Source organism: Saccostrea echinata, unplaced genomic scaffold, assembly GCF_033153115.1.
Source record: "Saccostrea echinata isolate AGI-Se365-2 ecotype Australia unplaced genomic scaffold, CSIRO_AGI_Sech_v1 ptg000060l, whole genome shotgun sequence".
Taxonomy (NCBI): Eukaryota; Metazoa; Mollusca; class Bivalvia; order Ostreida; family Ostreidae; genus Saccostrea; species Saccostrea echinata.
Genome location: NW_026889809.1, coordinates 1,305,651 through 1,449,829, shown reverse-complemented (window position 1 = coordinate 1,449,829; position 144,179 = coordinate 1,305,651). Strand labels below are relative to the sequence as shown.

The window sequence follows — 144,179 nt, the reverse complement described above, 5'->3', positions numbered from 1 at the left end:
CAATCTGCAATCTGTCTATTGCATCAGCCAGTAGAAAAGCATAGAAATGCAACTTCGGTCAGAGATAGGACGCTGTTTATATAAAGAAAGAACAACGGGAGACAAAAGAAAATCTTATTCCTTTAACAGGAAAAGAAAGATGAGAGAAGCTTCACTCTTTTTTTTATAATTACAAGATATAATATTATGCTAACCTTAATATTAAGTTTTTCCAGCTTGCATGGTATTTAGTTAGAAACATCGTTTTTGTAATATAAAAATTATACATTCATTATCCTAAAATTTTACGTCATTAATTTTTTTTCCTATGTTCCATTTTGAAATCAGGGAGAAGTAAAATTGTATTTTTTTTTCTTGATATTTTATTATATTACAAGAAATTACCGTTGGAACGATTTTGGAGGTTTTAACAAAATTATAAGGATTAGCAAATCATCATTTTGAAAGTTTTTAGTGATACTAGCAAAATAGTAAAATGCAAAGAGTCCGTGTAGTACATGTACGTTTTTAAGTTTTTTTTTGGTTGAAAGATAAAATATCAGAGACGTAAAATTTTAAGAAGAAAATTATCAAGTGGAGAAATGTTGGTAATAGAGTGTGTATCGGTTTGATAAAAATGCAGAGGGTCATCAAATCTGCAAAATAATTGAAAAGTAACCGTTAAAATTAACTCTGTGAATTATATGCAATTTAAAAAAAAATGTAGCAAAATTTGTAGACATTTACTTTGTAACATTGATTTCTGCATTGGTTTGAATAAAAAGTACCGAATTTAAAAAATTATCTAAGATTTTGAGAGAAAATTAATACTCTATTCTTAGTTTTGAAATATGTCAATGAGATAAAGATATTGTAAACTAGTTTGATTAAAAAAAATTAAACTGTAACTACATAATCTCGATATAACTGAACAGTTTGTCAGATACTGAGGAAATTAACTCCGAAAATTTTTAATTAAGATGGGGGGGGGGGGTTACTTGTAGAGTCTTCCTATCATCAAGATGTAATGTTTGTTGATTCTGCTTTTTTAAAATACACTGCGACATTGATATTCTTTGAGGGTAAATTAATCCCGTAGAGTGTTGCTAGCATCAAGATCTTAAAGAGGCTGGGGGGTTGTGGCCATTTTTAGACTATATTGATCTCCTTTAGAAGAAGAGCTCCATATGAAGATATAGAAAATGATCAAATTTTAAAACTAAAATTTTTGAAATTTTTCTTTGCCAAATGATAGTTGACAGCTTAAGATATCATATCTAAAAAATTAAGTTAAATCTGGTGGTTAATTTGTGGTTAATTTGTTGACCCCCCAGCCTCCTTAAGTTTTATTTCCTTTTCTTAAATAGTACTTTTTGTCTACCCAAAGATCTCGTTTGCATTTCCTGTGAAAAATGTATACTTTATCATTGAGATATTTTTGGGGGAAGGGGGAATTTACCCCATAGATCGAAACTTGCCATCATCAAGTTGTAATGTTGTTCGTGTTTTGAATAATATATTTTATTATTGATATTTTTTGAGATGAAATTTACCCCAGAGAGTGTTTTTGTCATCAAGATGTACAGATGTAATGTATGCTTTTCTGTAAAAAGTAAGTTTTGTATCAAATTATTTTAAAAGAGGAAATTTACCTTGTAAGGTTCTGTTGTTTAAAATATGTACGTAATGTTTGTTTTTTTTTTCTGTGAATAATATAAACTGTATCAGTGATATTCTTTGGGGGGGGGGGGGGTTTACCCCCTAAAGTCCTCTTATCATCAAGTTGTAATGTTTGTTCATCCTTTCAATATAATATATAATGTATATCTTTGACACTCTTTGGGGAGAAATTTACTCCGTAGATACTTGCTTTTTTTTTTAAAGTGTAATGTTTGCTTTTTCTGCGTATAATATAAACTGTATCAATGATATCTTTTAAAAGGAAATTTACCCCGTAGATTTTTGTTACCGCCAAGATATTGTGAAGCATAAATTCTGTATCAGTGATATTCTTTTGGGGGAAATTTACCCCGGAAAGTCTTGCTATCTAAAAGATGGGTGTTTTGCTTTTAATTACTGTATATAAACTGTATCAATATCGTCTTTGAGAGGAAATTTACCCTGTAGAGTTCTGCGATTTTCAGAGTGTAATGTTCGCTTTTATGAGAGAGTGAATACTGTATCATTGATATTCTTTGGGGGAAAATTTACTCCGTAAAATCTTGTTATATACAAGATTGGTGTTTTTGCTTTGAAATACTGTGTATAAAATGTATCAATATAATTGTTGAGAGAAAAAGTACTCTGTAGATTGTTGCCATCTTAACGATGTTAGCGAATCATAAATACTGCTTTGTGATTTTCTTTGGGGGGAAATTTACTCCGTAAAGTCTTGCTATTATCAAGATGGTTGCTTTTGCTTTCAAACACTGTATATAAATTGAATCAATGTCATTTTTGAGAGGAAATTTACCCTGTAGAGTTCTGCGATTTTCAAAGTGTAATGCTTGCTTTTTATAAGAGTAGTGAATACTCTATCAGTGATATTCTTTGGGGGGAATTTACCCCGTAAAATTTTGCTATCTAAAAAACGGTTCCTTTTGCTTTGAAATACTGTGTATAAACTGTATTAATGTCATTTTTGAGAGAAAAATTACCCTGTAGATTGTTGCCATCTTCACGATGTTAGCGAATCATGAATACTGTATTAGTGATTTTCTTTGGGGGGAAATTTACCCCGTAAAGTCTTGCTATCATCAAGATGGTTGCTTTTGCTTTGAAATACTGTAGGTAAACTGTATCAATGTCATTTTTGAGAGGAAATTTACCCTGTAGATTTTTGCTATCTTTAAGATGTGAATCAGTGATTTTCTTTCGGGGGAAATTTACCCCGTAAAATCTTGCTAAATTGTCAATATTTCCTCTATATATTTACATTTCAATTTGTTTGTGACACTAGAGCGTAATTCTATTAGAGAAATGCTGAAGATTTACAATCTTTTCAATAAATATCTTATAGAACTGTGTTTTTTGTTAGATTTTGTCAATACCTAAGGGCAAAATGCCTAAAACAGAAAAAAAGATTTTCTGTTTTGATTTTGGAATGCGTTTATGTAACCTAGGTAAATTTCTGTATTTTTCTTATCAATTAAGAAATGATGTTTTAAATAGTGTACAATAAGAAGTGATAATACATTAAATGCTATTGTTTATGTAAATGCCACATGTAATGTATATTGTATAGCATATACTACACTTATCCTGTGCAAAGCCTATGTATAAATATTTATGTACATATTTTGTATACCTATGAGATGTAATGTCTCTGGTTCAAATAAAACAACAAACAACATTGCTCAACAGATGCTTCATATACATGTAAGATGGGAAGACTGCAGACTGCAGGTGTGATAAATTCACAGATTGCAGCTCCAGCCTTAATTCCAACTTTGTTCCAAAATATTATTATTCAACGCGAAAAATTAGAATAAGCCGAAAGAATATTTTGAATCACTTCGGAAATGCTGCCGTAGCACCAGACTGAGTTCACAATATCGAGTGATTTTGATTGACAGGTGTAGCGCCGTTGTGCATGGATTTCGTGTAACTATACATGTACTGCAGATTGTGGTTGAAAATAATAAACAAACAGATCTAAAGAAAAGATATTGTATACTGTAGAACCAGTTCATTCATGAAACGAATTTAGTCGTATTCTGTTGGCCCATGTTAGATTTGACAGGTTAATTCAATGGACCACTGTCATTTAGGGTATTCCGAATCACCCCGCATTTCGCGACTCACGGTAATTTACCTTACCGCTGTACCTCGCACGACACATGCACAGGTGTGACAACCAAACAGTCATTATTAGTAAGGTCTATACTTATTGCATACAACAAATAAAGAGGTAAACATAATGCGTTAACTAAAAGAATTAATTATTTTAATTCATTAACTTCCTATCCTTTTCGAAGAAAATGCCCGTGTAGAAACGTTGCATGGTATTTCTCATCGACGTCGTGGCGTTGTTGGGGGATGAAACATGGCATATAAGGTATCGATAGAACGGCAATTTTATAAGCTTTTGTGAGTATTATTTGTTTTTAATAACACCTCAAAAATATTTTAGTTAAGGCCGCATTTGTAGCCCCCTACAGTTTCGAACCACGTGTGTACATGCCCCTAGCCAAATAAATTGCACACGCTACATGTATACTTGTTATATGTCAGATTAATATTTTTTTTTATAACATTGTTTTTCTTAAATGCAAGGGGTATGAAAGTAATGATTTGACAAAGCAAGAGCTATAATAAGACTATCCCGGGTCCCGGTATACACGTGATCAGTGTTGATCAATGTTGATATGTACGAGTACACGTATGCAGTGATATACGTCACTCTTAATAATCATGAAATCTAAACATGAGTTGGTTTAATTCCTTTTCACAATTTTTTTTATCATCATTATATCATTATTTGGTAGCCTACTCGTAGAATTATGACAGTTCAATGTTAATTATTTGCATTAAAAAAATCACATAGGTAAAAAAAAAATTACAAAATTATCATGATCAGGCCCGTAGGAAGCAATTTCACTTTGAGGGGGCACAACCATACATTTTCAGTTGGTGGGCACTATCACCTATCAAAATTCCTTGACAAGCGAAAAAAAAATGTCATCAGACGTTATTATTGAGGGGGCACAAACACATAGTAGCTATATTTTCTATAGTATTCTATAAATCGGCAAAATTATTGGGGGCACGGCCCCCCGTGCCCCCCCCTTCCCCCCGGTTCCTACGGCCATGATGATTATATTTACAGGACAACAATTTACAATCAGGTAATTTCAGAAAGTAATATTCTGTTGGTATTTGCTTTTCTGCATGATCCGCCTCTGAGAACGCTGTTTTATAGTGTGTCTACAGAAGGGGGGGGGGAGGCTTTAATAACTTAATAAAAAAAACAACATTCTACAAGAAAATAATTCTTTTTATTTTTTTATACTTTTGGTAAACAATGCCAACTAATTCATTAATTATAATGTTGTTATCTGACTGTTTTTAGCCATTTACCTGGTGATTCGAAATACCCGGAAGTGACCTGCAATACACTAAAAAGGTGATGTAAATATAACCCCTGTCAAGGCCTGTATCGTAGATAGACTCGCCGTGTAATGTAGATTTGATTTTTCATTGAATTGGCTTTCCTTTAATACCAACCAACCATTTATAAAATTGTTAATAAAATCGTTTACAGTCAAAATGTAAAAAGTGATTCGGAATATTCTAAATGTACCCGTTATAAAAACAACTCATTATCAACTCAGTGGACCGATAATTTACTTCAAAATAAGCTATAGATCAATAAACATTTTGTTGCAAAGATAATGTAAAACAGAGACCGGGGATTTTGTATTTCTCTGTATTTTAAACACTCGATATGCGTACATTTGGGGCGCTCTTGCATATACATGTACACTTGTACATTCGAATTCATGATCGTGCTTATAAAAAGAGCATGTTCTGTACTTGCATGCATGTATGTATGTATGTATCCGTAAAACTTTCCGATTTTCCCGAGAATTCATCCTCACAATGTCAATTAAGGTTCCGAAATCAAAATACCTTGACATTGTGAGGATGCCGAGAATTGAAAAAGTCACCTCCACTTACAGTTATCATGCATGTGTACATGCAGTTTAAAACACGAGACAGAAAAATAAATTGTTGCAAACTTAATGGTTAAGTCGGCAATTAAAATGCGTAAAACTTGAAATGAATAAATGCACGGGCGGTAAGGATTGATAAAAATAAGCGTGAGATAGAGTAAAATAAAATAATATGTAAGATTCGAAATGATTTCAAACCCAATTTTCCATTAATCGCTATGAGTACACAATGTATTTTAACACCGATATGACCCCGGCTCTCTGCGGCCACGTGTGCACGAAGACTGGGTTACAAAGCGACAGAGCAGAATGTAACCTGTGCTGTAAGAAGGCGTGAATTATTGTATGTTTAAAAGTATTATTTAATGTATATAGTTTAATATTTAATGAAGAAACAATTAGGAGACTGATAGTAAAAATTATACTTTACACAAGTATTAATACTTAATACTTCCATCACTAATTGCAATTATTTGCCTTAGCACCTTTTCAATAACAATTGAATACAATTACACGGGACAGAGAAATAAATTGTTTGTTTGTTGTTGTTGTTTTTTTTTTTTAAATCGTTGTGTCGACAGTGAACAGGCCGGTAAAAGCGATTAAAATTCGAAATGATTTTATGCACTAGTGTTTGGAACGCTTAAGATTAAATCAAAGATGAGATTAAGTTATCTTAAAGATTCAATATAAATAAAAAAAACATAATGTTTCATTAGTCATTGTTTCTGCACGATGGATTAAAAACGTGATCACAGTCTTCACAGATATTTGTTTTGTTTACATGGTTTATGACCGCAGGTGGCTGGTCGATGGTGACCTCGGCAACGTGGGATCGCGGGTTGTGTTACATAACTAAAAACATTTAGGTGAACATGGAGAACGTAAAAAGGCACAGTTAATGATCATTAATTATTCGATGCTTAAAGTTTAATATTACTTATTTAGTTATATAGATACATTTAATTCCTTCCTTTATTAAAAGACGCTGTTCCCTTTAAAACTAAATTAAAAAAGAAAAGAAAGTTGTAAAAAATAATTTATGAGTTAACCATAGAACACGTTTAAAACCTTATTTAGAAGAAAATTAACATTAAGTACAGTAGGGTATATTATTTATAGCGAGTTTGTTTAAGTTATACACACGAAGAGTTCTGATTTACTTGCCGAATGAAAACGCTTACCTGTTTAAACATTGTTCTAAGTGTTATACATTTACTTTATTTTGTTCTTATAAGGTATCTACATGTAAATAAAATTTTAAAATGAATACTTCGTAGCGAACACATGCCAGTTTATATTTTTCAAACAATCTTTGCCAATTACTACACTGCATGTACACGTAAGTTGTTTGTGCTGTGTAGAGCAACTACCAGAGTACACAATGTATTTCAACATCGAGGTGCCCGCGGCTCTCTGTAGCCACGTGTATGTAAACGAGGACTGGACTACAACACTTAAGACACAAAGCGGCAGAGATGGATGAAACTGCTATATTACAAAGACTTGAATTATAGTACATGTATATTTGAAGGAATTTTTATTTATGTTAATGTTTATTTAATTCTATAAATAATAAATGGACATTCACAAGAGTGATGGTAAAAATAATATGTGCGTAGCATGCGTAGTAATTACAATTATTTACCGAAGCCCCCATTCAATTACAATTGCAGATGAATTAAAATACAACAACACGGGATAGAGCAATACTTTTTTTAAATGTATTGTTGCGTGAACAGACAAAAACAGCGATTAAAATTCAAAATTATTTTTATGCACCAGTGTTTGGAATTAAGATTATAAAAGATCGGTAAAGTAATCTTACTGATTCGATATAATTAAAAACATAACTTTCCATTAATTAATAGCTCTTTGTACAAAATTCACATTATACGCGATCACAAATACTAGCTTTGTTTATGGCCACAGGTGGCTAGTACACTGGTGACCTCGATCAACAGCGTGGGATTCGCGCGTTGGGTTACATAACTAAACATCGAGCTGACCATGGAGACCGTAATATGCATACAGCTAATGATCGTGAATTATTCAATGCATACAGTTTAAAATCACTTACAAAGTTTGTTGTAATAATAAACGTAGAAAGATAGATTTAATATTCTCCGCTTTTGAACACTATTAATCTAATTTAAAAAAGAAGAAAAGAAAGACTAGTTGTAATAAATAATTTAATAGAGAACCATAAACCACGTTTTAAACCTTATTAAAAAGAAAATTTAACATTAAATACCGCAGGGTATATTATTGATAGCAAGTCTGTTTAAGTTATACACATGAAGAGGTCTGATTTCCTTGCCGAATGAAAAACGTTACCTGTTTACCTGGCCTGCTTTCTAATACGTATTACGCAATACCCATGGTATACTCGAACAAAACAACATTTTCATTAGATCAAAAAGGTGTAAAAGAACAATTTTGTTCCCAAGATCCAGATCGAAATATTTACCGTTTTTGAGTTATAAAGCAAAAACTTTTAAGGGCCCAAGATCCCTAATCATAGGGGCCAGCCCCTTTTAAATAGTATAATATGAAAGCCCTTGCAATTATGCACAACTTTTGTTCTACATGTCTTAACAAAATATTTCTAGTTTTCAAGATATAAAGGAAAATATGTCAAATTTTTTGCTGTTTTCCGCGTTCTAACTTTTGACCCCTCTCTAGCGCCATTTTTAATGCAAAAATCAAAAAACAAAAACCGATGTGCACAACTTCAATGCTTCCTCTTTTCAATTTCAAAGGGTTTTGTGCTCCAATTATAACCATTTCTGAGCCTTTGTCTGGAAATCGGAGGCATGCAAAATTCAATCAAAGGGGAATAACTCGTGAACAGAAGGTAATTTCCGAATTGTATTACGGTATTCTGACAGTGTTTTGTAAAGTCTAAAAGCTCTGAAAATTTGAACAAAATCTGTTTAAAAATGAGGAAGATATGAAGCGTCAAAGTTGGCGTCTAGGAAAAAAAAAAAAAAAAGAATAATCTTAATCATCACAATCAGTAGAAGGTCTTCCGTTGGAAACGGAAGACCTTAATGACAAATAAATTCTAATTTCTTATAATTTCAATTTCATTATTTATTTCATCCTTGAGATTTTGGAATCATATTTTATTTAATTATCACATTTTATATTCTATCGAAGTATTTCTATCAGTGAGGGTTTTCTTTGCATACAAAAGCATGAACTATAATACTAGTAGTAGAAGAATAACTGACCACTCTAAGAATTATTTACATCTTTAATGATGCTATAAAGCAGGCGACACATGCGTTCCTTGGAAATTAATTTTGTCAAAATATGTCATTGAAAAGTTTCTTATTAGATACCTTTGTACCAGATGTTTATGTACAATTGTGTATAAAGTTAAAACTAATTTAACTATCAACAAAATGTACTGATTCAGATAATATAAACAATTTAAGAGTACACGTAATATATTGCAATAATTAAAACTTACGTTCGTGATCTTCTAATGACCTCCATTTTTACAGGTAATCTCTGTAAAGTATCAGGTGCTATAAATAGTATAGAAAAATCCCATTACATCTACTTTTATTTTGAATTAAGCACCAGTATTACCTGTGTCATTTACGATATCTATTTATATAGAATGGCTTTTATTAAAGGAATAAAATCCTTAAATCAGTAAACACAAGTTTGGCTCTCCAGAAAGCCTCAAATGACATTTCTTTGGCTTCGTTAAAGTCACAGAATTAATAATTTAAAGCTATATATGGCGTATTTGAGCTCAAAAATAAAAATCCGAGATTGAGTGTAGATAAAAATGATATATGTTATTTACGTTCAAATTAAAATTTTCTGGCTGTTATTTAAATGCAGAGTCGGTAAATAAATCGGTTATTCTTGTAAATTTCTAATATCTTTGATACGTGATTGATTTAAATTCTTTAATTTACAGAAAAGTCCTATCTTTATGTAAAGTAATAAAATAAACAGAAAGATCTTTTTAATTTTAGTTAGTCTGAACTTATAAAATATACGACATATATGACTTTAAAGTTACATTTTACAAGCAGAAGAATCTTTAAAAGAACCGGGATGTCAGATTAAAATAAATAAAAACTTAATTGAAATATCTTTGACAAGGAAAAAAGGACTGCCCAAACTCAAAAATTCTATTTTGTGAATTAAGAGGGGGGTTCAAACTTTTTGATATTTTTTCGCAAAAAAACCCACACATTCATTTTGGGCGATATGACTACTGCAACAAAGTGTGGGGAAGGGGGTGGGGTGGGCAACCAGCCTTTCAATGAACATTTGAGAGTAAAAGTTAAAAACAATTGGGAGGCAGGGGGATCCTGATCATGATGGAATGTGCCTGAAATATTTAATCTGTGTGAAAATATACTTTATTTATTTAAAAAAAAAATTTTTTAGTACAATGCATATGTATTTAAAAATATTTTTACTAAGCAATATCCGTTGAAATTAGTAAACAATTGTTATACAAAGAGATGGGTATAACCTTAGCGTTCCTTCTGACTCTGCCAAAAAGTTATAAAACGCTAACTTTTGGCCTTCAAATGATTTCCAGGCAGCTTTTTTCATTGAAAATGGAACTCATAAATATACCTTCCTTGTCATTGATCTTTTACAAAATTATTAGGGCTCCACAAGATTCCGGGTGCCCTATTGTAATCATTCTGTCTGTCTGTCCGTCTGTCATTCTTCCGTCCACAAATTTTCTGGGTTTTTTCCCTAATAACTTTTTTATAGTTGATCCATTAAATTCAACTTTGGTATGTTGGTTGAATAGGCAGTAAGACATATTTTGATGCTAAGTTTGTTTCTCTATGTCATCCAGTTTGGAGCTGGGGTGGTGGGGTAGATTCCTTAACTTTACATTAGAATGAATGCCAGGGCAAATAGAGAATATTTCTATTGTAAACTATGAAAGGTACAACTAGTCCCGTGGGATTAATTAACTTTGCTCTTGAAGAAAATCCAAATCATTATTGTTTCTGTCAAATTGAGATTAATTATATAATACTTCTATCTGCAAATGAAGTTTGTTTTGAAGTTAAGGTCAATTCTGAATGATGTTTACATTCTCTGAAATGTGGATGTAAATAATGTTCATGGTTTATTTTTGTAAAATGCATAATGAGTTATGATTTTATTGAATTCTAGAAACAGGATATACATAATGATATTTTTTTTATTGTTTTTGTTTTTTTAATTAATTAATTTATTTAATTTATTTATTTATTCATTTATTTTGGCTGCCTTATGTAAATTCAAGAACAGTATTAATTTTTAAAAGGTAGTCCGATAATAACCTCATTCTATCATTACTGAAAAAGTTCTTTTGTAAACTTGGAAGAAAAGGATGAGAGAGCAGTACAATTAATCCCCTTGGATTAATTATCTTGCCTGGTGCAGAATATTTTAGAGGCTTATCTTTGTCACTTTAAGATAAATTAACACCTTTGTCTGCAACTGATGTTTGTTTTGAAGTTAAGGTCAAGCGTGGGTGATATTTGCATTCATTGAAGGCTGGAATTTTATAAAACACTTTTTTTATTTTTTTTAAATATACATTTAATTGAGTTATTATTATAGATATGGTGTTTTTACTGCCTTGTGTGTGTAAATACAGGTATACTATTTACAGGTTGTTGGATATTTATGAATTATCTTGAAATTTTATATACACAATTTTTGTTGCATCTTTTTCTTAATACATTTTTAAACTTTTGTAATCAAGTAAAATTCTCATTGTGTAAGCTGCACACTTATATTTATACCCCTCGCTGACTGGTCAGTTGTCTAGTTTTGTTAAAAAGCAATCTCATTGTACACACAAGTACTCTGAAGTCGATATTAAAAAGATGCTTGAGTTTCTGATTGACAATATCTATGTAGTTTTTGGAGATCAGGTGTTCCAACAATCTGGGTACCAATTACGCCCCCTTATTAACATACCTATTCTTTTATTCATATGAAGCAGAATTTGTTCAAAATCTTATACGTGAAAAGAAGAAAACACTTGCTCTGGCCTTCAGCTCGACATTTCGATATATCGACGACGTATTGTCAATTAACAATGGTTATTTCCATTCTTATGTCGAAACGATACCGGTGAGCTTGAGATAAAAGATACCACAGAGTCTGACACATCTGTTTCATATTTGGATATTTTACTTGAAAAAGACGTAAATTGTAATCTAACAACAAAGCTTTATGATAAACGTGATGACTTTAACTTTTCAATCGTTAACTTCCCTTACTTATGCAGCAATATACCTTTATCACCTGCATACGGGGTTTATATCCCTCAGTTGGTTCGATACGCAAGAGCATATTCTACGTATATACAATTTCTAAAACGAGGTAAATTATTGACAAACAAGATGATGAAACAAGAATATCAGCAGTCTCGTTTAAAGTCATCATTTCGTAAGTTCTATGGTCGATACAATGACCTTGTCAGCAAATACAATTTATCATTGAGTCAAATGCTGACTGACCTTTTCATACTAATTGTTAGGCCATTATATACACACTGAATTGTCGACGGATTTTTCCGTTATTTCACGATCATGACAAGGAGCACACGGCGGGTGTGACTGGTCGGCAGGGGATGCTCACTCCTCCATGGCACCTGATCCCACCTCTGATGTTTTGGAGGTCTGTGTTTGCTCTGCTCCAATTTTGTATTGTTTAATGGACTTTTGAGCTTGAATACTGTTCGTTATCTCCATATATTTCACCCTTATCACCTCCATATTGGGTTTATGTCTCTCAGTTGATTCGATATGCAAGAGCATGCTCTACGTATGAACAATTTTTAAAACGAGGCAAGCTATTGACAAACAAGTTGACGAAACAAGGATATCAACAGTCTCGTTTGAAGTCATCTTCGGTCGATACAATGACCTTGTCAGCACATAAAACCTGTCATTGAGTCAAATGCTGACTGACCTTTTCATACTGATTGTTGGGCCATTATTTGTACACTGAACTGTCTAAGGATATTTCGGGTTTTTGTTTCCCGATCGTGGCAGGGAGCGCACGGCGGGTGTGACCGGTCGGCAGGGGATGCTTACTCCTCCATGGCACCTGATCCTACCTCTAAATATAGAGGTCCGTTTTTGCTCTGCTCCAAAGTCGTATCGTTTCATTGGACTTTCGAGATTGAATACTGTTCGTTATCTTCATATTTCATTCCAAAGAATTTCTTTAATCTTATCTTACTAAGTAACTTGGCCATTGAGCCACTGCAAATATAAAGACGAAAATGAGCTACTTTTACATCAAAACCTTGTACTTCCTAGATTCAACTTTTAACGCTTTATATAATAAGAACATGTAAACGCTACAGAGAAAAAAAAATAGAAAAATAAAAAAGTCCATTAAATAAATTTTTCTTGTAATAAAAATAAATCCTACTTTTAAACATATGGCTTATCCAAAGAGATGACGCTCACATGCATTTTAATTGAGGTAAGTAATAAAACTTAATTAAGCATTTACAAATTACCTGAAAGAGTCCTAATCTACGAAGCTTGATTTTTGGCTGTTCTGGGAAACAATCATTTTATAAAACATTTTGGCTTTATTTGAAGAATAGGAGAGGTGATTTAATGACTCTTTTGCCATGAACTAACAATGCAATTTAAAATTGCATAACAAAAATGATAGCAGGTGTTTTAATTTAAATCCTTTAAATCTAAGTCAGGTAGAAAATTGTGTCTTTTCCTTAAACTTTTACGCAGGGGTAACAATCTTGTAATTCTGACATTTACTTCTTAAATGAAAAAAAAGACACTCGTGAAAAAAAATCAAGATTCTTTATGATCATTCTTGCAAAGCCTGTACTAGGCATTTATGTCTCTGCTTAGCTTGTGCTTTTAATTTCTAAAATTTCGTTCCTCGAAATACATTTGCTGAATAAGATTTGTTTTAGTTTAAAAATGGCAGCAAATAATCGAATGACTAAAGAACATATAAAAGTAAAGTTTTTGCCATCAATTCAAATCAGTTTTATTTATGCATTTAATGCGAGTATTTCGGTACATCTTTCCACTTTGATTCTTTCAATTCCTAGATCGACGCCTTTAACCGGCTGATCTATTCGATGCCATGTTTATGTATTTTGATACCACTCGCTGCGATCGTAGCTACTCGGCTATTTCCCTGAACGATAAATAAAATAAAATAATAAATAGTTATTTCTTTTTCGGAAAATGGCCGAGCTGTTACGATTGTCAAGCGCTGATCACTGTTTACGCAACAGTCTAGATGACTACGTATACATGTATTTTGAAGACCCACCAGTACCCCGTCGATCTTACCTCTTATAACCTTAATGAATTCTGTGTAGTTTTTCGTTAAGATGGCCTATTTTGTTTAATCATAATAAGACAGATCACCCATTCCTTGAGCAGGTTTGTTTATATCTCTATTTTTAGAATTCGCGTCATCATTAGATCACCAGCTTATCAATAGCACATTACACTGGAACTTCACTTCTGGGTTTCAAACTTAATGTGTCATCTCGAGAGAGAGCTGACAAAAAAATTATCTAATATGATTGAATAAGTGAATACGTTTGTTTGTGTTCTACAACTAGCTATCATTATTTTAATCGAATTGAGACCTACCAAATTTTGCAAAGCTATATGTAGAATACTTTTATGAATTCAAAAAGAAGGAAATGTAGAACTTTACTTGAAGTTCAGATTGTTCATGAAAAATTATATCATTGATATTATCCTTGAAAGATAATTTAAAATGTGAAGATTACAAACAGTGATCAATCATAAATCTAGTAAACAAAACGAATCGGACAGAAATACGGACCCCAGGAAACACCAGAAGAGGAATCAGCAATGTGTCTAGAGGGAGGAAGCATCCCCTGTCGACCAGTCACATTCTCTATGAGCCTTATGTAATGATGAGATAAACGGAACACTCCAGAGTCAAATTTAGTATACAAGCAATGACCTTAGAAATGGTATGAAATATGTCAGACAAAATATGACCCAAAGATAAAGTTTGAGTTTTATTTTCTACCACTGTAGAAAAGCTGGGTAGTTGAAGTCCTTGTAAATAAACTTATTTGGCAGTAGCTTGCCTTCGTTTGAAAATTGATTGTATAAAAAACATTTTCGTACATATTAAATGTTTCCAGAATAAAAAAAATTCTTACATGTACACAAAGTGAGACAGCCTAAGATGCCATAACTTAGAGCACTATTTGCCAGTAAAGTATATTGACGTCTGTGGAATACTCCTCTGTCTTTCAGCTGACCTGTGGTAGTGAGGTTTTCTGATTGAAGTTTGTTGTTATTGTTAGAGTTCTTGTTAACTTTTCACATTTTCTTATCTAAAACAACTGGGACAATTTCAATCAAAATGATAGAGAATATATGTAGTAATGGGGATTATATACACGTAGTTTATTCAAAATGAAGGGACATGCCTCATTCGTAGGGATAATATCCAGAAATACATTCGAAAAAAAGATCTTTGAAAATCTTCATTTCAAAAAAGCAGTGAGAAATTCATCGCAAGAATCTCAATAAAGACAATGCAGATTCATATTTGTTTAAATATGGCCACTGGGGCTAATGGTGTGGCTAAGAAAGATATTCAATATTTTATATATATATATATATATATATATATATATATATATATATATATATATATATATATATATATATATATATATATATATATATATATATATATATATATATATAAGGAATAAAAATTTAAGAGTAATAGAATAGCAAAAATCATACGCAAACATTCCCATGTGATTTGGATTCAAATGTTGGAAACTCAGGGTGGAGATAAAATCTTGAAACAAATTTTTACATATAACATATTTAAAGCTTGTTTTAAAACTCTTCTCCATGACAGAGAGGCCACATTAGTTATATTGATATTAAAGTTTTTCACTCCTTATAGGACATACATTTCTCTATCACTATTTTAGTACTGTTAAAATGGGTTTTTTAAAATTATTTTTTTTATGGATTAAGACACTTTTTATCAAAAATGAATTATGTTTGAATGTTTTGAGAAATAAAACAGTACATATCTCTTGTGTATATTAAACTCTGATAAAGATTGTCAGGTTTGGAATCGGGTTGTCGCGTCACCTACCGCCAGAAAGCGTCGAGTGATTGCTCCGTAAACCCTATGACCACACAATGAAAAATCATTGTATACTTTCAAAATTTTAGATCTTTTAATTCAGAAATTTTTAAATAAATGCATCTAATATTTCCCATTTAGATAATTTTTCTATTTCTATATTTCACTTTGTTGACATATTTAGGCACATTCTAATTGTACACTACAATGAAATGTCATCCGTCTGATGTCAAGAAATGAAGTTTCCCAAGTTTTTTAATGCTTATTTTTGTTGAAAATTAAAAAAAAGAATCAGACCTATCTCTTGTCATTTTTGTTTTTATATCAACACTATATTTGTCAAGAATTACATAAGATAAAAGTCATTTTTGTAAATTTCCAAAAAAGAGTTATCCTTGTTTATTTTCCATGGGTTGAAATAACCTGGGTGCTGTTTCAGAAATTGTGAGCATTTTTTCCCAAAACTTAAAAAAATGCACTTTTGTGCAGTGGTAGTTTTCAACAATGAACTGTTTTGAAAACAATGCATGAACAATTGCTTTCCAAAATGCGTCTCCTTCAGAGCAATTGCAATCAAAGTTCTAGACGTTTTGGAGCTATATATAACAGCTAATTGATTTCAGACCAAACATTTTCTTCTTGAATGGAATAAATAAAGAAGACCAATTCTGGTTCAGATGATAATTAATTGGTAAAAATTCATTTAATGTGAAGTAATCATACTTATTCATTGCTCACCGCACACAAATTGCTGTATAGTTAGTCAAATAATTGAAATACATCTTTTGCTTAAAAGTGTTCAAAAGCAGCGATGTTTTAACTAGCTTTTTTACAGGGTTTGCTTATCAAAGGTTTATAGTACAATTATTAGTAGTTACATACTTGTGATTTTTTTTTTTGGTTTATTTTTATATGAAATGAAAAATTTTGACGCGATAATAAGCTCTCAGCCAAATCAAAACAATACTTCAAACGGAAGTATATTATAACATGCAGGTATTCCATACTACCTTAAAACTAAATACGATTCATAAAGGAAAGGAATATATCTATGCCTGTCATAATCCTCTTTTTTTTAATAACATGTATTTCTTGAACCTCTATATTAGCCGGTCACTATAGTTCACAGTTCAAGGTATTTGTATATCACCCATATGCCCATATCCTACATTGCCCATCAAGTGTGGACATATCCTACGTACACCATTGTGAAATGCTCAACCCCTACAAAAACACTGAATGTATGTGTCTGCCTGGTCAGGAGAATATATAATATCAATTGAACAGGTCGATGCATTACAAACACAAATTAATGCACTTTAAAATACTTTAGAAAACTGACCTGGATTATTGTTTTTTAATAGTCATGTTCAATTTTAATGCTTTTTATAATTCCTGTCGTAGTTAATATGAAGTGTTTCAATTTATCATCATGTTTAAATATTACAACTGACTAGCCATTTAGCATATGAAATAATAACAGGTACAAAAGGAAAAAAGGAAAATCTTTAACAAACCCCCTGTTTGTCAAGTTTTGCGATCAAAATTTTCATATAAGGTTTTAATACATGTACTGTAACACTAAACAATTACACTGATATGTGCAAAATTTACTTGTATGAAGTTCTTGAACAAATGCAATATAAGAATTCGAATGCATATAAATATAAGTTTTAAGATTTTACTCGATCTCTTTCTTTCTAACTTGATGACATAGAGCTTCCAAACTTTAAATGACTCGTCATTGTTCAAGTGTGGGGAATAAAGGTTCTTCGATTTTTAGTGTCACACTTACCCATGAACTTGGGTTCATGAACAATAACTTTGTCAACTTATGAGTTTATATAATTATGATACCTACAAAATTAGGTGCCCCCAAAACAGTAACATTTTGGTTCTGCATAAACATTGAATCTCAGGACTGGAAATGATTCCACTGTATTTATTTTTAATTGAACATTATACACGATATAAATATATCCCAGTATCAATGTATGACTGCCTGGGAGTTGTTTCAGTTTAATTATCTCTCAGATCCGCGAGTGGACGGATGGTTTATGATGTCAACCCCCCTGGCCCAGCCTCATCATCTGTGTCGCCTACTTTGTGTTCGTTAAGATGGGTCCCACCATTATGGCCATTAGAGAGCCGTCTGAGTTGAAGAAGATTCAAGGAGAGAGTTTCACTAAATGATGGTATCAATTTGATTACATTTGACCGTTTTATTTCAGAAGCAAAGTCATGTCAAGGTTATATCTCCTTGACATCAAGAATAAAAAATTACTGTTGCAAATCAGGTGATGTCTACTATTGACTTTTTCATAAGAGAGAAAAACACTTTTTACTGATTTTTACCTCTTCTAAGCCAAAAGGCGTATGCTTTGGCCATTTGTGCAGTGTTTGTGTAAACTTTTTGGAATATGGGCCATACATCTCAAAGCTTCCTTGGACAGTTTTTGTCAAAGAGCAAGGGCCACTTAGGGCCCTTTTTGGCCCTGTCAATTTCTGAAAAATGAAAACTGCATACTTTTAGTCGACAGGGCAATAAATACCACTAGAATACTTGGTGACTGAATTTCTACTAAAAATGACGTAATTTTCTTGCTAGTTAATGCATTATGACGTCAAGAATTGCGTCATTATTCACATATCCCGAATATTTCCTCAAAAATGGTCAAAATATGATGCTATTTTTCAATATTTTGTATACAGCACAACCTCCGATCCAAAATCTGCAAATATATTATGAAAGAACTGCTTTTAAAGATTATAAAACATATTTTAATTTTTGGATCGAGGGGTGTGCTCATATTTTAATTCTTTGTTGAATGTTCTCAAACTCACCTGTTTTCTGCAAAATTGAAGAACATTGCAATTTCACACAACCTGTTTTCCAGTACCTGAACTCTTTATCGAGGAAACTTTTATATACCAAATGAAAGCGCCAAGTCTCCACTTTATATTGATGTTTAGAAAGGGCCATAGTGTGTTAGTGGATAAATTGGTTTATCTACAGGGCCATTTTATGCATAATGTGAACCTAGCTCACAGAGTATCCCTGGCCAAAGGGCTTTCATTCGCAAGTGAGTTAAGGCTAAGTATAGAAGTTTCAATGAAAATGAACTAATTAGAACGCATAAGGACTATACTTATTATACAGAAAAGGTTAAAACTTATTTCCTAATGCAAACATGGAACCCGCGACAAGTGATAGCCAGTACCTATTATGACGTCATTGCTCTCTACTATACCATGTTATAAAGAATATCAACAAAAATGCTTCGGCGCAAGGGCATAACCTATATATTTTTACAGAAACAGGGTCTAATTAGAAGCAGAATATTCCAAGGATTTGTGATATTGCTGCACAAATGTCGACAGATTAATTGTTTAGTTACTTTTTGTAAAGTTTTCAGTTGAAACGGGGTAAAAATTCACAGTCCAGGGTATGTTTCCTCAAATTTTTATTAAACGAGAAAGTGCATAGGATTTGTGCAGCACTTTTTTAATCTTTAGATTATTCTTCGTAGAATTATACATTAATTACTTAAAATTAAATAGGGTATGCCCTTGCGCCAAAGCCGTTTGTTGACGTGTTTTATTGCTTTGAGTACTAAAGAACAATGACGACATAATATGACGTCATAATGTGCACTAGCTATAACTTGCCTTGGGAACTAAGTATGTACAAGAAAATAAATTTAAGCATTCTCTGCATAATAAATATACCATTTTTGCATTTTTATTAGCTCATTTGCATAGAAACGCCTATACGTAGCCTTAAATCACTTGCGTTTATACTACATTCTAAATATAGGGATGTGACCCTTAAACAAGGGAAGATAATTAAGGAGAGTAGTGCTTGCTAGAATATTTTTCTTCTCAAGAACCACAATGCAGAATATCAGCAAACTTGACATTGCTCTAGGCATCACAATGGGACAAAAGGCATGGTCTCAAGCTTACTTCAAAGTTGACCTAAAATTATGTTTTGTTAAATCTTTTTTATTTTGTCCACTGTAGGGACTAGGCTTATCAACTCTTGTCAGTTGATGCATCTTAGGACCTTATGTCATTGTGACTTAAAAGTAGGTCACGATGATCTACATTTTGAATTTTGCTGGTATTCATTTTCAAGTTGATTGTAATGCATAGCTTGGACATTTGAAATTATATTATAGTCAAAACTCTTCACTTGAATACATGGGAAAAATCTTATCAAGAACAGCAAAGCCATGATTGGTGATATTTGAATGGAAGCATTCTCAGGTAGTGTAGATCCGGGTTTGTTCAATTCATGACCCCCGGGATGAGGATGGAGCCACCATTGATTTTACATAGGAATACTTAGGGATATGTTTTAAAAAAATCTTTTTCTCAAGAATAACAAAGCCATAATTGTTTATTTTTATATGGAGGCATCCTCAGGTAGCGTAAATTCAAGTTTGTTCAAATCATAACCCACGGAGTAGGGTGGGGCCACAATGGACGACCAAATTTTTACAACGGAATACGTAGGAAAAATCTTTAATGATCTTCTTAAGATCAGCAAATCAATGATTGGTGATATTTATATAGAAGCATCCTCAAGTAGTAAAGATTCAGATTTGTACAAATTTTGAACCCTGGGGAAGAGTGGTGCCTCAATGAAAGTAGAGAAAAAATCTTGAAAAATATTCCAAAGACAAGGAAATATGGAAGCATCCTCAGGAAGTTTAGATTCAAGCTTGTTCAAATCTTGCCCCCACCCCATTTAAAGGTAGGTTGGGACCACTTATGTATTTAAATTTTTCAATGAACTGAACTGATTTCTGTTTTTTTTCCCCTAGCCATTGTGCTCAGGTAAGCGATGTGGCCCATGGGCCTCTTGTTTAAATATATAATCAGACTTTAGTCCATAATTTTTAATTTCAGTTACTTTAGAAAATTCTTTTAAGCCTTTGATTGTTTGAAATTATTAACTACATTCATGATTCTGTAGTCTTTATGAAAAGCAGATTTTTTTTCCTTATGCCATCATTTCGTCGAAAACATTTTCCTGCTATATTTCAAACTCTAATTACCATTTCTACTATAGATCACCAACATTTCTTGACACCTTAGTTTCGCGAGATAGTCAATTTGTATTTATTAGCAAGTCATTTGGTATATAAAAACAAGAAATAATTTTACGAATTTTAGTTATCGGTCTTTACCATCTTGAATAGTACAGTTACATGTATATGAGAGAATGAAAGTGTCATAGTGAGACAGTCTTACATTACAACTTGAAAATAAAGTTCTTGGAATAAAATTTGATTTATAGTATAAAGTTGAATTTGTAAAAGTATGAAAAGAAAAGAAAAAATATTATCTTTTATTTCCCTAACATCTAAATATAAAGAAAACAACATTAAAGCAAATACACTTTGAATACTTTATTTAGCCAGAAACCAGACCAGAATCCCTCCCTAAGATAAATTTTTGGCAATTTGTAAGGATTAAGGATTAGTTAAACTTTGAATATTAATTTTTAACTAATTTAATGCTCTGGTACGTCTCTGAGATACTTATAGATTTTGATAAGAACTTGATTTTCAATTTTTCCTTGGTGGCTGGCTCAGTGGGTACGTACTGAGGTGTCAACCTGTAGATTACTCAGTGAATGTATTAAGGGTCTATATCATAGAAAGGTTTTAATGATGTCGCTTTATATAAATAACGGATATGAGTTTATGCTATATTCAAGGTGTCGGTATTGGTGCCTTCTTAAAGTTTACGAGCATGTCCAATCCCACGTAAGCCTAAGCCCTGTCTGGACCAAAATTCCATGGATGATGCATCTAAGGATACACATTATCAGACTTGCTTCGGATGCTGGGTCTGACCTACAATTTCTGGATGACTAAATAGGTTAACGTTTTGGAGCAGGTCTATTCCTAAGGAACTTTAAGTCCTACCTAAACTAAGCGTGTATAGATGATAGATCTATGAATACATATTACCAGCGATGCTTTGGATGCTAGATATGACCTATATTTTCAGTTTAGTGACCAAGTTCATATTTTTGGAGCAGGTTTCTTCCCGGGTAACTAATAGCACTATCGTGACCGAGGTTTTATGGATGATATATTTAAGGATGCACACTACCAGAGTTGCTTTTGTACATGGTGGATCTGACCTTATTTTTGGAGCAGGTGCATTCCCAAGTTCCGGTTAGCCATATCTGGACCAAACTTGGACGAAAGATGAGTCTAGGGATACACATTATCAGACTTAATTAACTAGGTTCTAGTCTGACTTTAAATGAATAACAGGTACATATTGTAAACCAATAATCCCTAAGGAAAAGCGTGTGTTGTGTGCTTGTGATTTATTTTAGAAATTGTACTAAAATGTCCTATGTATGACAAACTTCGATTTCAATATTATGAAATTTTAAGTGATAGATTTAGTGATGAATCCCATTAAAGAAATTGTTAAACCATGTGATTATAATACTGCAAAACATTTATGTACATGTGAGTAAATTGAATTGAATTAAAATGCATGAATATATGTATTTCAATAATAGAATGAAGAACAATAATCTAAACATAAAATTGAAGTAATATTTTTCAGGTTTTCTTTGTGATGAGGAAAAAATTTAATCAGGTTTCGTTTGAACATGTTTTTCACCATGGAACAACACCCTTCTCCTGATGGTTCGGAGTCAAATTTGTAGGAGGTAATTCTATAATTTATCGTTCACTCTGACTGTTATGCAAAAAAAAGGAAACTAAATTTTGAATTTGTTTGAATATACACACTACAAATTCCGAGAAGTGAAATGTTTTGTGTATTATGCACTTCATAGGAATTCTGTGAAGGTGTCCATTTATCACTGTGTAAAGCTTTTTATTTCTTCATGCTAGTGATGCAAGAATACAAAGATTCAGGTAAATGAGTCGCCTCGGTCTCTATTCGATCTCTATCAGTGTATATATATGTTCTGCTTTTTCACAGAGAAGGCTATTATGATTTTTTTTCTGAATGTAGAGTTTCTTTCTGGTTTTGTTGATATATCCAACATGGAATAAGTGTATATCACAATGATGATGTTCTTATAATCTTATGATACCATTAATTGATGATGCACACTTCCCCCGGTTTTATATGCATTTTAACGTTGAGTTAAAGAGATTTACTATGACTTAAAATTCTCATCCTTAGAACATGATATTATTCTGACTATTATAGGACCATGAAAAATGTGCTGGACCTTCTGGAAATTATTGGTATTACATCAGTTCTAAATATGACAGCATAGGTAATCTGTTTTAATTTGGCAAGAAATAAAATTGCATTTGACGTCCTCCAGAAGTCATAGATTTCCCAATCAATAGGAAAAAATAGCATGAAATAAAACATACAGTCCAACCAGGATGTCTCAAACAACAAAAAAGACCTTCAACATATGTAAGGATTCAAGATAAAAAGTTGAAACTTGCCTTTAAGAAAGACTTGGGATATATGAACTTGTCCTTGTACTCATGTATTTGTCATTCACCATGGTAGATTTATGTGTGTCATGGCTAAAAGAGCTGTGCATTTGTCAAAATCGTTGGCAGCCATTATTTTATTTTTAATGCATTTTAGTATTGACACCTACATTCTAGTGACTTGAGTAGTTGATTGAGTTTACATTATGGTCAATCAGCTGGTAGTCAATATGAAAAAATATCTCCTCACACCAGTTTTTTTTTCCATACCTTTTGTAATTTTTATGAAATGTTAACATGTGTACACTATGTAATAAAAGATTTGCAAAAAATAAAAGATTCAGCGCAGTAACAATGTTTCATAATCGAGAAGCATCCAAGTTTCTGTGGACAGAGAGGATTTAACTTGTAATACTGATTACTATTTTTAGGACTGGAGCATGTGGACAAGTAATCGGTGACCATAATAGAAATGAAGTTCTTTCGCAAGTTAGAAGATCGGGACACCCTGTATTTAAGTCCTTTTAAGACGAATGCTTTAAGGTCTTCATTTTCAACTTTATTGACATCACCAGTAATGACTTGTTCAGCGGGACTGTAGTAAAAAGAAGTAGAGCAAGAGCACTGAAGAGGATTTTAGTTTAGATTTTAAATATCTAGGCACTGTAAGGGTTGTTTATGATTGAAAAGTTTGAAAGCAACAGATTGGAAATATCTTTTAGGAAATGAAAGTTGTAGATTTCAACTTGAAATATGTTGGAATACAAGATTGAACCTTTTTTATGATTAAGAATGTTACTTATGTTTACAGCATCTATTTCTTTGTTGGCAAATTTAAGCTTTAGGAACCGACAGTTAGAGTCAGAATTATCTTCCGACACACGTGGGGCTTTAAGGAGCCTGTGTAGTGCAAATAGTAGTAGATATAAAAACATCATACATTTGTAGCAAAAAGAAAAAAAAGACAGTGAATTTACAGTTTAATGTACCGGTATTAAATATTTGATTATTTTAACATGTTTTAAATTTCGGTAATATAATTAAAAATGCATGCGCCCAGCACTCAATAAGTTTTCAAAGATCATGCAGTAAAAGGCTTAGGGAAAGTTACGATTCGTGTCTGTTCGTTTGTTCATTTATTTAAAAATGCATTTCCTTCAGCAGTTTTGTTCTATTTCAATAATACAAGTGTGTTATACAACAGGCAATATTAATTTCTTGAATTAAATTAGACCTGCATTGTTGCCTGGTTACTAAAATTTACCAAAAAAAGCAGAATATCTGTGAAATTCTTTCGAAATGCTTATCTTCATCAGTTTTGGTCTGATCTGATTAAAACTTGGTATATTCGTAGATTACATTAGGATATATTCCTTGTATTGTTTTTTTTTCATTTTAAATTCAACTTTCTGTGTAACCATGATAAATAAAAATATTAATTTGTGAAAACAACGCTTGGTTAAGGGAATTAAGCCTAGACGGTCAAACACAATTTCGTGCTTCGAAGCTTTTAGGTCTTGTGCAGTTTCCTCGATGGTTAAATTTTCAAATTTGGAGAACTCAGACTCACATGAACTTTTGATATATAATAACCCAAATTTTCTCTGTTTCTGTATTGTCTATTTCATGTCTTCATGTTCTTCAAATCGTCTGGGTCAGTTTTTGTACCTTCCTCAGTATTTGGTAGAAATGAGGCACTGATGCTCTTCTTTTTTTAAATAATATTTATTCACCATGCTTTGGGATTATGAAATTTATATGAATGTTGCATAAAGTAAATACACAAACATTTATATACTGTACAAAATCATGGTTTGGGGCAAGTGCCACACGAAAGGGTAAATTTATTTAGACAAAAAGCAACTTTATAAACCAACTTTAGTTCACTTTAGTAAAGTTGTGATGAATTAATGCCCATCCTTCTCCCCTTACCCCCAGGGATGATGTTAATGATCATGATGCAAATCAATTAATCACATAAGTTAATTTTAGAATAAATGTGCTGGGATAATGCCTCTAGGATGCATCCTTCCAGTCATCCAACTTTGGATGCAGATCTAATCATTAGATTTCAAGTTCCGCTCACAAAGATCAATACAAGCTTTATTTAGTATTGTGGATCAAAGATCCTCTCACATAGATTAATACGAGCTTTGTGTAGCATAGAGGATCAAAGATCCGCTCACATTCAAATTTTGTGTAGTGTATGAATTAATGATCTGCACACAGACACCAATATAAGCTTTGTGTAGCAAAGTTGATTAAAGTAGTATATTGAGTAGCCTTGTTATCCTTCTGGAGTAAGCATTGCAGTTAACATGAAGAGATAACAAATCTATCATCATATCCTTAGATCCCCTCGTTTAGATCAATGAGGCTTTGTGCAGCAAAGTTTCTGAATGATCTGCTCACATCGATAATCACAAACTTTGAGTAGAACAGAGGATCGAAGATCAGATGACAAAGATAAATACAAGCTTTGTGTAGTAAAGAGTTTCAAAGATCCGCTCACAGAGATAAATACAAACTTTGTGTAGTAAAGAGGATCAAAGATCCGCTCACAGAGATAAATACAAGCTTTGGTTAGCATAGGGGATCAAAGATCCGCTCATAGAGATTAAAAAAGCTTTGTGTAGCATAGTGGATCAAAGATTCACAGAGATCAAAAAAGCTTTGTGTAGCATAGGGGATCAAAGACCTGCTCACAAAGATCATTACATGCTTTGTAGCATAGATGATAAAAGGCCAACCTTCTTGAGTACCTTACATTATACTTCAGTCAGCAAGGATCTTCCAGAAGGATATGCATACAGGGAAGATAAGTTAAAAGTTGTGGTCCATGGCCACAATGCTCACCTGTCTTTCCTGTCCTGCTGCTCGTCAAATAATGTTTTAAAGATACAATTTATACAAATACAATTTATCATTTGGTCAAATGCTGATTGGCGTTTTTCATACTAATTGTTAGGTCATTATTTACACATTGAATTGTTCACGTTCCCGTTATTTCCCGATCATGACAAGGAGCACACAAAGGGTATGACCGGTCGGCAGGGGATGCAGCTCACTCCTCCATGGCACCTGATCCCACCTCTTATGTTTTGGGGGTCCGTGTTTGCTCTGCTTCTGATTTGTGTTGTTTAGATGGACTTTTGGGCTTGAATACTGTTCGTTATTTCTATACATTTCACCTTAAGAGATAACAAACGAGGTAAGTTATTGACAATCAAGTGGATGAAACAAGAATACTAGCAATCTCCTTTAAAGTCATCATTTCGTAAGTTCTATGGTCGATACAATGACCTTGTCAGCAAATACAATTTATCATTCAGTCAAATGCTGACTGACTTTTTACATACTAATTGTTAGGCCATAATTAACACACTGAATTGTCGACGGATTTTTCCGTTATTTCCCGATCATGGCAAGGAGCACACGGCGGGTATGACCGGTCGGCTGGGGATGCTCATTCCTCTATGGCACCTGATCCCACCTCTGATGTCTTAGAGGTCCGTGTTTGCCCTGCTCCCATTTTGTAATGTTTAATGGACTTTTGAGCTCGAATACTGATCGTAATCTCCACATATCTCACCTATCATGATATTTTATTATGGGTGCCAGTAAGCATAACATGAAATAACGACAAAATTGAATAAAACAATTTAAAATTCAGCAATTTATTTACAGTGAAATATACAATGAAAAATAACAAACTCACAGTTATAGTCAAGAAAACAGAGTACCCGTTATTGGTTTCACTGCAGATTTTAATAAACTCATTTTAAAAGATGTCCAGTCTCTAGTAATAGAATACATGTATACCCAATATAGCATGTACCGGTCTGAGCTAACGAAAATATATCCAGTCTATATATGATTTTAAGTATAACACAAACCCAGCAAATTGTGTTCTAGAAATGTATAGAAAATAGATATAAACACAGCAAATAACTAGAGAATTTAGAAATAACACTTCTAAATTTAACCATAAATGTTAATAACTGAAGAGTAATATAGAAGTTCAAATGAAGTAATTCACAAAAAATACATCTACTACATATGTACTACATCAAAATATGTTTTTAGTTTTGTCGATTATGCAAGAGTTTGAGACAAACTTTGATTAACTGATCACTATTTTAGGATTGTGCACATGCATGCATGATCCCCTTTGAGGATTTTCAAGGTCAATATTGTATCATGAGTAGAATTTAAATTAAAATCATTAAAAGCAGCTTGGATTCCACGGTTGCTTAATTCAAAAGGTTTACTGTTCGATATTTTTAATGAATTTTGTAAAAAAAAAAAAAAAAAAAAAAAAAAAAAAAAAAAAAAAAAAAAAAAACCTTATTGTTGATATACATGTTAAACTTTTTGATTAAGAAGTTCTAAGTGGTTTTTAACGATTGTAAAATTAATTAAGTTTTGAGAAAAAGTTTTGAGAAAAGATCATCTGATGATATTTTGCAACAGCCAATTTGGAATAATCGTATTTTGGTTTATAAATGAATTCCTATCTTCTTTGATAATTGGATTTAATCTCTTGTCGGTCAAAAGAGTATTCGTAAAGTTCACACATTTTCAAATTCAAGCAATATAAATTAACAAAATGTCATGAATTTCAACTTCCCTACATGATATTTTAACATATCTGGAAAATCAAGTAACTTTTTCTACAAGAATCTTATTGAAAAAAAGTTTTGTTGACCATGTTTTCAAGCAATATTATCTAAAGATTTTGAAATTATGAGGAGTCGAATTGGAGAAATATTTATGTATGTAAGATTAAAGATATGAAAGATAAACACAGCAGAATTCAGCTACTAATTATTGAATAATGTATTATGTAACAATGTCTATGTTAGAAAAATATGTATTATGTATGTTGTTACATTGTAACAAAATAGAAAATGTGAAACACCTAATTTTTGAAGTGATAATGTGTCTAATGTATGGAATACTATAAGCAGCTTTTTATCATTTAAAATTCAGTGGAAACATATTTGTGTTTTCCATGAAAAAAGGATAAAACTAAATCTCTAAATTTACTTATTACTTATGTAGCATTTAGAATATATAAGCATAAAATTTTATGTAGATTAGACTCTTTAAGCGAAACTGAATACAACATATACAATCATGTAAAAAAAATCAGTTTGCTGCTATTCTTCAGTACTATGCTATCTAAATGTAAACATTGAGCGTAAGATTTTTGAAAATCTTTTTAAAATAATGTAGGACAAAATTAGTTATTCCTGTATACAATACTACTGAGAAGAGACCTGTCTTCCAGTAGTGCTGTCATACAGTGCAGGGAACTAATTTTGTTACATAACCAGCATCAGCATAAGCATTAGTAGCATCAGGATCGAGCTAGCATCAGCATCAGCATTTAAAAAACAGCATTACCAGGATCAGCATCAGCAAGCAAAGGATAAAACCAGCATTGACCTACATAAAATCAGCATTATCCTACTAGCATCAGAAAATCAATGAGTTTTAATTCAGTAAAAAATTAAAAAAGAAAGAAAGAATATTGGTTAAAGTATTCACATTATTGATACGTAGTGAGATATTATGATCAAATACAATGTAATTGTAAAAGGCACTTTTATTGCTTTAAACGGCAATGCTGAAATTCATTATCTACTTCCGGTAGCATGATGCTACTTCCGGTAGCATTGACCTAATTATAAAACAGCATCAGGATAAGGATTACTAGCATTAAATCAGCAAGCAAAGGAAGCATTCAAATCAGCAAGCAAAGGAAGCATTCAAATCAGCATCGATGCTGTAACAAAATTAGTTTCCTGCACTGTAAGGGGGAGCAAATAGAATGTTATACGTATGGCTCCCTCTATTGACAGCTACTTAAAGCTATGATTCATACCTTACTTCATGATGTACATGTATACTATATTAATATATATTGTTGAAAATACCTGTATTCAGGTTTTTTTTTTTAAATTTGAAACATCTTGCGTGATGTCATAGGACAAAATTATTCTTCTTCAGAAGGAGCTTAGTCAGGGCCCCATTCCTGGCCTTATTTTTTTTCTAGATGTTAGCGTTTATATGTTGTTATAGATTAGGATCTGGGAAAATAAATAATTGGGAGGAAAAAAATCATGAGTCTTCACTCAGTTTTACTGTTTCTTTTCAATGTATCTCCAGTATGCACATTAGAGTTATAATGATATATAAGAAAGACTCAGCAAAGAAAATATGAAAAGAGAAGAAATATTTAAATGATACACTCCATCGGCTGAAATTTTAAGAATGTCTGAAATTTACTTAAATTACTAAAGGATTCCACTGACAAATTCCCTGTATTCTCATTTCTGTAGCTGTTTGTATTTTGTGGTATGGTTCTTGTCTGAGAGATTGTTGGTATGAATATAGAGCAGCCTGGAGGTTCCCTGTCATCTGTTGACAGATCCCCAGAATCTGCCAGGATATGTCTCTATAATGTAAAGGTATAAGCTGTCCCTGATCATAGTGAACTAGGATCTGTAGATCATCTAGAGCTGTCTGTACTCTCATTGTGTCTACATGTCTGTAGCACAAGATCTCTAGCATGTATAACAGTATAAAGGGTGGAACAAATAATGAATAGTTATCGTTCTGTAGAGCAGACTTTTGTTCTTGATTTAATTCCCTGATGTAATGAATTTCATTTTCAAATCTGATACTAGATGCTACAGTCTGTCTCATCTTTGTAGACCAGGACTGCCCCCTTACAGCCTCAGTATACATCTCTGTATTTATATTATCCATATACATGACATAGGGTTTTGCTAACTTGACCTTGATCATGTCTATAACAGTTAAAGCTTCAATGTATTTAAGTTTCTCGTAATAATACATGGCTATGTACAATATGTCAGAAAGAAAACCAAACTTGGCTGATAATTTCAGCATGTAACAGGAGATTTTGTCAGCTTTATACCTTAGTTTGTGAACATGATGATGAGTCTCCATATGTAATATACAAGCAGTTTGCTCAAGGACGGACGCTGTACGTTTCTGTAGCTGTAAGACTTGATACTGTGTCAGGGGGGATGAACCTATCATCTGTTCTATTGTATGTAGATACCTCATACAGCTTCGTTTGTTCAATTCGTTTAATGTGTCATAGCTGCGAATTTCATTAAATAGGCTTACATCAAACTCATCCTGAGAGATCAGAGTATGTTCATCTGTACAGATATAGAGTCTGGGGTTATGAAGGACTTTTATAACATAAGACCTAATGGAGGGACTGTGTAGCAATGATGCTATACCCTTCTCATACAGCCCAAGGAGTCTAATAAATAATTGATGTTGTGTTTCACCATGAATTTTACCCAGAAATATGTTGTTACTTGGAATGAAAAAGTTGGGACAGACTCCCTCATACACCCATTTAAGAATGAGTTTAAAACAGACCCAGAAACCCCCCAGGAGATTTTGTGGACACCAGAGAGGTATTGTATTTTGTTGAATCACCCAGAAAACTGCTGTCTTCATGTGATAGGTACACAGGAACTTATAATCATCACCTCCTCCATTGTTAATTATTTCTGATAAGTATAATTTAAGCAAGCCATAAGTTAAGAATTGACAGGTGGTTCATTGCACACACTAGTTTTTGTTCTGCCAGAGAGAAAGATATTCTCCATTCATGATCTTCATGACTTCCTAGCTTTTGTCCAACTGCTAATAAGTGACATCCATTTTTTACTATGTCATCAACAATATGAGGCTGGGGCCATGAATGACATCTGTCTATCCATGAAGAGGCAGATGGAGGCCAAAGGTCACAAACAAAACAGAAGGCATCCGAACATATCTCCCTGTATTTAGAACTAGAAATATAATTTCTGTTATTTATTCTAATAGAAGCTCTCTGAATGTCTCTGTTCCTGTTTGGTGACAGCAAATATAACAAAGTAAATCCTGGTGGACTATCAGAACAGTCACAGAGGATCAGTGTTTGTCTGTGTGTGTTGTAATACTGAGACTGAGATAATTCCCAGATCACATGGTGATTAATTGGCCAGTGCATCATGTCTGTATCTGATCCTTCCAGTCTGAATCCATCTCTGTCACTTCCACTTAACATTTTACAGTTTCCATCCCTTGCTGTCACTTGATTTTCTACTATCTCCCAGATATCGACCACATCTCTCCTCATGGCCACCAATTGTGAGGTCCCCACTTTACGACACAGTCCCACAAACACTGATTCTGATATGTGTTGTAGGGCTGTCTCACTGGCAATGATTTAAGGCAAATTTTTATTCTTTATTTACGTTTTACTTGAAAATTTCTAGTGTAATTTCCTTATTTTCATTAAAAGATTTTTTTGCATTGAGTTTATGATTTTTTTTTCTCAGCTAAATCATTTATATTTCAAAAACTGATATGGAAGTGTCTTCCCAGGTTGTTTTGTACTAGATATTTATGTACAATTGTGTATAAAGTTAAAACTATCAACAGATGTACTGATTCAGTTAATTTAGGCATTTGTAGAATACTTATATTCGTGAACTTCTAATGGAGTCCATTTTTACAGGTAAGATCTGAAAAGTTTCAGGTGCTATAAATCTTGTAGGAAAATCCCATTACATCTGCTTTCGTTTTATAGCACTGGTATTACCTGATTACCCGTGTCATTTAAATTATCTATTAACTATAGAATGTCTTTATTAAAGGAAGAAAAAGCTTTAAATCAGTAAACAAAATATATAATAATAAAAATGATTGAAAAAATGAACATTTTTGTTGGTGTAATTGACTTACCAAATTTTGACAAAGCTATTTGTAGAATACTTTTGTGAAATGTAGAGCTTTACTTGGTGTTCAGATTGTTCATAAAAGATAATATCATTGAAATAATCCTTAAAAGGTAATGTAAAAGGTGACGATTACAAACAGTGATCAATTTCACAAATCCGGTAAACAAAATTAATTGTGAAAACAGGTCAAAGAGTACTCCATAAATAAATTTAGTATAAAAGCAATTACCTAACATATCAGATAAAACATTACCCAAAGATATGTTGTATTTGCAAATAAGGTCATTATAACGACTGCAGAATTTTCAAAAGAGCTGACTTTAAACAGGGTTCTTGAAATCCTGGTGACATTAACTTATTTGGAAGTAGCTTGTCTTAGTTTAAAAATTGATCATATTGTGAGTATGCTCTTGTGTATTAAATGTTTCCAGAAAATAAATGTGCTAACATAATCTAGAGCGTGATTTGTTAGTGAAGTACATAATCATCTGTAGAATACCCCTCTGTCTTTCAGGTCACCTGAGTTGACTTTCCTATCCTTCAACTTACTTGTGGTAGTGACATTTTCTGGTTGGATTTTGCTGTTATTGGTTGAGTTCTTGTAAAATTTTCACATTTTCTTCTCCAGAACCACTAGGTCAATTTCAATCAAATTTGGCACAGAATATCCTTGGATGATAGGAATTATATACATGTAGAGCCATGCCTCATTTGTAGGGGTATTATCAAGAAATACATTTGAAAAAAATCTTAAAGTTTGAAAATGATTTTTTCAAAGAAAGCAGTGAAACAATCTTTAATTTGCAAGTATCTCAATAAAGACAGTCCAGATTCACATATGTTTAAATTGTGGTCACTGGGGCTATAGTGTGGCCAAAAAAGGTGTTGAAATTTTTATATATATTAAGAAATTAAAAAAAATTCTAGAGTACTAGGATGACACTAAATCATATGCAAATATTCCCACACTAAGTGGATTCAAATGTCTGACGCTAATGTTAGGGTGAGGATAAAATCTTGGAAGAAATTTTAACATATAACCTGTATGTAGCATGTTTTTAAAAAAACCCTCTCCATAACAGCCAGGCCACATTAGTCATATTGATATTATGGTATTCCATATAAATTATGATTATAAATATATATAAAAATATGATATATTATTCTGACTTACAAGTCAGTATACACAAGGTCAAGAAGGTAATGAGGTCAAGAACAAATACTTGAGGTCAATGACAAATACATGAGATCAAATTCATAAGATCAAGGTAAAACATACTGGTATACCATTTTTCATATTATTACATATCATATGTAAGGAATAAATATTAAGTGACACATAGTCTTGTTGTAGCTAAATAAGTAATGTTTTACATCCAGGTTTGACTTTACGTGTACTTTCATGCAGTATTTTCCCATTTATTGGGAAATCGATGACTTCTGAAGTAATTTAAATGCTAATTTCATTTTCTTGCCAAATTAAAACAGATTAGCTATGTTGCAAAATTTAGAATTGATGTAATATAAGGAATCTCCAGTAAGTCTAGCAGGTTTTTTATGGCAGTTTAATGAAGTCAGAGACTCAGAGCCGGATATACATTATATTCGGAAGATGAAAATGTTAAGTAACATGCAAACCTCTTTAATTCAAGTTTAAAATACAAATCAAATTGAGAGAGACGTTGAACTTCATTTTCTATCAACAGTATCTAAAGATTATACGAACATCATCATTATTTATGATATTAACTTATTCCAAGTTTGATATATCGATCAACAAAACCAGATAGAAACTCTAAGGAAAAAAATCATACATCTGAAAGTTTAAAGCCTCGTTTGTGATAAAGCAGAAGTCACACATGAATGATAAGCGACCGTTATCCTTCAAAGAGGTGACTCATTTAGACATTTACCAGAATCTTTGTGTTCTGACATCGCTAACAAGGATCGAGACAAAAAGTTTTACTCTATGATAAATCAACACCTTTCCAGATATGCATATACACAAATCATTCCTTTTCTCAGAATCTAGATTCCATTTTGAAAATTTATAAATTTACCAAATTACCTCCTACAAAGGAGATGGGCGAACATAGTGTGCAGAAAGCCTATAGCTTCAGATATATAAAAATCATGTTCAGTTTGTGAATTTAATATTTAGAGTAAAGTATATTTTTAAGGTATAGTGGGTCATTGCTCCATATTTTGGGTAACCAAAAAATGTTTATTTTTATACAAACTTTGAGGATTAACTTTCAAAAAGGTGGAGCAAAGACCCACTCATATCGAAAAATAGTATTATAGCATGAGAAAATGACTCTTTTTGCCCACTTTTGTGTGTGTCTAATATTTCACAGGCGAATAATTTCAATCTTTGAGGGATTTTTGCAAATTATAGAGATTTTACATAAAGTATATTTTAATGTTAGATGAAATATCAAGGAAAATTTTGATATAATTGAAATTTAATTTTTCATCTTCATGTTTGTCACACTATAGGCTTATTGCTCGTCATGTTCACCCATCTCCTTTGACTTCAAACCACCAGGAGAAGGATATTATTCCATGGTCAAAAACATGTAAAAACGAAGCCTGGTTAAACTTCTTCCTCGTCACAAAGAAAACTTGAAAAATAATATATGTACTTCAATTTTATGTTTAGATACTATTGCTCTTCATTCCATTCTTCAAATACAGTATATGTGTACTTCTATGATAAGATCTACTAGAATTACGAGCTGAAGTTTGAAGAGAACTGTGTCAAAAAGTCAGGCTAGATGTTAGTTAATAAGACCGGAAAACCCCGTTAAAAATCTTTATGAAAAATGCTTTTGGAAATTCTAAAATATCCTTGTACCCATAAAGTTACTAAGTTCACTTGTTCCCAAGCCCAGGAATTATCTTACTTGCAGTCTCCAAATTCTTTGGTCCCTAAATCTTGAAGTATCCTTTTACTGGAGTCCCAAATAATCTCATTTCAGGTTTTCAGCAACCCAAATCACTGTCATCTAAGAAATCCTGATATGCCCATGAAACAATAGCCTAGAATAATAATTGTTGTTATAAAGTTTCTCGTTTTGCTAACTCCTGATATTACCATTGTTTCCCGTTGAATCCTAGAATGCTTTTATACCACATATTGAAATGCTATTCAACTGAAATACTGGGGGGAAAACTCTTGTATCCTTAAATTCTCCACATCTTGAAATATTCTTGTCCCAAACTTTGGCTCACTCTGATCCACAAATATAAAATGAGCAATTAACACGCATTCTCTGTAAGCACCAAAAAATTTACTATAGGGCTTGGAAACGACATGTCTCGGATGTTTATGAAATTTGCACCACAGATGTGTCTTGGTACAAAACTAGCAAATATGGTGTCGGAAGTTCCACACATGCACTTGTTTGCCATGGAGACGGATCCATTGAATTTGGCCATCTTTGGCCCTTTTTGACCAAATGAAAACATGAAAATTAAGGAAATGTAAACGGATATTTGTCGGTATCTACTACACTCAAACTAAAATCATTGGATCACATGATTACTTGAACTTTTAAGGTACACAGGGCATATAATCATTTATTCTAAAAATATTCCCAATCTAATAAAAAGGTCATGCAAATTGACATGGTTTCTGAAAATTTGAAAAATGGGGAATTTAGCATTTTTTGAGATCTTTAAGGCTAAATAAGAAAAATTGTCAGTGGAAAATTTCCAAATCTTATGTGTGTTTTTATACTTGAGAATTAGTAGTGTCATCTCATGAAAAAATATCGGTGGGCATTTACTCCTATTTTTAGTAACATGTATCTATAAATAGATATATTTTAGAAAAATGTAAAAATCAAATTTTTGCAAAGTTTTAGATGTCAATGCTGGATAATTAGGAAGTATATTGTAAATATTAAGATGTTAATGACAGTAGCTAGACACCACTAGGTGGAGTGGACAATGGTTGAGGGGGATTCCCATTTCTATTTATATTATCAAGCACCTAAATTTAGATCTGTCTCTGAATATTAAGAAAAATAACAGTTTTATGCTAATTGGAAGCTTCATAGAAAAAGTCTTAACAAATATTAAGCTTTCTACAATATGCCATTAAAAAGAACATGTGTTTGTACAATAATTGATACAATATTGAGGATCAACTCTTGTTTCTTTTTATAGCAACAATGGTCTAAAAATAGATTCCTCGAATTATCGAGAAAATGTAGATTCTTGCACTTTTTTTCAGGCAATGATGGATGGAAAGAATGCAGACTAACTGTTATAAACCTAGTGTGATTGACAAGTACTAGAAACCATTTACAGAAATATATTCTATGATCTGAAGGGGACTCCCTTTTCTATTTATAGCGCAAACACCCATAAATAGAACATCTCAGCATATGAGGAAAAATGACAATTTTCCACCAGTTGTAAGCTTCATTGAAAAATATATATACAAAATATACATGTACTGCTGTCTACAATATGTCATGAACAAAAACATTTGGGCAATTAATAATTGACACAATATTGAAGATGGACTCTCTTTTCTTTTTATAGCAACCGTTGTCTAAAAATAGATGCAGTTAGTTATTTAGAAAATAGAGATTGTTGCACTATTTTAGACATTATTGATTGAAAATTTGAATACTCTCTATTATAAACATTATATGACTGACAAGTACTAAAAACCAATGACTGAAATGCAAAATGTTTCAAGGGGATTCCCATTTCTATTTGTAGCACAAAAAATAAAAAAAAAAACTTAGATACGTCTTAGTATGTAAAATGAGGATAAATAAAAAGTTTCCACATACTGAAAGCTTCGTAAAAATATTCACAAATAATTTGCTATCTATAATATTTTAACAACAGGAACTGAAAAGTTCTAGTAACCACTTACTGTAAGGCCCTGTATTTGAAGGGGGTTCCCATTTCTATTTATAGAATCAAACACCTTAAAATTTACATGTCTCGATATATGAAAATAAATAACAATTCTTTAGTAAATAAGCTTCACAGGAAAAAAATTACAAAATAAACTGCTCTCTACAATATGTCATTAACAAGAACAGTTAGTCAATTAATATTTGACACTATTTAAGGGGTGAACTCTCATTTTTTATAATAGCAAAATTGTCAAAAAATATCAAAATGCTTAGAGTTATCCAGAATATGTAAATTCTTGCATTATCTCACACATAACGGATGAAAACTTTGCATCCTAACAGTTACTGTTATAACCATTATGTGAATGACAAGCAATAGTGATCATTTACTGAAATGCACACTATTTGAATGAGGTTTCTTTTTCTATTTATAGCAACAAACACGTAAAAAAGTTTCTGTCTTAGCATATGAGAAAAATAACAAAGTTCCAGCAATAATTACCTTCTTCTAAAAAGATATTTACAAGATAATTCAATTGTCTACAATATGTCATGAAGAGGACCTTTACTTTCATTTGTTTATATGGCAACAATTTTATAAAAATAGAAACCCTGAATTATCACAAAGATGTAGATTCTTGCACTATTTCAGACAGTAAAGATAATTTTTCACCAATCAGAAACTCATAGAAAACGTATTTTCAAGAGACTAAACCAAGGATCATTATTCTACCTAATGCTGTTCCAATGTTTCAAGTCAAGATGCTTCTTTCCTCTTCCTCTTTTATAAGTACAAACCGATAGAGCTACAGTCTCATCAGAGACTTCTAGTTATAGATGAACTCCTAATTACCAACTGTGACATCATGAACCTGTGCATTTTTCTGTATTTTAATTAAATTTTGCAGAAGACATCAATTATCATTGGAATTTTCTTTTAGACAATATGGACCACATGCACCTACTTTCTGTGTTGTTGCTGATTACAAAACTAATTATTTTTCCGATTCCTGATTGCCCTAATTCTTGTCTTTAAGCAATATATTAATCTACAAGTTTATTTTGTCTATAGTTTTTAATTCTTTTTAGCCAAAGACTCAAAGAGCTTATTCTGTGGCTGTGTCTGTGGTCTGCGTTAACCTTTTGGAATATGGACCATATCTTAATAACTTTTGGCCAATTTTTGTCAAATTTGTCACAGAGTGTCCTTGGCTTAAGAGCTTTCATTAATACCAAACATAGGGATGTGCCCCTTAAACAAGGGGAGATAATTAGGGAAACAAGAGGCCCATGAGCCACAACGCTCAGCTTAATTACTTTGTCCCTCCTGTTCCTCACCAGATTTCCCTCTTGTCATACTTATTGTGGCCCACCTTACCCTTGGGGTCATGACATGATTTGAACAATTTAGAATCTACAGTACCTATAGAAGCTTCCACATAAGTTTCAGCTTTTCTGGCCCAGTGGTTCTTACGATTTTTAAAAATTTTCATATATATTTCAATGTAAAACTTTGATTCCCTATTGTGGGCCCATCCTACACCCTGGGGTGAGGATTTGAACAATTTAGAATGTACACTACCTTCGGAAGCTTCCACTTAAGTTTCAGCTTATCTGGCCTACTGGTTCTTGAGAATACTTTGTATGTTTTAATGACTCCAAACTATTTTTGTTTCTTCTTGATTTTCTACCCTTGTAATGGGGCTTGGCCTTTAATTTTAACAATTTAGACTCCCCTTCACACAAGAATGCTTTGTACTAAGGTGTTTAAAATTCACCCAGTGGTTCTTGAGAAAAAGTGGAAAATGTGAAAAGTTTACAGACGTACGGACAAACGGACGGATGACAGACATCAGGTGATCAGCTTAGGTAAAAGTAGTGGTTGCTAAAACAAATCCTCTTCTTAAGAACCACTGGGCAGTTAATCACCACGCTTTAATTATATGCTAACATGGATAAAAATATGATGTAGATTAAAAATTGTTCAAGGTATCACCCTGGGGTATTATTATATTGCCCTATATAATGACTGGAATTAAGATTTTTTTTTCAATTGATGCATCATAGGACCTCATGTCAAGTTGACTCAAAAGTAGGACACGATGACCTTTTTTTCACAAAAATTATTGTCATTATTTTAGCTACTGAGAGGTTTAGACTCATAAAACCTTGTAAGCTGATGCATTTGAATTTTGCCAGTATTTAATTTCAAATCATTTTAGAGGCATATTTTGGACATTGTGAAACCTAGAATCATCAAACATTGTCAGTTGATGTATTTTGAGCCCTCGGAATGTATTAACTAAAAGGTAGATCACCGTGATCTACCTTTTGAATTTCATAATAATATTTAAATATTTCAGATAGTAATTGGCTTAGATTCATTAAACTTCGTCACATGATGCATCTTGGGTCCTCTGGATGTATCAAACCAAACTAGGTCATTTGGATTTTTAAGGGAATATCTAAATATTTGAGAGAGTAAGAGGCTAATAATCATCAAACGTTCTCATTTGATGCATCTTGGGATCACGGACTATGTTAACCTAAAGGTATGTTAAAGTGACTTAATTTAGGAATTTCACAGCTATATCTAAATATTTCTGATACTAAGAGGCTTAGAGTCATCAAACTTTGTCAGATAAAGCATCTTGGGTCCTCGAAATGCGTGAACAAAAAATAGGATTTTTAAGGTAATATCTGAATATTTTAAATTGTAAGAGGCTTACAATTATTGCATTCACAGAGTTTATCCAAAAAGTAGGTCACAGAGCTACGTTTGGGATTTCAAGGCTTAATCTAAATATATAAGATTCAGAAGAGCGATCCTAGGCCCTCGATTCTCTTGTTTAATCGTCATTTCATTGATCCGTTACAGGGTTATTCTCAGATGACTGTTAAAACCCTCTGGTGTCTTGTATAATTTTGTTGCTATAAATAGAAATGGAAATCCTCACTGATTTTGTGTATATCAGTTATAAATAGAACTGTAAGTCCTCATTGTTTTTTGTGCTTGTCACTTAATGGTAACTAGCACATGTACTTGTCAGTCACATTATGGATAATTTACTAGAAAAAGACTTTAATGGTGACATAACAACAAAGCTTTATGATAAACGTGATGACTTCAATTTTTCAATCGTCAACTTCCCTTACTTATTCAGCAATATACCCTTATCACCTGCATATGGGGTTTATGTCCTCCATTTGCTTCGATATGCAAGAACACGCTCTACGTATGAACAATTTCTAAAACGAGACAAGCTATTGACAAACAAGTTGATGAAACAAGGATATCAACAGTCTCGTTTGAAGTCATCATTTCGCAAGTTTTATGGTCGATACAATGACCTTGTCATCAAATACAACCTATCATTAAGTCAAATGCTGACTGACGTTTTTCATACTAATTGCTAGGCCATTATTTACACACTGAATTGTCTACGGATATTTCCTGTTTTTTTTTTCGATCAGCAGGAGATGCTCTCTCCTCCATGGCTCCTGATCCCACCTCTGATGTTTTTGGAGGTCCGTGTTTGCTCTGCTCCCAATTTGTATTGTCTAAATGGACTCTGAGCTTGAATGCTGTTCGTTATCTCCATATTTCATTTCGTTTTCACTATTCAGTTAGTCTGGAAATTTTCCATCCATGATATCTCAAATAGTGCGAATTTACATAATACAGCATCTATTTTTAGAAACTGTTGCAAAAAAAGAATTGTGAGTCTACGTTCATTAATATGTAAAGTGCTGTCTAAACAACTGTTCCTGTTGTTGAAATATTGTAGATAGCAATATGTTTATAAAAATATAATGAAGCTTCCAGTATTTGGAAAATTTTTATTTAACCTCATTTTACATACTAAGACGTATCTAGCTTTTTTGTGCTAAAAATAGAAATAAGAATCCCCTTGAAATATTTTGCATTTCAGTAATTCGTTTCTAGTACTTATCAGTCACATAATGTTTATAATAGGGAGTATTCAAATTTTCAATCCATAATGTCTAAAATAGTGCAACAATCTCTATTTTCTAAATAACTCACTGCATCTATTTTTAGACAACGGTTGCTATAAAAAGAAAAGAGAGTCCATCTTCAATATTGTGCCAATTATTAATTGCCCAAATGTTTTTGTTCATGACATATTGTAGACAGCAGTATATTTTGTATATATATTTTTCAATGAAGCTTACAACTGGTGGAAAATTGTCATTTTTCCTCATATGCTGAGATGTTCTATTTATGGGTGTTTGCACTATAAATAGAAAAGGGAATCCCCTTCAGATCATAGAATATATTTCTGTAAATGGTTTCTAGTACTTGTCAATCACACTAGGTTTATAACAGTTAGTCTGCATTCTTTCCATCCATCATTGCCTGAAAAAAGTGCAAGAATCTACATTTTCTCGATAATTCGAGGAATCTATTTTTAGACCATTGTTGCTATAAAAAGAAACAAGAGTTGATCCTCAATATTGTATCAATTATTGTACAAACACATGTTCTTTTTAATGGCATATTGTAGAAAGCTTAATATTTGTTAAGACTTTTTCTATGAAGCTTCCAATTAGCATAAAACTGTCAATTTTCTTAATATTCAGAGACATATCTAAATTTAGGTGCTTGATACTATAAATAGAAATGGGAATCCCCCTCAACCATTGTCCACTCCACCTAGTGGTGTCTAGCTACTGTCATTAACATCTTAATATTTACAATATACTTCCTAATTATCCAGCATTGACATCTAAAACTTTGCAAAAATTTGATTTTTACATTTTTCTAAAATATATCTATTTATAGATACATGTTACTAAAAATAGGAGTAAATGCCCACCGATATTTTTTCATGAGATGACACTACTAATTCTCAAGTATAAAAACACACATAAGATTTGGAAATTTTCCACTGACAATTTTTCTTATTTAGCCTTAAAGATCTCAAAAAATGCTAAATTCCCCATTTTTCAAATTTTCAGAAACCATGTCAATTTGCATGACCTTTTTTTTTTAGATTGGGAATATTTCTAGAATAAATGATTATATGCCTTGTTTACCTTAAAAGTTCAAGTAATCATGTGATCCAATGATTTTAGTTTGAGTGTAGTAAATACCGACAAATATCAGTTTACATTTCCTTAATTTTCATGTTTTCATTTGGTCAAAAAGGGCCAAAGATGGCCAAATTCAATGGATCCGTCTCCATGGCAACCAAGTGCATGTGTGGAACTTCCGACACCATATTTGCTAGTTTTGTACCAAGACACATCTGTGGTGCAAATTTCATCAAAATCCGAAACATGTCGTTTCCAGATTTGTTGGTGCTTACAGAGAATGCTGTTAAGGCCATTCCAAGTTTTTTCTATGTTTAGCGTCCATCCATCTTTCAAACACTTACCTACCTATTCACAAAAAACACACAAGCCAAATAATAAAACACAGACTATATAGTCTTTAAATTGACGTCATTCAAAGCATTTTATTTCATAAATCTATTATTCTTGTAGAAAGATCTATTCTTTAACAAAAACAATTAAGGTATTAAATGCTTAAAATATACCTAATATCATATATTGTAGACGGATACTTAGAGAAATTGATAAAATCTAAAGATTTTGACCTGAAAAATCAATTTCAGGACTCCTGATTTTGTTTGTTTTTTCTGATATGGGGTGTCAAAAACCAAGGCGCACGCAGATGCTAAACATAGAAAAAACTTGGAATGGCCTAATATACAAACCAAACAAGTTTTATCAGATAATCACATTTTTAATATCATACATTATTAACAAAATATGAAGGAGTAAAAGTATGAGTGTCTCTGTCACAGTTCACCACGGGCGATTTTATTCTTAACTCGCTGCTCCCTCACCATAAGTCGTCGTTCTCTCTCATATTCCTTCATACGTAACACAAAACTGAAAAAGTCGGAAAAAGACGTGAAACCTTTAATAATTACATATTTTGATACGACTTCTCAGTAAATTATATTGAGAGAACCTGGGCTTTTACAGTCATATAAGCCTACATGTGCACTATAATGCCCGGGGTCGTCTTCTGTCTTTGCAATTGTGACGTCACAATATATTTTCCTTTCTCTCCATTCTTAATGATATCAAATACATGTAAATTTGGTGTCACAAATATCTGTTGCTAATGTTATAAGGATGTTTTATGACCAGAAATACCAAGAAAAATCCATTCAAGTGAGTAGGAAAAATGAATTTGCATTGAAATATGTAATAAAAACGTTACTGCGTGAATATCGGGAAATATGCTTGTCCTGATCCCGCTTTACTAAGTAAAGATCTCTGGCAGGCATATTTCCTGATATTTAGTCAATAATCTATATACAGATATAGCTCTGGTAGTCTTCCAAACAGTTGCTATTTTACATATGTACCTTAAACACAACATTCTTTTTATTAAGTAACTGTTCTACAATAGCTTTGAACTTTAATTGCTTTGGACCTTTGTTAATACTAGTAATAAAATGTGTTGTAATCATGTCTTATTAATCAGAATAAATGTTAAGTCTAAACAAAAAGACATGATAATCATTTTGAAAAGGTTCAGCCTGCAGTCTAACTAAACAGAGAACCCTAGAGAACTCAAGGTTTATTTGGGTTTATTTGGTATATTCAAAAAAAAATTATGCATTAATTGAGATGATAATTACTTTATAAAATTTAATGATATTCTATCTATAAAAATGAATAACAAGGTTATTTAATTTTTATGAATGTTTTCTGCTGAAAATAGTTGAACATGTTGAAAAATGTAAAAAAAACAGATGGCAAAGTATTTTGTCATCCCGATCCCAATTGAATTTCAAATATGTCGTTTATTGAAATACTAATTTTTTCCCATAATTTTACAATTCTTTTTCACATTATTTTTTTTTAATTTTATTTAATTTTTCCAGTTATGTAGAACTCTTAGCCTTTCATTCTGGTTTTAAACATATTAATAAAATAAATTTCTTATTCCTTTTATCCAAAAAAGTATGATAAAGTCTTTAGAATAAGTATTCTGTTGAAATTACTAAGCATAAAAGATGGCAAAATATTCTTTTTTTCAAATTTATTTTGTTTTAGCATGATATATTGGTTAAATTAAAACAAAAATATTTCATGTACAGACAATAAATACTGTGGAATCATTTAAATTTGTGGAGGTCAATGGTCGTGGGAATGCAAAATTTTGGTGGTTTGTGGGGACATAATTTCATGGGTATCTTGTATATAAAGAAGATTAAATGAATAAGTATGTTGACAAAATAGTTGTTTATTGGGATGTAAATTCGTGGACAAGGGTGACCCAAGAACTCCACGAACATTGGTCCCCCAGGAACATTGACGATTCCACAGTAATTAAAAATAATTAGGGTTCTCTAAGATTCTATAGAGATCTCTAGGGTTCTCTGTTTAGTAAGACCCCAGTTCAGCCTTATGTCTTCATTGATGAGCCTTGCAAGTTCTGTATAAGAGTTTAAATCCTACATTCAGTTAGTGAACTTGTAAATGTATTTCCTTACAACTAATGGTTAAACTGTCATAAATAATTTTGATAGTCAGATGACTCAGATACCTGAGTCATTTTAGATTTGGGAATATTTAGTTCTCACTGTCTGCCAGTACCAAATTACAATTTCACTGAGAGTTAATAAGAAGGGGTTTCCAGAATGTGAGAGAGTTACTCACTGGTTTTTCTTCAAGGCCCATTCATAAACTTCTTAACTATCAATATATACACAGCAAATCTCATATCTATTGACAATTAAAAAGCTAAGAAATGAAAGTTGGAGAAAACTGGTAACTAACTCCTGCAGGTTATATTATGTAATCTTCAAACTTACTTGAGTGATTGAGATTTCCTATAGATAATTTTCGATTGACACGATTTTAGCAAAAGTAGACCCATTGGTCGCCATATTGGAGGTATACAAGCCAGAATTCCTTCATTATTCCACCAATTTAAACTTGTCATTCTGGGCAATTGGGTGAAGATAGCACAATTTTTCTTACGAATTTACGTTAACACAAGCTTTGTTTAATTCGTAATTTTAGTATTTTAAAGATTTTTGCCCTCATATTTCTGCCATACAAGTTTAAAATTGGTTGCTCAGAGGAAAATTCGCTTTTTGGACCTCCAATTTGGCGGCCAACGGGAAATAACTCTTGCTATTTTCAGGCCTATCGAAAACTATCTTTAAGAAATAATGTATCATTTTTAAACATCTATCGGAATATAAATACGGGTTGGTCACGAGATCAAATTCCAAAAAGCCTGAAGGACTTTAGGGTAAATTTGATCTCGTACCACCCCATATTTATATCCAGATAGATGTTTAAAAATGATTCATTATTACTTACATTTACATTTATGACTTATTCATTTTTTTAATATTTTCCTGATTACAATCTTTAACGAGTGAAATGTTTTATTTTTCAAACTCAATGGCACATATTTGATCCATTGACCGTGTGTCGAACCTTTATGACGTCACTGAGAAATTACATCGAACTTTTATGATGCGAGGAACCCATGTTTATATGGATATAGATATGCATTGCTCTTTATAGTGTTATATAAAAGAAAACCTTTGCAAATGTAAATATATTAGAAATATCAGCTTACTCTTCATGTTCACAAGCCTCGAAATCCTGAAACACTGGATCACAGGGTGTATAGGGGTAGTTATAGGACCTCTGACATTGAAGAAACTTTATAAATTGGTAAGCACAATAATCTCTTCTCTTCATGGGAATATTATAAGCATCTAGCTCTTCTGGCGACACTTTGGGATCTATGGAAAAATAAGTTCGAGATTATATCTATTTGAATGCAGATTTTGTCTGAAATAGTGAAACTGTTCCGGCGAATATTTATGCTATCTTCTATGAAAGAAACATAAGTATAAAGTAAAGCATTGCATATTGATTGTAAAATTTATTGGAATGTTTGCAGTTTGAATTTCCTCTACTTGGCAATAAAGTAGATCATATTCTACCTCTTATTTTTCTTCCATTGGGAAAACCGATATTCGGATCAAATGAAGGTTCCTTTCTCCAGTCTGGTCGCAGCTCAGGTCCATACCACAGGTCTCTGAATGGAGCACCGTTTACCTGTCCCATTTCTGGAGATCTTGCTCTCCTTCGATGACCGAGAGCATCAAAGCGGTTCACATTTGTTTCGCTCTTCTTTAATTTTCGTGTAGGTATGGGATTTCATTTATTTAATTTTTTAAGCTTTGCTTTTCATTTCTATATTTTATCTATTCTAAAGTTGATTTTGATTTTAGAAATTTGTTAAAAAATAAATCTTTTAGATATTTTTCAAAAGAAATTGAATTTAAAAAAAACTTCTTTTACGAATCGTTTTCTCAAGGAGCGATTTAAAGGGAACCTCCTTAAACTAATTTTCACAAGAAATGTTTCGTATCATTTCTAAGCTAAGAACGACTTAACCAAATTTACGAGCCATTTGTAATTTCCGGTCTCATGGTCCCAGCACACTGACAGTATGGTAATGTTAATTGCATTTTTCTTATATTTTTATATCTTATATATACATTTATTTATCTCCTGATTTCCATTCAAATGACAAGAATTCATGATCTTTTTGATAACTTAACTTTAGTTCTTAATTTAAAGCTCTAGATCTCTTTATGATTGAAAAGGGGGGGGGGGACCGGCATGAGAAAAATCTGTTTTTAGGTTTATATAACGATTCAAGTAATAGCTTTTCAAAAGCTTGCCTGATTAGATCAATCAATATCTATGTAATGTATAAGCAAGAGAAGTGCTAAACGTTTCCGTCTTCAAAGGGCGACATAGTTGCGATACTTCATTACAGAAGATGTACAATTGACTTTCGCAAATGTCATAACCAAATATTACAGATTAACGAACATCTAAGACATGCCAATGTTTGGTCATGTATTAGTTAGCCCACGGGCTGACAAGTTACGTTCACTCGGAGCTCCTGGGGTAGCTCATGTCTCGCACACTAATATTAAACTACTTTGTATGGAGAGTAGCGGAGTCAGCCATGGATTGCCAGTTTAGTTACGTTGGGTTGAAACTGCAAGTGCGCTTGCATAGATTGGAATTCTGGGAAAATTGTTAGACGATTCGTTCTAAAGAAATTCATATTACTCTCTTGCGTGCTTCTTCATTCACACTCTCTGGTCAATGATAGATTGATGAGACAGCCTCTGTTTATAGACTGGTCTGTTGTCCGTTAATCTTGATGACAAAGTAAATTGTGAACAGTTTTACCAGGAAAGTTGTCTTGAAGTGTTTGAGACAAAAATGCTTAAGCTGCTCTTAGGATGCAAAGTAAAAGGCCGGTACACTTTATGGCTAGAGCAAAACAAGATACTGATACCCCAATTGTCAACCCCCAACCCCCTCTGGATAAAACTGGATATGGGAGAAAAATAGTTTTGTTCGATTTCCCTGCGTTCTGTGGAATGGTGCATAATTTAAACTAGCATGGAATAAACTGTATAGACATAACTTTATTCTATGAAAGAAAAATATCAGAAATTGAAAAAGAAATTTCTTATTCTGAGTCATTCACATTGCAGTATTTGTAAATAAGTGCCAAATTTCCATCCTTTTATCATTTTTACAAGATATTTTTTTCTCTTTCCCAAGCATTGTTGTAACTGTCAACCATTTTACTATTAATATTACCTCCATTTATGATCATCCAGGCAACTAATCAAACAAATTACTGTAGATTCTTTATTTTTCGCGAGTACTTATTATCGCGAAATAGCTCTTTCACGTCAAATCGCGAGAACAATAATTCGCGATTGGACGGTTGATCAAAGGATTTTACATTGATTTCAGCACCAAAAAAATAAATGCGAGTAATTTTCTTTCGCGAGTGGTGCTTCTCGCGTAATTACGCGATAATTAATTCCTCGCGTATATTTAGGAATCTACAATAAACCCTTTGATCTTTAATCAAAATAGTACATGTATATGAAAGAAATACATGTACTATAAATATGTTTACTGAACAACAAATTGTCACATTCAAATGTAGAAAACATGAATATTATTGCAAAAATGCCCACCACAAAAATATAAGTATGAGGAGATTGTGTTTATAATAGCATTCAATGATTCTTTCTTGCTGAATTTTTTTTTGTAATGTTTTAAATCTAATTGGAAAAATTTATTACCATACACATTTAACAGTGCCATTTTAAAGAAAAGAGAAGGAATTGTATATAATAGAGCAGGGCTCTCAATTCTCTATATTTGGGGCCATTCAAAGGCCCCATTCCCAATTCAAAAAAGGTACCTTTTTTCCCAATTGAATGTGTTAATTTTCCCAATCTGTCACTTTCCCAAATATTAAAGAACATTTAGTAAGATATGTAGTTAACTAAACTTGATATTCATATTTCTCTTTATATAACAAAACAGAAATTTAGTTGATAACAACCGCCAGAAACTCAATATATCATGAATGTCTAGTTATGCTTTTCCCAAAATTACTCAAAAGGTCGCTAATTTTCCCAATTTTTACGGCCCCGGCCCCAATCCCAAAAAGTGGTGTGAGAGCCCTGTAGAGATTTTTATGACGTCGAGCTCTTGGAACTCGAACGTCATCTAGCAAGCGCCCAGTTGAAATCGCGACCGGTGATGTACGCGACCGAATGTGTCAGTCGATGCATCTGCAATAGAAAATAGCAATAGCTATAAACCACATTTCTTTGAAAACGCTCATAATGAATAATAGCTTGAAAATAAAATCGCATCAATTATATCTGCACTTAATTCCATTGCAAATCAACGATATTATGTTTTATTCTCACACAAGAAAAACGTGATGGTTGTTGCGGATGAATTTCTAGAGAAAGGATGCGTTGAATGACATGAATAACATTTCGGAACGATAACCGTGTAACATAACACAACAGGAGGTAAAATAATTACAAAATTACATAAACACGAATACTACAAGACTAAAAAGATTGAATTTCTAAATCTTAGCTTTACTTGTACAATCTTCTAACCAACTCTATCCTAAAAACTGATGATATTGACCAGTATTACTGTATTTCGCCATTTCCTCCATTTCCCAGTATACCATATACCACGCCCGATCGTAATTGTAACAGAACAGAGTCTTGGTTGTAGTTTAGATGCAATCACTAATACAACGCTTTGACATTGGCAATTAGAAAAAAATATTATATAAATTCAGGAAATCCTTCATAGTTCTTCAATTAAATACATGAAAACATGTTTGACGGTGTCTGGTCAATTCGAACCCTGCTCCATTCGGACCATGACATAAGGCCCCAGACTGTAATTGTGATATTTTGTTTAAAACTATTTTTTTTATTATGTCCCTGAGTCACTCACTTGACTTTTTGCTATTTTCAAATTCAAAAAGATCTTTTGAAATTGTTTTTCTCGTTCGACGTCATTGAAGCCTTTCAGGCTTCTGATTTTAAACTTTAAAAATGGCTCTGGTTTCATGACTTTTAAATTTAACTTGAAAGTAAATAATAAGACATTTCATATGTAAATCAGTTACCAGATAATTTTTATGTCTATATGTTTTATTGATTGTAGAAACCTATCCTGTTACATGGACACGAGCGGTCCATCACACAAATCAAGTACAACAGAGAGGGAGACCTGATATTCTCCTGTGCTAAAGACTCGCAGCCAAATGTTTGGTACTCACTGAATGGAGAGAGATTGGGGTCATTCAGGGGTCACAATGGCGCCGTGTGGAACATTGACGTCAACTGTATCCTTTGTTTTGAAGCAGATTTCATGCATATTTTTGTGCCCTCACCATGAAATGGCCAGGGCATATTGTATACAGGGAAATTTTTGCCTCTGTTTTATTTTTGCCCCTTTCACCCTAGACACAAGTGGGTGAATTTAAGATGGGGCAAATTCAAAGAAAACAGTATGATTTCTTAAACAGTAACCCTGACTGAACGAATTTAAAACAGGGCAAAATTGTTTCCTTGTGTGAAAGGGCGAAGATAACACGGGGCAAAAATAACCCTGTATACAGTATATATGTACATCATTCCTTCACTCTGTCATTTCATTCCTTCATAGTTATTATTTTTTTTTTTTACATTTTTTGCTATGCTTGAAGAAAATGAGCTGATTTTTGTTATGACTTTTAATATTGATGACTTGCAGATCCAGTTTGAGTTTCATTCATTTAACATATTTTAATGAAAGTTATGGCCCTTAGACTGTGAAATTTTGTAATAAATCACCATGATCGCTTGTTTTCATGCATATTTGTTTTCAATACACTTTTCATACCAGATTTGGAGAAGACCTCTAAAATTGCTAAATTTAGCTCAAGATATGGCTCTGTTCCTACCTCCTCCCCCTCCCCGATTTATGTGAATAATGCAAGGATTTTTTTTAAATTTAGATTTGGAAAGTTTTAAACATGTTAAAGTTAAAAGAGTTTATGTTGAAGACAGATACATATATATGTTGTTTCTATGACAATTGGACAATTTATAATTCTGTGCCTAATTTAGGCGGTGATTGTTATTTTCCTTAATAAGATGTAGGGGAATCGACAAAGGTGCTGACAGCCAGTGCAGACAATACCTGTAAACTCTGGGATTGTGAAACAGGTAAAACATCAGAAATAATGGCTCAGCTTTAAGCACAGCTGACCATGCTGACTGTTGGGTGCTTTGGAATCCAGAAGGCCTGTCAAAAATGTATAAAGTTTAGCAAAAAATTTCACAAATATAGTGCATTACAGTGATGACAATATGTGCTAAATATTCTCTGTATCAGTACATGTGACATCTTTGATGTCAGTAGCATGCTTTTTAAAATCAGTTTAGCTAAATTGTCATAAACTCATGTCGGTCAGAAGCTCTACAGAGCTTATGTTAAGTTTGTTGTTTTAAAAAATTAGACGTTAAATTAAAAAATCGATGATTCTGATTCTGATTTAATTTATATTTCTGACTAAATTTCAATAATTTTCTACTGTCAGAATTATCCAGAAATTTGTGTTTATGTAAATGCTCTGAAAATGTGCTAATATTTTTTAAGGGGGGGGGGGGGGGGGGGGGAAGGGATTTTAAGGTTCTTTAATCTTGATTGAATGGTGTCTGTCTTTGGATAGATGGACCCTAGGGCAATGATTATTAAAAGCTTATTAACTTACTCGAACATCTTTGAAAAGACTTATTTATCACACCATGTGTCAGAGAACAAAGGACTAGAAAAATCTAAAGAGAATGCAGTTGAAGTTTCTGTTAAGTTAGCCATATTTTATCTCACAGAATGGAATATCATTTTCTGTGGAATGAGCATGCTTTGTAAGTGATACTATGACCATGTTATACGTTTTTCTGACAGGTAAGATCCTGGCCTCTCTGGACACGGCCACTGCCGTCAGGACGTGTGGATTCTCCTTCAGTGGGCGGTATATCATGTACACCACGGATAAAACCATGGGACGCCCGTGTGAAATCCACATCTTTGACGTAGACGATATACGTAAGTCTTTTATGATGTTGATGATATACTGAAATCTTGAATGAGGTAAATGTTGCCAATATCACTGATTCAATCTAACAGATAATTCATGTATATTGTAGACATACATTTTTCTGCATGGGATTAACTAACACTATGTTAGCAGTCACAAAATTTCTGCAGAAATTTGTCACAGCATACTTTGAAATGCATTTAAGACATGAAGAGGCAATTTGAAAAATTTGCTTAGTTTCCTACTGCAGATTGAGCAGAAATTGTGATCCCACTGATTTGTGACCCCGTGGATAAAAATTACATTTGCAATATTCAGTTTCAGAAAGTATGAAAACAATATCTAAATTATACAGTAATAGCAGACACTGTCAATTAAGCTGTTCTTCTTTTTAGGAAATGGAGAACCAGCCATGGTGATCCCTATCACTTCCTCTAAAATCACGTCAGCAATTTGGGGTCCGTACGAAGAGTACATCATCACGGGTCACGAGAACGGAGAAATCTGTCACTACGACTTCAAAACGGGGGAAAAAATCAACAGCTGTAAGGACCACAGCAAGCAGATCAATGACCTTCAGCTGTCCAAGGACATGACCATGCTCATCTCAGCCTCCAAGGACACAACAGCCAAGGTCAGTCATAGACCAGGCTTAATTCTTGTGAAAATCACATGTAAAGTTATAGAACACCTAACTTAAATGTTCTCGGCTTACATGTATCAGCTGTTATTCACATTCACTTATAATAATAAAGATATCATAGATACATGTATCATTGTATTTCTCTGACAGTAATGATTGGATGCTTCACATTTTAGGACATTCAGATTCACTTATGTACATTTATTTAAAACTCGTCACTTGTAAGTGATAGTTTCTCAGCTGTGTTTATGATTTAAGAGATAAATTATAATGTAACATTTTTTATCACCATTTTTTATGAATTTCAGTTGTTTGAAACAAAAACACTGGAGCACATGAAGACTTACAAGACAGAGAGGCCTGTAAACTCGGCCTCTATATCTCCTATCTTTGATCATGTGAGTATTTTATTTTAACAAAATTTGCTGACAAGTCTAGATTTTAAAGAGTAACTATCAATACAATACAAATACAAGCAATGCAATGCAATGTCGCTGGGAAGAAAGACATGGAATGCCCCTACAAACACTTAAAGTTAATAACACCTCATGTTTTTACAGGTGGTGCTGGGTGGTGGACAGGAGGCCATGGATGTCACCACCACCTCAACAAGGGTCGGCAAATTTGATGCCAGATTCTATCATCTTGTTTTTGAGGAAGAGTTTGGACGAGTTAAAGGTCATTTTGGTCCCATCAACAGTACAGCATTTCATCCAGATGGTAAAAGGTAAAGATTGAATCAGTGTCTATTTACTTAACATGTGTCTATTAACATGTGTCTATTTACTTAACGTGTGTCTATTTAATTAACGTGTCTATTTACTTTACATGTGTCTATTTAATTAACATTTGTCTATTTACTTTACATGTGTCTATTTAATTAACATGTGTCTATTTAATTAACATGTGTATGTAATTTTACAAACATTTTATATCATATTTACATTACTCTCAATGTAAGGGGCAATCTCTTTAGTGAGTTTTCTTTATAATGTTATGTTCATTAAAGTGACTTGTAAAAAGAAATATGTTTGTATATAGTGCCAGTAATATAAACTGTATGTTTAATTTAGAGCTGGGTTTTAAGTTATGTGTTTTTATTTTACAGTTACAGTAGTGGGGGAGAAGACGGTTATGTTCGTGTTCACTACTTTGATCCAAGTTACTTTGATTTCCGATTCGAGTATTAACCCAGATCTGATTATAGTGACCTGAAACAGACAATTGTCAGTGCAGACCAGCTGTGAATAATGTGGACCTTACAGAATAAATCTTGGAAAACAAAATCTTGTTCATGTTAACTTTACAGGGCACTAGTAATTCTGTTGAAGTTTTATAGAGGACCCTTTTACTGTTTAGTGTGTTAAAAGAGTTACCTGCCCTATGCTGTGACTTTTTTAAAGTGCAGGCTTTAAACAAGACACATATAGCAAGGAACATTTTAGTCTGTTCTATGTACAGTCAAATTGGACCAGTTTGATTGATATTAAGAAATTTTGCATCTCAGTTTTCTTTCCTTTGCTTGAAGACATTTGAGTGTAACAGCATTTGTACATCTGACTTAACAGTGAATATATGTACAGTCTGTACAAATTTTTGTAAAGCTTAACTTCACTGTGTAAGGCTGAATCATAGTTTAGACACAGAGTTGTTGCACCCATTAATCTTTCCCAAACTCAATGTCTTGTGCCTGATATTTTCTTTCTCGACTACAGATGTTCATTTTATAATGTACCTCAATATTTTTTAATATTTGCACAGTTCCTAAAATTTACTTGAATTCATGTTAATCCCCCCCAAAACAGATCTCGTCAATTTGATGGCATACGATCAACTGGGTGTGGACCAAACATAGAGAATACAGTCTTCACTTGCCTACAGATTGTTAACATTATAAACAGTCAATCATCATTTTGTTTGATCTATGTTTATGTTTAACTAAAATCAGTCCAATAAAACCATTTGTAGCATTTTGAATTTTGAGCTTGCAAGAATAGTCCCCCTTGATGTGAACTATTGCCTTATGAGAAAATTAACCTGATTATACGTGTAGGAATCCAAATCATTCTCTTTCCTTCACTGACTTGAAGACATTCATTGTAATGTTAACAATATTTATTAAGGTAAACAATGTATGTTAGCATGTGAGGAAATTATAATTCACAAGAAGATGCCCAGGTACGGACATTAATGTACAGTTTTATCACTGAGTTTTTCATGTAAATTGATCACTTGTTTCGACTTCTTGGACGCGAATTTCCAGATTTTTTGCGTCCATTTTTCGGACTTTTTGGAGGAGTCTTCTTGGGGGTAGGTACGGGGGTCTTTGGTTTCAGGTTAAATCGTGGTGGAGGTCCTACAAGGAGAAGTTAGCTGGTCATATATGGAAACTGTGACAGTAACACAGTACATGTGACGGCAACATAGAACATGCAAGTGTAATTATTTTTTGTTGAACTACATGTAAGATTTTCTGATTATATCTAATAATTCATCTGCAAACACTAAATTTTTTGTACAATATTACCGAGTGCCTGAGGGCGGGGTAAACTGGTTCTCTCGAGTTTGAATTCCAGGTCTTCCTGCACGTCTTTGATGTTGCATTTGACCTTCTCTACAAGCAGTGATGTGTAGGAGCCGATGACTTCTCCAATTAATTCGCTCACTTTCTGAAAGGTAAAATAAAGCATGGTTATTATGTTTTAGAACCAGAATCCTACAAACGGTCAATTTTTAAACGTTCTTTGTTAATGTTGGATGTTTTATACACTCTGCATGCAGTGAAAATGTGCCAATGTGCATGAAGAACAATTGAGATGAGGGAATTAATTTAGCCCCCTTCATCTCTGGCTGAAATACTGCAATCAACATTCAAACATGTACCATTATAAATGTTAAATTATTATGAAGCCAAAATAACTACATCTGTAATTCATCATACTCACTATAAACAATACTGTGTAATTTCTGTAAACCTGATAAACTGAACAGTGCCACTTCCCAGGAATGAGTTTGTAAAATTCTCATGAACTCATAAATACATGTATTTTCTTTGGAAGTTGTAGCTATAGTATGGTACTTTGTTCTACTGATCTCTTTAGTGAGTGGGGTCTGGACATGGCTGACTGTCAGTCCTTTGTACTGACCTCTTAAGTGAGTGGGGTCGGGATATGGCTGACTGTCAGTCCTTTGTACTAGCTATAGTGTGGTACTTTGTTCTACTGATCTCTTTATTGAGTGGGGTCTGGACATGGCTGACTGTCAGTCCTTTGTACTGACCTCTTAAGTGAGTGGGGTCGGGATATGGCTGACTGTCAGTCCTTTGTACTAAGCTATAGTGTGGTATTTTGTTCTACTGACCTCTTTAGTGAGTGGGGTCTGGACATGGCTGACTGTCAGTCCTTTGTACTGACCTCTTTAGTGAGTGGGATCTGGACATGGCTGACTGTCAGTCCTTTGTACTGACCTCTTTAGTGAGTGGGGTCTGGACATGGCTGACTGTCAGTCCTTTGTACTAGCTATAATGTGGTACTTTGTTCTACTGATCTCTTCAGTGAGTGGGGTCTGGACATGACTGACTGTCAGTCCTTTGTACTGACCTCTTTAGTGAGTGGGGTCTGGACATGACTGACTGTGAGTCCTTTGTACTAGCTATAGTGTAGTACTTTGTTCTACTGACCTCTTTAGTGAGTGGGGTCTGGACATGGCTGACTTTGTCAATCCTTTCCTTGGTTTGTTTCTCCGCGGCCTCTATTGTCTTGGCCCGCTCCTCCAGTCGTTTATTGGCCTGCTCCGCCTCCGTCCTCTGGATGTCCTCGTATCGTTTTTCGTACTCCCACACTGCCTCAGGCTTGCTTGTCTTCATGTCACCGGGATCCACAGGGGTCTCAATTGTCATGGCAACATTTGGCTTTAAAATATCTCTGTTTTTTGAAAACACATATTTGAACAGTTTGAAATGTCTTAAAAAGGTCAGGAATACATAGTCCATATAGATGGGAAAGTTTCTCTCCCCGAGTATATCTGCCAGCTCAAAGGACTGAAGTTTGAGAAATTGAAGAGACTCTGTCAGGTCCTTCCCTGTAAATAAAGTCAGTAATGCATCAGAAGTTCCCATATATTTTAAAAATACTGCATACAGTCAAATTTTTGCCCCCAGTTTTATTTTCCCCCTTTCTTTGTTAATGTCACAAGTGGGTTAATTTATTTAATATGTAGTTATTTTTAGCACAATTGTATTTGAGAAAATTTGTAAGGGGCAAAAATTGCAAGTGTGACAGGGCAAAAATAACATGGGACAAAAATAATTCTGTGTAACACAGTAACCGTATAAAAAGCCAGGATCTCAATGGAACCCTGACAAGAAAGAGACATGAATCAGGTATAAACAATATAATACTAGGTATAACCCTTCACAGAAAAAACGATAGAAATGAGGTACCTTCTGAATCTTTAAGAATTCCATCACAAAATGTCACCACTGTGCAGACTTGTTTCCAGGTAAAGCCTTTCTCTACAGCATATATTAAGTTGTCATACAGAAAGTCTGTGTAAATGGCATTTCTCAGGTTCTCATCATCTTGTAGACATTTTAGCCCCAGCTGTTTTGCTAGAAACTCCTTCCCCTCATCTTTCTGTAAATACAGTAAAGGGTAAAGAATAAAATAATAATGGATGATAATTTAAAATAATGGAAGTAAAGTAGAATATCTGTATTAAATTTATTTAACTAAGGACCCTGAAATTTAGTACAATGAATTCAAAGGGATTTTACTCCTTTGTCAATAATGCTCAGTATCAATTTTAAACAGGATGGATTTCATCAAAACATATAAATCACAATGAAGTGAATGAACACACTTTCAAATCTGATGCATTTCCCATGGTCTGAAAGATCTTACATGCTGCACAGGTGCTTTGATTGCTTGCAAGGGACACCAAAGAAGCTACAGATCACAGACTGGAGTCAAATTCAGGAAGTTATCTTTGCAGGACTAATAACATTTTTGTTTTTCAATTTTGTGCCACACAGAATTGTTGGGGGCTGCATGGTTTATAGGTTAGGTACTTCACTGTCTGTCTGTTAAGCTTTCATGTCTGGGTTAGAACTTTGGAATAGAGAAACATAAGCAGTTCATACTTGGCACAAAAGCAATTATTTTGGTAGACCTTACTGGCCCCCATATCTGCGAGATCCGCATGCTTATTGCACTATGGTGTAAGATTTACGTCACTCACCTTAAAAGGATTATAGTCTTGCAGTGACTACTCAACTCATTAGGGTAAGTCTTGCACCAACCTGGGAGATTAGTTAGTACTCGACTAATCATTAGGGTTGCCAATAAGTAATCACTTACTAAAGTGCTTGTCAAAATATACAAGTATCCACTATTAAAATGATCGATATTCGAGTACTTGGGAAAAAAATAAAACCATAGCATATTTTTTAATTTTCATCATTTTTTGGGGGGTCAAGCAAATTCTAACTTCAGATTTTAGTGTACCATTATCGATTATGTCAGTTACCCAGCATGAATTTTGGACTCCCTGTTTTGACAACAATTAAAGTCACTAGCACCTTGGTCAGTGGCAGCAACTTAGTTACATTAGCTTCATTATTCTAATGATGTAAATCTTATTCTGTTAAAATTATAGTGCTCCAGAAAAATGAATTCAATAAATTCATAGATTCTTACATCGTACATGTAACTTAGTCACAGGCTTCATTATTCTAATGATGTAAATCTTATTTTATTAAAATTAGAGAGCTCCAGAAAATGAACAAAAATCCATCAGTGAAAACTTTACATTGAATTACATATTTGAGACGATACAAGTTGCTTATTTAATCTTAGAATGTAAGCATTCGACCGCTACATGCATTTGACAATGGCAATTTAGTACTTTTTTTTGTAAACATCATTGATTTATATCTCATGTCAATAATTAATGTAGAGGAAATTCGAATAGCTCCAAAATCGATTTGTTTATAGCTTGTCTTCATGAAACATATACCGGATTCCATAGAAATAGAAATATATTGCAGTGTGTTTTAAAATTGTCATTAAAAAGGCGATATGACACTCAAAACTTACGGGCAAGGTTGAAATATTTTTGACGATTGATTCCGATAGTGTGACAGCCATGTTGTTGCTACCAAGCCACTTTGCGAAATAACGCGAACTTCTCGTTTTCCAAAACAGACGAAAATGTTGCAGTTTGCTATTTTATGTGGAAAATAATTGATTATTTGTTGATCTAAATGCATTTTCTATATCAGAAATCTTGCAAAATTGTAAAAGCGAGTGTTAATCTGATAAAAAGGCATTTACAGGTGTTTGTTTTGAAAAGTCACGTGATTGGAAACGAGGTTTTTGAGAGCATGCCAGTGTATACACATTTTGAGTTGACAGCTCGTAAAATATGGATTATGGAGTATAGATTGAATTAAGAAGTTGTAAGTTTGTATTTACACGCATTTTTAATACCGATGGCTTATATCAAGTTAATGGGATATCTGTTCTGATGTTGTGGATGGCATTTAGTGTTATCATCGGGAGCAAATGATGTGGTGATATGGTATATGTCAGGTGCTTGTTTTAATTTCAGTGCATCCACTGATTTATTGGCAATTCAGGACAAAATTTTGCAACTATTTAGTTCACATACATATATTCCTGAATTGAAATTTTAAACAAAATTCGGACTGTAAATGCCAGATTGATTTTCATTGCAGCACCCTATGCCTATTAAAAAATCCTCAGATCTTGTGGAAAAATAAAGTCGAATTAAAATGCTTTTAATTTTGACAGTTTAATGATGTGAAAATTTGAGTATATTCCAAACAATCAGTTAACATAAGCAGAAATCCTGTAATTCTTAGAGTAAGACAGAATTTTAAACTATGAACAGGTTTCATTTATTGCAAACCTATTCAGTAATATGATAATGGTGTGGTCACTAGATTGACGTGTGTGATGGTCAGTTGGTATATTGATATATTGGGTTTGACGTGTGTGATGGTCAGTTGGTATATTGATATATTGGGTTCGACAGGTGTGTGATGGTCAGTTGGTATATTGATATGTTGAGTTTGACAGGTGTGTGATGGTCAGTTGGTATATCGATATATCGGGTTTGACGTGTGTGATGATTAGTTGGTATATTGATATATCGGGTTTGACAGGTGTGTGATGATCAGTTGGTATATTGATATATCGGGTCTTAGTAGCTCAGTGGTTAGATCACCTGTCTAAATTTTGGGAGCCCAGGTTAGAATCCTGGTCTGGCACATTTTCTCCCGTTCTGTTACATTTGATGTCAGTGGCCACCCCTTAGCGTACAGGTGAAAGTCCTACCAGGGCAAACTCTGGGTCATGTCTCTTCAGGGTCGGAGAAATTTAAGGAGGGAGGAATGAGGCAATCAGGCAGATTCTATAGTTTATGGCTAGATATCTCAGTTGGTCAAGCCTGCCTATATTTTTAAGGGTCACCTGTTCAAATCCTTGTCTTGTCAATGGCATTTTCTCTTGTTACAGGTGTAACATGAGGTCATTTGAGGAAGCTTTAATTGTGATCTTTTAAAAGGTTACATTGATATACAGTTGAATTTTTGTAAATTAGTTCTTGAATATCCATACAGTTACTTTCATAATCTTGTATTTCAAATCAAGACTTGACCAATTTGCATGTAAGTATGATAAAACCCATCAGAAAGAAAGAGAGAGATTTTGTCATTTATTCCTCAATAGAAAACTTTCAGTGCCTGAATAAGTCAATTTTGTGAATATGAAAAACTATTGGTTTTGCTGATTAGAATTGTTTTTTGCCTTGAATAGGTTTGTTGTTTTCACCATCAATAATTTAGTGTGAAGTTCTCCAAAATTAACAATTGGCATTGAGTTTTAAACACTAGAAGCATACATACAAGCATTTTTGATGATGGATGATTTGATAATTTTTTATATACTTATGGGGAAATGCATAATATTTTAACAGCAGCTAATTACAGCTAATTTCAGACTGGTTCTGAGTCTAATTTTCTACCCCTGGTTGTACAAAGGATAGCTAGCAGCTGTCATCAGATGATAAACTAGATTTACTCCCTGTCTAAATAGGAATGATAAATGGTGTAATTGATAATGTTATTAAGGATTGGTTTAACAGTAAATTATATCACATGTATATGTATAATTAATTAGCATGCAGCATTTCCATTATGATACTGATATAAATGACAGCTAGTGGAACAAAAATAAGTCGGACATGTTTGGTTGCCTCTTTACTTAAGTTCATCAGACCTGGCATTGACTTTATCTACACAGAACAGATTATTTATAGATGATCTTTCATTAATGTTTTCAGTTTTGGTTCGTAGAATAAATATATTGATCCCTAGGTCCTGATAACTTCATTTTATGTATTTGCTCTAAATGGAGGAGCAGGCTGTGTGTGTATTTACTTTATGTGGGAAGAGAAATGGTAACCATGTTTAAATTGATTTTATTCAGACAATGGATAAGAAAACAAAAGATACCAAGAAAAAAGATGGGAAGTTTGTGTCAGCAGCAGCGGATGATGGAGACGGGGCCAAGGACAGGAATCCAAAACGTGCACAAAAAGCCGAGGCCAAGGACGTTAAACCTCCCACGGAGAGGAAGAAGCCGAAACACGTAGGAAATGATAGCAAGAGTGTGGTGGAAATGGGAACTCGTAAAGACACAGTATCACCCAATCTACGCAGCTCACAGACAGCTGGCAATGATACAAAAACATGTTATTTCTTTAAAGACGAGGACTATCGCTTCCCAGGAGTCAAAATTGCTCTAAATCCTCGCAAATACAAGAAATTTGATACCCTTTGTTTAGAACTGTCTCGTAAAATTCCAGGACTTGGTTTTGGAGTGCGATCTGTCACTACCCCTACAGGGCATACTCGGATATCAAATCTAGATGCTCTGACACACGAGGGTAAATATATCTGCTCTTCCAGTCGTGTGCATGTGAGGGGGCTAGACATGAGTCGTGTGGGTGGAAGAGAAGTTTGGCACTTTGCCAGACCCCCGAGTGGCAGAAGACTACTGAATCAAATTCTGAGGGAGGATGGGGAATTCAGGGAGCCTCGCTTTAAGAAATCCAAAAAGCCATATGATATGGCCACAGTGTACAATAGAAACCAACCTAAAAAGATCACGGTGCTGAAAAATGGTGATCCAACTTATAGACATGTGTTGTTGTTAAATCGAAGGACAGCACAACAGTTTGAACAAGTGCTTTATGATCTCAGTGAAATGTTTAAATTTGCTGTAAGGAAGTTATGTACAACAGAGGGTAAAAGGGTATGTTAGATTTATTTGGCTTGTGTAGATTTGACAATTTTAAAATATCAAGAAGTTTAACACTGAAAATGACATTTAACAAGGGTAAGGGTTTGTTTTGTGTTATTATTTCTATAGATTGGTGGGTTGAATCAGCTGTTTATGGGACCAGATACAGTTGTATGCTGTGGGTCAGAGCCTTTTAAACACATGGATGGAAGCGGGTACTATGCCACACCCAGAATCATGTCTCGTGTCTCCCTGAACACGAGAGGCTCTGATCCTGTAGCCAGTCGCATGAAGATGAAGAGAAACCGCTTGACCAATACAAGTAAGTAACAGCCACTGAGGACAAGAAACACAGTCACTAAACACTTAAGGAATGATATCTGCCTAATACAGCTTTGTAGATACAGGGGAACAATATGTCTTCCTTAACAATGCTAAAGATTTACGCTGTTATTCTGATCATGTTCCACATTTCTAAAACTAAGGAAAATGACTGATGTTTTTGTGAAATTATTTAAGAGGGAGAATGGAAGGTGACTGTGAAGACAAATGGACATCCATCAGCCTCCACACAAGCTCAGGTCACCATCACGGTGTACGGACACAAGGGGAATTCTGGTCCTATATCGCTCGGCAGCGGAGATGGCAGCAACTTCAAATCTGGTAGCACAGACGATTTTGATGTAAGCATGTGGACATATAGAAAATAAACGTTAGAATCAGGCAGAGTAGAAGATTTGCTCACAATCAAACTTCTTGGAGTTTTTTACTGATGACTTTTATTCTGTTGTAGATTTCAGTGGGAAATGTTGGTGAAATTTACAAGATTCGGATTGCCCATGATAACTCTGGAGATTCCCCGGGCTGGCTTTGTGATGAGGTAATGTGTTTATATATATTCATTCTATACACATTAGAAACATGAGTAAGAAGACTACTTATTTTGTGAGTGTTGTAATTTTTGTTTCCTGTTCAGATCAAGATGAAGGACAAGGACACGGATGAAGAGTTGACCTTCACATGTCGACGGTGGCTCGCGCGAGACGAGGATGATTATGAGATTTGTCGAGAGCTTCCTGCCGTCAGGAAAGGAGAACCAATTTTACCAGGTACATGTAGATTGTCATCCTGTCGGCTAGCTTATCATTGTTACCAATTTTACCAGGTAGATTGACAACATGTCATGCTATCTGAATCAGTGTAACCAATTGAAAAGACAAACTTGATGGCATTGGAGATAAATGAAGTGAATATATAATTAAGCTCCTGATAGAGTTTTGATTTTTTTTTTAATTTTGAAAGCATTATGTAATTGGTGATGTTGACTTTCAGTGGTGCGGTACAATGTGTATGTGACAACTGGTAACCTGTGGGGAGCCAGCACTGAAGCCAATGTTTACATGACGATGTATGGCGACCGTGGGGATACGGGGGTCAGACAGTTATATTCTCCCTCCAAAGGATGTTTTCAGCAGGGCAGGGTAAAAAAACTTACTCTAGGCATATAATAAAGTGGAGAAGGAGGTGGGGGTTAATGTCAAGGATTTTTTTTTCTTTTTGAAAATAAATTTTGATATTAATTTGTCTACCAGTATTCTTGCTTCAATTTTACATTGCTACGTGATTTTATCATAAATTATCCATGTAACAGAAACAAATTATTGTATGTAGGTACACGTATATATAAATGTAATGAACAATGATGTTTAAAAGTCATAAATCTTTAGATGTAACTGTATTTATAACAACTTGTTACATTTGTTTAGTCTCTTTATCTACTACATGTTCATGTATTAAGCTGAATATGAAAATCTGTGGGTATCTCAGATGACCTATGAAGTCATTATGTTTGTATTCCAGACTGATACCTTCACTGTGGAGGCTGTGTCCTTAGGTCACCTGAAGAGGATCATTGTGGGACATGATGGTACAGGGGGAGGTAAGGCAACTATAACACATACTGGTACATAATACACACTCAGTGTTTAAAGTGTATAATATTTTATATAGTTATACATAATACACACTCAATGTTTAAAGTGTATAATGCTTAAACTATAATTTAGTGAAGAAAAAAACTGTGTTCCAGTGATAATTTTCAAGACAATTTCCTAAATCCTTGTACAGAGCTCTTTTTTCCAGAAGATTTGAATAGTCTTAACATACTGATAGTTCATTACTTTACTGTCTGACAGGAAATGGATGGTACCTGGAGAAAATCGTGGTGAAGGAGCCCTCTGGTAGCAAAATGCACGATGAATCTGTCTTCCACTGTGGAAAGTAAGTGCAATATAGAATTAAAAACAAAAATTAATAAGCGAGGTTATTTATAAAGTCTCTCCATTATAATTCCACCAGATGCTCTCTGCAAACAAATTCAGTAAAATTATAGTATAAGATGAGCCCCCCCCCCCCCCCCCCCCAACTTGAGTGAATTTGCATATAGAGAAATCTTGTCAATCTGAACTCTAAATGTACATGTACATGCTTTTCCTTTGTGGTAACTTGCTCAAGAGCTTAAGTATGTATGAATTATCATGTGGAATTATTAGACTTGTGCTCATAAGAGAGATACCTTGACTGCAATAAATTAGCAAATATAATCATTTGGTATATTTTTTTAAGGCCAACAGATTTATTTTTATAGATGTGTTGCATGCAAACACTCACTTTAAATTGACTTTGTGTATAGATATAAATAATATTAGGTTTTTACTTTGATATTTTATTGTATAGATCTGCTGTATTAGGATGTTAGATGAGAGATTTTAAAAGTGTCCCCCATTAATCACGTAAACTTTCCGTTATTTAAGGTGGCTGGATGAAGGCCAGGATGATGGGAAGATTGTGCGTGAGCTAAAGGTTCAGGAAGAATATATGGACGATATCCTGGAGAAGCGAAATGTGAGTTTCCCTGACTCGTGATAGTGTGCTAGTTCCAGCACATCATAGCGTGCTAGTCCCAGCACTGGGTACCATGTATTGCATGTTTTCCTCTGTGTGCTTCACTGTTTTTTGTGCTGTTTAGCGGTATCAGGGTTTACGCCATCAGACCTTTGCTTTCTTACCTAATTGCATTATTTGAATGACTCAGAAGAAAATATTTTTAAAAATTTGATAAAATTATTTGTCTTAAAATTTATTTAAAAAAATTAACATGTGGATATTTGGCAGAGTTCCTCCATATTCTACTGTTTTCTTCTCTGTACCCTTTGCCTGTCTAACCAACTGCCTTTATTAAATGACTGCTGTCTCTGGGAATAGGGTGGTTTTTGACCTTATCAATGTACCTGTTTTTTAACCTGTAATTTATGAATAATCAAAGTTATAAATAACATCGGTTTATATTTATATTATATCTGCTTTCATGAACTAATGTAAAATATACGTCAGATATATCACTGGTACAGGAAGCAGAGGTGTTTTATGGTATTTTGTGTTTATATCAGCTACATTATTTTTTGTGAGATTTTTCTGTGTCTCCCTTACTGTTGAGTTTGTTTAGCACTTTACTGTTTCAGAAGTTTCTAGTTTGATAGAATGAATAACAATTTATTACTGATCTCGTTCAAATAAATACGTAATGATAATTTTTATATTTGAACATTAGAAATGAATTTTAATGTCCTGTTCTCTGTCCATTTGTGAATTAAGATAATATTTATTTATTTATTCCAGAATTATACATTTTATGTTTTTATGTGGTAGAAATATCTGTCAGAACTTTTATTATTTAATAGTTTCCTTTTTCTTTGCCCTCTATGTTGTAATAACGGATTGTCAGTTCTACAAAACTTTTCCCGTGTTTCTTCATTCTGATATGGTTAGACAGTGAAATGTTAATGTCTTAAGTTTATAGTTTTCCCAACTAATTTGATTTCCCAGTTAAAATTGGCTTGATGTAAAACTTGATTTTGAATGTCTAGTTAATATTGACTTGAATTTGGACTTGAATATCTAGTTAATATTGACTTGAATTTGAACTTGAATATCTAGTTAATATTGACTTGAATTTTCCTGATGTCTTGATAGATTCAGAATTGCAGTCCACTGGACTCCGATTATGTGAGCCTTACCCCGAGTGTACTCAATCACAAGTTCACTTGTCACTGAGTTTTCTTGAAACATCAGAAAGTCCTCACAATTATAACTACATTAGGTCTTCAATATTACACTGTCTAGTGATTATTTAAAGGCAATTCACATTTCTTTCACCATAGGATATTTTTTGGATCACGACAAAAATAAATGATTCAAATTAATAAGGATCATAATTTCATATTAAGTTTCTTCACTAAACTTGAGTATCATTTATGTTTAACAGTAAATTCCCTGTAGCATAATGTCTTTTGAATGTAAAACCCTGAGTGATCCTATGTACTGACTAACACTAACACTGATCTGAAATAAACACTCTGAACACCTCTGGAGTTTTTGTGTTGTCACTAATTGAGCCTCCTCTCTTCACAGTGGGAATATGAGAAGTGGAAATTTGAGAAGGACTGCCAGGTCAAACTGTACTCCCTGGCCTCGGGGAAAGCCATAAGGATCAAACAGAATGGGGCCATTGATGCACTCGGCAACGACCTGGATTTCCATGGTAGCTATCGTTTATAAACGCTAGAAATACGGCCTTAAAACTTTTACTGAGAGAGGATTGACTACAGCACTAGCTACATAAAGCTATGCAGAGCTACAATATTAAATGATATGCTAGCCTAGCTGCTATGTAAAGATAACAATTTAAGTGTTGATTTAAACAGTGCGTTCAATAGACAAATATCCGGCCTAGCAGCAAGGCTAGTGCTATGACATTAAATACAGCCTGATATTACGAATGATGCATTTTACTTGTTCAGGATTGGGTGTGTCTGTGTCCAGTTTTATACAATCACCATTTACTAGGTTATCTCTCACATTGGTTCAGCATGAGCAATTCCCTTTCTGTTTGAAGGAGAATGTTTGTGACTCGATTTTGAAATTTGGCATTTTCAAAAGATGACAGAAATAGTTTTGAGACTAAGTAACCCATGTAAACTCAGAAAGGAGCAAAAAATTTCAATATTTTTGTTATTGCAATATTAACACTTGAAAGTAAATTGCTGATCAATAAATTTAATTTGGAGCTTCAATCAAGAGAGCAGGATTGCATGCCACATTGGACAGTGTTAACTGAATTTTTTTTTGTCTATTTCAAATTTTGATGAGACAATAACCAATTAAGTAGAGTAAAATGAATTAAAGTAAATTTCCCAGTATTTTCATCACATGGTAGGCAAATAAACTCAGGGCTAATTTACAGTTTGTGGATAAAGGATTGAACAAAGTAATTACTTTTTATAAATTCTCTGGTGATTTTTTTTTATTTGACATATTTGATAAATTATTCATTAGTTTTCAAGGCAGGAATGACTAGCAAACAAAGGACAGTGTAACTATTCTCAGAATGATGGATAATCAAATAGGAAGACATTTACATGTTTATAAATAATTAAAAGCAATATAACTTATAAATATATGCAGGCCATGTAGAAATAATTGTAGCATGATATCATGATGACATATAATCAAATGGGAGGAAATTTAAGTTTTTATATAAGTGAAATAACTGATAAATTTATGTGAACTACGTAGAAATATCTTAGCTGGGTATTCACAGTGATATATGATTATTATATGGTGCTGACTTTATGTTTTATCAACTAGCCTCATCCTCTTTTATGTTTCTGAATGTATAATCGCCAGAAATTCTCTGAATGTTTTAAAATCATTAGTACTTTATTACTATGTGTAATATATTCAAATCTCTTGCCATATTTATCAGAAGTGTTATATAAAGTTAAAAGTTAACAGTATTACATTAAAGAATGAATTTCCTTTCCCTGCTACCTGTGTGGTTAACACATTTATTGTTATGAGTATTTTCAAAAGTATCTGAGGGTACAGTAAAAACACAGTACAGTGAACGTACTTATTGAATTCACAGTCAAGTGATTTTTATTCCTGTAGCATAAAAACATGAAAACAGACCAAAAAAACCCAAACAAAATTAAAATTGTCCTAAGCTTTCTTGGTGACATAAACGTTTGTTTTGTCTATATATAGCAGTGTTTAACGTGGTTCAGCGGAAGGTCATGGTCAGAATGTTCAACAGTGTCCCTGACCCAAACTCCTTCATCTCCATTGACAACGGAAAAATGGTCATGCATGTAAGTCAGTCATATCTGTACATGTCTTAAAAGTATGTCTCTGCAATGATTTGATAAATGAAGATATATACAATAAGCAAACTTAAGTGAGAAATCTTTGCTTTATTTGCTTTATTGGCAATTTACTGAAATTTAAGACAGAAGTCAGTTTACATACTGAAAATTTCAATAAAACATTGCATCTAGTTCATAGCCTTTCCTGTATGTCTAAATTCCTAATTCACTCGGGGACATTAAGCCCTCTGTTTTTATCCATCATCATCCACTGAGCTTTATTCATACACATCTGAAAATTTAAAATAGCTGAGCAATAGTATGTTTGGATGAAAGGAAACAAAGATGTTTGCATATCTTTACTTAAATATTAGTTTTCAGTACATTGAAATTTTGTTATCTGTTTGATGTAACATTGTAGAAGGGCAGTGGTCCATACTGTGAATTCAGACTAAGGGTTCAGGGGGACCGGTCCATTATGTTTGAGTCTGTGAAGAACCCACTACAATTTCTGACTTTTGGTGAAGATGGGCACCCGGAAGACGTCAGAGGAATATTAGACAAAGAAAAGACCAGGAGGTTCTATGTTTACTGCAAGGTGGGTTCTCAAGTTTTTATTGTTTGACAATACTCTACTAATTGTGATAATTTGCAAGCATCTTCATGTGTTCTATAATAACTTATTATAAATGTTCATGTATTAAAAACAGATTACCGGTATGTATAAAAACAAATTAAAGAAATATTTCTCATTAGAAATTAAAGAATGAGATGATTTTTGTTTAGTTTTGCATGTGTTAATTTTGTAGCATGTCATGATTACTAATTAGAACTCGGTCCCAGAGATAAGAATGTGGTTAATTTTTAGTGATTTTGTCGTAGGGTATGTTCAGACATAGAGGAGTGGTGATTTTCTCCACCTCCCTGTATCAGGCCATCAACATCAACTCCGATCTGTCAATGACTGCGCTAGGTACACCCTCCAGTAAAATGGCACAGTTCAGAGTTCACAAGGTCACAGAGAATGGGGTCAGAATGTTTGAAAGCATTTCCCATCCTGGAAAGTACATTCGCCTGAAGGACGGAAAGATTGACTGTCAGGTATAAGTCTGTATAATCAAAGTAATTTGACTGATATAAGAATCGTTAATCTAAAAAAGTGGAGTTTGAGAGACTTAAAAGACATTGACAAGATTGAATAACAGAAAAAATCTTTCAATTTTCTACGTTACCTAGTTCATTCTGTGCTTTCATCATTTTCATTGAACAATTTTAGCCAGACCATGAAATCGTCTGATCAACAAACTAATTTAGAATTGGATGAGATGTCTGTCATAAATTAACGTAATCCACAAAATTGTATTTTTTTGCCAAAATCACATAAAAATAAATGAAACCTCAGTATTTAAATGTACATGTCACTTCACACCATTTGATCAGTTTTGCATTGGCAATATCATCTGTTTTGTGGAAAACAGCACAACCTGGATAAAAAAAAATCATGCTCACAATTGTATTTGACTTATAATTGATTGTATTTAAAGGGAATTCGAGATGAGGCCTCACATTTTATTGTGGAGAAACGCAGAGCAGGGGGATATGTGAGCTTGCAGTCAGCTTCACAGAGAGGCTTGTATCTGGGAATGAAGCCTGATGGGAGAATCTGGCCGACAGTGGACACAGGGGTCAACAATGTCCACCTGTACCCACAGGTTGTGGAATGTAAGAAAGCAGTATACATGTACATGTATTTTACTTGCCTTTGCACCCTTTAGAACTACAGTCTTTAATGTTTTGTCACATTGTTATAAATAAATATTATAATTCCACAGTGTAAGGGAGACAAACCTATATTTTTATGGAAAAAAAATGGAGGATTATTAGAAATTTTGATGTGGAATTGATATTCATCAGCAAAATGTAAACGAGAATTAACAAAGTCTATCATTACATGCCTTGCTTCTGCATAAAATGAACACAAAAATACAACAGTTAAAACCTTATTTAAGTAATTAATGTTTTATTGATCCCCCCATCCTGATTGACAGGGGGAGCGAGGAAGACACCTAGCATTGCTGAGGTGGAAGAGGAAGAAGAAATGGAACCAGCGATAACGGAATCTCCACTGATAGCGACCCCACAGCCCATTAAACCAGGCCATGCAGGTCGGTACTAAATCATCCAGGACAGGATTTCTCAGAAATTTCTTACCCCCCTAAATACTACATGTAGCTGATAAGACTTCATTTAAACATGTTCAGTCCCTCCAGATTAACTATCACAATGGAATAACCCCCCATCTCACATTAATGTTGATTTCCTGACCTTGCAGTGTTTTTGACCGAGGATGCTCAATATCGAGTTGGGGGTAAGTATTGGATATTAAGTTTCAGTAACCCACCCTGCTTTGCTGCTGATATGACCTAACCAGTGTTAACAAATAACCCTATGATTCATTGATATTGACAGATGCACATTTATGATTTTATTTTCCCAAATATATAGGTGCTAAAATCACTTTGTATACCCAGTATTTTTACATCTTATTGCTGCAGTTAGGATTAATTTCACCACTTTTAATATCCATTAACCAAACATCATGTATCCACCTTGATACATCATTAGAATTCTTTTATTATTATAATTGCATCATAAACAAAGGGAATGAAAAAATAAATATTTGAGATTTGCAAGTGTTCTATAGTTGTGGGTCCTATTTTCCAAGGATAAGACTTTAATGTTTTGAATGCAGATTGTTGCTTTTTTCCTTCCTCTTTGTGGATAATCTTTTAAGTCAAGAAATATTTCCAATAAATGTAGAGAAAAAAAAAAGTCCTCCGATATCATCCTAAAAGTTAAAGTGCACGGGGTTGTAGATGGTTTTTCCTGACCAGGCTTATCTCCCTTAGTTACCTGTGATAGTTGAATATACATATGTCATTAGATAGAGGCTGTGCCTTGTCTTGGAAATAATTTTTTTGAGATTGATGGATGTTGGTTTATATGATGTCAGGTTTAATCAGAAATAAGTTGTAACAAGTTAGATTTTTGTTTTGTTTTAGTAACATCTTAAGGTAATAAGTCACATACACCATAACACTCTGCCTGCTTCACTTCCTGTCACTCTCCATCCCTTGTCTCTCTTTTGTACACACCCCTTTGTGACCTTGACCTTGTGAATCAGTCTCTGACCTTTAGTATTTCACTCTGTACTAGATTGAGTGTATATTTTAGGGCGAGGCAGCTTTGTATTATGATCCTGTGTCTTGAATTGACTTGACAATGAGCTTTATTACATGCCTGTAACAATGCTGCGTTGTTTTTTTATTTTGATTTTTTTGAAACAGTCTAGACGAATCCCCTAAATGGAGTCACCAGAAATAACAAGAGGCCCAAGGGTCTTAATAGTCACCTTAGTATAATACAACCCTGAGCAGGAAAGGTTTTCGAAGAAATAATGCATTTTCATAATCAATAGAGTCCCACCCTGACACCAGAATCCCTGACCCAGGGGTCTTGAATTTCACAATTTTGTACAAGGCATTCCTGCTTATTATAACTCTGCACTTCAATTTTCTGCAAAATATACAAGGGGAGAGAAGAAGATAAGAATATTAAATGCATTTTCACTTTAAGATTAACAGGGCCCTGCTCTAATACCAGAAACCCCTGACCCTGGGCCAAAAATTTCACAATTTTGGAAAAGGCATTCTTACTGATTTTAACCATGTACTTAGTGTATCTGCTAAATACCCAGGAGCAGAGAAGGTTTTCAAAGAAATAATGTATATTCACTGTATAATCAATAGAGCCCCAACCTAACACAAGAACCCCTGACCCAGGGGCCATGAAAAGCACAATTTTGGAAGAGGCAACCTTGCTCATCATAACTTTGCACTCAGTTTGCTTAATATTTAGGAGCAGGAAGAAGATTTTTCAAAAAAATAATGCATACTCACTATAAAATCAATAGCGATGCATGATGGAGCCAAAGACTCTGTTTTCGGCATTCACTCCATTTCGGAGTTCGTCTAGACTGTTTTATAATTACTATATAAACACATCGCTATTAAAACTCTTCATTTCAACAGCTTTTCCGCATTTATTTCTGTCAATCAATTATGTTTTCTATCATAGAACTGAATTATAAAGGACATATTCTACTGAAATTTTAGCTTAGAGTGTATTCTGAAAGAATTTCATTACATTATCACAAGACAGGAACCATTTATACCCATTATAGTCTGACTTAAACATCGTTTTTGAATTGGGTTCAGAATGAAGTATGCCAAGCTGTAGAAACCTTATCCATCAACTCATAAAAGTGTGAAGCAGTTAAATTTTGCAAGCAGTTAATTTTTAGATATTTCAAAAAAAAATTTTCAACAAATTTCAATACAATTGTTTTAAACTTTGTCTTGAATAGTTATACATATTACCATAAACCAACTTTTCTTTACAATAACTTTTATTTGCAATTTTTAAGTTTGAAATCTATCTAATGACTAACTCCACTTACTAATTGTTCATTATAAATACACATTAAAATAAAAAGTTTGTGGTGAGAAATACCAGCCAGTGTAGGAAGGTCCTGGAAATTTCACAATAAACACGTCAAATAGAAGTTGGTTTACACTAATTAGGTCTCAGTCATTTCACAGGAAAAGTAGCTCTGAAGGAGTTCCTGGCCAGTGGGATAAATCTGTGACCACGAGACAAGGAATATGTACATGAAAACATCCCTTACTGTAGCTAGCTGTTGTATGTGTTATGAGTACATGTTTGTTTACATTTTTGTCGTGCTTTTGATAGAGGACGATTGGAACATTCATGTGTCCACCATTGAGGAGCTGATGAACGCAGAGGTGGCGCTGGTGGCGTACGGAGACAATGGTAATTCTGGAGCCATCAGATTAGAGGCACCGCCAGGGAGAGAGATTTTCCAGCCTAACAACGAGGATGGATTCAGGGTGTGTTTCCATAGCTATTGGCAAAAATTGTGGCATTTTTAAATGTCAATAACAGTAAAACATGCTTATAATGAATTGACACATAGAGCGAAGTGATTTTCATTCCCCGTGACTTTAAAATATATTCTTAACTTAACGGATAAAATGAACAACACTAAATTATAACGAAGCAAAATTGCCAATCCCTGGCACTTTGTCATGGGTGTGTTTTACTGTAAATATGTTTGGAAGAATTTGTTTCTGAATGCTGAGGAGTTCTGAAAAAAAAGAAAAATCTATTTTTGAAGAATGTAAATGGTGTTACATATATACTTTTGTAATTTGGTTATAACAAAGGTACAGTGATATTTGTTTTCTTTTTAGTCCACTCTTAAGGTTGGCAAGTTCTACAAGATTCGTCTAGAGCTACTGCCAAAATCCTCATCAAAGAAACCCTCATGGAAAGTTAACGAGGTCAGGTTAACAAATGTGGTCACTGAGCAGACCTTTGTCTTCACGTTTAACCGCTGGCTGTCCCGTGAACACGAGGATATGGAGATAATGAGGGAACTTCCTGCCATCTGGCCAGGGGAGGAAACTCCTCCAGGTAATCCTAGTTTATTGGATATTTGTGTTTGGTGTTTTCTTCAGTGAAATCCGTTTTGTGGTGTTAATTTAAAAAATATGATTATTCTGGATTAAAAACAAAATGTTCCATGGAGTAGTTATGTGCATGCTGAATTGTGTTTCTGCTTCCAGTGTTTAAGTACTATGTTGTGGTTCATACCAGTAATGTTATTGAATTGAGTTCACACCGGTAATGTGTTTATACTGGATTGTGTTTTTACTTTCAGTATTTAATTATAATAAGTACTAAGTTGTGGTTCACACCGGGGATGTGTTTTATACTGAATTGTGTTTCTACTTTCAGTATTTAAGTACTATGTTGTGGTTCACATCGGTGATGTGTTATAATGTGTTTATACTGAATTGTGTTTCTGCTTTCAGTATTTAAGTACCATGTACTGGTTCACAACGGTGATGTGTTTATATTGTGTTTATACTGAATTGTGTTTTTCTTTCAGTATTTAAGTACTATGTACTGGTTCACACCGGTGATGTGGATGAAGCGGAAACCAATGCTGAAGTTTATCTAAATATTTTTGGAGAGACGGGAGACACAGGGAAAAGAGTCCTCCTTAACTCAAACAACATCAACAAGTTTAGGAGTGGGCAGGTATAACTAGACAAGCTGTTCTGCAGAATATCAAACCTAGTAAATATATGTAACTGAGACAATACACATATAACTACCGGTAATCAGGGCAGAATTCTGTAACTCAGTACATGAACATTTTTCTCCGTCAAATTTTGAATTTTGACAAAGACGTATACCACCTTTGTTAAATATTTTTTAACTTCATTTACTTTGTTTACAGGTGGACATTTTTGAGATTGAAGCTGTGTCGCTAGGGAAGCTGGAGAAGTGCATTGTGGGACACGATGGAACAGGAACTGACCAGGGTTGGTTCTTAGACAGAATCACAATCAGGGAAAGTGAGGAATCCAAAGAAGAATACATCTTCCCATGTGAAAAGTAAGAATTGATCATACAGCACTAATACTAAACAGCACTAATTGTGAAACTTACAGTGTATACCAAAAGTAAGAATTAATCACACAGCACTAATAATAAAACTTACAGTGTTTACCAAAAGTAAGAATTGATCACACAGCACTAATTATAAAACTTACAGTGTATACCAAAAGTAAGAATTGATCACACAGCACTAATAATAAAACTTACAGTGTATACCAAAAGTAAGAATTGATCACACAGCACTAATTATAAAACTTACAGTGTATACCAAAAGTAAGAATTGATCACACAGCACTAATTATAAAACTTACAGTGTATACCAAAAGTAAGAGATCACACAGCACTAATTGTGAAACTTACAGTGTATACCAAAAGTAAGAATTAATCACACAGCACTAATACTAAACAGTGGTTTATAAAACTTACAGTGTATACCAAAAGTAAGAATTGATCACACAGCACTAATACTAAACAGCACTAATTATAAAACTTACAGTGTATACCAAAAGTAAGAATTAATCACACAGCACTAATACTAAACAGTGGTTTATAAAACTTACAGTGTATACCAAAAGTAAGAATTGATCACACAGCACTAATTATAAAACTTACAGTGTATACCAAAAGTAAGAATTAATCACACAGCACTAATACTAAACAGTGGTTTATAAAACTTACAGTGTATACCAAAAGTAAGAATTGATCACACAGCACTAATAATAATCAGTGATTTATAAAACTTACAGTGTATACCAAAAGTAAGAGATCACACAGCACTAATTATAAAACTTACAGGGTATACCAAAAGTAAGAGCTCACACAGCACTAATTATAAAACTTACAGGGTATACCAAAAGTTAAAGATACACAGCACTAATGATAAACAGTGTTTAATAAAACTTACAGTGTATAACAAAAGTAAGGGATGACACAGCACTAATACTAGACATTTACAGTGTATACCAAAAGTAGGGATGTGCGATATTACTGATATATCAGTTTATTAAAGTATTAAACCCAACAATAATAGATCACAATATTTTTTTTCAAGACAGTAATTAATGATATGCTAAGCAGAAGTATTACATAAACGCTAAATATGGTGTATCTGAATTCAAAACTCAGTTACTCGGCTGCTTTAAAGGATTTTATGCACCCCATAATCGAAGATTCAGGGGTATATAGTTTTTGCCCTGTCTGTCCTTCTGTCTGTCTGTTTGTTTGTCCGCAAAAACTTTAACATTGCCCATAACTTTTGATTGGTTGGAGCTGTGGCTTCGAATTTCACATGTGTGTTCCTTGTGACAAGACCTTCCTTTGGGTACTAACATATTTGACCTTTTGACTTTGGAGTTTGACCAACTTTTGCAAAAATTTACCCAACTTTAACCTTGGCCATAACTTTTGAACAGTTGGTGCTAGGGCTTTCATATTTCACATGTGCATTCATCGTGACAAGACCTTTCCGTGTATTTAAATATTTTTGACCATTTGACCTTGACCTTAGGGTTCGACCCACCTTTAAAAAACTTTTACCTTGGCCATAACTTTTGAACAATTAGCACAAGGACTTTCAAATTTCACAGGTTTATTCTTTGTGACAAGACCTTCCTTTTGATACCAATAGTTGTGACTTTGACCTTGACTTTAGAGTTTGACCTTCTTTTGAAAAAAATTAACCTTGCTATAACTTTTGAACAGTTGGTGCAAGGGCTTTTATATTTTGCATGTGTATTTCTTAAGACAAGGTCTTTCCCTGCATAGTATTAATTTTGACCCTTTAATGTTGACCTTGGAGTTTGACCCACTTTTAGAAAACATTAACGTTGACCATAACTTTTGAATGGTTGGTGCTTGGGCTTTCATATTTACCAGGTATATCCATTTACACAAGTCCTTTCTTTGGGTAACAACATTTTTGATCTCTTGACCTTGACCTTGGAGATTGACTTGCATATGAGAAACTTAAACCTTTGCCATAAGCCCATACAGGGGCATCAGTGTTTCACAAAAACATCTTTTTTTTTGTTATAGACATTGCTACAGTGTTTAAAAATTAAGAATGGAATCAGAAGGATTAATATATATTATGAGGATAACGTTGTAAATTTAATTCAACAACAATGTATTATATTTTTCCAGAATATTTACTCTAAACAGTTTACGATTTCCTACTTTTGTTTATCAAAATGGCCGACAAGAAAACAATTTAAATGATCTCTTTGATTGTGATGCTTTAATTCTGAGTCCACATTGGAGTACACATACGTTAAAAAAATGAAATAAAAGCTGAGATATGCAAGTGAAATAATCTGGTGGCATCTTAAATTTTTATGAAGATATCTGTCAATTGTCTTTGCAAATATTATATGTAAACACGTTGATCCCCGGCAAAAATATCTATGACTACTAATTCAGCAGGGAGCTATGAAACCAAGTCAGCAAACATTCTCTAACGTTAAATGATCAGAACCAAGATAGGGTATTTTGGTTTAATTGGAATGAATAAAATACATGTTCATCCAGTTTACTTTAAACAACTGTTAAACTTTTAAGAGAAATGGACTGCAATGCATTATATTGCAATATGGCATCAAATATTGCAATATATCGCAATATAATTTTTCTGGCAATACCCACCCCTAACCAAAAGTAATTCAGATCCTGTTATTCAAATCATGAATTAATAATGTAATGGCAAATATTTAAACAATAATATTTGAATTTTAAAGTGCTAATAATACTAGTAGTAAAATCTGATGATGAATTTCAAAAAAATGGTATGGAAGGCCATCCTAGCTTTCAAACAATCCCATTTGCAAATTTTTATTTGCTTAGTTTATAAAGTGATATCTTTAAATTTTTGAAATGATAGAAGTACAAATTTTGATGTTATTAGTGCTGGTACATTCGAGAAGTTATAGAAGTACATGAATATTTTCTAGATATATTCATGCCGTTTTTTTTATGCATATATACAAAATATTTTGCAGGTGGCTAGATGTTAATAAAGAAGACCGGCGCATTGAGCGAACCTTGGCTGTCAAGGGTAGGTGATGGTTGACTCCCTGACCTCTGGCTTCCTAACCATAACCTTGCCAGTAAGGGGGATTTCCCCCACCTCAGCACTCCCTCCCATAGCCTGTAGACATTATAATATGGTGCTATGGCTTATCCTGTGATGTATTAATGTTCTGTGATATTATTCTGGTGTAAGGGGAGACAATTTATAGCTTAGGTCAGTAAATAACAGGTTGAGGCTTCTGATAGATTAACTGAACGAAGTAGCTACTATTTACACTAAAAATATAAGATTATAATTTTTCTCGCACATAAATAATAAACTATAAAGGGAGGTAACTCTGTACAAAAGAAGTTATTTAATCCAATTTCTTTTCTTCGGAAATTTATTTGTATTGACTTATGTATGATATTATATTAAGAAAGAAATTTAGGGAGTAGGAATATATGTATATTTAATTTTTACCAAGGATTGTATACCATATGTTGTCAAGTAAAGAATATTTCATAGCTGCAGTCACATGACAATGCATAAATGAACAATCTTTGTCCAGGAAAGTAAAATGATGGGAAAAAGGAGAGATTTTCTTTAAGGACATGTGTTCAGACATTTGATTGGTTTAATCTCAGAACTCATGCATGCTTGTTTGATTTCAAATCATACTTTAACTTGTAACAATGTAACATACCAAACATTATAATTTCAGGTTAAGTATTGTGTTGCATGCCTAAAATTGTACATCATTCACTAACATAAATGCCATGGAATAATTTTAAGACAAGAAAGCATGTTATATTTATAACAATACTCACAGAGTGCATGATATGTTTTATATAACCTGTCATTGTGTAGTGTATAATACTCAAAAATTACAAATATATTTAACAACTGAGAAGAATATTTTTTGCCAAAATCATTCATTCATTGAAATTTACCATTATAACTGTCAACAGAAAATTACACTGTAGCTTATGGAAATGTGTTAGAATTTTATGTTATATGGAATGAAGTATTTGGGCCTTTTAATATTATTAATGTGCCATAGAAAGGAGTGAAATAATTTGACACGATAACTATATAAGTGTTCAATGGTTTTTGATATAATTATAAATTTATGTTTCAAAGAATAATGACTTAATCCAGGTGCCATTTGTCTTAAAAAATCAAAGAACTACGCACGCTAACTTTAGATTCCCGCCTACATTTTACACCCATTTAATTCAATACTTATGACAATTTGACCGTAAAATCTTTGTTGAATGCAAAAAACAGTTCAATGGTAATTGACTGATAATTTTAATGCCAGTGTTAAATAGTTAATTATTCCTAATTCCAGCTCTTAAAATAAGGGGGGTAGACGATATTTTCCATTGAAATCGGGCTTGAAAGCATCAACACATTTTAAAATATTCTTGGATATGAATAAATGTTCCTAAAATCTTTTCTTATGTTTTACGCATATAAAATTAAACATATATTATTTAAAAAATACAATATTTCAGTTGTAAAACCCTTTGAAATTGGTGAAAAAATAAGCATTTTTTGTAGTTTTTTGCCTGTAAACATACGTTCCCCCCCGTGAAACACAAAAAGCTTTGGTATGAATTTGTAAAATGACAGTCCATATTACGTGTAAAAAGGAATTTTTGTTACACGGGGGGGGGGGGGGGGGAAGATGTTTTAAAAATATTTTCCGTTTTCCGTTGATTTCTATTGTGAAAAGCACAAGTTTTACCCAAATTATAGGGTTACCTCTCTTTGTTTTCCCAAAGCAGTAATGTTTTATGAAAATTCATATAAATATTTATATAAATAAGAAAAATCATCAAAATATGTTAACTTTTGAAAATCAACTTGGAGGTAGGCGGGAGAACAATGCTATCGTTCGCAGTTCTTTGTATGTTTTAAGTTCACTATATATAACAATCAATTTAGTTTCCCAGTGAGTTATTTTTTAGTTATTTGTACATTATTCCCCTGCCTTTTATGCTAGTTTGTTGTGGAGATTGAATTGTCAATATCCTCCATTAGACAACGAATCCTATGTACGTGAATTGATAATAAATGTGGACAATCTGATCTGATGTGTGTTTTATCCATTTTACCAGAACCTGCCCCCTTCATTAGATATTCTGATATCAAGGGTAAGACATTTTAACCACGATATCTAACCATCAACATTGTATGATTTACCTAAAGACCAACACCATACAATTTCATATTAACCTATACTTTTTATGCAATTTAACCTGTGTTGCTGGAAACTTAACAAAAATCCCGCATAAGACCTTTTGGAAGATTGGGATCAAAATGTATTGTACAAAGCTGTTAATACATTTCACAACCTGAGTGTATCTAGTCACAGAACACTGACTTATTGGAGACAGCATCTGATAACGTAACCAACACAAGTCACTTGATGAGCAGGTCAAATCAAAATTTTTTTTTGTTTTATTTTCTGTATTTTGACATACACAAGAAAATTCCAGTATTTCTGATGTGCTTGCACATGTAAATGGCTTTGCATAAAATTAAATATATATTAGCTTCCCAGGTATTTGAATTTAAACCTTTATAATCAAGTGCATGATGGCTAAAAGTAAGTATATTGATTATAATGAGTAGTATCAGTTAATGGTGGTGTTTCTTTAGCTATTATTGTGATTTTTTCCCCCACTCTATGATGGAGTTTCATAGCTGCATGCCAAACGTGAATGTTGTGTACGTGATGTCACGGCAATTGGTGATGGTACTTAGTATTTGTTGCTTGAAGTTGATAATTGTTGTCATGGTAATTTGGATGTTTTTGTTTTCAGTTTTTTAAAAAAAATCTGTTGTACTGAATTGGAAGTTGTATTTATTTTGTTGTTGTTTTTTTTTTTATAGTACTAGGAAGACTTTTACATTGAGCCATATCTTATGATTTGATTTCAAAGTTTAAAAGTCTGTTGTTGGAATTAGAATTTTTTTTTTAATTTTTTTATTTTATTTTTATTTTTTTTTTAATTTTTATTTATTCATTTATTTTTTATAATTTTTTTTTTTTTTTTGGGGGGGGGGGTATTTTATTTTATGAAATAACAGAGATTATGACAAAAAGAAAATAAACACAGTGCTTCTTTATGCAATGAATAAGTAAATGAATAAACATAAGGGGAAAAAAAAACTTTTGAAAGGGAAAACTATTATTACAGTAAAATTTGTCCAAACCCAATATTGTGTATTTTGAAATCTTGCCCAATATGATGAAAACTTTCAGTCGCTTTCAACAAATTTATTTGTTTAAAATGTCCTAAATCTTGCCTAATATGAACAATTGTCCAGGTTAAACAAGTAGTGTAGCATATTTTAAAAGAAGTCCAAGTTAAAAAAAGAACCAAGAAATTACCTGATTTTTTATAAAAAGATTGGCAAAGAATAATGTAAAGTGATTGAAGATGTGATATTATGTTTATGCTTTTCAGTATTGTATTTTCCTAGGTAGGAAATATGAAACACAGAAGTTTTTATTGGTTTTAGTAATTTGAAATAAAAGTGATGTCTGTTGTAGAGGTCCTACCTGTTCAAGTGGACACCATTATAGAAGAGGACGAAGAAAACACCATCAAGGGTACGTTAACGATAGACCAAATACCGTATAAGCAGAAATTTTAGCAGGGATTCAATTTTGGCATTTTTAGCAAGGTTTTTGAGATGGCTAAAATTAAATATTGCTAACAATTCATTCCCACATTTGAGGTTACTGTTACTTTTCAAGGCATTACAAAATCGCTAAAATTACTTCTTGCTCAAATTAAATACAGATTTGTTAGGAGAAAGCGATAAATTTGCGTCTCGCTAAAAATTCCACTTAAATAAGGTATTACGATGAATGACCAGATATTGCAATGTCAGAATGATGTGTTGTCTGCAAGTAAAATACATTCAATCAAAATTTGAATTCATTTTGCACAGTTCTTTTAGTGTGCAGGTTTTTTTATCAGATGAATCACTCAGCTGATCTATTACGATAAAAATCGATGTTTTTTTTTTGTCAGTCATCCAGCACTGTCTGTTAACATTAAATTCACTGGAACCGCTGAATCAATTTTAATGGATTTCAATTGTTTTCATGCTAAATTTTACTATGAAAAGTTATGTCTTCCTGATCAAATCAGAGGGCTCACAGCGGATGTAACCTGTCAACAGGAGATGTGTACTCCTTGGCACTTGATCCCACCTCTGGAATTTCCAGGGGTTCATGTTCTATGCCCTGTTTACAGAATATCCTCTGTAGATTTTTTTGGATTACTGTTCATTATCTACACTTTTTTTTCATTCAGAGGGAGACTGGAAGATCTGGATCACCACTGGTAAGGAGGAATCCATGGCAACCAGTAACATGGTTTTCTTATATGCCTATGGAACCAATGGAAGTGCTGGACCACTGAAGCTTGGGAATGGGAAAGATGGCTTTTTCAGGGCTGGAACTACAGACATAATTAAGGTACTAATTATACCCCCACAAAGGAAGTACTGGGGGATATGTGGGAATCACCTTGTCCATCTGTCTGTCTATTTAGCTGACCATCTGTCTCTGCAATCTCGTCTGGGCTATAAATTTGTAATGAAGAAATGTTGGAAGCTCATACTTGAAACAAAGATTGTTTATGATCTGAAAGTGTGTCATGACTTTGTTCCAAGGTCATTCTAGCAAGCTCAAGGTTACGAGCAGAACAAGTATAAAATTATTGTCAAGGCCAAAAGTTTATAATGAAGAATTATTGAAGGCTCGTATTTGGTACAAAGATTATTTTTTGACCTGAGATTGTGTCAGAATCTTGACCCAAGGTTATTCTGGCAAGGTCAAGGACACTGGCAGAAAAAATATAAATTTCTTCTCTTGTCTACAACTTCTTTTTGGAGAAACATTGGAAGCTCATACTTCATACAAAGATTGTTTATTATCTGCAGGTGTGTTTTGACCTTAAACCAAGGTCATTTGATCAAATTCAAGTTCACTTATAGAAAAATGTTAATACATGTAATACGTGTGATTGGAGGCTATGTATTGACCATAACCCAAGGTAATTTGAGCAAATTCAAACGTCACTGGCAAAACAGTGATTTACTAGATTCCTGTCTTTTACTCTCAAATGGAGGGTAATTGGAAGGTGATGCTTGACACAGAGACTGCTTATGACTTACGGGTGTGTCATGTTCTAATCCAAGGTCATTTTGGCAAGGCCAATGGTAGAAAAAAGTGTTAAATTTGTATCCAGCTGCAGTCTATAACTTTCTACTGGAAAAACATTGGGAAGGTCATAATTTCACATAATAAATATGTCTTGAGGTTTGTCATGACCTTGACCCAAGGTCATTCTGGCAAGTTTAAGGTAACCGGAAGGAAGACTATAAAAATTTTTGTTGGAAGTTGAACAAAAATTATTCATAAGCCAAAAAGCATGTCACAACTTTGACCCAAGTTAATTGTGACAAGTTCAAGGTTACTGGCAGAAAAAATGTTTAATTTATGACAGGTCTATAATTTTCCCATGGAGAAACATTGAATGTCCCTATTTCTCTCAAAGATTACTTTCAACCAGAGGATGAGTCTTTTTTTTTACCAAGGTCAATTTTGCAAGTTTAAGGTCACTTTAACAAAATTCTGAATAGGCACTTTTGAAAATAGGCAGAGGTGGGTATAATTTTAGGAGATTGCTTACAGTACCTCTAGTTGAAGATTCTTTAAATAGATAGGAAAAAATATCATGTAATTATGAGGGAACAATCACAATATCAAACCCTGCAAGTACGAGTCAAAATCTGCACGATCTGAAAATTAATATGTAGTGAACATATCTTCAGTGCCATTCCAAGTGTTTCTATTATTCATAAAATGGCACTTTGATAATAATGACTTCATACTTTTCTTAGTATTCTGTTCATTGTTTATTGTAGATGTCATTTGGCAGTGGTGCAGGGCAGGTATATAAAATCCGGATTGGACACAATGAAGCCTACCCAGAGAGTGGATGGTTTTTAGAGAGGGTCAGAATACAATTTTCCTGTTGTTTAGATTCTCAAAAATCCCCAGTTTGATTTATAATGTGGGATAATCATTATTATGTTATCATGATCACTAAATATAAGAGTCCTCCATTATGTTATATAGCTGAAGCTTCAGGACTGCTCTAACGGTGACGAGTTCAACATTGAGGTCAACAGATGGTTGTCTCGTTCCCATGACGATGGTGATGTGTGGAGAGAATTTGCAATCTCCCAGATTGGAAAAGTTTTACCAGGTACAATGATTTTTATTGATCTTACATAACTGGTACTTACATGTTGTTAAGTAAAGTGACATCATGAGAAGTTATTGCATATATTTCCTTAAATGAGTTGAAATGTAGAACAGTTGAATTGATATTCAAAATTGGTGCATCATAACATCTTTTACGAAGGAAATCCATACAGTCAAGAATACATTGTCATTTATTGATCAGTGTTGGACAAGTTCAAAAGGGTGTGGTTTCTCTATTGTAGTGGTGACATATTCTGTGGAGGTGTACACAGGGTCAGAGGAGGCAGCCAGCACCACCGCAGGGGTTTTTATCTGTATTTATGGAACACGTGGTGACACAGGCAAACGCAAACTGTTCAAGTCAAAAACGTCTAATGACCCATTCCAGAAAGGGGCTGTGAGTATTTTAAAAAGACTCTTTATCCCGCCTTTAATTTTAAAAATCTTGAAATTTCATTGGTCAAAAAGAATTTTACAGTAAAACACACTTACAGTGAATTCACTGATAATGAATTGACACATACAGCGAAGTGCTTTAAAAAAAAATTCATTCCCTGTCGGTTTAAAATATACTGTAAACTTAATTGATATAGCAAATTATGTTTATAATGAAGCAAAATCATCCATCTCTTGAACTTTGTTATAAGCATGTTTTACTGTATAGAAATCCATATTATGCTGCTGACATCACAATGTAAACAAAAGAACTTTATCAAAAAATCTTTGACAGGATTAATTCGTTTTGTAGACACTTTTAGTGGTAACACAGAAATATATTGGGTCTTTGAAAAAATGCATATTGGGCTCAGCTACAAGAATAACCTGTTTTATTCTACACCCGATGTTAGTCATCCTGTGTTTATTTAATGAGTGTACTGGACCTGTATTTCAGCATGACGTCTTTGAGTTGGAGGCGGTCTCCCTGGATGAGGTGGACCACATTGTGATTGGTCACGATAAGAAAGGCTCCGACCCGTCCTGGTTTTTGGACAAGGTCATCATAAGGTCAGAAGAAAAACCAGACAAGGACTACAGATTTACCTGTGACAGGTAGGCAGGCCTATACAGGGAGTTTTACTTTGATCAATAAAGGTTTGGGTTAGGGCTGTCATGGTTCCCTGAAATAACCGAAAACCACAGTCCAAGTTGTTCGGTTCGGTTTCAGTTCCATTTTTCCAGATTTTGGTTCAGATCTGATTTATACACAGAATATGTTCTTTCAAAAAATGGCGTCCAAATCAAAAGAAGGATGATGATAACAGTGATAAATAAACATCACAGCTGAATTCTACTTCATTCTATGACAAAACACTTGTCACGAAAGGATTAGATAATTATCAAAACTAGCAAGAATGGTCAGATTGAAGCTAATAGTTGGCCTAGTAGTCCTAAACACCGAAGTCAAGACATTAACACAGATAAGATTTGTTTTAAAGGTGAATGTAACGCTACAAATAAAGATTTTTATGCCCCGCCATGAATATGGCCGGGGCATATAGTGTTTGTCATGTCCGTCTTCTGTCCTTCCGTCCTTCCGTCCTTCCGTCTGTCCTTCCGTCACACTTTGCGTTTAGCTCTGTTCAAAGCTCAATTTCAAAGATACCATTCAAGATATTTTTATCAAACTTCATATGCTGATAGATATTGATGAGAGCTATGCAACTGCATCAACATTTTTTGACCTTGACCTTTCTTTTGACCTTGACCTCACTTTTCTTAAATTAGTGTTTAGCTCAGTTTTAAAGATACCATTCAAGGTAGTGTAATCAAACTTCATATGTTGATGCATACTGATGTAAGCTATTCAACTGCATCAACATTTTTTGACCTTGACCTTTCTTTTGACCTTGACCTCACTTTTCTTAAATTAGTGTTTAGCTCAGTTTTAAAGATACCATTCAAGATAATGTAATCAAACTTCATTTGTTGATACATACTGATGTAAGCTATTCAACTGCATCAACGTTTTTTGACCTTGACCTTTCTTTTGACCTTGACCTCACTTTTCTTAAATTAGTGTTTAGCTCAGTTTTAATGAAAGCATTCAAGATATTTTTAACAAACTTCATATGCTGATACATAATGATGAGAGCTATTTAACTGCATCAATATTTTTTACCTTGACCTTTCCTTTGACCTTGACCTCACTTTTCTGAAATAAGTTTTAGCTCAGTTTTAAAGATACCATTCAAGATAGTGTTATCAAACTTCATATGCTGATACATACTGATGAGAGCTATTCAACTGCATCAACATTTTTTGACCTTGACCTTTCCTTTGACCTTGACCTCACTTTTCTTAAATCAGTGTCAAACTTCATATGCTGATACATACTGATGAGAACTATTCAACTGCATCAATATTTTTTGACCTTGACCTTTCTTTTGACCTTGACCTCACTTTTCTTAAATTAGTGTTTAGCTCAGTTTTAAAGAAACCATTCACAATATTTTTATCAAACTTCATATGCTAATACATACTGATGTAACCTTTTCAACTGCATCAACATTTTTTGACCTTGACCTTTCCTTTGACCTTGACCTCACTTTTCTTAAATTAGTGTCAAACTTCATATGCTGATACATACTGATGTAAGCTATTCAACTGCATCAATATTTTTTCACCTAGACCTTTCCTTTGACCTTGACCTCACTTTTCTCAATTTGTGTTAAAATGTTGCATTACTAATATACCCTCGGCGGGGCATTCATGTCCTATGGACATATTTCTAGTTTTATGTTAAATTCATGAAATTAAGGTTTAAAATAGAGGTAAATAACCGAACTGAAAAATCCGAAACCGAACCGAAAATTTACAGAACTGACCCGACCCAAAAAATTTTGGAACCGTGACAGCCCTAGTTTGGGTGTACACAGGTCAAACAGGGAAATGTCATTAGATTCATATCTACATCTCAAACATATAAAACCCAGGATTAGAGCAAGGCAACTGTATACCTTTCAATAATTTCCTTGTCACTGCATCGATAGAAATCATAAAGACTTGCATGTTCTTAGATGTTTAGTTTTCACTTATTGAGCTAATTGTTTATCTATGCTGCTGTTCTTTCTGTATTGCAGGTATATATTCAGTGTTAGCTAATAAAGCTATTGTTTATATGATACTGAAATAAGACCTGAGTTGTTTTGGGAAAGCTGATAAAGTTATTTTTTTAATGTTATGTTGACTTATTGTGTAGGTTATAGATTTTCTGTGTTAGCTGATTAAACTGTTATATTTGTCTTGTATTGTAGGTGGTTGTCAGAGACAGATAGTGGGCCTGTGTTGTACATGTTCAGTGTTAACTTATTTAACTGTTATATTTGTAGGTGGTTGTCAGAGACAGAGGGAGATGGTAAATGTGAAGTTGAATTGACTCCAGGTTGGTTCACAGAGAAAGCCACCAAATCCAGTAAGTTTGTCTCAATAAATGTCTATCACAGGTCCTCAATAAATGTCTGTCTCAGGTCCTCAATAAATATCTCTCTCAGGTCCTCAATAAATATCTCTCTCATGTCTTCAATAAATGTCTTTACAGGTCCTCAATAAATGTCTATCTCAGGTCCTCAATAGATGTCTTTCTCAGGTCCTCAATAGATGTTTATCTCAGGTCCTCAATAGATGCCTATCTCAGGTCCTCAATAGATGTTTATCTCAGGTCCTCAATAGATGTCTATCTCAGGTCCTCAATAAATGTCTATCTCAGGTCCTCAATAAATGTCTACCTTAGGTTGTCAAAAAATGTTTGACTTCTTAGGTATTCAATAGATGTCTATCTCAATTCCTTGATAAAGTCTTGATAAGATCCTCAGTAAATGTCTGTCTTCATAGATTCTTTATAGTTGTCTGTCTTCTTAGGTCTTCAATGACTATCTGAAGTCTGCAGTACATGTCTGTCCTCTTAGGGTCACAAAACATCCATCTCAACTCTGCAATAAATATCTATCATCAACATGTCTAACAAAAAAGCCTGTCTTCTTGGTCTGTCTCAAATCTGCAATAAATGCCTGTCTTCTTGGTCTGTCTCAAATCTGCAATAAATGTCTGTCTCCTTAGGTCCGCAATAATGTCTGTCTCAAATCTGCAATAAATGTTTGTCTTCTTAGGTTCTCAATAAAAGTCTACGACAATTTTTTAACTTTGACCTTGACCTTACTTTTCTTAAATTTACAATTAGCTAAGTTTCAAAGATACAAATTAAGATATTTTTATCAAACTTCATATGCTGATACATTTTGGCAAATGCTATTGAACTGCATCAAAATTATTTTACCTTGACCTCGCTTTCCATTAATTTGTATTTAGCTCCACATAGTACAGTTTCAAAGAAACTATTCAAAATATTTTTATCTAAACACATATACTGATACATATTGGTGAGAACTATTTAACTGTATCCAAAATGTATGACCTTGACCTTACTTTTCTTTATTTTGCCATGAGGTCAGCTAGTTTCAAATAAACTATTCAAAATATTTTTATGTTAGCTTATGTACTGCTAAATAATTTGGTGAGAATTCATCTACTGTGTCCATTTTTTAGCTCACCTGAGCCGAAGGCTCAAGTGAGCTTTTCTGATCACATTTTATCTGTAGTCCGTCTAGCTGTCTGTCCGTCCGTCTGTAAACTTTTCACATTTTCGACTTCTTCTCAAGAACCATTGGGCCAATTTCAACCAGACTTTCCACAAAGTATCCTTGGGTGAAGGGGATTCAAGTTTGTTCTAATAAAGGGCCACACCCTCTTTCAAGGGGAGATACTAAAGAATTAGTGAAAAATTAAGAGCCATTCTCTGTAACGACTTGAACATTTATATAGGAGCTGTGGCACGCATAGTCTCTGAATTTCTCCAAACTCTCTATGATAAAAGTCTTTGACACCGTTAACTCAAATCAGACAGAAATTGGTTGCTATGTGTCATGGTTACCATGACAACATGTCCTAAAGTTTGAAAAATGGCATTTTTCAACATGTTCAGAGTCCCACAGTTAACGTTTGCGGCAAAGCAAATAAGTGGCAATGATTGTTTCTGAAAGTTGAAGGCCTGATGTCTTAAATGCATGATAAACATGTTTGGTATTTCAACTATTACATACGTTTCTATGGAAACAAAGTATTCAAAAGTAATAATTTTGCCCATTTAATTTTATGAAATTATACACTTAAGAATAAAAAAAAATTATAGGTTGAAATGTAAGCAAATTATAGACAAAAGATCCTTGTAACATTTACCAAGGAAGAAATATGATATTTCTTATAGGTTGGCAATGGTTGCCATGGTTTTAATACCACAAAGGGATTTTGAATTCACTCTCTTAGTGTTTAAATCTATTCCTATCTTTTTAAAAAGCATATTTCTATATAACTAATGATCAATTTTTAAAGACGTTCATGTGACCCAAATTTTCAAATTTCAAAAAATTCAAATTCAATTCTTTAAATAGAGCGTTGCTATGGAAATAAGCCGAAAAAAATATGCATAAAAATCTGAAAAATATTCTGTTTCCTTGGATACGTACCCTTGTATGTAGATTCCCAAAACTTTTATGATTGATAATTATGAACAACTAACCTGACTTTCAATTTTGACTGCCACCCAATCTCTAACTGGATGCAAAAAGCTGGCACATAGGGTTTAATATTGATATGAAATTAACAAAATTGAACATTTTCCCTTCTTGGTTACCATAGCAACAGTGTTGTATTTTTAAACAAATGTTATCAATATATGATATTCAACTTAAGTTCTACCAAATAAGTACTATTCAAGGTGAGTCAAATAATATGTTTCTTGAATAAAAGGTAAGTAAATTCCTAAGGCAGCAAAAAAAAATCACTTTAAACAACTGGTACATTGTTTCCATGGTTACACTGCAACCTAACAATTAATCCCAATTTTTCTTATGTTGTCGGTATTCCAAGGTCCTAAGGATGTATATGTGCCAGTCATGAAATTTATTGTTTTTCCTGAAGATAGTAGCATTAACCCAATCTTAGCAACACATTTTGCATGGTAACACTGTGTTACCATGGCAACCATGAAAGTTATTTTTAGAATAATATTGCCAATACCTAATTACTTAAGGTCAAATATTTTTATTGTTTTTTCTTAGGTTGTTGATCGAGTTTGATCATTTAAAAGCTGTCATTGGTGAATATTGAGCATTTTTCTGCATTTTTCAGCATCTAAAATGTATTCCAAATGTACCCATGGTTACCACTTACTTAGAGATAAATTCTAAATAGTTTCTTTATAGCATAAGTGGCAACAAGGTGTCAGGTTTTTGTGAGAATGGTTTGTTTGTTATTCTTAGTCTTTATTAAGGCTTAATAAAGATTCAAAGTAGCTGAAAATCTCAATTTTCCCAACTTTTCTGGCTGTTACCATGGCAACCAAGACACATAGCAACGAAATTTTATTTGATATATGTTTCTGGTGTCAAGTTGTAATAATGGGCAAAGTTTCATCAAAATCGGTGACCATGCGTGGCAAAGAAGTTTAAGTGGTTACAGAGAATCGCTATTAATAGCATCTTTTAAAAATCTTCTTCTCAAGAACCACAAAGCCAGGGAAGACGAAACTCATGTGGAAGCATCCTCAGGTAGTGTAGATTCAAGTTTGTTCAAATCATGACCCCCAGGGGTAGGGTGGGGCCACAGTGGAGGATCAAAGTTTTACATAGAAATATATAGGAAAAATCTTTAAATTTCTTCTCAAGAACAGCAAAGCCCTATTTGGTCATTTTAATATGGAAGCATCCTCAGGTAGTGTAGATTCAAGTTTGTTCAAATGATGGCCGCGGAGGGTAGGGTGGGGCGACAATGGGAGATCGAAAATTTTACATAAGAACATATAGAAAAAATATTTCTTCTCAAGAACAGAAAAGCTATGTTAAGTCATATTGATATGGAAGCATCCTCAGGTAGTGTAGATTCAAGTTTGTTCAAATGATGACCCCTGGAATAGGGAGGAGCCACAATGGGGATCAAATTTTTACAAAGGAATATATGGGAAATTTTTTTTAAAATCTTCTCAAGTACAACAAAGCCATTTGTTATATTGACATGGAAGCATCATCAGGTACCCCCCCCCCCCCCCCCCCCCCCCCCCCCGTTTATCTTTTCAATACTGAACTGATTTGTGCTTCTGCCTAGCCAATGTGCTCAGGTGAGCGATGTGGCCCATGGGCCTCTTGTTTTAGTTTGACTCTCCAAATGACCATTTTTTGCGTATAAAACTCAGTTTTAAAGAAATCATTCAAGATATTTTCATCAAACTTCTTACACTAATACATGTACAAATTTTCATGTTGCATTACTAAAGAACCGTGGACAAGGCATTCATGTTCTATCACTCCTATGGACATATTTCTAGTTTCCTTAAACATTAAATTAACAGAAAAGCAGTGTGTGTATTTTGCTGTGTTCTATTTGCAGGAGGAGAGTTCAGTTTGTCGGTGAAGACAAGTGAGGATTCATCCCCTGCTGGTGGGGGTAAGGTGGACCTAGCAGTGTACGGAGAGAATGGGAAAAGTGAGGATATCACCCTAACTGCCCCCAGCCCAGGAGACAAACTGTTTGAGCCAGGAAACATCGACAGCTTTACAGTTAGGCACCTCATTTACATGCATTTAGTCTAAAAACAAACTGTGTCATAGAGATAATTAGTGGTATTTGTAGGCTTTTGAATGTTTATTTAAGAGAATTTCTAAAAAGAATTTATAACTTTTGTTTTATTGCAGATCAATGTGGGTGACATTGGTAACTTGTACAAAATTCGAGTGAGTCGAGAGGATCTCCACACCTGGAAGGCATGGCACCTCGAGGAACTCAAACTCCAGGACCTCGATACCAGTGAGGTGTTTCTTGTCAGGTGTGATCGCTGGCTTTCAAGAGAAAAAGATGACTTTGACCTCACAAGAGAGTTTCCAATCATCCACAAAAACAAACCTCCACCACAAGGTAGGCTACACATTCACTGAAACAAAAACAAACCTCCACCATAATGTAGGCTACACACTCACTGAGACAAAAACAAACCTCCACCACAAGGTAGGCTACACATTCACTGAGACAAAAACAAACCTCCACCACAAGGTAGGCTACACACTCACTGAGACAAAAACAAACCTCCACCACAAGGTAGGCTACACATTCACTGAAACAAAAACAAACCTCCACCATAATGTAGGCTACACATTCACTGAGACAAAAACAAACCTCCACCACAAGGTAGGCTACACATTCACTGAGACAAAAACAAACCTCCACCACAAGGTAGGCTACACACTCACTAAGACAAAAACAAACCTCCACCACAATGTAGGCTACACACTCACTGAGACAAAAACAAACCTCCACCACAAGGTAGGCTACACTTTCCCTGAGACAAAAAACAAACCTCCACCACAAGGTAGGCTACACAATCACTGAGACAAAAACAAACCTCCACCACAAGGTAGGGTACACACTGAGACAAAAACAAACCTCCACCACAAGGTAGGCTACACAATCACTGAGACAAAAACAAACCTCCACCACAAGGTAGGCTACACATTCACTGAGACAAAAACAAACCTCCACCACAAGGTAGGCTACACACTCACTAAGACAAAAACAAACCTCCACCTCAATGTAGGCTACACATTCACTGAGATGAAAACAAACCTCCACCTCAAGGTAGGCTACACTTTCCCTGAGACAAAAAACAAACCTCCACCACAAGGTAGGCTACACAATCACTGAGACAAAAACAAACCTCCACCACAAGGTAGGGTACACACTGAGACAAAAACAAACCTCCACCACAAGGTAGGCTACACAATCACTGAGACAAAAACAAACCTCCACCATAATGTAGGCTACATTATGAGACAAAAACAAACCTCCACCACAAGGTAGGGTACACACTGAGACAAAAACAAATCACCACCACAAGGTAGGCTACACATTCACCGAGACAAAAATAAACCTCCATTTCAAGGCAGGCTATACATTCACTGAGACAAAAAGAAATCTCCACCACAAGGTGGGCTACGCGTGCACTGAGATTATATAATATGCAACCGGTGTCTAATTGTTTAGGATTGTATGATACACATCAACTGTGGGGCTATTAATGCTATTACATTTTCAGTACTGTAGTCAAATACTCTTATTTACTTATTGAATAAAGTGATATTTTTTCATAGTGTGAAAGAATATCAAAGTGATATTTTGTCACAGTATGAAAGAATATCAGAACTACCACAAAACTCTATTTTTGATTTCTTCACAAAGAGAATTGTTGAAAAAAAAAGTACACCCTAACCTGTTATAAGACAGAGAGAGTAAATAAACTATTTTCACTGAAAGTGTCTAAAACTGCCAATGTTGTTGAAATCCGTGTTTACAATGTTTTCAATCTCACAATTGCTAAGCTATATGATATTACAACACTCAACTATGATGTCATATCCTATGACACTGTGTTACTAAAGCAGAGGCAAAGGGAAAATCAAAGAAAATGGAATAAAAAGACATTCAATATTTTCTAGTTGAATGTAGAATTTATTCACTTGTGAAACAGTTCTTTTCTTCATATTTTCACTCATACTTCACCCCCCTGAAAATATCAAAAATCCTGACCCACTTGTGAAATAAATTCCATATCCAGCTATAAAGCATTGAATATCCTCTATATTATACATTCAGTACAATGAGATTATGTGGTATGCAAAGAGTGTAGAATTGTATTACACATCAAATAGTTTTTGCACAATGGATTTGTGTTTAGACTTTGACTGTCCTCACTTCTTATTTTTGATAAGTTTCCAGTTTTCTTGTTGTCTATTTTTAGTTCATCAGTTTGAAGTGGAGGTTATGATCTAATGTCTATTTTTAGTTCAGCAGTTTGAAGTGGAGATTATGACCGGGAATCACTGGGCAGCAGAGACAGATGCTGACATCTTTGTTACTATATTTGGAGATAAAGGGGACACGGGGCGACGGAAATTGTATCACTCCCTCCAGGAGGGTGACAAATTTCAGCGGGGAAAGGTAAGGTCTTGTGCTGTCAAGTACAAATTACTCACCACGTTCATAGCTTAATGTACACTCTCATAAGTAATGTGATTAGATTCCATCCAGCGGGGAAAGGTAGGGTCTGGTGTGAGCAGGTACAAAGTTACCTACCAGCTTCATTGTTTAATGAACATGTACATTCTCCTGTAACTAATATAAATAGATTTTGATTACAAAAACATACTTGCATTAAAGACATGTCTGTCAATTATAAAATTATTGATTTTTTAAATTTTTAAAAAAACTCTCTTTCACCAGGTTGACAAATTCCTGTTTGAGGCAGTTTCTCTGGGTAAACTCAATCAAGTACAGATAGGTCACGACAATAAAGGTCACGGTGCTGGGGTGTACATAGAGGATGTCAAGGTCACTGAGAAGTCCAGTCCTGATGTCCAGTACGTGTTTCCGTGTCGTTCCTGGCTGGACGAGAGAGAGGGGGACAAAAGAACATGGAGAGTTTTACCAATGTTAGGTTAGTTCAACAGAAACCAGCGTGGATCACTTACAAAGACTGAAAGTTACTGTAAATGTGAATTATATCGTTATTTGAACAAGAAACTTTTTATCATTTTAGAAAAGAGAGATCCATCCAAGAGACCTCCACAGAAAGATTTAAAGAAGAAATCAAGTAAGTTACATGGTACATGTTTTAATGGTACACCTTTTAAAGATTACACTTAATTGAAGCAAGTTAATTATGTTGTAATATTAAAGATTTCAACTACAGATAAATCAATTGTAGCTACATTCTGCTATACCATTTAGTGATAACAGTTAAATAAAGATAGTTATATAATGGTATACCATGGCCATTTAAATGTACCATCTAAATAAAAAAAAAAAGATAAAGGTATACCATTTCAAGAAAATTCAAATTGTTTATTAAAAAATAGCATATTTGATCAATTAAGAATAAAAATTTGATTTGTCCATAGTTTTCTGTAGCATAGACTTTTTGAATTTGTAGAAGGTAAATGGTCGGTGACTGTGAAGACCAGTGAAGAGAAGGATTCTGGGACAAGTGCCCAGGTGTATCTCACTGCATTTGGTACAAAGGGACAGTCTCAAAAGCAGCCATTAGGATCAGGTCAACAGGGTCAGAGTGAATTCACTCCAGGGGCTGTCTCAGAATTTAATGTGAGTACTCATTGTGATAAAAAATATCTTGCCACCCTGTACATGAAATGACTGATAAGAACCTGATTTTTGACTGTGTTCAAGCTACTTTATTTAATCATCTGTGTTGCTTGAGCAGGTAGATTTTGGAGACATTGGGGAACTTCTAAAGATCCGACTGGAACACAACAACAAGAATGACTCTGCCTCCTGGCATGTTGACTGGGTCAGTAAATTCTCCTTGATAAGAAAGTACATCTTAGACATTTATCTCAATAGCAAAAATGTTTTGAGTTCAACTCTGGATCAAGCATAGGCTTTCTTTACAAAGATGAAATATTCCAGTGGTCAAAAGCACATCCCATGTAATACATTATCTTTTAGATGATAACTCTAATTACAAGGTAATGTTTTTGTCAGGTGGAGATGACTGATGTGGATACAAATGAGCACCATAAGATATTTATAAACCGGTGGTTCTCTGTTGACGAGGAGGATGGTCAGGTTGTCAGGGAGTTCTCTGTGGATCACCCCGGGGACATGCCCCTCCCAGGTCACTGTCACATCACATAACAATGAAATCAAATGTTAATGCAATCCATTTAATTAAAATATCATTCCCATGATAAAGAGCTAGGTTCACTAACTCTATAAAATGGCCCTGTCGATAGACGAATTAACTGACCAAGTCCCAATGTCTCATTTCAAGCATCAATATAAAGTAGAGACTTAGTACTTTCATTTCCTATAAAAAAGTTTTCTCTCTGAGTCCAGGTATTGAAAAAGTGGCTTTGTGAAATTGTAATGTTCTTGAATTTTGACGAAAATGTGTGTATTTGAGCACCTTCAGTAAAGGATTAAAATATGCACCCACCCTGTGATCTAAAAAATAAAACATGGATTATAATCTTCTGAAACAGAACTTTCATTATATAATTCAACATTTTAGATCAGAGGTTGGGGTCTATGCAAAATATTGAAGAACAGCTTAAATTTTTGGCCATTTTTGAAGAATTTGTCAGGATTTGGGGATAATGACGCAATTCATGATGTCATAATTGCATGAACTAGCGAAAAATTACGTTAATTTTAATAGATATGCAGTCAGCAAGGGTCCAAGTAAAATTTAATATATTTTCATCTAAAACTGAGCATTTTTTATTTTTCAGAAATTCACAGGGCCAAAAAAGGCCTTAAGTGAACCTCGTTCTTTGTTCAAGTTTTGACTTTCTATTAGTAAATACTTAAGAATCTGTTTTGGATTTGCAGTTTGTCAGTACGTGATTTTGGTGCAGACCTCTATGACCTCTGACCCTGGATCCAGTGAAGGTCAGGTCAGCATTAATATCCAGGGAGAGTATGGTGACACTGGGGAGAGGAAATTGAGTGGGAAATCCCCATGGAAACCTGGAGAGGAGGCGTCCTTTATCATAGAGTCTATTAGTCTTGGTGCACTCAAAAAAATCCAGCTCCAGTTTGAAGGTCAAGGTAAACAACCTGATCCTAATTGTGTCTCTGTCCTTAAATTTACAAACCTGAATTAAATTGAATTTTTAATGTAATTTTAATTTTGTCCAGGAATGAGTTGGTTGGTGGATAGAGTGAGAATATTTGAGAAGCCCACAGCAATTTCTCAGACTGTGTTCAACTGCCATTCTCTGTTTGATATGAGGAGTGGGGACAAGAGAGTATCCAAGGAATTCCCAGCTGCAGGTAAGATCAAATAATCACTTCCAAACTTAGCCAGAAGTCACCAAATAACTCCCAGATTTAGCCAGAAGTCAACAAGTTACTGTCAGAATTAGTCAGTAGTGAAAAAATTATCCCCAGAATCTGTCAATAGACAAGAAAGTACATGCTTCCAAAGTCTCTCAGTAGTTGAAATATTATTCTTAGAATCTACTTGTAGTCAATTGCAACAAACTACTGTAACAGTTGGAATCCGTCTGTAGTCAAGATATTACTCTCAGAATGTGTCAGTAGTCAACAGATTACTGTCAGAATCTGTCTGTACTAAGAGTCAACAAATTACTCCCAGAATTAGCCAGTAGTCAACAAATTACTCCCAGAAATAGCCAGTAGTCAACAAATTACTCCCAGAAATAGCCAGTAGTCAAAAAATTACTCCCAGAATTAGCCAGTTGTCAACAAATTACTTTCAGAATCTATCAGTAGTAAATAAATTACTTTCAGCCAGTAATTAACAAATTAATTGTTGAGTGTCACTAGTAAAAAAAAAAAAGCTCTGTTTGTAGTCAAAATATTCTCAGCATCAAGAGTCAAAAAATTACTCTCAAACTGAAAATAACTGGGAATTGTGCTTAAAGAGACATGAATGCTTTAATATCATGTTTATATAAGGCAGAGAGGGGTGTACTATCTGTTATCAGATACTTTTATTTCTTTACAGCTGTACAGCCGTGTGAAGTCCCCACTAAGGTAGTGGAGCGATTCTATGGTGATATCTCTCCACTTGTCTCCAAAGGTCACTGGCGAATCCTTGTGGAGTGTGGTAAAAACGGAACAGAGGATGACATCTTCCTGGTGGTGTATGGGGTCAAAGGTCACTCCACTCCCTATCACATCAACAGCAAGGAAAATCTTTCACCTGGTGCTCTTATTATCTCTGATGTAAGCTTCCCAGAGGCAGCCATTGTCTCCTGTCACCAGTTTTATACAGTTCTGTATGATTTATCATAAGACTTCTAATATTACCCCATTTTATTTGCAGTTAAATGTTGGGGACATTGGTGCAATATTCAAGATTCATTTATACTTTGGAGGAGATTTTACCGGTACTCCCTGGTTCCTCAATAAAGTAAGTATTTTCTTCACTGGCGTAGAGATATGCAGTACCAGAAATTTAAAAAAAGGACAGTTTGATTTTCATGCTTGTTATTATTGTAGTTAAAGTTGAAAGATGCTGACACAAAGCAGCAATTTATGTTCACTCACAACAAACTGATAGAACCCACGACGGACAATCCTACAGGACTGGTGGAACTTCCTGCTATTCGACCCGATCTGGCCCCTCTACAAGGTAATCATTGAAATTATCAACTCTAAAGCCTTTATTAAAATCTTTAAAATCTATTTTCACTTTTCTGTGATTTTATGTCAATATTCTGAAATGCCCACTCTGTTACAGAGGATGAGTTTACTTTGTATGTATCCACGGGTAACCTACACTTGGCAGACACATCAGCTGATGTGTCCTGTAATCTGATTGGTGAATGGGGAAATACGGGGTCAAGGTTACTGGCAAAATCCACCAATCAGGTGCCATTCAGGCAGGGACAGGTGAGTAACAACTAATGTTTACATCGAATTGTTTTGTTTGATCATTTTACAATGTATTTAATGAAGGAAGAAAGAAAACTTCTATGAGAGACAAAAAATATCAGTCATTAAATGTTATTCATAATACTGAATTTTAATCACTTTTTCTTATAGGTTGATGAGTTTAAGGTTCGGGGTCTAGAGCTTGGAAAGCTAAGGGAGGTTGTGGTCAGTCACACAGAACGGGGTCGGGGAAGAGGTTGGTTCTGTGACCGGGTCGTGGTGAAGTCCACTCTGTCCAATGTTCTGAAGGTCTTCCCCTGTAACCAATGGCTGGACACGGGCTGTGAGGACAGACAACTGGTCAGACGTCTCCGTCCTCTTGGTCAGATGCCGGTCAGCAATCCACCCGTCACAGGCAAATCAAGTCAGTGGTCAACACAGAGATGTATAAAGATACAGATCAAGACATTAAAAATTTATGACTGCTTAAAAAAATCATTTTGTTTTCAATGAAAATTATATTGAATACTCACAATTATGAAAATTGAGGAGAATTCGGGAGATGATTAAAATCAATGTAGCAGGTTTTGTTTGACTGATGATTAGAAATACACTTTGATGGTCAGGACATTGTTGAATTGATTTCAGAGGGAGTTTGGGTTTGCTCCGTGAAGACAGCAGATATTGATCAACTTCCTGATGTGGCCAGAAATCGCAGCAGTAAATCACGAGAAGTTTCCCTGACAGTTTACGGCAGTGACTCTGTACATGGTCCAGTAGAACTGATCAGCTTACAGGGGGAGCCTTTCTTACCAGGACAGACTGATACATTCTCTGTTAGTATTTATTGTCTGATTTAATGTATCTACAATTATGTGGTATACGTTTTATAGTGATTTGATAGCATTAATGTGTAAAATACTAGGTATGATTTATAAGAACAAAAAGGGTGACGATAACAAACAGTGAACGATCTAAAAATGAACTACAAAAAGGAGTAAAGTTTATTCTAATATAATGATAAAAGTAAAGAGATTAGTGTACCGTATTTGGCCGAATATAATACGCATTGGTGTAAAATACGCACCCCCCTTTTTGAGCCTGAAACTGGGGGAAAAACGCAGTTCAGTTGTATTATATGCAGCAGAAAATTTTACCAAGCGGTGTTCTGAACTTCTGAAAATCGCGGTAATTTGCTATGAAAATCGGCGCGGAGATAAAGTGCCGAAAATTTACAGAACACGATATTTTATTCAGATGCGTTTTTATTTCTTAACCTTGACTTTCCATATCGCGGCAATCTGGAGGAAATTATTTATTTTAACAAAGCACGAGGTAATGTTGCATTAAAGTTTAACAGAGTTTATTATTATTTTTTTTTTTTTTTTGCATACGGTGATATTGAAATTATACGTCGCCGTATTCTAACTATTCTTTGTGGAAATAATTTTATTTCAACAAAGCACGAGGTATTGCAACATCAAAGTATTCATGGACTACGATTTTCCTCTTTTGAACTTGAAATTAATTAAATAAATAGCTGATGTTATAAAAATAAAATCAAAATTTAACAAGCGTGTAAAGTGTAGTTATCAACACACCTCCAAAGCTGTGAAAAATGATGTACAAAGATGGGATATGTGTCTTCATACATCGAGGTAATCTTCGTGGATATCTTATTTTCTACAGAGCACGAGTAAATGATAACACTTAAGTTTCAACATACTACATATTCCCTCTTTTAACTCTCAATCATTTTAACACGAGACCGATATAAGATAAAGTAAAATTACATTTAACAAGCGTTTAACTGTTTAATGTGTCGTAATCAACACACGTTTATACATACGAAAGATCATAAACCAACCCCCGATTTTTAACAAAGAAAATAATCAAAGCCATTAATAAGGACAGTAAATGATCAGTGCTCTAACTGTAAAAACAATGCTCTGGAGTCGGTAAACAATTTAATTGCCTGGAGGGGTGTTCAGGTGTTGAGGGGTAATTATCAAGTGACAAGCGCACGTGTTCACAATGTTGGCTTCCACTCATTGGGACGTATAGAGGGATGTTTATGTTGAAATGAATTTTCACTGCGTTATTTAAAACCTAAAATAAATTTTATTTTATTGTATTTCATTAAAAAATGACATTACTTTTTTGACCAAGTGTCCGACTGATTAGGTACATGTGTACTATGATTACGGAAGCAATGTGTCAACATCTATAAATAACATCGTTAATGGCTGCCTACACGGAGACGATGAACATGCACCGATGCAGCTGAAATTAATTTTAACTTGCTTTTAAATTTAATTTAACTATCAAAAGGTTATAATTATAACATCATAAGATTAACAAGCCTACATTCCAACAATAACTTTCCGTAGTTTTAAATACGTCGATAAACGGCAAGAAATTGCAGAAGTCTTTAGCTAATACTACGGTATGTGCGTATGATAGCCGTGTTTCACATGAAAGAAAAACCTATCAAAATCCCATTGTGGTGTAAAATACGCACCCCTTTCTCACAGAAAATTATTTGGGAAAAAAGTGCGTATTATATTCAGCCAAATACGGTATCATAAATTTGGGGATTGTTTTTATTAAGAAGCCATCACTATTTGAATGCTGTGTTTGTCTTTTAGGACCTGACCTTTGGTGACCTTGGGAGGATCCAGAAGGTCAGGGTCAGTGCCGGCTACGAGCAGGACCCGGACACAGTGTGGACCATAGAGAAGGTGAGTGGGTAGGGGCATTATGTCTCATTAAATTTATAATTAAGAAATATAGTCTGTGTTGCCAACCAAGTTTGTAATTTTAAAAACACAAGAAAATCCTCTTTATTAGAGAAATCTTTAAGTCCTTTGGTTCAATTAAGATGTCATCTCGTACAGTTTTGTTTGGACATTAAGGTTTGAGTTACTCCATGATAAAACACATGTGTTTGTAGATGATATGTGACATTTTATGTCCTTGAGTGAATCAGATATTTTTGTCTTTGTGCTTTTAGATTACCTTATAAATAAGTCTGCTTTAGGTGACCTTGTAATCACATATCTATGTCCTGTGTTTTAGGTGACCTTGTAATCATGTATCTATGTCCTATATTTTAGGTGACCTTGTTATCACATATCTATGTCCTGTGTTTTAGGTGACCTTGTAATCACATATTTATGTCTTATGTTTTAGGTAACGTTGAAGGACCAAGATACTGGAGAGATTCTAGAATTTGACTTTTCCCGATGGATTGGAGAGTTGGGAGGGGATATCAGAAAAGAACTCCCCGTCATCAAAATGGGGCAAGGAATCAAGCAAGGTGAACATGTTGTCTGTGTAACTAGGAAGTGAAACCTTCAGTGGGAATAGAAATTTCATGTTACGATTTATGTTAATCCGTATACAGGGAAATTTTTGCCCCCTTTTATTTTTGTCCCTTTTGCCATACTTACAAGTGGATGAATTTAAAATGAGACTAATTCAAAGAACACAGTATAATTTCTTAAACAGACATTTGACTGGGTGAATTTAAAAGGGGGCAAAATTGTTCACAATTCTACAACAGCTATTGCCAAAATCTAAGAAATACTGCGGACATTATTCTCGAATAAATCACGAATATCACCAAAATATTATCCCATCAGAAATGCATATCAAACCTGTACAGTTGACATGAATAATTGACTTTAAAATCTAATACTTATTTAGATTATATTGATGTGTCATCTTCCGCCGTCTAAACAGTGTGTATTGCCTAAAGCAGCTTAAAAATGTCGGTTTTTATAGCTAAGTTGTGCTGTTCCAAGAACCTCCCCACAACATTTACACTCTGTGAATTTACTGATAAAGCAATGAAATAGACAACTGATTTTGTTATTTTACATTCATAAAAACTAAGCAATATACATGTATGTTACAAACAAATTTATAAATAATTAAAGAATATATTTAATCCAACAAAAGCTCAAATCATCTGCATTTCATTGCAATCGATACACAAGTATACAAACAAATTGACCCTCTGGTGTTAAATGGAACAGCCTAACCTGACATGATGACCCAATTCATTTATCTACAGAGGAAATAATTGATCAACATATTTTAGAGCTGTTAGTAGAATAGAAATAAAGTTCTTGTTGTTGTGAATGATGCAGGATAAACTTCTTGGTCTTGAAATATTGTTTGAAATATAAAAGCTGAGGCGTTAACATTTCTCGACCTCAGAGGTTACCCTACAGTGGGTTTCTTTAGCAGGTGTAAAATTTGGTGTTTTGCTTCCTCAAACTTATGCCTTTTACTTCGGCAGAACTTTTTTTGGCAGACACACAGTTCTATGACGTTGTAAAAGAGAGGAAATTCATGTTCTAGATGTGTTTTTGGTACTTTTAATATACATTTGAATATCAATTTAGGCAAGAGTTTGAGTAAAAACCAACACCAGATGGAAGATGTACTGTATTGTTTAACAACAGAATGATCAAAGTTATTTTTCTTGTATTCAGTACCAATTTGCAAGGGTGTAAATTTAGCAATTATGATTTTAGTAGGCTACTTCAAAACTGCTAATAAAAATAAGCCAAACTTAGCACCCGGCTAAAAATACGGTATTCAGCAACATTCACGAAAGCATGAAATTTATTTTTTAAGTGTAAAAGGACAAAAATAACCCTGTATACAGTAATGGAAAATTGTACAAGTTTAAAGTAAATTAAATCACCTTTTAGTGTTTTTCATTTGTATTTAGAAAATATGCCATAATTGTGGTCAGAGTGAGTTAAGGTCGTGTTGACCTATATTTTCAGTTCTGCCATACTACATACAGCTGTTTACGAGTGATGAGGAAATGGACGCTGGGACAGAATCTCATATGTTTATTACACTTTACGGACAGGAAGCAGACACCGGCAGACGACATCTCCACAACAATGGCCGAAAAAACTTTCAGACTGGTCAGGTAATGAAAATGAATAAGATTATTACTAGGGGTTGTAGATAAATCAGAAAGAATCAGATATACTGTATGAAAATTTGATTCCAATTGATTTCAATAAATTACATTGTTTGCTCTTTAGTTTAAATTATTGTAAAATCACAGTTCTGTAATATCATATATAAAGTATAGAGTACATCTGTGTGCAACTAGATATATGTGTAACAGGCGGGGAAAAATGTCGGCCAGGCTGGGACTCGAACCCGGGACCTCCCGCTAACCGTGGGGGTGCTCTAACCACTGAGCTACCGGGCCGACGTACCCAGTCCCCTTTACACTCTTCCCCCTTTTTCTTGAGGTTTTCCATCCTGAAAACCTCACCGAGACTCTTTTAAACCACCCATGGGTTTTATTGTTGGGCGCCAAATGTAACAGGCGGGGAAAAATGTCAGTCAGACTGGGACTCGAACCCGGGACCTCCCGCTAACCGTGCGGGTGCTCTAACCACTGAGCTACCGGTGTAACCGTGATTTCTGTCACTAGTGCTCAGGGTCGCTCTTAATAGAATATATAGGGAAAAGAGCGACTCAAATCACTGGCCTCTGCGCATGCCTGGGGATTTTAGTCGCTTCAAATCAAAGCGGTGCTCTACTGGTTTTAAATCCACGGTAATAGTATCCGCAGTCTTAGCTTTTAGTGTTTTATTTATTTATTTTAATCCTAAAAGTATGCAAAACAATTATATATGTTATATAAAACTTAATATTGAATTTTCTTCGTATAGGATTATTAAATGATGTTTTATATTTCTAAAATCTATTTATTTTCTAAAAGAAAATAAACGACTTCAAATTTAATTAAAAATTTTGTAAATTGAATATATATTTAAAAGGAAAAGAAGGGGGGAAAACATGCTACGGTTAACAATCTCTCAGTCATTTGTTTCAACAGGTGTGAACCATGCCCAGGGCGTTATCTTAGACAGGTGTCAACAATTACCTGTATGATAATAACTCACAAACACAGCTCCCCGTGGTCAATTTTTACCAAAGGTGTGAAGTGTGTTTTTATAACCACTTCATTATATACACTTGTATTTTGTCTTCAATGAACCATAAATACCTGTATTTCACCAGAATATAAAGTGATAATTCTTATCTCATTTCGACCTATTTTTTATTTAACAGATAAATTAAATGACGGGAAAATAATTCTGAACAAATAAATAATGACGACATAATAATTTTAAATACGTTTAGGGTGGTTGGCCACTTGTCCGGCGAAATGATAAGAAAAAGTGAAAAAAATGGATGTGGTTTTAATTTTATGTAGCTGATATAAATTTTGAGTTTAATAAATCTGAATATGAAGAATTGAAGAAACATTATCTTAAACAAATCAAGAGCGTCGGTGATTCCAGTCGCTCTTCAAAATTACGGTTTCATGTTCAATTGTTTTAAACGAACCGACTAGTATGCCTTCTGTTACAACATTAAATAGTAAAACGGGATGCAGTTTTGATTTAAAGTAGATTATCTGAGTGTAGTTTAATATTTCTAGGGAAAAAATCGGAAAACGTTATTTTAAATTTATTTAGTTATTCGGTCGCTCTTCAAAAGGGGGTTTCATAACCTACCAGAATTATATTTCCATCTCTAATAACTTAAAAAATTGGATGCAGTTATGACAAAGAGTAGATGATAAAAGGTTAGTTTAATAATTCTAGAGAAAAAAATTCGAATAATAATTATTATGAATAAATTATGAGCATCGGTGATTTCTGTTGCTCGTCAGAAATCCATCAGAAGCTACTAGTTCACGGTCTGTACCAACTTAAGGAAATTAAAATGGATGCAGGTTTAGCTTCAAAAAGAAAATCAAAGCGTATATAGTTTAATAATTCTAGATAGAAATATTTGGGGAAAATAATTATTTTGAATTAGTCATGAACATCATCAATGGTGATTTGAGTCGCTCTTCAAAATGGCGATTTCAGAATTTATCAGAACTAACATATTTATCGCCTGTAAAACCAGTAAAAAGTGGAATTTGATGCCGGTTTCACTTGAAATAGATAATCTAAGTGTAGTTTAATAATTCTACATGAAAATATTCGGGAAAATAATTATTTTGAATTAGTTATGAGCATCAGTGATTTGAGTCGCTCTTCAAAATGGCGATTTCAGAATTTATCAGAACTAACATATTTATCGCCTGTAAAACCAGTAAAAAGTGGAATTTGATGCCGGTTTCATTTGAAATAGATAATCTAAGTGTAGTTTAACTATTCTACATGAAAATATTCGGGAAAATAATTATTTTGAATTAGTTATGAGCATCAGTGATTTGAGTCGCTCTTCAAAATGGCGATTTCAGAATTTATCAGAACTAACATATTTATCGTCTGTAAAACCAGTAAAAAGTGGAATTTGATGCCAGTTTCACTTGAAATAGATAATCTAAGTGTAGTTTAATAATTCTACATGAAAATATTCGGGAAAATAATTATTTTGAATTAGTTATGAGCATCAGTGATTTGAGTCGCTCTTCAAAATGGCGATTTCAGAATTTATCAGAACTAACATATTTATCGCCTGTAAAACCAGTAAAAAGTGGAATTTGATTCCGGTTTCATTTGAAATAGATAATCTAAGTGTAGTTTAACTATTCTACATGAAAATATTCGGGAAAATAATTATTTTGAATTAGTTATGAGCATCAGTGATTTGAGTCGCTCTTCAAAATGGCGATTTCAGAATTTATCAGAACTAACATATTTATCGTCTGTAAAACCAGTAAAAAGTGGAATTTGATGCCGGTTTCACTTGAAATAGATAATCTAAGTGTAGTTTAATAATTCTACATGAAAATATTCGGGAAAATAATTATTTTGAATTAGTTATGAGCATCAGTGATTTGAGTCGCTCTTCAAAATGGCGATTTCAGAATTTATCAGAACTAACATATTTATCGTCTGTAAAACCAGTAAAAAGTGGAATTTGATGCCGGTTTCATTTGAAATAGATAATCTAAGTGTAGTTTAATAATTCTACATGAAAATATTCGGGAAAATAATTATTTTGAATTAGTTATGAGCATCAGTGATTTGAGTCGCTCTTCAAAATGGCGATTTCAGAATTTATCAGAACTAACATATTTATCGCCTGTAAAACCAGTAAAAGTGGAATTTGATGCCGCATTGATTTGAAATAGATTATCTAAGTGTAGTTTAAATTCTAAATGAAAATATTCGGGAAAATAATTATTTTGAATTAGTTATGAGCATCGGTGATTTGAGTCGCTAGTGCTCTTCAAAATGGCTCTTTCCATATTGTATCAGAAACTATTATTTTACGGTCTGTAAAAACTTTATAAAAAATTCAAATGGATTCAAGTTTGATTTCAGATAGATAATGCAAGTGTAGTTTAATTATTATAGATAAAAAAATAATCCGAAAAATAATTAATTTAAATAAGTTATCGGCGATTTCGGTCGCTCTTCAAAAATTATCAGAACGGTTTAGTTTCACGTTAGCAGGTTGGTAACAATTTAAATAATTGGAAATCAATGCAGTTTACTTTGAAGTGAAAGAATATAATAAAACCACACCTAGTGTAAATTAGAAAATATTATGCCATTGTTATATTCATTTTTTAAAACGCTACTCAATAACTCTCATAAAGGTATAGGCACTTTAACGGTTTAAAACAAATATAATTTTTTGAACCGATCAATTACCGATTAACTGAATTTTTGAGGATACGACTTTTCACCCATTTTCCCTCATAACCAGATATATGCATGCCAGAAAAATCCAATTAATTGCATGAATAATTAATCTACCGGTAAATGAAACGATGAAATATAGTTTTTTTACTTTAATACATGTAGTACATGTATAATTATAACAATCCATATTCATTCGAATTTTTAGCCTACGCTACGGCTGTAACAAAAAGGTGCTTTACAGTAAAGTGCATTTATGATTCTTTGTTTGTTACTTTATTCTCTTGTGCCTTGTATATTTTGATCTAGTCCAGTCAGCCTCAAACTTTACCAATTAACTTAGGGTACGAAACATTTGTGATTTTCCTTCCATATTTTGATAGAGGATATGCAACATTCGTAATTTTTGTGCCGTTTTTTGATAGAGGGTATGGAGCACTCGTGATTTTCGTGCCATTTTTTATTATAAAAAGGATGACATGGAAGCCCTTTAGACTCAAACAACACATCCCTTAATAGTACACAAATGGTCCTCTTCAAAATAAACCCTTTTCAGCTACCTTACATTTTTATGTTCATTGCTGAAAGCGGGGCCCTTTGAGATGGCCACCATCTCAATGATATCTAGTTCCAACTACCATCGGACTGCAGGTGAAGCCCTAGATGTATATAGCTACTGGATTGTTCAATAATGTCCCCATTTCCTCCAAAATGTCTGGAAAAAGTCGCTGCTTTCTTGTAAAATTAAAATCTTTAAAATCTACAGCCCAAGAGTTGGACCATTTCTTTATTTTTTCAAGATCGGCTGTAAGAGATAATGTAGGAGTAAAAATATCGGCGCCTATTATAGCAAACAATGATGTTTCCGCAAATAAACGAATACCATCACAATTTCCGTGCATTTCTCTCCACTTAATACATCAAAATCAGGCTGTCGTGCATTGTAATTATTACAACAATCTGGCTCGAATCTGGTTCTGAGTAAAATTGCCTCAACTTTCATCTGCAAGCAAAGTCAACCATAAATCAACCTAAGTTCAAGCCATTTTCAACGTCTATTCCACGTTGATATTTGACGTTGAAACAACGGTTGAGGTCTCAACATTGCCTCAACTTTAATATGCAACCAAAATTCAACGTTGAAGAGCAACGTACGTTGGTTCAACGTTGAAATAACTGCTGGGACACCAATTTAATTTTTTTTTTATTAAGACTAACACGTTAACCACCACGCTACAACTTGTGACAAATTGTGGCAATTAATTTAAGGACATAAGCAACGTAGTTCGAACTTCATTGTCTTTTTCCCTGGAGTTGAAGAGTTCCAACACTTGAAGGAACGGTGTGCTACAATTTAATGTCTATATATGCTGTTGTACTTCTTCTAAAACAAGTTTGGATAAACAAAACATATAGAATATATGTTTAGTAATTTTTGTATATTTTTCTTTAAATTATACAAGAATTTTCATCAATTGATATCTTTTCAAGACCCTTGGTAATACATGCTAATTTTTTGTCTACGAACATCTGATGGCACTATAATCTTATATTAAGAACATCTTGAAAAATTATCAGTAGGTAAGGCACGTTGCCTATATCCTTAAATCATGCATGACATTTGACTTAATGGACTCCGAATAATTCTCGGAAATACAGTATAATACAAGTATACAATTATAAGTTTGTAAATGTGACCTTGAACTTGCTAAAAAACTTGATTATAAAAAGAAACACATCTTCTGATCATAAGTAATCTTCTATTGAAATATGGACATTAAATGTTTCTCTGTTAATCATTATAAATTAATCAAATTAATTATAGATCTGTCATGAATTTTATACTTTTTTATACCAGTGACCTAGAATTTGCCACAATGAGCTTGGGTCAAGGTTATGGCACACACTCAGGTCATAACTAATCTGTGTACAATGTATGAGCTTCTAATGATTTGCCAGTCCAAAGTTATAGTCTAAACAAGAATTTTATGCTTTTTCTGCCAGTGACCTTGAACTTGCAGGAATGGCACTTGGTCAGGGTCATGACACACCCTCAGGTCATAAACAATTTTTGTACCAGTTCTGAGCTATAACTATCTTTGGGTATAATTATACGAGTGGCGAATTGCAAGGCTACCGCTTGGGATTTCTATTTTTAGAGAGACTCTGAGCACTAGGGACAGTTTTCACTGGTACACCGGGCTGACGTACCCAGTCCCCGTTACATGTGTATGACTGCACATACAGCTTCTAGAGTCTAATATTTAGTAAATAATGAAAAAGAATAGAAACAGATGTTGATGATGATATCTACTTAATACATGATACACTGGCTTACCTTTAACTTTATAAGATGATAGTTCTTATCGTTAATTACTCCTTCACTGTGGAAGTCATAGCTTTATATCTTTTTAAGTTGGTAGTTTTTATTATTAATACCTGACATATTTGTGTATTTTTTACAGGTTGATTCTTTCATTGTGGAAGCCGTAGCTGTATATCTTTATAAGTTGGTAGTTTTTAGCTCACCTGAGCCAAAGGCTCAAGTGAGCTTTTCTGATCGAAATTTGTCCGTTGTCTGTCGTCGTTGTTGTTGTCGTTGGCGTTGTTGTCGTAAACTTTTCACATTTTCATCTTCTTCTCCAGAACTACTGGGCCAATTTCAACCAAACTTGCCACAAAGTATTCATGGGTGAAGGGGATTCAAATTTGTTCAAATGAAGGGCCACGCCCTCTTTCAAGGGGAGATAATAGAGAATTTGTGAAAAATTCATAGCATCTTTTAAAAATCTTCTTCTCAAGAACCACAGGGCCAGGAAAGATGAAACTCATGTGGAAGCATCCTCAGGTGGTGTAGATTCAAGTTTGTTCAAATCATGACCCCCGGGGGTAGGGCGGGGCCACAATGGAGGATCAAAGTTTTACATAGCAATATATAGGAAAAACCTTTAAAAATCTTCTTCTCAAGAACAGCAAAGCCATGATGAGTCATATTTATATGGAAGCATCCTCAGGTAGTGTAGATTTAAGTTTGTTCAAATCATGACCCCCGGGGGTAGGGCGGGGCCACAATGGAGGATCAAAGTTTTACATAGCAATATATAGGAAAAATCTTTAAAAATCTTCTTCTCAAGAACAGCAGAGCCATGATGAGTCATATTTATATGGAAGCATCCTCAGGTAGTGTAGATTCAAGTTTGTTCAAATCATGACCCCCGGGGGTAGGGTGGGGCCACAATGGAGGATCAAAGTTTTACATAGAAATATAAAGGAAAAATCTTTAAAAATCTTCTTCTCAAGAACAGCAAAGCCATGATGAGTTATATTTATATGGAAGCATCCTCAGGTAGTGTAGATTCAAATTTGTTCAAATCATGACCCCCGGGAGTAGGGTGGGGCCACAATGGAGGATCAAAGTTTTACATAGCATTATATATAGGAAAAACCTTTAAAAATCTTCTTCTCAAGAACAGCAAAGCCATGATGAGTCATATTTATATGGAAGCATCCTCAGGTAGTGTAGATTCAAATTTGTTCAAATCATGACCCCCGAGGGTAGGGCGGGGCCACAATGGAGGATCAAAGTTTTACATAGAAATATATAGGAAAAATCTTTAAAAATCTTCTTCTCAAAAACAGCAAAGCCATGATGAGTTATATTTATATGGAAGCATCCTCAGGTAGTGTAGATTCAAATTTGTTCAAATTATGACCCCCGGGGATAGGGTGGGGCCACAATGGAGGATCAAAGTTTTACTTAGAAATATAAAGGAAAAATCTTTAAAAATCTTCTTCTCAAGAACAGCAAAGCCATGATGAGTTATATTTATATTGAAGCATCCTCAGGTAGTGTAGATTCAAATTTGTTCAAATCATGACCCCCGGGGGTAGGGTGGGGCCACAATGGAGGATCAAAGTTTTACATAGAAATATATAGGAAAAAGCTTTAAAAATCTTCTTCTCAAGAACAGCAAAGCCCTGATTGATCATATTTATGTGGAAGCATCCTCAGGTAGTGTAGATTGTATTGTTCAAATGATGACCCCTGGGGGGTAGGGTGGGGCAACAATGGAGGATCAAAGTCTTAAATAGAAATATATAAGAAAATATCTTCTTCTGAAGAACAACAAAGCCATGATCATAAGTCATTTTGATAAGGAAGCATCCTCAGGTATAGTGTAAATTCAATTTTGTTCAAAAGATGACCCCCGGGGGTAGGGTGGGGCCCAATGGGGGATTGAAAATTTTACATAGGAACATATAGGAAAATATCTTCTTATCAAGAACTGAAAATCATGTTAAGTCATTTTGATATGGAAGCATCCTCAGGTAGTGTAAATTCAATTTTGTTCAAATGATGACCCCCGGGGCAGTGGTGTATCCAGGAATTTCATAAAGGGGGGGGAGGGCAGTAGAGGCATTGGGTCTGGGGGCTGCATTGAAGCCCCCAGTGGGTCTAGAGCAAGGCCCTGGTGGGGGTCCGGGAAGCTGATGAATTCTTACAAAGAAGAGATGGTTTTTCCTTGATTTTAGGATAATGGACATATAAGTTCTATCTAAAAAAAATTAAAACGGGGGGGGGGGGGGGGGGGGGGGGCACACCCGGCTTGCAGGCCCTGGATCCGCCTTTGCAGGGGTAGGGTGGAGCCCAATGGGGGATCGAAAGTTTTACATAAGAACATATAGAAAAAATATTTCTTCTCAAGATCAGAAAAACTATGTTTAGTCATATTGATATGGAAGCATCCTCAGGTAGTGTAGATTCAAGTTTGTTCAAATGATGACCCCTGGGATAGGGAGGAGCCACAATGGGGGATCAAATTTTTACAAAGGAATATATGGGAATTTTTAAAAAAAATCTTTTCAAGTACAACAAAGCCATTTGTTAAATTGACATGGAAGGTTCCGGTTGTTTAAAATTCAAGCCCCCCCCCCCCCCCCCCCCATCGCAAGGTAATCTTTTCAATACTGAACTGATTTGTACTTTTGCCTAACCAATGTGCTCAGGTGAGCGATGTGGCCCATGGGCCTCTTGTTATCATTAATTACTGTTATATGTATTTTTTACAGGTTGATTCTTTCATTGTGGAAGCCGTAGCTGTATATCTTTATAAGTTGGTAGTTTTTATCATTAATTACTGTTATATGTATTTTTTACAGGTTGACTCTTTTACTGTGGAAGCTGTAGATTTGGGAGAGTTGGAGAAGATTGTGATCGCTAAGGGCCCTGGATCACCATGGTTACTGGACAAGGTGGTCGTCAAGGAGAGTGAATACAGTGCTGTCCAATACAACTTCCTTCATGGAAAGTAAGACCAATACCAGAAATTTTACAAATTGTATTAAATGGAAACAAATGATATATACTGCAGTGAAAATTTGGTAGATTCTCTGAAACACTGTTGTCTGAATTTATAGATGGATTGGGTCTAAAGACACAAAGAAACAAGAAATAGAGGAAACCATCAGACTGAGTACAACTGAACCGAGTGTTGTCGTTATTCCTGCCAACCAAGTCTCAGATTTACCACAATCAAGTATGTGTAGGTTATAAATCAAAACAACCAAGTCAAAGATTTACCACAATCAAGTAGGTGTAGGTTATAAATCAAAACAACCAAGTCAAAGATTTACCACAATCAAGTAGGTGTAGGTTATAAATCAAAACAACCGAGTCAAAGACTTACCACAATCAAGTATGTGTAGGTTATAAATCAAAATAACCAAGTCAAAGATTTACCACAATCAAGTATGTGTAGCTTATAAATCAAAACAACCAAGTCAAAGATTTACCACAATCAAGTATGTGTATGTGTTCATCATAAATGTAGATAAGTAACTGATTTTATCAACAAAATTATACACTACCGGGTATCGATTTACTAAATGATAGCTATTTTTAAAATTGTTAAATGATTTCCAGTGTCAGTTGTCAGTGTTTTAAATCTATTGATTTACATGTACATTTTCTGTCAGAAATTATAAACTTTAAACATAGTGCAATTTAAACGACAGGTACTAGAATTATTTGCCAAAATAAATGCTACATCTGACAAAAATATGTAATTTTAGATGGGGCATGGAAGATCAGTACAGACACAGGAGGCCAGAAAGGGGGAGTCCCCCTTGATCTGGTAGTCACGTTCATTGGCAGCGAGGGAGAGAGTGAGCTTTGTCCACTCAAGTCCTCCAGGGAAAACCCATTCCAGATCGGACAGAAGGATGTGTGTGAGGTGAGTGTTGTATTGGCAACAACAAAATTTTATAAAGGATAATTAATTTTAAAGTAAATAATGAAAAATTGTTTGTAAGGAATATTTTATTATCAGTACTGTGTGCTTTTTTGTAGATCAAGTTTGCAGCAGATATAGGAGAACTTTACAAGCTTCGCCTCGGTTACCTTGACAACACAAAAAAGAAAGGCTGGTTACTAAGAAGGGTAAGTATTGTACACTAATTCTGTTGGTGTGTACATTTAACTGTGTCTGTATTAGCCATGATGATTGTCTATAAATTAATACTTTTACAGATAACCTGTGAGGACTCTGAAACAGGGGACATGTTTACCTATGACCTCAATGACTGGGTCATCGTAGATGAGAAGTCTGATGGCTGGAGGGAAATCCCTGTCCACTGGCCGGCCCTCCCCATTCCTAGAGGTAAGATATGACGGCCCTCCCCATTTCTAAAGGTAAAATATGACGCTCCCGTCCCTTCTACCAAAGATATAAATTACACCACAATCCTTCCTCCCAAATATGAATTGTAACAAGGGAGTCAAGTCTAAAGCTTCTCGGTGTTATTTAAAATGTCAGATTTGAGTACTTGAAACCATTTACAAGATAAAACCAGAATTTTATTGACAGCCAGATGAATGAGAAATGTTTTCTTGTAAAACAGTCTTGAAGTACCAGGTGATTACCTATCTTGGAGATGTACACAGAGCAGGTACTGACTCTAATGTGTTTGTCTGTCTGTATGGTAGCCTAAGCAGCTCTGGAAAACGACTTCTGAAACATTCCCTGACAAATAAGGATCGCTTCACACAGGACCAGGTAAGTACAATCAAGGATATCAGTGTTTCTGCACAGGCATCTGTCATCAAGAGTTTTTGAATGAGAATGTTGTGTGTACATTGGTGTTAATCAAAGATTGTGTTGGTGAGTACTAACTGTATGTTTTGCATGCTTTATAAATAAATGTTTTTGTTTACATTCTGGGTACACTGTAGGTGGACCAGTTTGAAGTGGAAGCTGTAGATCTGGGAACCTTACAGAAGGTCGTCATTGGACATGATAGTCAAGGAGAAGGTTTGTGTGACTCAACAGGTTCTTGTTTTTATTCCAACTTTCCATTTATTGAGAAATGTGCATAATGACTTTTTCTGATAAAAATGACTTTGCTTTTGTTGTGTTTCAGGATCAGGCTGGTATCTTAAGAAGGTGGTTGTGATGGATTCCATTGATTCTGTGGATAAATTTGTCTTCCCTTGCAATCAGTAAGTCAAGACAATCTGGACCTCATTAAGGTTTAAGCTTTGATTACTCTGGAATCATTTAAATTTGTTGGGGTCATTGTTCATGGGCAACCAATGTTTAATTCACTGATTTATGGGGATTTAATTTCATGGCTAACTCATATATACAGAAGGTTCAATATAGCAAGACACTGAAAAGGTTGTCTTTCCCCCAGGGTGAAAATGAAAATTCCGAAACCTTACTGCACATCTACAGGACAGAACCAAACATCTCTCAAAAGATGATTAGGCTACTGGGTAAAATGTAAGAGGAATTGTCCCATGAAACCCATGAACATTGGTCCCCCTCAAAAAGATATTTCCACAGTCTTCAGGACATAAATTACTGTGTATTTGTACAGTTGGTTGGATGACTCCATTAAGTTTTATCTCTATGTTCATTACATATAATTACTGTGTGTTTTTACAGTTGGTTGGATGAGGGAGAAGAAGATGCTAAGATAGAGAGGACACTGCTCTTGTCTGAGGAAGTGGTGCTGGAAGATGACATTTCCCCCACACCGCAAGTTAAAAGTCCCTCCCCAGTAGCAAGGCAGAAATCAGAGACACCAGCACCCAGAGAGAAGACTAAGACCCCAACCCCTACTCCTAGGCAGAAAACAAAAACTCCTATACCAGTTTCAAGGGAGAAGTCAAATAGTCCCAAGCCGACACCACTGGAGAAAGTCAAAACTCCCTCCCCACCACCAAAACAGAAGACAAAAAGTCCCTCCCCAACCCCACTGAAAAGTCCCTCCCCACCCCTGGTTGTAGCTTCTGAAGATGTGTCTGATAAAGTAGATTCTCCAAAACCAGAGACTCCAAAACCGACTTCACCAGAACAAGAGAAAACAGCCTCACCAGGAGCTGGGGGTGAAAAACTGGTGTCTCCAAAACCAGACCCACCAACAGCAGATGAAGAAAAAGTGAAAAAGTCAGACACACCAGAGGACGAGGAACCAAAATCAGAGATTCCTGAGAAGAAAGACTCGGATAAACCAGAGGACCTGGAGAGTAAACCAGAAATCCAGGAGGATAAACCAGATGAGGTGAAAGTTACAGCTGAACAGACAGATCAGCAGACAGCTGGACCTGAGAAAGCAGTGGAAGAGAACAAATCTCCCACACCTCCCCCACAAGGTAATCTTATAACCTGGTCATTAACAATCTACTAAATGTTGTACAGATAGATTAATGAAGGTGTAAATACTAAATATAATTTTTATTGCATCACCTATTTTGACTGATAATGCCCTATTTCTTCACCAGAGGGCACTGTAAAGGTATTTGTGACAACTAGTGCAGCCCCAGACTGTGGAACCAATGACCAAGTGACCTTGACTGTGTATGGAGATGCAGGAAATTCTGGTCCCCTCAGTCTAGGGGAACCAAACAAGGGATATTTCCAGCCAGGACAGACTGATGAATTCTTAGTAAGTTTAAAAATAACACTTGGTAAAGATCGGAAACAGGTCAGTGAGCTCATGGTTTTATACACAATAAAATTTAACCTTAATCCATAATAAGCTGGATATTTACTATGGCAACAAAATGAAATTATGTTTCTTTCCTATTGTATAATTGTATTCACAATTACTTTTGATAAGGGAAGTCAATGAAGATTTGATCTGACTATTGACTAAATTTATTTTGTTACTGGTATTTAGATTTTTAGTGTAAAGATAAAAAATGGAGTATAAAATAATTGAGACACAAGTATTTCTGGCATTTTCTGTTATGTTAATACTTCACTGTTGGATTGAGAAATATGTTACACATTATGGTAGCTTTATTAAAATATTGAATGTACAGGCATTCTGAAAAGTATAGAAAGTTGAACTGACATGAGAAAATTATTTTTTAGTACTTGCCTATTGTTTGACTGAAGTCCCCCAATATTTGACTAGGGTATCTGAGTGAAATTGACATTATTACTTTTAATCATTTATAGGTAAACTTTGACACAGAAGAACTTGGAGGAATCCGTAAAATCCGGATTGAGCATGATAATCCTCAGACGCAGTCTGGATGGGGTCTAGATAAGGTACTGTGTATTAAATATTTAGGCACATTGGAAGATAAAATTTATATCCATTTTGGTCATTTTCCCCGTTATGATATAGTGTGTTAAATCTTCACATATCATTAAATATAAATACATGTCTTGTGAACTTTTAGGAGTTTGTCTATGTTCTTTTATTTGTAAAATCTTCACATTTAATTCTTGAAGTATAACTTTATAAATATAAAAGATAATCAGTTTTTAAGAGTTTGTCCATGTTTTTTTTATTTTTTTTATTTTTAGGTTATTCTGCACAACCTGAAGTCTGATGAGAGATATGAGTTCCATGTCGGTAAACATCTGTCCTTCTCCGGTGAATACGGCGACATCGCAGTGGAGGTGCCGGCCGAGAATGAATCTCATGACTTTTGGCCAGGTACGTAGAAAATTCATGATTTCGGGTCAGGTCTATAATATAGTGATCAATGAGAAAAGTTCACAAAGAGTCTTCTGGGCCCTGCGAAATTCTGAATAACTATGCCAATCAGCATCTTTGATGAATTTCTTTTTCTTTCAATGCTTGTTTCAGGCTTTGGTAAGGAAACAGAAAAAAAGTCATTTATTTAATTTATTTATGTAACAATTAAGTCACTGTTAATTTACTAGAATTGTTTAGAATTTCTCCCTTTCCTTTCTAATCATTGTTGTAGAATTAAGTGGCGTTGGCATTTCTATAATTTATTTTTGTTACTACAGTGAAACACACTTATATTCCCCGTGCATTGTACAGGTATTGTTAATATATACGCATATGACGAATTATGTTTATAACAAAGCAAAATCGCCCGTCCCTGGCACTTCATTGAAAGCGTGTGTTTTACTGTACTATTATTGTTGCCTAAATCAATATTTCTTTTTATATGTAATTGGATAAAATTATTTAGATTAATATCAACAATTAAGATTGATTTGCTTTGGAAAGTAAGTTTCAATTATTATTCACAATAGTTATAAAATTCTACAGGAAATTGACATTTATAATTGATATTTATTAAAGAAATGAATTTAATTTTTGAAGATTCATGAGGGCATGAACTATGACGCTTCACGCTGGCATATTTCATGAAGCGCATTAGCGCTTCATGATAAATATGCTAGCGTGAAGCATCGTAGTTCATGTACCTCATGAATTTTCAAAAATTAAATTTATTTCTTATATTTACATTTTTTTTACTGATGAGTTTCCACAAATTACACCATTCAGCTGTAATTTTTGCAGCAAAACAGTTTGCACTATAGTTTTTACGTCAAGTACGGATTTATGACGTAAAAGGGAAATATTCATGCTCATCTCATGGTAGTTCATGAGAAAATGAACAATATTCTTATTTGCAAAGAATCTTAAGGCAAAATACTTGGAAATGTAAATATACAAATATAATACATCATCCACTATTTTATATCTCTATTTTCACTGTTGCTGTTTGAATGAATCACAGAAAAGTTGTGCCCCTTGTTTCAGTTCTTTGAATCCCTGTCCTGTCCCTCATCCCAAATTTTAAATGTATTTTGGTAATATTTATTTTCCCTACAAAAATCAGTGTAAAAAGGTAAACCATATTTAAACATAATGCAATTTCTATATTAAATTTTACATTATAATAACAAGTAATCCTACTGAAATCACTACATACATGTACACTTTAATCTGGTGCTCAATGATTCAGCTTTATGTTCTCTAGTGCGTCATTACATGGTTACCATAGAGACAGGAACTGAGGAAAATTCTGGGACAGACGCCACAGTTCACATCACACTATTCGGGACTTTGGGTGACACAGGCAGGCGCTATCTGATCAACAACAAAGAACAAAACAAGAAATTCAGAACTGGAAAAGTTAGATTTTTTGTTTACATTTCAGACACATTACAAGAGTTCTGGAGTATAACATACATTTAACGACTTTGTAATATCTTTCTCAGGTGGACACATTCATTGTTGAAGCTGTAGATCTAGGACGCCTGGAAAACATTATAATAGGGCATGATGGGAAGGGTGCGGAGGCTGCTTGGTTTCTGGAGAAAGTGTCTGTAAAAGAGGGAGTTGATGCCAAACACAAATATATCTTCACATGTAACAGGTAAAGAGTCCAGTTCCCAGTGGGTACAGGAGAAAAAGAGATACAGTCCTGTACAAAAACATCTCTTGTTAAGTAATGGCGTGTCAGTATGTTTATTGACAATGAGTCATTTTGTGTACCACTGATATTGAATTCCATTTACAGCTGGTTACAGGATGAAGAAGACTATGGTATTGTGGAGGTTGAGCTTTACATGGACAGGATGGAGAAAGAAAACTCTAACTTACAGAAACAAAACCTGAATATTGTTGATGGGGAGGACTCAGAGAGGGAAACAGGGGGACAGGGGAGAAAAGAGGACATTAAGGAGGACATGGAGAGTATGCAGGGTCAGGGAATAAAAGAGGATGAAGTGACTGATACAAGCAAGGAAGAGGAGATTAAGCAGGGTCAAGAGAATATACAGGGTGAGGGAGTGACTGAGAACACAAACAAGATTGAGGATGATAAATCTGGAATTAAGGACAAAACAGAAATTGGAAATGAGAATAGTGCCCCAGAGGACAATGATGTAGACTTGAATAAAAGTGAAAGTGAGGACATATACAAAACAGAAAGTGGAAATCAGGATAAAATCACTGAGGACAGTGATGTAGACAATGATAAAAGAAATGAGGACACAATCAAAGCCAAGAATGAGGACCAAAGTGATGTTACTGAGGACAGCAATGTAGAAAATAAAATGGAAAGGGAGGACACAAAGAAAACTGAAAGTGAGGACACAAAGAAAATTGAAAGTGAGAACACAAAGAAAACTGAAAGTGAAGACACAAACAAAACTGAAAGTGAGGACACAAACAAAACTGAAAGTGAGGACACAAGCAAAATTGAAAGTGAGGACCAGAATAAAGCCACTGAAGACAAAAGTTGAGACAATGAAGAAGGACAAGATCTGTTTCTACAGTAGCATGTAATTCTCTGGTTCTATGTATGCACTTCACTATGCAATCATATGTTCTATGTCACAATACTTAGCAAACACTAGTGCCAAATGATATTTCTGTCATGTCCATTACACCAGAGTTCAATCCTTCAGAAACATCAACTTGCTATAGTTATTCACAATTAAATTTTTATTTTTCATTTTATGGGAACAGTTTCTGTACATCAACATCTTTCTGTGATAATCAAAATGACTGTGATTGGATTTTTTAAAATCATTTTCTGATTTATATTTTTATACAATATTTTATTAACTTTGACCACCAATCTACTTTTAGTATTGTTGTCATCAATCTATTTTTAATTCCTGTGTAAAATTATCATTTTTATGTTAATAATCTTGTATGCCACATATATTTAATAAAGTTTAGAAATTGGAATGTTCAAGGTGATTTTATTTCAATGTTCTTTTTTCTTTTTTACATATTTTGAGGAAAAAGAGTATAGTTTCCACATGTTAACCATTATGCTAATAAATTCACATTTATCTATACTAATAAACTTTGGTTCTTTAGAAGCTGGTATGTCCGAGGCAGTTGATTATGTATTATTTCTTCTTAGTAATGAATGTGAATGATATCCCCAATGAAAAATATGAGGGGAATCATAACTAATTTGTATAGTAATATTTTCACTTTGTGATTCCATTTAATCTGAAACCTGTTATTGTAATAATTTTTTTTAAAGATAATTCATTTAATATGATAAAAGTTCTTATCAGGTACAAAGGTACTTAGAAGAAACTTTATACAGCATGGTAAATCAATAAAGCCTTGTATTATATCTAGTCCAGATATCATATTGAATAAATAAACACACAGTAACTATTTTTTAAACTTGTTGTAATTATTCGAGGATATTCAAGATGTTAATTCTTTGAACAAGCTGATTATACTGAAGAAGAGATTGGTAAAAATTCCAAACTGTTAATAAAAATACAACAAGAAATTTGTCAGAACCTGTTCTATTAAGTGGCGTCAATAATGTAAATACACACACTATCAAGCATGCCACGTTGTTATGTCATTTCTAAGAGATCATGAACTAAAGCTATGGTTTACCCTATGATTTATTATTGCTGTGTGATACATGAAATATATGGAGATAACGAACAGTATTCAAGCTCAAAAGTCCATTATACAATACAAAATAGGAGCAGAGCAAACACGGACCTCCAAACATCAGAGGTGGGATCAGGTGATTCATCCTTACATAATCATCCTTACATGTGTAAGGATAGACAATTTTATAGAATTGGTCTGTAGATTCTTTTTAATTAAAGGAAGTAGCTATGGTGCTATATATAGTAGCTTTAGTTAATGTAAGTCTCTAGTTTTAATTTACTGTAAAGTGAGGTAACGCTACATCAAAATTATTTTATCAAAATTTCTTCTTCGGGAATTTTATGTGATACAAAATAAAGTATGTAAAAGTAACTTAATTAGAATTTAAGAAAAAAATAAATGTAGAAGTAGTAATATTTCTTTTATTTTTACAAAGAATTGTACACCATGTGGTTAAGTTAGGAATTTTTCTCAGTTACAGTCACATTATTTCCAGGAGAGTTTTTGAGATTTAAGAAAAAGGGAGATTTTCTCGAAGGACATGTACATACAATTTATAGGTTTAATCTCAGAATTGATGCATGATCATTTGATTCAAATCATGCATTAATGCTCAACCAATTTTAACATGATAACTTCCAATTAAGTAGCATGCGTAAAATTGTACATCATTCGCTAATATAAGTATCTGATTCATTTAATTTTGTGAATATATTTATTAAACCCTTATTGCATTGATAAAAATACAGACAAATGCATGTTACATATAACTTGTCTGTATTTCATTATGTAGCGTAAAATAAATATAACCGTGTTTAACATAGTACAAAGCAAGGTCATGGTCAGAATATTCAACATTGTCCTTGACCCAAACTTGTTTATCACCATTGACAACAGAAAAATGGGCAAGCGTGTACGTGTAAGCCAGGTAAATCTGTACAAAACAAAAATGTGTTCCTCCCAGAATATGTTTAATAAACAAACAAGTACAGAGAAACATAAGGCTTGATTCCCATTTAACTAAAATTAACTTAATATAGATTAAAGTCAGTTTATTTTTTGAAAAAATTCAATGGAACATCGCTTTGAGTGAATGGTTAATTTCCTAATTCACTCCGTCTGTTTTTATCAGTCCTCATCCAATGAGCTTTAATCATTTATTTCTGAAAATTTTCATCTAAAATATACGAGCAATGATTACCTTTAGATAAAAAAGATATAAACTTATTTTTCTTACGTTTACAGTACAGTCATTTATTTGAAGTAACAATGTAGAAGGGCAGTGGTCCATACTGTGAATTCAGACTAAGGGTTCAGAGAGTTTGAGTTTCGTTTAAGTCTGTGAAGAACCCGATACAATTTCTGCCTTTTGGTGAAGATGGGCACCCAGAGGATGTCAGGGGGATATTGGACAAAGAAAAGACCAGGAGGTTCTATGTGTACTGCAAGGTGGGTTGTATTGTTTTTATTGTTTTATAATACTGTAATCCAACTATTACTCGCGTCATCTTTTATTCGCGATTAGCCCGTTTAAAATCAATCCGCGACGATTAATTTTTGCGACTGAGGAAACATTCTCTACAAATACAAAGCAATATAATTGGTCGCGGCAATTAATATTCTCGAGTTAAAGTAGGTCGTGAAACTGTAGGATATTTCTCGCAATCGAATAAAAGTTGGTTTACAGTACTCTAGAAACTCTTTAACAATGCTTAATTAATTTGCAGAAGTCTACATGTGTAAATTCTTTAATATTATTATTGATGTTCATGTTTGAAAAACCAATTATAAATGAAAACAAATAGGAAATGTTTCTCAATCGAAATTTAATAAATGAGATGGATTTTTAGAGTATGTATACGTCTTAATTTTATAGCGAATAGTGATCACTAATTAGAACCCAGGCCCTTTGGATAAGACTGTAGCTGTAATGACTTTTGTTCTTTTTTACCTAGGGTATGACACAGAGGAGTTGTGATTTTCTTCACGTCCCTGTATCAGGTCGCCCGCGTGGCGCAATGGTTAGAGCATCTGTTCCAGAGTCGCAGAGTAAGGCGTTGATCCTTACGTCACGGGCTCGAATCTCACTGCAGACAATAGAATTTTGTGTTTCTTACATATAATGTACAATATAATGTATTACTCTTACTCATCATATATTATAGTTTGAGCACAAAGTCTATTGTAGAATTTGTAAAACATTTGCTTTGAAGTGTGAAAAACTAACACTTTGCAACATATAACCTTAAAGTAAATACTCTTGTATTTTGAGACAATCCCTAAAAAATATCCAGAAGATAGATTTTCCCTAAACTTGGCATATATACTGAAGTCATTGTAAATTACATATGATTTAAAATTACAGAGTTTTTATATTATAGTTTTCACACAATAAAACCCCAGACGCTCCCTTAACTTAATTACCTTAAGTTTGCAACCTTCAGAATTACAATCTTTGATATTTTGTCACATTGTTATTAATAAAAATTATAATTTCACAGTGATAGGAAGACAATCTAAAATTGTTCGAAGAATTCTTTGTTGTAGAAGTGATATTCATCAGCAAAATGTCAACGCTAATCAACGAGGTCTTTCATTATTTTCCTTGCTTCTGTATAAAATGTACACAAAAAAACAACAGTTAAAGGAATATTTAAGTAATTAATGTTTGATTGATCCCGCCATGTTGAGTGTCAGGGAACGAGGAAGACGCCTAGCATTGCTGAGGTGGATGAAGAGGAAGAAATGGAACCACCAAAAGCCAGGGAAAGTTCTACAAGATTCGTCTCGAGCTAATTCCCAAATCTCCGTCAAAGAAGCCCTCATGGAAAGTTAACGAGGTCAGGCTTACAAATGTGTTCACTGAGCAGACCTTCATCTTCATGTTTAATCGCTGGTTGTTTCGGGAACACGAGGATATGGAGATAACCATTACAAAATAGGAGCAGAGCAAACACGGACCTCTAAAATATCAGAGGTGGGATCAGGTGCCATGGAAGAGTGAACATCCCCTGCCGATTGGTCACATCCGCCGTGTGATCCTTGTCATGATCGGGAAATTACGGGAAAATCCGTCGATAATTCAGTTGGTAAATAATTGCCTAAAAATTGGAATGAACAAGATGTGTTTGTAAAACACTGATGCCCCCGTATGGCAGCTTATGGCGAAGGTTAAAGTTTCTCAAATGCAAGTCAAAATCCAGGCCAAAAGATAAAAAATGTTGGTACCCAAAGAAAGTGGTTGGTATCCAAAGGAAGGTCTTGTCACATGGTTAAAGGTTTACATATGTGAAGTATGAAAGTCCTAGCACCAACTATTCAAAAGTTATGGCCAAGATTAAAGTTTTTTAAAAATAGGTCAAACTCCTATATCAAGGTCAAAGGTTCAAAGTGGTTGGTATCCAAAGGAAGGTCTTGTCACATGGTTCAAGGTTTGCATATGTGAAGTATGAAAGTCCTAGCACCAACTATTCAAAAGTTATGGCCAAGATTAAAGTTTTTTAAAAATAGGTCAAACTCCTATATCAAGGTCAAAGGTTCAAAGTGGTTGGTATCCAAAGGAAGGTGATGTCACAAGGATTACGTATGTGAAGTTTAAAAGCCCTAGCATCAACCATTCAAAAGTTATGGCCAAGGTTAAAGTTTTTCAAAAGTAGTTCAAACTCCTAAGTCAAGGTCAAAGGGTCAAAGAGGTTGAAATCCAGAGGAAGGTCTTGTCAAAAGGAATACACATGTGAAATTTTAAATCCCAAGCACCAACTGTTCAAAAGCTATGGCCAAGGTTAAAGTTTTTTAAAAGTAGGTCAAACTCCAAGGTCAAGCTAAAAAAGGTCAAAGTTAATTGTATCCAAAGAAAGGCCTTGTCACAAAGAATAAACATGTGAAGTTTGAAACCCAAAGCACCAACTGTTCAGAAGTTACGGCCAAGGTTAAAGTCTCATAAACTTTTGCAAAAGTGGGTCAAACTGCAAGGTAAAAATGTCAAATATGATGGTACCCAAAGAAAGGTTTTGTCACAAGGAATACATATGTGAAATATGAAAGTCATAGCTCCAACCAATCAAAAGTTATGGTGAAGGTTAAAGTTTCTCAAATGCAAGTCAAAATCCAGGCCAAAAGATAAAAAATGTTGGTACCCAAAGAAAGTAGTTGGTGTCCAAAGGAAGGTCTTGTCACAAGGTTTACATATGTGAAGTATGAAAGTCCTAGCACCAATCATTCAAAAGTTATGGCCAAGGTTAAAGTTTTCTAAAAGTAAGACAAACTCCTATGTCAAGGCCAAAAGGTCAAAGTGGTTGGTATCCAAAGGAAGGGCTTGTCACAAGGATTACATGTGTGAAGTATGAAAGCCCTAGCTCCAAGCTTTCAAAAGTTATGGCCAAGATTAAAGTTTTTCAAAAGTAGGTCAAACTCCTAAGTCAAGGTCAAAGGGTCAAAGAGGTTGAAATCCAGAGGAAGGTCTAGTCAAAAGGAATACACATGTGAAATTTGAAACCCCAAGCACCAATTGTTCAAAAGTTATGGCCAAGGCTAAAGTTTTTCAAAAGTAGGTCAAACTCCAAGGTCAAGGTAAAAAGGTCAAAGTTGTTGGTATGCAAAGGAAGGCCTTGTCACAAAGAATACACATGTGAAGTTTGAAACCCAAAGCACCAACTGTTCAGAAGTTATGGCCAAGGTTAAAGTCTCATAAAATTTTGCAAAAGTGGGTCAAACTCCAAGGTCAAGTTCAAAAGGCCAAATTTGATGGTACTAAAAGAAAGGTCTTGTCACAAGGAATACACATGTAAAATATGAAAGTCCTAGCTCTAACCAATCAAAAGTTATGGGCAAGGTTAAAGTTGACAACACAGAGACAAAGAGACAGACAAACAGACAGACAGGACAAAAACAAAATATCTTTCGATCCCGGGCATAAAAAAGTCTGTCAGCATTTGACATAATGATGGGATGTATTTGTTAACAAGGTCATTATATCGGCCATAGAACTTACGAAATGATGACTTTAAACGAGACTGCTGATATTCTTGTTTCATCAACTTGTTTGTACTTAAACTTAGCCCGTTTTAGAAATTGTTCATACGTAGAGCATGCTCTTGCGTATCGAATCAACTGAGAAATATAAACCCTGTATGCAGGTAATAAGGGTATATTGCTGCTCAAGTAAGGGAAGTTGACGATTGAAAAGTTAAAGTCATCACGTTTATCATAAAGCTTGGTTGTTAGATTACCATTAACGTTTTTTTCTAATAAAATATCCAAATATGAAACAGATGTATCAGACTCTGTGGTTTTTTTTATCTCAAGCTCAACGGGATATATCGTGTCGACATAAGAATGGAAATAACCATCGTTAATTGAGAATACGTCGTCGATATATCTAAAGGTCGAGTTGAAAGTGTTTTCTTCTTTTCACGTAAAAGATTTTTAACAAATTCTCTTTCATATGAATACAAAGAAAAGTCTGCTAATAACGGGGAGCTATTGTTCCCATGGGAATTCCAATAGATTGTTGGAAGACCTGGTCTCCAAAAACCACGTAGATATTGTCAATCAGAGACTCGAACATCTTTTTAATATCAACTTCAGAGTACTTGTGTAAACAATCAGACTGTTTTTAAACAAAGCAATTTTGCAAATAACCAATGACAAGGTAAGTAAATTTTTATTGAAAAAGCAGCTGTCAACGATGTCAGAAAGTCTGGACTTTAATTTATCGTGGAGAATAGTTGTATATAAAGTTGAAAGTCGTAAGTTTTTATTTTGTTGATTTTGGAAAAATTTTGTGATTTCAAATGTTCCAAAAGTTCCTTGGAATTTTTTAGCATCCACATCTGATTTACACCAGTTCTCGAATATATTGTTGCACAGTACTCTTAAAGTTTCTCCTTCACTACTGTTAATATCTTAGTGAGAAGTAAAGAGAGAGGCTTGGTAGAACATTTACTGGAACCCGCTATGTATCTTTGTAAGGATTTTTATGAAGTTTCGGAATCCAATATAGATATGGTAATTCAGATTCATTTTGGTTGTTGGGAATATTAAAAATATTCAAAACTGACATATGATTTTGAAGAATTTCCTCCTTAGAAAATCGAGCTATGGGTATAAGTTTGATTTTCACTTGTATAATTAAATCTTCCTCAAAAATACAATTTATATAATGAGCCTTACAAACAAAGACAATGTTGTTACTTGCTTTGTCAGCAGGGACCAGTACATACTGATCGAACTGAGGGAACCCCCTGCCATCTGGCCAGGGGAGGAAACCCCTTTGGGGGAATATCTACAACAGATACCAGTGACTGTACACAATTAAGAATGAGCCCCATGTCATTTTGTCAAAACATACTTCGTTACATCTATAGTAAAAATACATTTAATTGAATATATTTTCTGCTTCTTTGCATCATCTAGGAGGCAAGTTGTTATAAGCAAGGGTATTTTTAAAAGATTTTTGATATTCTACTTGCTAAAGTGTTCTGGTGCTGGGTGGGCTCTATTGATTAATGCCTCTGATTTTATATTTCAAACAAAGTTTCTCGATCTCAGAGGTTATTCTGCAACATTCATGAAAATGTGAGCTTTATTTCTTTATTCATGTTACATTGTTCCTGATACACATTGAAAAAAAAATATATTGTTTATTTGTATGATTTAATTTTACAACTACCTCCTAATAATACAAAACACAACAAAATACAATACATGTACAACTATAATAATATGTACTCTGACAATTGTTGTTGTTGTTCTTTTATGTTTGTTTGTTCGTTTGTTTTTTGTTGTTTTTTTGTTGTTTGTTTGTTTGTTTGTTGTTGTTGTTTTTTGGAAAGCTTAGAAAGTTCAACTTTTTTTTCATTTTGCATTGATTAACATCTTCTTCAAAAAATACAATATATATGATAAAGGTTATAAACTCTATCAGGTGAACAGTACTACAAATACTTAAGATTTATATTACTAATTTATTGATTTTGTAGACAGACTTCGTGTATTCTCATTTCTGTAGCTGTTTGTATTTTGTGGAATGGTTCTTGACTGAGAGATTGTTGGTATGAGTATAAAGCAGCCTGGAGGTTCCCTGTAGCCTGTTGACAGATCCCCAGAATCTGCCACGATACGTGTCTGTATTCTGAAGGAAAATGCTGTCCCTGATCATAGTGAACTAGGGTTTGTAGATCATCTAGAGCGGTTTGTACTCTCATTGTGTCTACATGTCTGTAGCACAAGATCTCTAGCATGTAAAACAGTATCAAGCGTGGGATAAATAATACAAGGAAATTATTCTGTAGAGCGAACTGTTGTTCTGGTATCAATTCGCTGATGTAATGGATTCTATTGTTAAGTTTGATATCCCACATTACAGCCTGTCTCCTCTTTGTAGACCAGGACCATCCCCCTACAGCTTCAGTATACATCTCTGTATCTACATTAAACCTATACATCACGTACGGCTGTGCTAACTTGACCTTGATCATCTCTATAATAGATAAAGCTTCCGTGTATCTTAGTGTCTTGTAATAATACATGGCTATATACAGCATGTCAGTAATACAACCAAATTTGGCTGCTAATTTCAGCATGTGACAGGAGATTTTGTCAGCTCTATACCTCAGTTTGTTTTCCTGTGAGTAAGTTTCCATGTGTAATATAAAAGCAGTGCACCGAAGGACATCAGCTGTAAGTTTCTGTAACTGTACGACTTGATATTGTGTCAGGAGGGGTAAACCCATCATCTGTTCTATTATATGTAGATATCTCGTACACCTTTTTATGTTCAAGTTTAAAATTGAGCCATGTATTTGTATTTCATCATATAGATTTCTATCAAACTGAGCCTCAGAAATCAGAGTATGTTCATCTGTACAGATGGAGAGTCTGGGATTATAAAGGACAATTATAATATAAGACCTTATGGAGGGACTGTGTAGCAGGAATGCTAAACCCTTCTCATACAACCTATACAATCTCACAAATAATTGATGTTGATTTTTGCCATAAAGTTTACTCAGAAACATGTTGTTTCCTGGAATGAAAAAGTTAGGACAGACCCCCTCATACGCCCATTTGAGGATGAGTTTAAAACACACCCAGAAACCCCAAAGGAGATTTTGTGGACACCAATGAGGTAATGTATTTTGTTGAATCACCCAGAAAACTGCTGTCTTCATGTGATAGGAACACAGTAATTTATCATCATCGCCTACTCCATTGTTAATTATTTCTCTTAAGAACAATTTAAGTAAGCCATAAGTTAAGAATTGACAGTGGTTCATTGCATACACAAGTTTGTGTTCTGCCAGAGAGAAAGAAATTCTCCATTCATGGTCTTCATGATTTCCTAGCTTATGTCCAATTGCCACAAAGTGACATCCATTTTTTACTATATCATTAACAACATGAGGCTGGGGCCATGAGTGACATCTGTCTATCCATGAGGAGGCAGATGGAGGCCAAGAGTCACAAGCAAAACAGAGGGCTTGATCATATTCTACTGTTCCAATTGTTCCACTGGCACAGGGTCCATGTGGAGTGGTGGCAAATGATGATAGAGAACATATTATCCTTCTGTATATAGAACTAGATATATAATGTCTGTTATACATTCTAACACAAGCTCTCTGAATGTCTCTAACCATGCTTGGTGACAGTAAATATAACAAAGTAAATCCTGGTGGACTATCAGAACAGTCACAGAGGATCAGTGTTTGTCTGTCTGTGTTGTAATACTGAGACTGAGATAATTCCCAGATCACACGGTAATTATTTGGCCAGTACATCAAGTCCTTATCTGATCCTTTCAGTCTGAATCCTTCTCTGGCACTTCCACTCATCATCCTAGTGACTCCATCACTTGTGTACACTTGATTCACCACCACATCGCTGATGTCCATCACCTCTCTCCTCATGGCCACCAGTTGTGAGGTCCCCACTTTATGACACAATCCTACAAACACTGCCTCTGATATGCGCTGTATGGCTGTCTTACTGGCAAGGATTAAAGGAGAATTTTATATATATCTTGTATAATATGCTTATTAAAGTAACAATCATCATCATCATTAAGTTCATTCATATTTTACTTTAAAACTTTGGGTGTAATTCTCTATTAAGAAATGTTTTATATGTATTATTTAATTGTTCTTAATATTTTTTATTGATTATTAATGGAGGAAACTAAACTTTAATGTAAGAATATTAATTGTTTTGTGCCATGCGTTATAAACTATTAAAACAGATGTCAATAAAATGTACTGATTCAGATAGTGTACAAGGCAGTTTAAGAGTAGTATATTGCTGTCATTAAAACTTACATTTGTGACGTTCTAATAGAGTCCATGTTTATTTTTTCAAGGAAATCTTAAAACTTTTAAGGAAGTGCTTATAAAAGTTTTCGATGCTATAATTAGTATAGAGAAATCCACTACCACTGTTTTAGTATATAGCATTATCAATATGATCTAGCTACCATAAACAGGGAAGAATCCTGAAATCTAAGGTTTTTTTAAGGAGGGCACTGGGTAAAATATGCCATTAATTGGTTAACTTAGAATTAACTGAATTGTGCAGTCACGAAAAAAACATTTCAGAGGCAGGAGTCTGGGGGACAAGAAAATTTTAAGACTGTTTTGTGCCATGTGTATATGTAAATTTATAGAATGGTCAACAAAATGTATTGATTCAGATAGAGTAGGCATTTTTAGAGTAATGTATTGCTGCCATTAAAACTTATACACGTATTTGTGAAGTTCTAATGGAGTCCATTTTACAATAAGATCTGAATAATTTCAGGTACCATAATAAGTACAGAAAAGTTAATCCCATTACCTCTACTTTTTAAGCTCACCTGAGCTGAAAGCTGAAAGTGAGCTTTTCTAATCACATTTTGTCTGCATGCAGTCCATCTAGATCTGTCCGTCTGTAAACTTTTCGCATTTTCGACTTCTTCTCCAGAACCACTGAACCAATTTCAACCAACCTTGCCACTAAGCATACTTAGGTAAAATGAATTCAAATTTGTTCAAATGAAGTCCCACGCCCTTTTTCAAAGGGAGATTATTTAGAATAAGTAGAATTGGTGGTATCATTTAAAATCTTCTCAAGAAAAACTGGACCAAAAAAATTTAAAACGTACGTTAAATCTTCTTTACATAGTGTAGATTCAAGTTTATTCAGATCATGACCTCCGAAGGTAGGGTGGGGCCACAATGGACAATCAAAGTTTTACATATGAATTCATAGGAAAAATCTTCAAAAATCTTCTCAAAAACAGCAAATTAAAGCCATGATTGGTCATATCTTTATGGCAGCATCCCCAGGTAACATAGTTTCAATTTTGTGAAAGTTATGACCCCCGTGGTAGGGTAGGGCCACAATGCAAGAACAAAGTTTTACATAGGAATACATTGGAAAAATCTTCAAGAACAGCAAAATCAAGATTGGTCGAATTTATACGGAAGCATCCTCAGGACTGTAGATTCAAATCTGTTCAAATCATGACCCTCCTAGCTAGGTAGAGTGGGATTACAATGAAGGAACAAAGGTTTACATAGGAATACTAAATAATACATAGGAAAGTCTTTAAAAATCTTCTTCTCAAGAACAGCAAAGCCAGGATTGGTCATATTTATATGGAAGCATCCTAAGGTAGTGTAGTTTTAAGTTTGTGCAAATTATGATCCCCTGGGGTAGGATGGGCCATTGGCATACATAGAAAAAATCTATAGGTCTATGATTTATATATAGTACATGTTTAACTTTTTGTCATTTAAGCTCTCTTTTATTGAATAGAAATCCTAACCATTCAGCAGATATGTTTTATATATAAATACTTTCGAGGGAACCAGACTATGCATGCCATGCTTGCAGGGAACTAGTATTGCTAATGCAATATACTCTTAAACTGTGCTTGTTAAACAGGAAATTAACGAGGCTCGCTCCTGAGCTTTTGAGCAGATTTTCATCTTAACCTATATTTAAAAAAAAATCTGCATAATGTTTTAATTCTTACAATAAATGTGGATTCTACAATGCCAGTTAAACTATATTCAGTTAAAACTCTATGATTGAATTCCATGCCAAAAGCATTGAGTGAGGAACTATATTTTGTGGCGGAAGGTTTTTTTTCTCTTTCGAAGTATTTAGAGTATGTTAAGTTTGGATTCCTATTTTTATATGCAGTCTGCACATAGAGTTATTTTGTGCAGTGTACTATTTTATACTGGTTCTAAATTATATATTGAATAAACTGTCATGAATTCTATCATCATATTTGATAAATATAGCAAATATATTGTGAAAATCAAGGGAAAAATTGTCTTAATTAATACTTAAAATTAGCAATATTTTAGTAATATCTAAAAATTAACATCACAGACCCCCAATTTTAATTTTCTTTTCTGAATATATAAGATACTTTTAACCATTCTTCTTAAATACAGTAAAATGTCATTACTTTCAGAAGATTTTTTTTTTGCTTGTTAAATTTGTAATGCCAGAAAAATGAAGTAGTAAATGAAGCGGGGTAATTTGAAAATTTTATCGTTGTCACAAATTCTAATGTGTCTATTCAAGATGAAATAACAGTGTTTGTTCCCATAATTAATTCAAATAAAAAATATTGGAGGAAAATTTTTAAAAATTGATTTATGTGTAAGACGTATTTACAGTGCAAAAAGGTCAAACTAAATGCTCTGTAGCGCCAAAAGAAGCGCACTGACCCCCATTTTTTGTTTTGATTTTTTTATTAAGCTATGTGTATAAATTCTTAAAATATAATTGATAAAAAAATCTCATTACTTTTGAATGCAGGACCCAACCTCCTTAAACAAGACAATAGAAATTTATAAAAATTTACAAAAAATATTTCTACTGCTATCTGTGGGTTTGTAGAGTAGTGTGTCTGTAAGAGTGATCCTGTATGATAATCTTTCTGTCAGTGTCAGTGTTTTCCTGTAGAGAACTCGGTGTAAAACTGTACATCATTCACTAATATAAATGTCTGTTTAAGCTAATTTTGTGATAGTATTATAAAACCTAATTGCATTGATGAATACGCCCACAGAATACATGTTTTATATTAAATATTTGTATTCATTATTCAGTGTAAATTAATTAAAGCTGTGTTCAACATGGCTTAGAGGAATTAAGGTCATGGTCAGAATGTTAACAGTGTTCCTGGCCCAAATTCGTTCATCTCCATTGTCAACAGAAAAATGGTCATACATGTAGTTGTAAGTCAGGAAAATCTGAAAAAAGTGCTCCTCCTAGAATAAATTTAATAAACAGACAAGTACAGAGAAACCTAAGACTTGATTTTTATTTTACTGAAACTTATTCAATGGAGATTAAAGTCAGACTATTTTTGAAAAAGTTCAATGGAGCATCGCATTGAGTATATGTTTAATTGCCATTTGTTTTTATCCATACTCATCCAATGAGCTTTGATCATTTACTTTAGAAAATTTACATCTAAATTATATGAGCAATAAGAATCTTTAGGTAAATAAGATGTTCATTTATTTTTACTAACTAGTCTACAGTACAGTCATTTGTTTGATGTAATATTGTAGAAGGGCTGTGGTCCGTAATGTGAATTCAGACTGAGGGTCCAGGAGGACCGGTCCATTATATTTGAGCCTGTGAAAAACCCACTACAGTTTCTAACATTTGGTGAAGATGGGCACCCAAAAGATAATATTTAATCAAGAAAAGAACCCGCAGGTTCCATATTCTATGTCTTTGTTCCATATCTATTGCAAGGTCATATTTTAGTTGTTTGACAATACTTGTGACTGTTTAATTAATTTGAGGTCTACTCGTGTAAATTCTATAATAATTATTGATGTTCATGTTTGAAAAACATATTATCAATAAATATAAATTAAAGAAATGTTTCTCGATCGAAATTTAAAAATAAGATGAAGTTATTAAGTGATTTTGTTTTAGGTATGTTTCGACACAGAAGAGTGATAATTTTCTCCATCTCCCTTTATCAGGCCCGCAACATCAACTCCGATCTGTCAATGACTGCGCTAGGTACACCCTCCAGTAAAATGGCACAGTTCAGAGTTCACAAGGTCACAGAGAATGGGGTCAGATTATTCGCCTGAATGATGGGAAGATTGACAGTCAAGTAAGTCAATAGTCACTTTAATTTGACTGGTTTCAGAAAAAGATAATTTTAAAAAAGAGGAGTTTAAGAGACGTAAAAGACATTGACATTGTTAAATAACTTAAAAACTTAATATTGTCTTTTCATTTCCATACTATGCTTTCGTCTTAATTTTTTAGGTTGAGCCAGACCACAAAATAAGCCGATCAACAAACTGCTTAAAGAATAGGATGAGGTGGATTTCATAAATTATTATATCAACATTGTCTTTGTTTGTAAGGCTCATTATATTAAATGTATTTTAGAGGAACTTGGATTTAATTCTACAAGTGGTAATCCAACTTATACTCATAGTTCCCTTTCTAAGGAAGAAATTCTTCAAAATCATATGTCAGTTTTGAATATTTTTAATATTCCAAACAACCAAAATGAATTCGAATTACCATATTTATATTGGGTTCCAAACTTCATAAAAATCCTTACAAACAAAGATACATAGCGGGTTCCAGTAAATGTTCAACCAAGCCTCTATCTTTACTCCTCACTAAGATATTAACATAGGTGAAGGGGAAACTTCAAGAGTACTGTGCAACAATATATTCGAGAAGTGGTATAAATCAGATGTGGATACTTAAAAATTCCAAGGAACTATTGGAAAATTTGAAATCACAAGATTTTACCAAAATCAACAGCTTAAAAACTTACGACTTTTCAACTTTATACACAACCATTCCCCACGATAAATTAAAGTCCAGGCTTTTTGATATCATTGACAGCTGCTTTTTCAATAAAAATAGAACTCGAAAATATACTTACCTTGTCATTGGTCATTTGCAAAATTATTTTGTTAAAAAACGTTCTGATTGTACACACAAGTACTCTGAAGTTGACATTAAAAAGATGCTTGAGTTTCTGATTGACAATATCTATGTGGTTTTTGGAGACCAGGTCTTCCAACAACCTATTGGAATTCCCATGGGTACCAATTGCGCCCCGTTATTAGCAGACCTTTTTTTGTATTCATATGAAGCAGAATTTGTCCAAAATCTTGTACGTGAAAAGAAGAAAACACTTGCTGTGGCGTTCAACTCGACATTTAGATATATCGACGACGTATTGTCAATTAACAATGGCTATTTTCATTCTTATGTCGATACGATATATCCTGGTGAACTTGAGATAAAAGATACCACAGAGTCTGACACATCTGTTTCATATTTGGATATTTTACTTGAAAAAGACGTTAATGGTAATCTAACAACCAAGCTTTATGATAAACGTGATGACTTTACCTTTTCAATCGTCAACTTTCCTTACTTATGCAGCAATAAACCTTCATCACCTGCATACGGGGTATATATCTCTCAGTTGGTTTGATACGCAAGAGCATGCTCTACGTATGTACAATTTCTAAAACGAGGTAAATTATTGACAAATAAGTTGATGAAACAAGAATATCAGCTGTCTCGTTTAAAGTCATCATTTCGTAAGTTCTATGGTCGATACAATGACCTTGTTAGCAAATACAATTTATCATTGAGTCAAATGCTGACTGACGTTTTTCATACTAATTGTTAGGCCATTATTTACACACTGAATTGTCGACGGATTTTTCCGTTATTTCCCGATCATGACAAGGAGCACACGGCGGGTGTGACCGGTCGGCAGGGGATGCTCACTCCTCCGTGGCACCTGATCCCGCCTCTGATGTTTGGAGGTCCGTGTTTGTTCTGCTCCTATTTTGTATTGTATAATGGACTTTTGAGCTTGAATACTGTTCGTTATCTCCATATATTTCATCAACATTATTGTATTTTTTACCTAAACACAATTAAAATAAATGAAACCACAGTATTCAAATGTTAAAGTCATTTAAGCATTTCAGACTATCTAATCATTTTGTACTTGCAAAATTATCTGCTTTGTGGAAAACAACAAAACATGTATTTTTTTCTTTTAAAAATCATGTTTGCAGTTGTATTTAACGGATGATTTGTATTTAAAGGGAATTCGAGATGAGGTTTCACATTTTCTTGTGGAGAAACGCAGAGCAGGGGGATATATGAGCTTGCAGTCAGCTTCACAGAGAAGCTTGTATCTGGCCGATAGGTGATACAGGGTTCAAAAATGTCCACAAATAACCTCAGGCTGTGAAATGTAAGAGAGCAGTATACATGTTTTAGCCTACCTGAGCTCCTCTACCCACAGGTTGTGGAATGTACGAGAGCAGTATACATGTATTTAATTTACATGTACCTTAGCACCTGTATCCACAGGTTGTTGAATGTAAAAGGACAGTGTACATGTATTTAACTTACCTGAGCACCTGTACCCACAGTTTGTGGAATATAAGAGAGTATAGTACATGTATTTAACTTACCTGGTCACCTGTATCCAAAGGTTGTGGAAAGTAAAAGAGCAGTACATGTATTAAACTTACCTGAGCACCTGTACCCACAGGTTGCGGAATGTAAGAGAACAGTAGGAATGTGGAATGCCACACGGCGGGTGTGACCGGTCGGCAGGGGATGCTCACTCCTCCATGGCACCTGATCCCACCTCATGTCTTAAAGGTCCGTGATTGCTCTGCTCCTATTTTGTAATGTTTAAAGGACTTTTGAGCTCGAATACTGTTCGTTATCTCCATATGTTTCATACATGTATTTATCCTACCTGGGCACCTGAACCAACAGGTTGTGGAATGTGAGAGAGCAGTAGACTTGTATTTAACTTACTGGACACCTGTACCCACATATTGTGGAATGTAAGTAAGCAATGATTAGCGTCTATCGTATTAGTTGTGTTCAATAAAAAACAAACAGGAAAATTTCGTGATTTTTTTTTTATTTTTTGAGATACCCTTTCTAGACACCAGACAATAGAATTTTGTTTTTCTAACCTATAAAGTACAATATATTATTATTTATCATATATTATAGTTTGAGTAAAAAGTTTACCGTAGTTTTTTAAAGTCAACATTTCCTAAGTTCCATGGTCGATACAATTACCTTGTCAGCAAATACAATCTATCATTAAGTCAAATGCTGACTGACGTTTTTCATACTAATTGTTAGGCCATTATTTACACACTGAATTATCGACAGATTTTTCCGTTATTTCCCGATCATGACGAGGAGTACGCGGCGGGTGTGACCGGTTGGCAGCGGATGCTCACTCCTCCATGGCACCTGATCCTACCTCTGATATCTTAGAAATCCGTGCTTGCTCTGCTCCTATTTTGTAATGTTTAAAGGACTTTTGAGCTCAAATACTGTTCGTTATCTCCACATATTTCATTTTGAAATGTCCTTTAAGTGCGAAAAACTAGCACTTTCCAATATAACCCCATAGTAAAAGCTCCTGTATTTTGAGAAGGTCCCTAGAAGATAGCCAGACCCAGACGATAGATTTTTCATAAATTTGGCATGTACATTTAAATCAACTTAAGTTTATTATGATACACGATATTTACAGAGTTTTTGTTTTGTAGTTTTTACACAATAAAACTACAGTCGACCCCATTAACTTAATTACTTATGCACACTTTAGAATAACAGTCTTTAATGTTTTGTCACATTGTTATTATAGAAATTATAATTCCACAGTGTGAGGGAGAAAGTCCATTTTGTATATGGAAAAATCGAGAATTACTGGAAATTTTTGATGTAGAAGTTATATTCATCATCAAAAATGAACGAAGTCTTTTATTTCCCTTGCTTCTACATGAAATGAATAGACACATACAAAACAATTTAAACCATATTAAATTAATGTTTTATTGATCCTCCATCTTGATTAACAGGGGGAGCGAAGAAGACGTCTTGCATTGCTGAAGTAGAGGAGGAAGAAACAAGGCCACACAGGTCAGTACTAAATCACGTTAATCAGAAATTATCAACAACTTCTTACCCCCTTAATATTGTTGAAGACTTTTCAGTTCTCCAAGATTAATTATTCACATTTAAATACCCCCTCCCTTCCTCTCACATTAATGTTGATTTCATGACCTTGCAGTGTTTTTGACCGAGGATGATCAATATCGAGTTGGGTAATAATTTGGTATCAAGTTTCAGTAACCCACCTTGCTTTGCTACTGAAATGACCTAACCAATGTTATGAAATAAGCAAGTGACTCATCGATATTGACAGATGCACATTAATGATTTCATTTTCCCAAATATATAGGTACTACAATCACATTCTCTCTTCAATATTCTTATTGCTGCAGTTAAGACTAATTCCGGCACTCTTAATATGCATTGACTAAACATCATGTGTCCACCTTGATGCATCATTACAATTTTTTATCAATATTATTTTTACATTAAAAACAGCTGGGTTTTTTTTCCAGAGGAAAAGAAAAAAGAAATATTTAACATTTGCAAGTGTTCTATAAATTAGGTTTTCCAAGGATAAGACTGAAATGTTTTGAATGCAGATTGTCAGATTGTTTTGAGCAGACCTGAGCCGAAGGCTCAAGTGGTCGTTTCTGATTGAAATTTGTCCGTCTTCGTTGTCGTTGGCGTTGTTGTTGTTGTCGTAACCTTTTTACAATTTCATCTTCTTCACCAGAACTACTGGGCCAATTTCAACCAAACTTGGCACAGAGCATCCATGGGTCAAGATAATTATATTTTATTCAAATGAAGGGCCACGCTCTCCTCCAAGGGGAGATAATTACGAAATAGCGAAAAATTAATGGCATCATTGAAGTATCTTCTTCTCAAAAACCAATAGGCCAGGAAGGATGAAACTCTTCTTCTCAAGAAAAGCAAAGCAATGATTGGTCATATTTATTTGAAAGCATCCTTAGGTGGTGTAAATTTAAGGTTGTTCAAATCATGATCCCCTGGGGGATAGGGAGGAGCCACAATGGATGACCAAAGTTTAACGGAGGAGCATATTTATATGGAAGCATTCTCGAATGGGAAAGATTCAATTTTTTTTAAATCATGACCCCTGGGTATAGGGTGGGGCCACCAGACGTGGACGATCAAATTTTAACAAAGGATTATATAGAAAAATTTTCAAAAATCTTCTCAAAAACCGCAAAGCTATGATTGGTCATATTTATATAGAAGCATCCACAGGTGGTGTTGATTCAAGTTTGTTCAAATCATGACCCCCAGGGGTAGGGTGGGGCCACAAAGAAAGTTCTAACTTGTAGAAAAAAGGTCACAGTAAGTCAAAAAAATATGTAAGCATCCTTAGTTAGTGAAGATTCAATTTTGTTCAAATCATACCCCCCTCCCCCCGCTCTCTCCCTTTTAGGGGTAGGTCGGGACTACTTATGCTTTTCAATTCTAAACTATTTTTTGTTTTTCTCCTAGCCACAGTGCTCAGGTGAGCGATCTAGCCCATGGGCCTCTTGTTTTTCTTCCTTTTTTTGATAATCTTTTTAGTCAAGAAATATTTTTACTAAGTGTAGAGGAAACAGGTTCTCAGAAATCATCCTGAATATTAAAGTTTTTCCTGACCAGGCTTATCTCCCTTAGTTTCCTGTGACAGTAAAATTTAAACTTGTCATTAGATAGAGACTGAAACTTGTCTTGGGAATAATTTTTTGGAGTTTTGTGGATGTGGAATTATGTGATGTCATGTTTAAATCAGAAATAAGTTGTAACAAGTTAGATTTTGTTTTGTTTTTGTGACATCTAATGGTAATAAGTCACACATCACAACAGTCTGCCTGCTTCCCTTCACTTTCCTGTTTAACACCCTGATCCCTTGTTTTTCAGTTGTTATCATACATCCCTTTGTGACCTTGACCTTCTGAATCATTATCTGATCTTAAGTGTTTCCATCTGTACAAGATTGAGTGCATATTTTGTGACGAGACATCTTCATATTGTGCGCCTGTTATTTTGTCTGATTTATTATATGCCTGTAACAGTGTTTTCTCTTTGATTTGAATGAAATATGTGGAGATAATTTTTTTTAATCATTATATAAACATATTGTTATTTATCAATCTTCATTTCAACATCTTTGATGCATAATTTCTGTCAATGAATCACGTATTTCATCTCAGTGCTAAAATTACAGAGAACTTAAACTTTATTATTTAAATTATAACTAACAATGCATTCAAAAAAATTTCAAGCTATTATTCAAGACAGAAACCATTTATTATAATTAAACTAATTCTTAGTCTGTCTTGAGTACTGTTTTTGAATTATTGAGTGCAAAATAAAAGTACGCCCATAGGTGCTTGGTTTCAGGATGGTGTATTGTGTGTATCATCAGTCATTCTACGATAAATGGATTAATTCAGAGTAAAAAAAAAACATGAAAAAAATAATAGTTTCAGTTAGCAAAATGAACATCATAATTCTCTTGTTATTATATTGTTGTTATATGCAGAGGTATTTTTAAAAGATTTTTGATATTCTACTTGCTAAAGTGTTCTGGTGCTGGACAGGGCTTTATTCAGTAATGCCTCACGTATAACTATCATACATATACTCAGATGGCCTTATCAGCACATACAGCCTATCATTGAGTAAAATGCTGACTGACTTTTTTCATACTAATTGTTAGGTCATTATTTATACACTGAACTGTCTACGGATTTCTCCGTTATAACCCGATCATGACAAAGAGCACATGGCAGGTAAGACCGGTCGGCAGGGGATGCTCACTCCTCCATGGCACCTGATCCCACCTCTAAATTTTGAGGTCCGTGTTTGCTCTGCTTCAAATTTGTATCGTTTCATTGGACTTTCGAGATTGAATACTGTTCGTTATCATCATATTTCATAATTACTGTTGTTGTTCTTTTTAGTTTGTTTGTTTGTTTTATTTTGTTTTTATTCTTTGGTTTTTTTTGTTTGTTTTTTTTTGAAAGCTTAGAAAGTTCATTTTTTTTTTATTTTGCATTGATTAACATCTTCTTCAAAAAATACAATGTTCATGATAAAGGTTATAAACTCTATCAGGTGAACAGCACTACAAATAGTTAACATTTATATTACTAATTACTTCGAGTATTCTCATTTCTGTAGCTGTGCGTATTTTGTGAACGGTTCTTGCATGAGAGATTGTTGGTATGAGTAGAGAGCAGCCTGGAGGTTCCCTGTCACCTGTTGACAGATCCCCAGAATCTGCCAGGATATGTCTCTGAGATCTAAAGGTATAAGCTGTCCCTGATCATAGTGAACAAGGGTCTGTAAATCATCTAGAGCTGTTTGTACTCTCATTGTGTCTACATGTCTGTAGCACAAGATCTCTAACATGTATAACAATATATAGGGTGGGACACATAATGGAGGGCAGTAGTTCTGAAGAGCAGACTGTTGTTCTGGTATCAATTCACTGATGTAATGGATTTGATTGCAAAGTCTGACTTCCACTGCTACAGCCTGTCTCCTCTTTGTAGACCGGGACTGTCCCCCTAAAGCCTCAGTATACATCTTTGTATCTTCACTTGACCTATATATCACATATGGCTGTACTAACTTGACCTTGATCATCACTATAATAGATAAAGCTTCCATGTATCTAAGTGTCTTGTAATAATACACCGCTATGTACATCTTGTCAGTTATACAACCAAACTCGGCTTCTAATTTCAGCATGTGACAGGAGATTTAGTCAGCTCTATACCTCAGTTTTTTTATGTGTATAAGTTTCCATGTGTAACATAAAAGCTGTTAGCTGAAAGACAGAAGCTGTAAGTTTCTGTAGCATTTGGACTTGATACTGTGTCAGGAGGGATGAGCCTATTATCCGTTCTGTTGCATGTTGATATCTCATACAGCCTTGTATGTCCAATTTGTATACTGTGTCATTGAGGTTTATTTCACGATTAAGATTTATATCAAACTCAGTCTCAGAAATCAGAGTATGTTCATCTGTACAAATGGAGAGTCTGGGGTTAAGTAGGACATTTATAATACAAGACCTAATGGAGGGACTGTGTAGCAAAAATGCCAAACCCTTCTCATACAACCCATACAGTCTAATAAATAATTGATGTTGTGCTTCACCGTGAATTTTACTCAGAAACATATTGTTACCTGGAATGAAAAAAATTAGGACAGACCCCTTCATACGCCCATTTGAGGATGAGTTTAAAACAGACCCAGAAACCCCCAGGAGATTTTGTGGACACCAATGAGGTAATGTATTTTGTTGAATCACCCAGAAAACCACTGTCTTCATGTGATAGGAACACAGTTATTTATCATCATCACTTTCTCCATTGTTAATTATTTCTGTTAAGAGCAATTTAAGTAAGCCATAAGTTAAGAATTGACAGTGATTCATTGCATACACAATTTTTTGTTCTGTCAGAGAGAAAGAAATTCTCCATTCATGGTCTTCATGACTTCCTAGCTTATGTCCAATTGCCACAAAGTGACATCCATTTTTTACTATATCATCAACAACATGAGACTGGGGCCATGAGTGACATCTGTTTATCCATGAGGAGGCAGATGGAGGCCAAAAGTCACAAACAAAACAGAAGGCTTGATCATATTCTATTGTTCCAATTGTTCCACTGGCACAGGGTCCATGTAGACTGGCATTGGTTGGTGATGATTCAGAACACATGATCTCTTTATATATAGAACTAGATATATAATGTCTGTTATTCATTCTAACACAAGCTCTCTGAATGTCTCTGTCCATGCTTGGTGACAGTAAATATAACAAAGTGAATCCTGGTGGACTATCAGAACAGTCACAGAGGATCAGTGTTTGTCTGTGTGTGTTGTAATACTGAGACTGAGATAATTCCCAGATCACACGGTGATCACTTGGCCAGTACATCAAGTCGAAATCTGATCCTTCCAGTCTGAATCCTTCTCTGCGACTTCCACTCATCATCCTACTGTACTCATCACTTGTCATCACTTGATCTTCCACCATTTCGCTGATGTCCATCACCTCTCTCCTCATGGCCACCAGTTGTGAGGTCCCCACTTTATGACACAGTCCCACAAACACTGACTCAGACATGCGCTGTATGGCTGTCTTACTGGCAAGGATTAAAGGAGAATTTTATATATATCTTGTATAATATGCCTATTTAGTAACAATCATCATCATCATTAATTCATATTTTTACTTTAAAACTTTGGGTGTAATTCTCTATTAAAAAATGTTTATATGTATTATTTAATTGATCTCAATATTTTTATTTATTATTAATGGAGGAAACTAAACTTTAATGTAAGAATATTTATTGTTTTGTGCCATGCCTTATAAACTATTAAAATAGATGTCAACAAAATGTACAGATTGAGATAGTGTACAAGGCAGTTTAAGAGTAGTATATTGCTGTCATTAAAACTTACATTTGTGACGTTCTAATAGAGTCCATGTTTATTTTTTCAAGGAAATCTTAAAACTTTTAAGGAAGTAGTTATAAAAGTTTTCGATGCTATAATTAGTATAGAGAAATCCACTACCACTGTTTTAGTATATAGCATTATCTATATGATCTAGCTACCATAAACAGGGACGAATCCTGAAATCTCAGGGGTTTTTTTTAAGGAGGGCACTGGGTAAAAATATGCCATTAATTGGTTAACTTGAAAATAACTGAATTGTGCAGTCATGAAAAAAACATTTCAGAGGCAGGAGTCTAGGGGACAAGAAAATTTTAAGACTGTTTTGTGCCATGTGTATATGTAAAGTTAGAATGGTCAACAACATGTATTGATTCAGATAGTGTAGTAATGTTAGAGTAATGTATTGCTGCCATTAAAACTTATACATGTATTTGTGAAGTTCTAATGGAGTCCATTTTACAATAAGATCTGAATATTTCAGGTACCATAATAAGTACAGAAAAGTTAATCCCATTACCTCTACTTTTTAAGCTCACCTGAGCTGAAAGCTCAAGTGAGCTTTTCTAATCATATTTTGTCTGCATGCAGTCCGTCTAGATCTGTGCATCTGTAAACTTTTCACATTTTCGACTTCTCCAGAACCACTGAGCCAATTTCAACCAACCTTGCCACAGAGCATCCTTGTGTGAAAGGAATTCAAATTTGTTCAAATGAAGTCCCACGCCCTCTTTCAAAAGGAGATAATTTAGAATAAGTAAAAATTGGTGGTATCATTTATAAATCTTCTTCTCAAGAACCACTGGGCCATAAAAAATTACAACTTATGTTAAACCTTCTTTACATGGTGTAGATTCAAGTTTATTCAAATCATGACCCCCGAAGGTAGGGTGGGGCCACAATGGATAATCAAAATTTTACATAGGAATTCATAGGAAAAATCTTTAAAACATCTTCTCAAGAACAGCAAATTTAAGCCATGATTGGTCATATCTATATAGAAGCATCGTCAGGTAGAATAATTTCAAGTTTGTGCAAATAATGACCCATGGTGGTAGGGTAGAGCCACAATGAAAGAACAAAGTTTTATATAGGAATACATAGGAAAAATCCTTTAATTCTTCTCAAGAACAGCAAAGCCATGATTGGTCGAATTTATACGGAAGCATCCTCGGGACTGTAGATTCAAATTTGTTCAAATCATAACCCTCCTAGATAGGGTGGGGTTATAATGAAAGAACAAAGGTTTACATAGGAATATTAAATAATACATAAAAAAAATCTTTAAAAGAATTCTTCTCAAGAACAGCAAAGCCATGTTTGGTCATATTTATATGGAAGCATCCTAAGGTAGTGTAGTTTTAAGTTTGTGGAAATTATGATCCCCTGGGGTAGGATCGGCCATTGGCATACATACGAAGAATCTTTAGGTCTATGATTTCGTGTAGTACAAATTTACATTTTCGTCATTTAAGCTATCTATTATTCAATAGAAACCCTAACCA

The 144,179-nt window shown here is 34.1% G+C and overlaps 5 protein-coding genes and 2 pseudogenes across 5 annotated transcripts; 2 read left to right on the top strand and 5 right to left on the bottom strand.

The window, feature by feature from the left end:
- Positions 1 to 29,559: 29,559 nt before the first annotated feature.
- On the bottom strand, positions 29,560 to 36,975 carry LOC133174899 (uncharacterized; annotated as a pseudogene).
- A 5,703-nt stretch (positions 36,976 to 42,678) lies between these two features.
- Positions 42,679 to 46,127, bottom strand: LOC133174876 (NADH dehydrogenase [ubiquinone] 1 beta subcomplex subunit 7-like). Its single transcript, XM_061309985.1, has 3 exons — positions 45,944 to 46,127; positions 45,571 to 45,739; positions 42,679 to 42,848 (listed from the first exon to the last, which is right to left on the bottom strand). The coding sequence occupies exons 1-3, from the start codon at positions 46,065 to 46,067 to the stop codon at positions 42,755 to 42,757; spliced, it is 387 nt and encodes a 128-aa protein (XP_061165969.1). The 5' UTR covers positions 46,068 to 46,127; the 3' UTR covers positions 42,679 to 42,754.
- Positions 46,128 to 46,385: 258 nt separating this feature from the next.
- Positions 46,386 to 53,385, top strand: LOC133174868 (eukaryotic translation initiation factor 3 subunit I-like). The gene is made up of 8 exons (XM_061309975.1): positions 46,386 to 46,458; positions 49,536 to 49,716; positions 50,516 to 50,581; positions 51,324 to 51,464; positions 51,852 to 52,090; positions 52,408 to 52,497; positions 52,660 to 52,826; positions 53,208 to 53,385. Exons 1-8 carry the CDS (start codon positions 46,456 to 46,458, stop codon positions 53,287 to 53,289), a joined length of 969 nt encoding a protein of 322 aa, XP_061165959.1. The 5' UTR covers positions 46,386 to 46,455; the 3' UTR covers positions 53,290 to 53,385.
- An 843-nt stretch (positions 53,386 to 54,228) lies between these two features.
- Positions 54,229 to 58,280, bottom strand: LOC133175083 (uncharacterized protein C8orf74 homolog). The gene is made up of 5 exons (XM_061310208.1): positions 58,195 to 58,280; positions 56,541 to 56,733; positions 55,779 to 56,179; positions 54,627 to 54,768; positions 54,229 to 54,455 (listed from the first exon to the last, which is right to left on the bottom strand). The coding sequence occupies exons 1-5, from the start codon at positions 58,243 to 58,245 to the stop codon at positions 54,328 to 54,330; spliced, it is 915 nt and encodes a 304-aa protein (XP_061166192.1). The 5' UTR covers positions 58,246 to 58,280; the 3' UTR covers positions 54,229 to 54,327.
- A 174-nt stretch (positions 58,281 to 58,454) lies between these two features.
- On the top strand, positions 58,455 to 119,337 carry LOC133175087 (lipoxygenase homology domain-containing protein 1-like). Its single transcript, XM_061310214.1, has 63 exons — positions 58,455 to 58,556; positions 60,610 to 61,437; positions 61,555 to 61,747; positions 61,945 to 62,108; positions 62,219 to 62,305; positions 62,402 to 62,534; positions 62,758 to 62,906; positions 63,286 to 63,364; positions 63,621 to 63,705; positions 64,239 to 64,329; positions 65,896 to 66,025; positions 67,531 to 67,634; positions 68,050 to 68,226; positions 68,511 to 68,729; positions 69,173 to 69,350; positions 69,677 to 69,793; positions 69,961 to 69,996; positions 72,441 to 72,598; positions 72,962 to 73,184; positions 73,663 to 73,814; positions 74,017 to 74,174; positions 77,171 to 77,226; positions 80,750 to 80,809; positions 81,522 to 81,685; positions 83,140 to 83,229; positions 83,354 to 83,483; positions 83,725 to 83,879; positions 84,375 to 84,532; positions 86,812 to 86,894; positions 90,920 to 91,089; positions 91,225 to 91,444; positions 93,366 to 93,520; positions 93,803 to 94,016; positions 94,119 to 94,172; positions 94,512 to 94,681; positions 94,800 to 94,886; positions 95,081 to 95,213; positions 95,930 to 96,148; positions 96,239 to 96,373; positions 97,071 to 97,291; positions 97,392 to 97,478; positions 97,568 to 97,700; positions 97,809 to 97,960; positions 98,114 to 98,366; positions 98,591 to 98,778; positions 100,591 to 100,683; positions 101,135 to 101,261; positions 102,745 to 102,896; positions 111,760 to 111,908; positions 112,018 to 112,136; positions 112,672 to 112,832; positions 112,949 to 113,038; positions 113,129 to 113,258; positions 113,500 to 113,654; positions 113,831 to 113,909; positions 114,019 to 114,097; positions 114,546 to 115,255; positions 115,385 to 115,548; positions 116,067 to 116,159; positions 116,421 to 116,553; positions 117,860 to 118,014; positions 118,101 to 118,258; positions 118,403 to 119,337. Exons 2-63 carry the CDS (start codon positions 60,613 to 60,615, stop codon positions 119,127 to 119,129), a joined length of 10,419 nt encoding a protein of 3,472 aa, XP_061166198.1. The 5' UTR covers positions 58,455 to 58,556; positions 60,610 to 60,612; the 3' UTR covers positions 119,130 to 119,337.
- Positions 119,338 to 127,229: 7,892 nt separating this feature from the next.
- On the bottom strand, positions 127,230 to 129,188 carry LOC133175079 (uncharacterized). Its single transcript, XM_061310201.1, has one exon. It carries the CDS (start codon positions 129,171 to 129,173, stop codon positions 127,230 to 127,232), a length of 1,944 nt encoding a protein of 647 aa, XP_061166185.1. The 5' UTR covers positions 129,174 to 129,188.
- Positions 129,189 to 140,370: 11,182 nt separating this feature from the next.
- LOC133174898 (uncharacterized) lies at positions 140,371 to 143,132 on the bottom strand (annotated as a pseudogene).
- Between the last annotated feature and the right edge of the window lie 1,047 nt (positions 143,133 to 144,179).

Excerpts from the sequence above, each read along its gene's own strand:
- LOC133175079 (XM_061310201.1), bottom strand. The coding sequence starts at position 129,173 with ATGAGGAGAGAGGTGATGGACATCAGCGATGTGGTGGTGAATCAAGTG.
- LOC133175083 (XM_061310208.1), bottom strand. The coding sequence starts at position 58,245 with ATGGCTGTCACACTATCGGAATCAATCGTCAAAAATATTTCAACCTTG. Across the intron at positions 56,734-58,194 it reads AAAATATTTCAACCTTGCCC|AAAGATGAGGGGAAGGAGTT; the intron begins GTAAGTTTTGAG and ends CTGTATTTACAG. Across the intron at positions 54,456-54,626 it reads ACCCCGCCCTCAGGCACTCG|GACCTCCACCACGATTTAAC; the intron begins GTAATATTGTAC and ends TTCTCCTTGTAG.
- LOC133175087 (XM_061310214.1), top strand. The coding sequence starts at position 60,613 with ATGGATAAGAAAACAAAAGATACCAAGAAAAAAGATGGGAAGTTTGTG. Across the intron at positions 63,706-64,238 it reads TCTGTCTTCCACTGTGGAAA|GTGGCTGGATGAAGGCCAGG; the intron begins GTAAGTGCAATA and ends CCGTTATTTAAG. Across the intron at positions 113,039-113,128 it reads AAGGCTGGTTACTAAGAAGG|ATAACCTGTGAGGACTCTGA; the intron begins GTAAGTATTGTA and ends ATACTTTTACAG.
- LOC133174868 (XM_061309975.1), top strand. Across the intron at positions 49,717-50,515 it reads GTGGAACATTGACGTCAACT|GGGAATCGACAAAGGTGCTG; the intron begins GTATCCTTTGTT and ends AATAAGATGTAG. Across the intron at positions 50,582-51,323 it reads ACTCTGGGATTGTGAAACAG|GTAAGATCCTGGCCTCTCTG; the intron begins GTAAAACATCAG and ends TTTTTCTGACAG.
- LOC133174876 (XM_061309985.1), bottom strand. The coding sequence starts at position 46,067 with ATGGGACAGGTAAACGGTGCTCCATTCAGAGACCTGTGGTATGGACCT. Across the intron at positions 45,740-45,943 it reads CAATGGAAGAAAAATAAGAG|ATCCCAAAGTGTCGCCAGAA; the intron begins GTAGAATATGAT and ends ATTTTTCCATAG. Across the intron at positions 42,849-45,570 it reads GAGGCTTGTGAACATGAAGA|TTTTGTGTTACGTATGAAGG; the intron begins GTAAGCTGATAT and ends CGACTTTTTCAG.